This window comes from Idiotropiscis lumnitzeri, chromosome 2 (genome assembly GCF_059441095.1).
Source record: "Idiotropiscis lumnitzeri isolate Australia: NSW breed Sydney's pygmy pipehorse chromosome 2, RoL_Ilum_1.0, whole genome shotgun sequence".
Classification (NCBI taxonomy): domain Eukaryota; kingdom Metazoa; phylum Chordata; class Actinopteri; order Syngnathiformes; family Syngnathidae; genus Idiotropiscis; species Idiotropiscis lumnitzeri.
The window spans coordinates 30,662,227-30,806,405 of record NC_142392.1 but is presented as its reverse complement, the minus strand read 5'-3'; the positions used below and the strand labels follow the sequence as shown (position 1 = coordinate 30,806,405).

Below are 144,179 nucleotides of genomic sequence, written 5' to 3'. Positions count from 1 at the left end.
AAAGAAATAGGACACTGCGGCCGTAACTACATGTTGGCCAAACTGCGCACAAGGTATTGGATACCTCAAGTAAGCTCAGCAATCAGAGGCATCATTTCAAGATGTACTGTCTGCAGACGACTTAACAGTAGAACGGGAGAGCAGAAAATGGCCGATCTGCCATTGGACCGCATCACACCAGATCAGCCTCCATTCACGAACGTAGGAGTGGACTTTTTTGGGCCTTTCGAGGTCAAGAGGGGACGAATCCATGTAAAAAGGTATGGCGTACTCTTTACCTGCCTCACCACAAGGGCCATCCACGTCGAGATTGCCCACAGTCTGGACACAGACACTTGCATAAATGCGCTCCGCCGCTTTATCTGCAGAAGAGGTCAGGTCAAGATTATGCGGTCAGACAATGGGACCAATTTTGTTGCTGCTGAGAGAGAGCTACGTGAGTCCCTTCAAGAATTCAACCAACGACAAATTTCTAATGCAATGATGGAGAAAGGTGTGAAGTGGATCTTCAACCCGCCCGCAGCTTCTCATCATGGTGGTGTGTGGGAAAGACTGATTCGCACGGTGCGAAAGGTCTTGAATTCAATCGTCAGGCAACAGTCACTGGATGATGAGAGACTGTTAACCGTCATGTGTGAGGTGGAGTCTATCATCAACTGCAGACCTCTCACCCTGGCATCAGATGACCCCAGTGATCTTGACGTTTTGACACCAAACCACTTACTACTTCTGAAGGCACAACCCAACATTCCTCCAGGAATCTTCTCCCGTGACGACCAGTATGCTCGAAGACGATGGCGGCAGGTGCAATATATTGCAGATCTGTTTTGGACCAGGTGGCTCAAGGAATACCTGCCATTGCTCCAGAATCGGCAAAAGTGGTCGAGACCCGGGAGGAACTTTCAAGAGGGTGATGTCGTCTTGATAGCAGACAATGCCGCACCACGCAACTCCTGGATGATGGGCCGGGTCCTAAAGACCTTGCCTGATGCAAAGGGTGTGGTAAGACGAGTAGTGGTGCAGACGAAGACCAGTCAGCTGGACAGACCAGTGAGTAAGCTCTGCTTGTTTCAAGAGTCAACATGAAGATTAAGGACTCATACACTGGACTCAATTGATAATTTGATCTTTGATAGTTTAAGTTTGTGATAAAGCAATCATAGTGAAACACTTAAGATTAAGCGTATCTGGTGTTTAATGGCTCTTGAGGTATTTAGAATTATGTAATTGTTCCGCCCATAGCATAAACAATTAGGGGCCGGAAATGTAAGAGCCATATTGAGGAGTGTTTTCTAAGTTGGAATTCATTATTATTATTTAAATATTACTGAGATGCATAATTGTATTTTATGCAGGAGGAAAATTTAGTTTAGCATTGCGTGTCTTAGAAACGGTATTGATTACCTAACGAGCCACACGTGAGAAGGTAATCATGTGACATGCCGTATAAATAGTAGTCATGTGACGTGCCTAAAACACACATTCAGAAGGTCGGGTGGTGGTGACAAAGTTTTTCTGACCGACGCCAATCCTCGACGCCAAGCAGCGACTTCAATCCTCGACGCCAAGCAGCGACTTCAACCCTCGACGCCAAGCAGCGACTTCAACCCTCGACGCCAAGCAGCGACTTCAAACCTCGACGCCAAGCAGCGACTTCAATCCTCGACGCCAAGCAGCGACTTCATTCCTCGACGCCAAGCAGTGACTGCAATCACCGACAACCAACGACGACGCCGATCAACGAACTCTGACAGCCACTGTGACAGCCACACCAACGACGCTGGTCAACGAGCGCCGACAGCGGCAACCACGATCAGCGACCTCAAGCCACATCGATCAACGACCTCGACCACGTCATGTTTGAGTTATGGAAAATTTGTAAACTTGTGAAACGAAGATCCTGAGTTGGAAGTTTTGTCGCGTCAGGCTAGTTATTATTCACCCGCTCCTACAGTGGCAAGTAAACCCGAAAGAGTTGCCACTACAATAACCAATAGTGGGGGGTGAACTCCATGTTTTTCCCAGTATAAAATTTACATTTAAAATAACAAAATAACATTTTCTGGTTTTTATATTTTGTTCAAGCAATTCCTTACGGAAGGAATTCCGCCTGACTCTAAAAATGTGCACACTGCCGCGAAAACGTCAATGGCGGTTGATCAATTTTAGTGAATAAAACACAAAATATTAAGTTTTTTTTTTTTTTTTTTAAATGAAGTACGTATTGGTCTTATTTATGAACTTTCTACTGGCTTGGTCGGGTGAGAGTCAATGAACCTCGGGTGGCCCTGCACTGTTTTGTGCACGTGTGCATCGTTTCACCCCATCCAAACATTTAAAATACATTGAATGGTTTGCACGGATCTCATCAGTGAACAAGCGCATGCTGCAAGGAATGCATCTGCATCTTTGTCTTACTATGGTCTCAAAAAGGCTGAAACTCACAACCCCCTTTTCTACCTACAAGTCCAGGAACATTTAGTTCCTGGTAATAAAGTTCTTGTGGCCCAGGTGGTTTGCATCACCCCCACAACTCGTAGTTCCTGGTAATTTATCCAAATGACAATGACGATGTATCAGTGGGAGGTCTTGTGTTACTTTGTTACTCATTACTGACACCCTATGGCTGTTAAGCATAATTGCAGTTCCAAAATAATTCAGTGAACTCTAAAAAAATATTATGGTGTATCTGTTAGGATATGTCACCAATTTTGTGTATTCATAATCATGTTTCATACACTATTTGTATCACTAATAACTGTATACACACAGACACTCATTTAGCACACATGAGCACAGCTTGAACACACACACACATTCGGTTTCAAGTTTCTGAATCTTCGAGCTGAAGTTTTAAACTGACTGTTGTGATTGGTTGTTTCCTGCCTGCCTGCTAGAATTCCAGAAGACAGCCCCCCTCTTTGTCTCTTTATGTCCGGAGGAGAGTCAGAGGAGGGGGTCAGATGAAGGGAGTGTGGGCTCTCTCTCTCTCACCAACTCGCAAATTGGAAAATAAAACTTTGCTTGATTGACTTTGGACATTCAGCCATCATTATTTAAATAATTCCCAGTGTAAAAAAGGCGTCAGGGCCGTTTTAAACCTGACATTTATTTGGTGGAGAATGCGGGCAGCCGCACTCGGACGGGCGTCGTCGTTGGATCTTTTGGACGCCATCGAATCTGACGTCAGCGCTTCAACATTGAGAAAGCGAGGCCTCCAAGTTCCTGCGACGGCGCACCGCCCGGATGCCGGTTGCCGATAGGACAAGGCTGATCCAGAGGAGATCAGGTATTGTTTTTCAAATTATTTTGTGCCACCATTTTAAAATTTAAAATATTAAAATAATTGGAAGGGGAGTGAAAGAGGTGAGAGGGAGACAAGCGCGCGCAGAGGCCGGGCCTCGACCGTTTAGTCAGTACGGTAACAAAAACTGCATCGTGCTAGTCCAAGGAGTTATGTAAAAATAATCGGTAGTGAATTAGGCCATAACTCATCGGTAGCGAATTGACCATAACTCGTTGAAACTGAGCAAATTTTAGACACGGATAGCACGGTGAACAAATTGATTTGTTCCTCGGCGTCGATGGTAGCGAATTTGGCCATAAACTGAGCAAATTTTAGAGATTGATCCGCCTAGAGAAGGGAGACAAAGTTTCCGTGAAAAATTAGAAGGTTCCCTCCGGTGTCGACAATGGAAAAGAGTGGCAATCAGGAGAAGGTCTTACTCACAATTTCACATTGAAATTCAGGGAATAATAAGGCATTATTTTCGGTGGTTTTTATTTGAAGTGTTTTGGGGGCTGTGCAGCTGTGTGTGTGTGAACAAAGGAACAAAGGAACAGGTTTGAGTCAGTGGGGGTGTGTGCGTGCGTGCGTGCGTGTGTGTGTGTGTGTGTGTGGGTTTGGAGAAGTAGCAGAACAGACAACAGCAAAAGAAGAGGTCTGGCTGGGGCAAGCCTGAAGGATCAGGTTTCAGGGTAGTGAGAGAAGAATTTGCAGAGAAGCTGAAGAAAAAAAAAACCCCACACACACACACAACGTCAGATGTGGAATGATCGTTTTGCTTGTGGATGTTTGCGGAAAAACTGTTTGCAAAATGAATGAATGGTGTGATTGGGGATTACAAATACCATTTGGTATTTTATCCCATGTACTGCAGTAAGGGTAATAAACAGGACCAGTATTTGAGAATGACAGAGAAAGTTGTTGGCTGCCAGGATGGCCGAGTGGTCTAAGGCGCCGCGTTCAGGACCCAGTCTCCCCAGGAGGCCTGGGTTCGAATCTCGAATTTCCCCATTGTGGGACTAATAAAGGGCATCTTAAGAAGGTAAAGAAGGGGGAGGGGGGTTGCAACTGCCCCCTGTATCCTGAGAAACCCCCAAAAAATACAGATAAACCAATAAAGCGCTCACCTCAATGTGCTGCGTGTATAAGTGGCAGTGTGCATTTGTGGCAGAGGCTGCATTGGCCCTATAGGGCTGCACATACATAATTATGAGAGATATTAGTTGAATTAAAGGACTTATTATGGGCAAAAGATAAAGATGGATTGTGTTGCTGTTATACTAACATGTTATTGTTGTTTGTAGTTGTTCAGTGTTGAGAACTGTGTGTGTCGTTTTGTGGGCCCGTGTATATGTCTGAGTGTCTGTCTGTGTGTCTAAATGTCAGGGAGAGTGATCAAAGTGGTTGGAATCATGCTAAAAGGATTGATGAAGTAGAGATAAAATGGAATCAATGATTAGTAACCAACAAAAGGCTACTTATGAGTGACGAGATCTTATTGAGAAAAATAATTCCCAAATTTACAAAAGAAGTTAATAAAGAAGATGATTTGAGGAGATAAATTCATTTAAATTTGAAATTAAATAAAATAACTTATACAACGGGATAGGCTTAAAAGAAAAGAGAGAAATAGCCTGATGTGCGTTTTCTGAAAAATAAAGAAATTGAACCCAGACGCCTAGGCTGGTTTAAAAAGATGAGTGAAGATAAGGAAGTTCATCGAAAAAACAGGATCTTGATAAAATTCAGTATTTAGACGCATGGATAACTGAACATGGTTTTAATGGTCAGTTAAAAACACGAAAAATAGCCGCATTGCAGAAATCAATCATAGCAAAGACAAAGAAAGACCCCAAAAAGATGAAGACAAATGGCTTTGAGGAAACAGAATATTGGATGAGGGTAGCCTTAAAAAGAGAAGAGGGTGACAAGAAACAGAAAAGATGAGACATTTAGGCAATACAAAGTGAGAATGACAGCTGTGTTTCAAAACCACAGCGGGCTGCAGGAAGATGGTGATGTGGATGGGGCATTTCAACAGCAGTTGAAGAATGCTTCACATGCAGGATCAAGAGAGGAAATTCATAAGTGGGTGAATAAACATAACATTTGCCTGCCAACAGGTACCCTGGAGGAGTATGTAAATCACGCCCTCCATGCTGAGAAGATAGAAAATAAAAGGAAACAGAGGTCTATAGACACTTTTTATCAAAATAAAGGTCAGAATGTCTTTTATCAAGGTGGAAGAGGCTGAGACAAGGACGCCTTCCCACCGGAGATGATATTTGTTACAATTGTGGCAGATCAGGACACGTTGCCAGAAACTGCCGTCAACCACACAGGAAGACCACACTAAAAGAAGGCCAGATAGCAAGAAATTGCCTTGAGAAGAAGCAGCCTTCAGCATGACTAAGTTTTTAAATGAAGAGGTTCTCCTAAATTTACAAAAGATATTGGCTTTTGATTAAATGATTGAGCTGAAATAACCGTATTGGTAATGGGACACCAATTACCCTTTTTATGTGACATTGGTGCAGATAGGATTGCTTATAATAAATCAATTTCAAATGATAGGGCAAGTGAGAAAGCCCATAGTCAGATTTGCAAGTGGAAAAATGGAACAGAGTAACAGAATTAGAACCTGTGTGGTTGAGGGACCCAGAAGGCCACTGAGTTGGTTGCATGAATTGAAATTAGTTTTATTTTTACAGAATAATGAGAGCCCAAGTTGTGGGGATGTGATTAATTTACAGAAAAAGTTTAGTGATGAGACAATTTATACTTACATGATTCAATAGACAAGATATATCATTTTGATGATGGTTTTTACTTAATTGTATACTTGCGTCTCCTTCAGAAAGGGAGAAGTAGGTGTTATGAAATTTTAACAATTGGATGAAGCTTTTGAAAGTGAACATGAGGAATTTTTGCAAAAACATAGGTGTTTCTTGATTTTTTTTAATTTTGATTCGAGACATTGGTAGGTTTGAGTGGTTGTGGAAAAACTACAGTGAATTTGGAAATTAGGAGCAGACTGTGGAGAGGCTCCTGTGAGGAGGAGGAAGAGAGAGAGTTCAGTGAGAGAAGGAGGATAGAAATTAGATTTTGCTTTTTGGTGAATTGAAGAAATAAATATTTTAGATTTCATATTCCAGTTGATCATGTTTATATTAAAGTAGGCCAGAGATGCAATGAAATGCAGAAATATAAATGATACAGGAAAAATTTGGCAAGGGCTATAATTTTCATTAAAGCAGAGAAGAAATTAGAAATTACAGATAACATTAATGTGTACTTGTCCACTTTAAGGTAGAATTGGTCAAAGTGAAATGAGTCAAGATTAGAGAAAAAAAATAAAAGATAAAATAGAATTAACATGTTCATTCTGTGATAAGAAATTTGTGATTATGTGAAAAGGGAAAAAGAGAATTACAGGCTTTTCAAATAAAACAACCTAATTTAAATTGGCCAACTTGTAAAATGGAAAAGAAGATTCTAAATTATGCACAAAAAGCTTGAACGTGTTGAGCAGAAGGAAGAAAAAGAGAAAACATTTTAAAAAAGAAGGAAGCAGAGAGTCTTGTGATAAACAATAACTTTTCAGGACGAAGAGAGAAGCAACAGAGGATCACATGGCGAAAGAAAGAACCTAACATAAAAGTGTGTGTAGAAGGACTTCTACATCAACATGCGTTTTGCTTATTAAGCCGTGATACACTGACAATTGGACTTTAATATCAGAATCAATAAGCAAGGGCGAATTTAAACAAAAGTCAAAACTTTAAAAGGACGCATTGTCAGTGATAAGCGGGAAGAAAAATAGTAATAAAACTTTGCCAGACCACTTTTGTGTAAACACTTTCCTTGGGACTTTCATGACCTCCATTAAGTCCCTGACCTTTCATAGATAAAGTTGGAGCCCAAAGTCTCTCAGGGCTGTAATTTATGCGGCAGAGAAAGAGCCCAACAGGCTTGGGGTGAGTTTAAAACAACAGTATCATGGCCATAAAATGGGTTGTGTATGTTGGAACTTGTGGAGATACACTGCAAGATTGTATTTACAAAGCATCTTAATGCACTACCAAATTATTATTATAAGCCATTTGGGCAAACAGTGACTGCAAAAAATGGCTTCATGGACTTGTGTTGCTGCAGAAACACAGGAAAGTGAATCCATTTGCATATTAGTCACAACAATTTGGATTTCGTGGCAGAGAACCACTTAAGAGTGTGATCAGGAGCTTTCACTGCTGCTTTAAGGAATGAAAAAATGACATTCCATCACACGACATTCACATTGCACGGCGATTTAATTGTAACATTACATTAATAAGGTGCGATGCATTTAAGCCCAGCGCCATTCTTTTTCCACGCACCATTTAGAAGGCGCCACACGACTGTGGAGCCGTCCAAATTTTCACCAAACCCAGGACTTGACTTTTTGACCCATTTTCCTCCCGACTGGAGGAGTTAAGACGTGTAAAGACATGAAGACCAGGTGCACATTCCAGACTGATAAGAAAGTGTCTGAGAACCAAGGTTATAGGAAGAAATCACGCTGACTTTTATGCGATGGGAGTATTAGTAGTGCGATACCAACAGATAACTTGTAAAAGAGAGAAATTGTTAGGATAAGCAGGAAGAGCGTAGGCGGTTGTGAGCTAATTAAAATTTGGAGTTTCCCATCTTGTATGAGCTGTATGGTTACAATGTGAACTCACAGTCAAGATAAGATGTTCTTGTGTTCTGTTGATTTTGGGCGAACGGGTGCTTTAAAAATCACAAAAGATAAAAGAAAAGTTGCGCATAAAGCACGTCTAAGTAAGTATTTGTAAATAAAAAAAAAAAATTTCTGAACAGAAAATGACACGATTACGATTGAATAAAGGCTGGAGCCAAGCCATAACCCCAGAGTCAACAAAGCACAAGAGGTTTCATGAAAGCACACACACACACACACACACACACACCCCCACCCCCCCCACACACACACAGTAAATCAACTTGACAAGTTGATCTCAGGCCAGGGAAAAAGGCACCACTAATTGAACATGCACATTGGGTGGACAATGATGCAAACATTGAGTGAGACACGAGCAGACGTCGTGCCTCAACAGGGAGGAGATATCATATGGAATTGTTCCCACATACAGACTTTTCAACAAAAATTTTTTTTGGACACTGTTATTTGTTTGGGTTGCAATATTGTTTGACTATGATTGATATGTTTTCAAAATGGATCAAGTTGTTTCCAACAACACATGCTGATGCTAAAAACGATTGGGAAAAGTGTTGTGTAATCAAATTATCCTGACATTTGGAATTTCAAGAAGTGATTTGAAGTGAAAATGATGCATTTTGTGAATGATGTTGTAACAAGTGGGACAGTTGTTAAAAAATGGACTCAAAGCGTCACTGTGCATACAGTCTGCAGGACTTGTGGAACGCACTAATGGAAAAAAAAAAAAAAAAAAAAAAAAGGGAGACAATGGCCAGACTGTGTTTCAATCACAGCAATGAGGACAATGCCAGCCGAAGGAAGGACACTATCCCCTATAGACTCTCAGGTTCATCAGAACCACCAACAAAAAACATGTTTGACCGAAAAAGATGCAAAAGACGCAAATACTGGTCAAGTGTGTTCTGATTTACAGAAATCACGTCCGTGTGGGAGACCAACTCTTCTTCAAGGTGTTGAAACGACTCCGTTGGGGGGAAGTGAATGCTGAGATGGCCCTCGCCAGATGATGGCGGTGACCCCGACGCTGCAAAGGTCGCGGGGCGTGGCAGCTGGATCCACCAGTTGCAGTACAAGCTTCACCGGTTTCCAGCTAAAGGCCTAGCAACGCGAATCCCTCCCCGAGTCACAATCTCGGACCACACGCACATCAGAACCACACCACCAGCCACAGATACGAATGTTGAAGCCACAGAATAAAAAGATTAGATATGGTTTGGAAATTAATGACGTACATAAAGAAATTTGAACCTTGATTGAAGAACATAATTGCATTTAAAGTTTTAAAAATGAAACAATTATTGATGTTATGACCACTATGAAGAATTTGAAAGACACAATATATATCGGGATAATTATGGTTTTCATTTTTTGTTATGTGTAGTCTGTTTTTGTTGCATTATTTTTATGACAAAAATGATGATTAATTGCATGTTTGTTGCCCAAAAGTAACATTACAATCTGATTGATGTTGAGTATGACAAACTCGAACTGGACAATGACGAACTCGAACTGGACACTGAAACGTAAAATGAATATGGACTTGTCGCCCAAGCCCCACACGTGCGCACACATACACCACACACGAAGATCCGGGAGGTAAAGACGGCTGTCTCCTCCTACAGCGAGGCAAGGGGCCTGCATCGAGTCCCCCAGAGACAAGCTCTGCGTGGAGACAGTTTTGTTATTTTTCACTAGGCACATTGAAATGTATTTTTATATGTTTTATTCCCTGATGACTCATCTTAAAGCCGTATGGACATGATTTAAATCCGACAAACAGGGGGGAAATGTGAGAGTATGTAAATAGTTTGTGTATTTTTAATCATGTTTTTTATACACTATTTGTATCAATGATAATTACACACACACTCACAGACACGCACATCATTGCTTCAGCACACATGCGCACACCCACACGCTTGTTTTAAGTTTCACTTTCCATAGGTTTCGTTTTTCTCTGAATAAAGTCCAGAGGGATGGGCGAAGGAGTCAGTGAGAGTGCGGGAGAGTGAACTGGCAAGACGTCTACTTCACTTCCTGGCTTCTCCTCCCATCGCGATGGAGAAAAGACAAAACCTTCCCTGGTTATTCCTCTGGTTCTCTGCATTTAATTCAGTCTAATGAAGGCGTCAGGACCTTTTTAAACCTGACATGTGGAAAAGAAAATGGAGCCTGTAAATAAAATGGAGAAGAACTTACCTGTAAAGGCATGCTTGTTTTGTGGAGCTGGACATTCTTTGGATGTTTGCCTTCTATTGGATAAAAAGACGCAAGTCGAAAAGATGTCTTTTTTGAGGGAAAAAGGAATGTGCTTTGGTTGTTTGTGCATTGGGCACAGAAGCAGAGAATGCAAAAGACGTTTGGTGTGTAGAGTATGCAATAAGAAGCACCCTACGTTGTTGCATATTTATTCCCAAACAAAGCAAATAAGTTCAACACTGGCCGATGTTGATTTAGAAAGTGTCAGAGACGGACGGTGCTGTGGTGTCAATTCAGTCCAGTGGCTTGACTGGGACCAGTAAACAGGACTATGTGTTATCAATACTACCCGTCCAGGTGAAATCCAAAAGAGGTAACAAAACTTTGTCTTCTGTTGGGTACAGAGGCGCGCAGAACTGTGTTGAGAGGGCTTTTGTACTAGATCTCCTGTGAGGAATAAATCGGCTCCTGTGTGAAGTTGCCGGCTTCCTGGTCATCTTTCTCTCAGAACGAGCGCGCATAATTGTTGGATGAATGTCGGTCATGTTTGGTTAATCATTAATGGAATCAGATAATTAATTCGAATAATTTGGTAAAAGTTATGCTACAGTCTTAGAGTTAAATTCCAACAGCACCAAGAGAAAAAAAATAATATACTTGCTTATGAGGAAAGGTGAACAAATTCAAAATCTTTGACTTAAACTTGTGAAACATTAATGTCTATTCAAGACATGAGAGAGGCAATTAACCTTGAACGCATTTCCCCAAACAACTTAATGTTGTGATGCATATTTTTAACGATAGAAAGTCGTTCTTTCCAAAGCAAAATGAGAGTAAGACGGGTACAAACCTGCTTCGTTCTCTTCTTTTATTCCACAAAGTTCCACTTTGTACTTGGGTGTCATTCCTGCACACATTTTCAAACGCCAATCCCAACAAATCCGCACTTGATCTCTGCTTGGCGATAACTCGTGAGCTTCTCTTTGTTCGACGAGATGAATTAAAGATGGCATCGATTTTTAAAGTAGCGCTGAATGGATTTCCTGCGTGAAGACTGCAGTTTGTTCAGCACGAAATCCGAAGAACAGGACACACCCCGCTGTGATATGATTGGCTGCTGGCCATGTGGAGCACTGTCACCGCTCACCGACAGATGTCGCCATTTGTGATGTAAATCATTGTTATCTTTTTCCAAACATTGGAAAAACGTACGATTTGAAAAAAGAAAAAACGAAAGATTTAAACCGTATGCATTTGACCAAACATTTTATTTCCCAAATATGAACTTGAGAGATGTATTGAATTTTACTTTTGTTGCTGGCTTTGTTAAAACATGCCACCATGTCGTCGGCTGGACGATATTCCAAATGTATTTCCCTATTATTAAGAGTTGACATGATAAAGTGCTACTTTATGTCAACATGTTTGCACCTTTGCCTTTTTACAGGGTTTTTCGCCAGCGACGTTGTTGCGAATTTTAAATTAAAATACGTCACTGTTTCATTATCTAAATATCTAAATATTAGAGTGTTAAAAATGATTTCAGTGTTGATATAAGCACTGAAATATTTCATTATTCGTCTCAGTATTCATTAAACTACGCCTATTCACTATTATTTCAAGATTCATTCAACTGTTTTAGTAATAATTTAGTATTCAATGTTTAATCGTTTCTTTTTAAATATTCGTGTCAATATTTTGTTCAATCTTAATGTTATGGAAAACTATTTAGCAAGTAAGGTTTTTGTTATTTATTGTGGCCACCTGCTTTTGAGAAAGTGCCTTTCGCTTCTTGTACAACACGACTTTGACTGATAAGTATGCTCAATGCAGAAAAAATATCTCTGTTTTAAGATTCCACTGTCAAATAAATCTTCATCTTCCTGTGTGCATCAGTATCTTCCCACGCACTTCTCCCACTGAGATCACTCTGCAGACTGACCCAAAAGACAATTTATTTTCCAGACTATCTCATTGATCTTCCCTTACTGCTGAAAATTCCACAACAATTTGGGGTCAGACGTGGGATAGCTGACGATCCGACGGTGAAATTCAGGGACGCTGGCGGGTGACCTCCAGGGTCCAATTCAGACAGCAGCAGCAACGAACTGCGTGATGCGGATCATCTCCTTCGGGGTGACAAATAAACGCTGACTCCAGTCACCATCAAGCTGCCAACTCCTGACATTCCAAAACCTTTGAGAGAAACTGAGACTACTTGCGTTTCTCTTTCTGGTTCTTTTTATAGTTCAACTTCTTGTTCAGTTTTTCACCTTTTCACACAGCGTAATGAAGGCCAGTTGAGCAAGTGGAACAAGTGTTTTTATTGATGATTGTGGAAGATACCGATTTCATAAGCACAGTTTCTTCTCACACCTTTTCCATTAGGTACGATTTAAAAGACAACTGAAAAGCATAACGTTAAAAAATGTTGTTCCAGGAAAAGGTAATTAATTTCATTGATAATGTTTGATATAAAAACAAAACAACTCATCATCACTCAGAGACAATGGTTATTCTGGCACTGATCACATTGGCTTAATGTCAATAAAAAAAGCTTTTCAAAATTAAATTTTTCATATTTTATTCAAAATCACATTTACATCTTACCACAAAGAGTCAATTCCTTCCGTTTTTTTTTTAAGCTTCAAGGATTGCTGCAATTCTCACCAGCACAATTGTGACTCTCAGCACCCTGTTTAGTGAAGAATTTTTTAGCACAAACACTGCAACTGAATGGCTTTTCTCCACTGTGTGTTCTTGTGTGGTTCGTTAAAAGCGACTTACGATAGAAACTCTTTCCACAAACTGAGCAGGAAAAGGGTTTTTCGCCACCGTGTGTTCTTCTATGATTTGTTAAAGTTGATTTTTGAGTGAAACCTTTCCTACAAACTGAGCAGGAAAAAGGTTTTTCACCACTGTGTATTCTTTTATGTTTTGTTAAAGTTGACTTTCCAGAGAAGCTTTTGCCACAAACTGAGCATGAAAAGGGTTTTTCTCCACTGTGTGTTGTTGTGTGTTCTATTAAATTAAACTTTCCAGAGAAGCTTTTGCCACAAACTGAGCAGGAAAAAGGCTTTTCTCCACTGTGTCTTCTTAAGTGGCTTGTTAAATTATACTTTTGAGAGAAGCATTTTCCACAAACTGAGCAGGAAAAAGGCTTTTCTCCACTGTGTTTTCTTGTGTGGATTGTTAAATTAGACTTTTGAGAGAAGCTTTTGCCACAAACTGAGCAAGAAAAATGTTTTTCTCCACTATGTATTGTTGTGTGTTTTATTAAATGCGACTTACGATAGAAATTATTTCCACAAATTGAGCAGGAAAAAGGTTTTTCACCACTGTGTGTTCTTGTATGTTCTGTTAATCGTGACTTTTGAGAGAAACTTTTAGTACAAATTGAGCAGAAAAAAGGTTTTTCTCCACTGTGTGTTCTTGTGTGTTCTGTTAAACTTGAGTTCCTGGAGAAGTGTTTTCCACAAACTGAGCAGGAAAAAGGTTTTTCTCCACTGTGTATTGTTGTGTGTTTTCTTAAATATGACTTTAAAGAAAAGCTTTTGCCACAAACTGAGCAGGAAAAAGGCTTCTCTCCACTGTGTGTTCTTGTGTGTTCTGTTAAATGTGACTTTTGAGAGAAACTTTTTCCGCAAACTGAGCAGGAAAAATGTTTTTCTCCACTGTGTATTGTTGTGTGTTTTATTAAATATGACTTTAAAGAAAAGCTTTTGCCACAAACTGAGCAAGAAAAAGGCTTCTCTCCACTGTGTATTCTTGTGTGTTCTGTTAAATGTGCCTTTTGAGAGAATCCTTTGCCACAAACCGAGCATGAAAAAGGCTTCTCTCCACTGTGTGTTCTTGTGTGCCTTGTAAATTGTGCCTTTTGTGAGAAGCTTTTGCGACAAAATGAGCATGAAAATGTTTTTTCTCCACTGTGTGTTCTTGTGTGTGGTTTTAAAGACAACTTTGAAGTTAATGAGTCAGTGTGACATGCCCTTTCACCTTCGGCTTGTCCATCATCATCATCATCATCATCATCGTCATGAGCGTCTGATAATGTGTCCTCATTATGTGCTTGTGATGGCCCCCAGTGGTCTTCATGACCTTCTGTTGTCACGTGATGACTTGAACTGCTGCTTGTAGGCTCCGCCCCTCTGTTGTCCTCACTCTCATCCTTGTTTTCATCTTCACTCTTTATAGAGACAACGTTCACTGGTGACTTGTTGATCTCCTCCTCCTCTTCCTTTTTGATGCGAGTCAAGTCTGGCTCCTCTTTCACAGAACGGAGATCGTTTTCACTGACGTCTGTGGGACACAAATAGACAAATTTGGTTTGGTCAAGTCAAACCTCAAGCGGTGACTTTGTCTAATATTGTTTCTACCGTACTACCTTGCCTTGTGCCTGCCGCACACGGAGCAATGCGTGCGACCCCAACTTGGACCGGACCATGGGGACACTTCACAAAATTCCGTCCTACGATGTAAACCTCCCTTTCGCAGCACAACGGTGATAAACGAGCATTTAAAAAGGAAGCACGTTGCGGCTGATGCCCGATTTCATTCCTGACATGGCCACAGACGTTTCTGGAAGCGAGCTGAAGTTAGCACACACAGGCTATTGTGTGCGTCTGATGGAACACCTGTTGTGGGACCCTAACTTATTGATGGGGACCACTGGGGGCCATCGCAACATAATGTCATTGATAGAATAGGAATCCTTCAAGTGAAATATCTTTACAAGTTTTTCATTTTGCATTCAGAGATACAGTGGAACCTCGGTTCTCGAACGACTCTGAGGTCGAACAAATCGGAGTTCGAACAAAAAAAAAAAGAGAAATTCTTGCTTCGCCTCTGAGTTTTAACGCCGGTATGACGCGTGAGTGCGTACACGAGGGTGGGATGCTGAGCGGCGTACGGGTGTAGATCGCTCTCTCTCTCTCTTCGTGACCAACTGTTGTCGCGTGCGGACGTGCTGCGTTTTGCTCTCGCGTTTTATATAGGTGTACGAAGTGTTTTAGCCCCTAATCATGCCTCCAAAGAAAGTCAGTGCAAGCAGCAAAGGAATGGTTTCGGTGTTCGAACAATTCGCTTTTCGAACAGGGTTCTGGAACGGATTATGGTCGAGAACCGAGGTTCCACTGTAGTTTCATCGTGGGTACTTTTTGGTTCCATTATAATCTGGATACCTGAAAGAATTAAAGGGGCCCTGGTAGAACAGGGGGTTGTGACGTTCTCCCTTTTTAAACCCATAGTAAGCCAAATGAGCAGATGCATTCCTTACAGCATGCGCTTGTTCACTGATGAGATCCGTGCAACCCTGGATGGATGCATTAAATGTATTTTAAATGTTTGGATGAGGTGAAACTATGCACATGTGCACAAAACGGTGCAGGCCCACCCGAGGTTCATTGACCGAGCCAGTAAAATTTTCATAAATAAGACCAATACATACTTGATTTTTTTAAAAACGTAATCCTTTGTGTTATATCCACGAAAATTCATCAACCGCCATTGATCATTTTGCCCCAGTGTGTACAGTTTTTAGAGTCAGATTGAATCATTCCAGAAGGAATTGCTTGAACAAGATTTGTCAAAGAAGTTTTCAAAAACGAGACACGCCTGCACAAATAAATCACCCAACCAAGATTGTCTTTGTCACTTGCAAGGAGCAGTCCGGCAAAGAGAAAAGCTTTCCCGCTCCTGTGCAGCGTTTTATTGAAGCACAGCAAAGCAAATTTGTATATGACAACCCATAAAGAATGGAAAAACATGAACACTTTGACTTTATACCACCCGTCCTCACTCTTCCTGTTGTTCGAACGGTTTCAGCTTACAAGACATGTTTGGGTCACAATTCTGTTAAATGCGAGCTAAACGGTTTCCTGTCAAACACGGTTAAAGACGTGCATCTGTTTTTGTGGCTTCCTGCTAAACTGCCAGCATAGACACAACTCTGTTACCGCTGAACTCACGTTTTCCTGTTTAAGAGGTCCATGTTTTTGTGACCTTCTATTAACCTGTGTGGTATATTTAGTTGTTGATGTGTGGGTCTGGCTCAGCTTCCCTCCGCACAGGTCGCTGGGCATGACAGAATTGGTGATGGAAAAAAATTCTCTGACACAGCCATTTTGGTTATTTTTGTCACGTGCTGATGTCAAAAGAAGTCTCCCCAAAAAGCAAAAAGGGAAAGGTGTCCCCTCTCTCTGGCCTTCCCTTCTTATAGGGAATGGCCACACCGGACATGAATATTGAAGGTTTGTATTACGATTGCTGGCATTATTTTAAACACTTACGGGACAGAAGGTCAATTATTTAATTGAGCAGGTTCATATTTACTGAATATGTTCGACATTGATTAAACAAAAAACATTTTTCAAATGTATGTAGAAGTACAGTGCATCGATAAGATTGACTGGGATTGTAGTCATGGTGTTTACTGATGCATTCATATGCTAAATTGATATGACAGTTTAAATGTAAGACCTCAAAATTACACACATAGTATTTTCATGACCCACACTCTCATTCAGAACAAACAAATTCAGTCTGCTCAGGTGTGAGAGTATGTAAATAGTTTGTGTATTTTTAATCATGTTTTTTATACACTATTTGTATCAATGATAATTACACACACACACTCAAAGACACGCACATCATTGCTTCAGCACACATGCGCACACCCACACGCTTGTTTGGGTTTCACTTTCCGTAGGTTTCGTTTTTCTCTGAATAAAGTCCAGAGGGATGGGCGAAGAAGTCAGTGAGAGTACGGGAGATTGAACTGGCAAGACGCCTACTTCACCTCCTGGCTTCTCCTCCCATCGCGATGGAGAAAAGACAAAACCTTCCCTGGTTATTCCTCTGGTTCTCTGCATTTAATTCAGTCTAATGAAGGCGTCAGGACCTTTTTAAACCTGACATCAGGTCAAACTGATGACACCCCAGATAGCACTTCATGGACAAATACTTCAAAGCACATTCTCCACATAGGCCATAGAAGATACAAACATATCAAGTTGGGCCGGGGAGGACGTCACAGCGATGCTATCAAGAAGACCCAAAAATATAATCTGATCTGGGAAAACATACACCACACAATCTGTACACTGACGAGATTACAGGGGAAGGAGAGCAGGAGAGACGGAGAGACTGCCGCCTGCCTGAGAAGGTCAGCCTTGGACGTGGAACGTGGACCGGGGGAGGGAGCAAGGACGACCGATTCAACCTACATGACCCTTGACATAAAAAACCTCCTATAAAATGTGAGGCTGGGCTGAGATCAGCGCGCCATTTTTCGATAGTACTCGTCTGAGTACAGTTTCTCGTCAGATTAAGAAAAAGCCGCCCAGATCTCTGTATTTGTACTATTTCCTGAATGCCAGAAATTGAAGAAACTAAATATTGGAACTCTATTCAGTTGTTGTCAAGTCTTTATTTGACCCTATTCTTCTTGAGTACAAAAAACGAACACGCATTGGAGTAAGTTTAGTTTTTAAGATTCATTTACTAAATGTTTCTCATTTTCTCGGTGGCTCAACTCCAACGGTGGAAATAAAAATACACTCCATCTGTCAGCATAGTTTTGAAACATGATGACATGACAAACTTAATTTTTTTCACAACATTTAAAAACCGGAATAAGTCAAATGTTAAATAATCAGTTCAAATTTTAAACTGAAAAAAAAAACACGGAGTTTACCCCCCGCTAATGGTTATTGGCATTTAATTTCTGCACTGATTTCATTTGCCATAAACAAATGTTCAGCGAACCGGATAGTAAAAGGCAATATTTAAAAATAAAACGGCAATAACCTTGAACGATTTCCCCCAAAAACTTAATGTTGTTATGTATATTTTTAACGATAGAAAGTCGTTCTTTACAAAGCAAATGAGAGTAAGACGTGTACAAACCTGCTTTGAGTGGCACAACACGAGGCTGGTTGCTAACTTCGCCCAGCAGTTGAAGATGTTGCTCGTTCTCTTCTTTTATTCCACAAAGTTCCTCTTTGTACTTGGGCGTCGTTCTTTCACACATTTTCAAATGATAATTCCAAAAAATCCGCACTTGATCTCTGCTTGGCGATGAGTCATATGCCTCTTTTCGTTAGCGGCTAGCTAGCTAACAAGCTAAGCTAACTACGCCGAAAAGCATCAACGCGCGAAGATGAGGTTTTCGGGACATAAAGACTTAATGAATTATGTCGTAGTCCTTTAGAGTAGCACTGGACATCCTTTGAGAAAATTACAGTCAGTTCCACACTAAATCAGAAGAATTTAGCGGTGGGTGTTTTTGTTCCGGTGTGGACGGGTCGGTGGATGTGGTCGAGGTCCTTCGGAAGCTGCGCGCTTGCTTATGACGTCATGCTTTAAGCGCGTATTTTCCAAATATATTTCTTTGCCTCAGTGGGTTTTTTTTACACCTGGCTGTTCTCTTTTAATATATATTCTATGTAATATTTTAATTCGGTTGATAAAAAAAATGTAACAAAATAATTAAAATAACGCCACATTGGCGAGTCGGCTCCTACGTCACTTCCGCCGATGCCTCGAGAAGCCGCTGCTGCAAGAGCAGTGGGACGTTTACGTTTCTCCTACCGAACTTGCAACAATGCTGTGGTTCACTCGGGCTGCAAGATTGTATGAATATAATGTCTGCATATACTAGCAGTGCTTCTCAATTATTTCACGCCCGCCCCTACCAAGAAGAAAAAAGATTCGCGCCCCCCCCACCACCATTTTTTTCTGTCTTTGTAGATTGATGTTAGATTGTCAATAAAATATCTCTTAACTAAGCTAAATTACTAAGAAATATAATTTTGAGAATTATTATTGTGAGGATCTCGAAACTCAGTACTCTGTTGAGCAAATATTGATGATGACAAATATTTACTTATACGTTTTTTGTAAAATCTTTATTCACAAAAGCAAACCAAACACAGTTATTAATCCCAAAATCCATGCGATACATCTAATTTGAAGTACTTAGCACCTGCCATGTCACTCAAGATTTCTTCACGCTTGGGAATCTGATAATGTTCTCTTATATGAAAAAACATCAGTGCCTACCTTCTGCCAGGGAGTTGTGGGAAGGTCAACTACTAATACGTACATAATATAGAAAACACAAAAAGAAGAGCCAGGGGGATTTTAAACAAAAATTCTTTGTAAATAACATAAAGCAACAGCTTTAGTATGTTTACTATACGTTTTTTTAATGGTTACTGTAATGTTCCGTCTTCTATCTTAAGAAGTCACGCAGGCAACGTGATGCTGCAAGCTTGTGTCTCTTAATTTACTGACTTGCATTCTCGTCTATGTGCAGACACACTTGTTATTTAGTTTCTTCAATTTCTGGAGTTCAGGAAGTACAAATACAGATATCTGGGCGGCTTTTTCTTAATCTCACGAGAAACTGCACTCGGGCGAGCACAGTCGAAAAATGCGCACCATCTTTCAGCCCAGCTTCAGTTTTTATAGGAGTTTTTTATTTCAAGGGTCATGTCGGTTGAATCGGTCGTCCTCGCTCCCTCAGACGGCACGGGTCCACGTCCAAGGGAAGGTCCTCCCCAGGTTAGTCATCGTCTGGATAGCTGATGATGGTCGATTCCCGTCTGGTCCCCAAGACTGGCACGCCAAGGCTGGCCTTCTCCGGCGGGCAGTCTCTCCGTCTCTCCAGCTGGCATTGCTCTGGAATCTCGTCGGTGTGCATGTGTGCGTGTGTATGTGCGTGTGCTCCGACTGTCTTTCGGAATGTGTTTTTCTTTTGATAGCGTCTGTGTGAGTCCTCCAGTGCCCAATTAGGAAGTATTTTAGCCATTACAAGTTAACTATTGGGTATTTTCGCTCTCACTAGTTAACTAGTGTAGGAAATCATGTCACTAGTTAACATGTTGGAATAATCCACGTTTTACTATTTAACATGTTGCTGAAAATGAGTCACTAGTCAGAGTTTCTGTGCAACTAGTACAACAATAAAGGACATCACTAGTGTGGCTGAATGTATAACTAGTGCTGGAAAAGACCGCACTAGTGAAATACGCCAATGTCTGATATCAAGGATATGGAATTAATGCTCATATGCGCGGATCAGGTGAAGTACGCACATGTGCACAAAACTGTGCAGGGCCATCGAGGTTCATTGACTCTCACCCGACTACGCCAGTACAGAAATAAATAAGACCAATACGCACTTGAATTTAATAATTTGTGTTTTATCCACGAAAATTGATCAACCGCCATTGATGTTTTCGCCGCAGTCTGCACAGTTTTCAGAGTCAGGTAGAATTCCTTCCATAAGGAATTGCTTGAACAAGATATAAAAACCAGAAAATGTAAAATGTTAAATAATCAGTTCAAATTTTAGACTGGAAAAACATGGAGTTCACCCCCCACTATTGGTTATTCTTTGCTCAACGCAGAAAAAATATATTTGTTTTAAGATTCCACAGTTCCTGTCAAATAAATCTTCATCTTCCCATGTGCATCAGTATCTTCCCAGCACTTGTCCCACTGAGATCACTCGGCAGACTGACCCAAAAGACAATTTATTTTCCAGACTATCTCATTGATCTTCCCGAACTGCTGAAAATTCCACAACAATCTGGGGTCAGACGTGGGATAGCTGAAGATCCGCCGGTGAAATTCAGGACGCTGGCGGGTGACCTCCAGGGTTCAATTCAGACAGCAGCAGCAACAAACTGCGTGATGTGGATCATCTCCTCCGTGGTGACAAATAAACTCCAGTCGCCATCAAGTTGCCAACTCCTGACATTCCAAAACCTTTGAGAGAAACGGAGCCGATTTGCGTCTCTCTTTCTTGTTCTTTTTATAGTTCAACTTCTCGATCAGTTTTTCACCTTTTCACACAGCGTAATGAAGGCCAGTTGAGCAAGTGGAACAAGTGATTTTATTGATGATTGTGGAAGGCACCGATTTCATAAGCAGTTTCTTCTCACACCTTTTCCATTAGGTACGATTAAAAAGACAACTGAAAAGCATAATGTTAAAAAAAGTTGTTCCAGGCAAAGGCAATTAATTTCATTTACATGTTTGATGTAAACACACAAAAAAATCATCATCACTCAGACACAATGGTTCTTCTGGCACTGATCACATTGGCTTAATGTCAATAAAAAAGCTTTGCAAAATTCAATACATCATATTTTATTCAAAATCACATTTACATCTTACCACGAGGAGTCTTTTCCTTCATTTTTTTGTCTTTTTTTTAAGCTTCAAGGATCGCTGCTATTCTCGCCATCACAATCGTGTCTCTCAGCACTACGTTTAGTGAAGAATTTTTTGCACAAACACTGCAACTGAATGGCTTGTCTCCACTGTGTGTTCTTGTGTGCCTTGTTAAATGCGACTTTCGAGAGAAACTCTTGTCACAAACTGAGCAGGAAAAGGGTTTTTCTCCACTATGTATTCTTCTATGTTTTATTAAAGTTGATTTTTGAGAGAATCCTTTGCCACAAACTGAGCAGGCGAAGGTTTTTTCTCCACTGTGTGTTCTTGTGTGACTTGTTAACGTTGCGTTTTGAGAGAAGCTTTTGCCACAAACTGAGCAAGAAAAAGGCTTTTCTCCACTGTGTGTTCGACTATGTTTTATTAAAGTTGATTTTAGATAGAACCATTTTCCACAAACTGAGCAGGAAAAAGGTTTTTCTCCACTATGTGTTCTTGCGTGTTCTGTTAAATGTGACTTTTGAGAGAAGCTTTTACCACAAAGTGAGCAAGAAAAAGGTTTTTCTCCACTGTGTGTTCTTGTGTGGCTTGTTAAATGCGACTTTTAGGAGAAGCTTTTACCACAAACTGAGCAAGAAAGAGGTTCTGCAGTGTGTGTTCTTGTATGTTCTGTTAATCGGGACCTTAGAGAAAAGCTTTTACCACAAACTGAGCAAGAAAAAGGTTTTTCTCCACTTTGTGTTGCTGTATGTTTTCTTAAATTGGACTTTCCAGAGAAGCGTTTGCCACAAACTGAGCATGAAAAAGGTTTATCTCCACTGTGTGTTCTTGTGTGCGGTTTTAAAGACAGCTTTAATAATAATAATAATAATAATGCCTTTATTAGTCCCACAATGGGGAAATTCGAGATTCGAACCCAGGCCTCCTGGGGAGACTGGGTCCTGAACGCGGCGCCTTAGACCACTCGGCCATCCTGGCAGCCACGAGATTCGAACCCAGGCCTCCTGGGGAGACTGGGTCCTGAACGCGGCGCCTTAGACCACTCGGCCATCCTGGCTTTGAAGTTAATGAGTCAGTGTGACATGCCCTTTCACGTTTAGTTTGCTCATTATCATCATCATCGTCACGAGCGCCTGATAATGTGTCCTCATTTTGTGCTTGTGATGGCCCCCAGTGGTCTTCATCACCTTCTGTTGTCACGTGATGACTTGAACTGCTGCTTGTAGGCTCCGCCCCTCTGTTGTCCTCACTCACATCCTTGTTTTCATCTTCAGTCTTTATAGGGACAACGTTCACTGGTGACTTGTTGATCTCCTCCTCCTCCTCCTCCGTTTTGATGTGAGTCCAGTCTGGCTCCTCTTTCACAGAACAGAGATCATTTTCACTGACGTCTGCAGGACACAAAAAGACGAACACACATTTGGTTTGGTCAAGTCATTCTGATTCAGATCAACCCACTCGTGTACAAACCTGCTTTGAGTGGCACAACACGAGGCTGCTTCCAACCTTCGCCCAGCAGTTGAAGATGTTGCTCGTTCTCTTCTTTTATTCCACAAAGTTCCTCTTTGTACTTGGGTGTCGTTCTTTCACACATTTTCAAATGATAATTCCAAAAAGTCCGCACTTGGTCTTTGCTTGGCGATAACTCGTGTGCTTCTCTTTGTTCGACCAGACGAATAAAAGAGCGACGTTCTTCAAAGTCGCACTGAAAGGATTTCCTTCGAGAAAATGGCAGTCTGTTCGTCACGAAAGCGGAAGAACAGGACACACCCCGCTGTGATATGATTGGCTGCTGGCTGAGTGGCGCACTGTCACCAACTTACCGACAGATGTCGCCATTTGCGATGCAAATCATTATCTTCTTGGAAAAACGTACGATTTAAATCGTATGAAAATGAACAAACATTTTAGTTCCCAAATATGAACTTGAGAGATGTATTGAATTTTACTTTTGTTGCTGGTTTTGTTTTCACATCTGACACCATGTTGTTGGTTTGATAGTATTCCAAATGCATTTCCCTATTATTAACAGTTGACATGATAAAGTCAAGTCAAGTCAAGTCAAGTCAATTTTATTTGTATAGCCCTTAATCACAGACAGTCTCAAAGGGCTTTACATAGCCACAATCGACATCCCCGATCTTAACCCCCAGGAGGGCAAGGAAAAACTCACAAAACCTCATTAGGGGAAAAGTGAGAAACCTTGAGAAGGGACCACAGATGGGGGAATCCCCCTTCCAGGATGACCAGGCTGCAATGGATGCCAACTGGGCAACATTTGGCACATACAATGATGCTATGCAATAATAGATGAGATAATATAAGAGTCAATTGAATGAAGTGCTGCAGGAAGATGACTTCAGTGGAGTGGGTCCTCATCCAGGGCCGTAATATCCATGGCAGCATATCCGAAGATGAGCCTTCGATCTTGTACCGGTCAGTTGGTGTAAATTCAGTACAGCCACTTCCAAGTGAATCGCCATCACCTAATTCTGGGAATTGGGAACAGAAAAGAAAGAACAGAAATAGCAAACAGGCCAACAAGTAGTTCAATGAAGTGCTGAAATATAAGGAAATCAGAAAAGGCGCTGCATGAAGACGACTTCGGCAGAGCAGGTCCCTTCCCGGTTCGTCAGTGCCGTAATCTTCAAAGCATGTCCCCATCACCTAATTCCCAAGCAGGGGAAGGAGGGGGCAGAAAAGAGAAGAAGCGGCAGTAAACAGGCCAACAAATAATTAAATTAGATGCTAAAGTATATAAATAAATTGATCAAATGTCGCGCTGCAGGAAGACGACATCACTGGAACAGGTGCATGCCCAGTTGGTCAATGCCTTAAACTTCCTAGTGGGTCACCGTCACCTAATCCCCCAGCCGGGGGAAAAGGGGGCAGAAAAGAAAACAAAAAAAAAAAACAAAAAAGCGGCAGTAAACAGGCCAACAAATATTTCAGCTAAATGCACAAGAGTATAAATGCGTCTTTAATAGTGTTTTGAACATTTCTACTGAGGTGGCGCCTCTAATATCTGAGGGAAGTGCATTCCAAAGCATTGGTGCCCGAATAGAGAACGCTCTAGAACCTGCGGACTTCTTTTTGGCTCGCGGGATCACTAAAAGACCAGCATTTTGTGAGCGAAGGTTTCGGGACGGAACATATGGTACCACGAGGTCAACGAGATAAGAAGGTGCTAAGCCGTGCAATATTTTAAAAGTAAGTAGCAGAACTTTAAAATCACATCTCAAGTGGACCGGAAGCCAATGCAAATTGGCTAATATCGGGGTAATATGATCAAACTTTCTCGTCTTAGTTAAGAGTCTAGCTGCTGCATTTTGAACTAACTGCAGACTTTTAATACTCGACATGGGGAGACCCGAGAGCAAAGCGTTACAATAGTCGAGGCGAGATGTAACAAACGCATGGATTAAGATTTCCGCGTCACACGTTGATAGAATTGGGCGAATTTTAGCAATGTTACGCAGATGAAAAAACGCAGTTCGAGTAATATTTTTAATGTGCATTTGAAAAGACATAGTTGCGTCAAATATAACACCGAGATTTTTTGTTGAATCCTTTTGGATAATATTACATTTATCGATATTCAGAGTGGTGTCTTTGAAAAGGTACCGATGACGCGCTGGTCCAATGATGAGCATCTCGGTTTTATCTGAGTTAAGACGCAAAAAATTGAAAGACATCCATTGTTTAATTTCGGCAAGGCACGCCTCTAATTTATAGCAGTCGCGGGGATTCGTTATATCCAACGGCATGTATAATTGCGTATCATCAGCGTAACAGTGAAAACTAATGTTATATTTCCGTATAATATCACCAAGCGGTAGCATATAGATGCTAAACAATAGAGGTCCAAGTACCGATCCCTGCGGAACTCCACATATGATCTTACAAAGATCCGAAGTCGTATTGCCATGAATTACACGGTGCGTCCTCTCCGACAGATACGAATTAAACCAAGAAAGCGCTGAACCTGAAATGCCAACACACGTTTCAAGGCGTTTTAATAATATGTTATGATCAACGGTATCAAAAGCGGCACTAAGATCGAGTAAGAGTAATATTGATGAGGTGTCGGCGTCCATAGCTATGAGAAGATCATTAGTAACTTTAGCAATGTGAGGATCGCTCCCCAGCCGGGGCTGGGAAGCGGTGTGGGTGGATTCTTAAAGCGCAGACAAGGGAAAATATGGTAGGAACAATATTTATTGTGGCCGGCAAAAAACAATTGGCAGGCGATAGGCAAGGAGGGTTGCTATCAATAATAATAGAGGAACTATATTTACTGGCGTCGGTAGACACGAACGGAAAACGCTGGGGGAAAGATCTCCCCCCAGGGGAACCAAAACGACTAACGAAAGGAGCTTGCAATGCAAGAAACACGAAAACGAAAATGTCCTTCCTCCAAAGGGTAAGGTTAAGTCCAAACATCGAAAACAGAAAGCGAGCCGAAACGTAGCTGTAGAAAAAACGAGCAACCAAACAAGCAAGCAAACAAACAAACAAGCAAGCAAGCAATCACGACAAATACACGGAACAAGGTTGGCAAAACTATGGCAATGGCACAATGGCGAGAGCAAGTTGGGTCAGCAATAATCCGACACGCGGAAGTGCGTGTCGGAGGCTTATATAGTTAGTAATCAATGGGGTGATGAGTTACAGCTGAGCGTCTCGTGAGCTCGCCCCGCTCGTGGCCGCGTCTCCGGGCAACGCGCCGTCGACCCCGCCCACTCTGCTGCAACGAAGAGGCACGGATCGTGACAGTACCCCCCCCTTAACGGACGGATTCCAGACGTCCCAAACAACACAAATACACAGTCCAAGAACAAGGGTGGGCGGAAGGGGTTGGGAGGTGGGACCACCACCCGAGTTCGAGACCGGTCTGGCGGATGTCCGGGAGGCCAGACCAGGGACAGGAACGTGGAACGGTGGCTGGTCGTCGAGCCCCGCCGGGACTGGAACGTGGAGCGGCGGCTGGTCGTCGAGCCCCGCCGGGACTGGAACGTGGAGCGGCGGCTGGTCGTCGAGCCCCGCCGGGACTGGAACGTGGAGCGGCGGCTGATCGTCGAACCCCGTCGAGACGGGAACGTGGACTTGAGGCGGACGCACGATGTGCTCCGCCGAGACGTGAACTTGGGACGGACGCAGGGAGTGCTCCGCTTGAACGTGGACTTGACCTTGAGACGGACGCAGGGCGTGCTCCGCCTGAACGAGAACTTGGGACGAACGCACGACGTGCTCCGCCGGAACGTGAACTTGGGACGAACGCAGGGCGTGCTCCGCCGGAACGTGGACTTGGGACGGACGCGGGACGTGCTCCGCCGGAACAGGAACTTGAAGCGCCAGAACGGGGCTCAGCAGTTGGCGAGGAGCCGGAACGGGACTCAGCAGCTGGCGGGGAGCCGGAACGGGGCTCAGCAGCTGGCGGGGAGCCGGGACGGGGCTCAGCAGCTGGCGGGGAGCCGGGACGGGGCTCAGCAGCTGGCGGGGAGCCGGGACGGGGCTCAGCAGCTGGCGGGGAGCCGGGACGGGGCTCAGCAGCTGGCGGGGAGCCGGGACGGGGCTCAGCAGCTGGCGGGGAGCCGGGACGGGGCTCAGCAGCTGGCGGGGAGCCGGGACGGGGCTCAGCAGCTGGCGGGGAGCCGGGACGGGGCTTAGCAGCTGGCGGGGAGCCCGGAACGGGGCTCAGCAGCTGGCGAGGAGGCGGCGTGGTCTGCCGCAGCTGGCGAGGAGGCGGCATGGTCTGTGCCGCTGACGGAGAGGCTGCGGCGGGCCGGGCGCAGCAGGTGGACCGGGCGCAGCCGAGACGGGGAACCTGATCCCTAACCTGCACGCCCTCCTCGGCGGACCGTAGGCAATGCGCGTAGCAAAACGGGCTCCAATTTTGGATTGAAAGGCGCCCCCAGTCGATGACTGGGTTGTGTGAGGTTAGCCACGGAATTCCTAGCACGACGGGGGCTGACCTGGCCGGCATGACGAAGAAGGAGCGCTTCTCGATATGGTTACCCGACAACTTTAAGGTAAGAGGCTCGGTTAAGCGCCGGACATCGGCCAGCTCGCGCCCGTCGAGGTCATAGATTTTTTCGGATCTATCGAGCTCGGTGACCACGCAGCCGAGTCGGGACACTAAGCCCGCATCAATAAAGCATTCGTCAGCGCCAGAGTCAATGAGTGCGCGAATCTTGATGCTACCACCGAGTCCCATGATCTCCCCGTCCATCTCCAGTCTCAAGGGGGTGCCGGGACTGTCCGGATCCCCTGCCACGCTGGCAGCCGGCTCTTGTCGGGGTTCTTTGGCCGCGGAGGAGCGGTCCGCGGACTCACAGTTAGTTGGGGGGCGAGGAGACGATCCCTGGCGAGCGGCCTTCTCCGGGCACCCTGCTACTCGGTGTCCTGGCAGGCCACAGTAGAAGCACGCCCCCGTGCTGCGCCGACGCTCCCTCTCACGAAGATCCGGGCGGCCCGGACCCGGCTGCCTGGACTCGTCGGAGGTTGACCACTCGGAGTCCCGGATGCGTGGACGTTCGGGACGGCGCTGCTCCCACTCCCGCTCTCGAAGCTGCTCCCGGGGCGCCTGGCGGGTTGCCCCTATCTGCATGGGCTCGTCAGCTGGTGCAGGCTCTGGTACCCGGAAAAGCGGTAGCTCGGCGCGGCGCTGCTCCACCCCTCGCTCTCGGCGACGCTCTCGCAGGCGGTTGTCCAGTCGAATCGCCAGGGTGATCAGCTCCTCCAGCGTCTCGGCGTTGTCACGGGCTGCCAGCTCATCTTTTAGGGCCGAGTTCAGGCCTCTCCGGAACACGGACCTCAGGGCGCAGTCGTCGAACCCACTCTCGGCTGCTCGGATGCGGAAGGTGATCGAATAATCCGCAACAGATCGTGAGCCCTGGATACAGTCCAACAGTTCGGCTCCGGCCTCCTTCCCGCGGACCGGGTGGTGGAACACCCTTTGAAACTCGGCGAGGAAGTTAGGAAATGAGGAGCGGATTGCTGGGTGCGCGTTGCTCACGGCCATGGCCCATGCACTCGCTTGACCAGTCAGGAGGCTCATCATAAAAGCTACTTTTGAGCTGTCTAGCGCATAGGTTAGGGGCTGCTGGTCAAAAATCAGCATACAATGATGAATAAATGGGCCGCAAAGGCCAGGCTCTCCGCCGTAGCGGTCGGGATGAGCCAGGTTAGGCTCCTTAACCGGGTAACCTGGGGGCGGAGCCCCGGAAGGGGAATCGACCGGGTTGGGAACCGGCGAGGCAGGGTGAACTGGGGTACTCAGTCGGACCCCTAGGCTCATGAGTTGCTGGACCAGTTGGCCGACCGCGACGCGCAGGGTCGCGAGCTCGGTCGCCTGTTGGCCCACTAGACGTCCTTGGCTGGTCAAGGCATGAAAAATTTTCTCCTTGTCTGCAGAATCCATGGTCGGATTATTCTGTGAGGATCGCTCCCCAGCCGGGGCTGGGAAGCGGTGTGGGTGGATTCTTAAAGCGCAGACAAGGGAAAATATGGTAGGAACAATATTTATTGTGGCCGGCAAAAAACAATTGGCAGGCGATAGGCAAGGAGGGTTGCTATAAATAATAATAGAGGAACTATATTTACTGGCGTCGGTAGACACGAACGGAAAACGCTGGGGGAAAGATCTCCCCCCAGGGGAACCAAAACGACTAACGAAAGGAGCTTGCAATGCAAGAAACACGAAAACGAAAATGTCCTTCCTCCAAAGGGTAAGGTTAAGTCCAAACATCGAAAACAGAAAGCGAGCCGAAACGTAGCTGTAGAAAAAACGAGCAACCAAACAAGCAAGCAAACAAACAAACAAGCAAGCAAGCAATCACGACAAATACACGGAACAAGGTTGGCAAAACTATGGCAATGGCACAATGGCGAGAGCAAGTTGGGTCAGCAATAATCCGACACGCGGAAGTGCGTGTCGGAGGCTTATATAGTTAGTAATCAATGGGGTGATGAGTTACAGCTGAGCGTCTCGTGAGCTCGCCCCGCTCGTGGCCGCGTCTCCGGGCAACGCGCCGTCGACCCCGCCCACTCTGCTGCAACGAAGAGGCACGGATCGTGACAAGCAAGGGCCGTCTCAGTAGAGTGGTCGGCTCTAAAACCCGATTGGAAAGGTTCAAATTGATTATTAACAGTCATATATTCATTAAGTTGTTGCGCTACGACTTTTTCAAGAATTTTTGCAATAAACGGAAGATTTGAAACCGGCCTATAGTTGATGAGACTCTCTGGGTCAAGGTTTGGTTGCTTAAGTAACGGTCGGATAACGGCGGTCCTAAAAGCTGCTGGTACTACACCCGTGGTAAGTGATAGATTAATTATATTTAAAACAGACGGTCCTAGGGTCGTAAACAGTTCTTTAATTAGTTTGCCAGGAAGCGGATCGAGCACACAAGTTGTCGGTTTTGCCGCACTAACCAATTTTGTTAGGCTCTCAAGAGATATTTTTTTAAATTGACATAAGGTTATCGGACAGTTATCAGCCCTAATGTCCCTATTAACACAATTTATCGCGGAATTCGACGGAATTTTAAGAACAGTGTCTTTAATCTCATCACGAATACATTCTATCTTCTGAGTAAAAAATTGCATAAAATCGTGAGCTGAATAGGAAGAGCTATCCGAGGTTGGTCGCTGTTGCGTTAGCATTGCTACGGTATCAAATAAATATTTAGGATTGTTTTTATGTAAGACAATTAATCTAGAATAATAATTAGTTTTGGCTAAATTAAGCGCTTCTTTGTATATTAGTAAACTATCGCACCATGCCTGACGGAAGACCTCAAGTTTGGTCGCACGCCATTTGCGCTCAAGCTTCCTACAAGATCGTTTCAGTACGCGCGTTTCCTCTGTAAACCACGGAGTAAGCCTCTTTGGACGAGTTTTAGTTTTTAAAGGCGCGACGGAGTCAAGCGCATTTAACAAAGCGACATTAAAGTTGTTTGTGAGATCATCAATCATACCAATATAATTAGGAAACGAAGCAGTTGCTAAAGGGAGTAGCTCAGAGAGCGCAACGATGGTTGAGGAGCTAATGTTACGGCTGCTATAATTTTGATTATGGTCAGAACGATGACAGTGAGCCAAGACTTCAAATTTGATAAAGTAATGGTCAGATATAGCACTGGTATATGGTAATACAATTATTTTTGAAGATGCTAAGCCTCGGGTTAATACCAAATCTAGCGTATTGCCATTTATATGCGTTGCTTCATTTATTATTTGCGTGAAACCAAACATATCAATGATTGTCCGAAACGCTACCGTAAGTGGTTCCGACGGGAGATTCATATGAATGTTGAAGTCGCCCATGATAAGTATATTATCCGCATGAGTTACTAAATCAGCTACGAATTCAGAAAATTCATCTAAAAAGCCGGAGTAAGAGCCAGGTGGACGATAAAGAACGGCAAGATAAAACGGCAGCTCGGCTGAGGATCGCATAATGAGAACTTCAAATGTTTTAAAGGAATTGCTAAAACGAGGACTAAGTTTTAGGTTAGATTCGGAAATGAGGGCTACACCCCCGCCTTTCTTTTGAGGGCGCGCAACATGCGAGCTCACGAAGTTTGGAGGCGAAGCCTCATTTAGCGGTAAAAACTGATTTGGTTTTAACCAGGTCTCGCAAAGACCAATCATGTTAAGATTATGGTCTCTAATAAGGTCATTAACTAACAAGGCTTTCGATGAAAGCGATCTAATATTTAAAAAACCGAGTTTCAGTAAAATAGGTCTATCTAAGTTATTCCGCGCAACAGGACTCCTGGTCATAATATTAAGGAGATTGCCTTGCCTAGGTCCCGGATTGTACCTCGAGCGACTATAAACGCGGCGAGAAATTCTGACGGTCGGAATCCGATAGTTATTTAAGAGCTTTCGAGTGCTATTATTGTGAGAGAACGGCTCGTCGTCAATAAAACCGACCGAGGAGGAATGCTTAAACCCATCATGTATTGCCACCTCAGTAGAAATTATATCAGTATGAGATGTAACAGCGTATGGTGTGTAGCGCTCAGATCTAGAAGAAAAGCTATGTGTGTTGTCTAAGTCTAGCATAGCGCTAGTTAGCTCTAGCCTTACAGACTCCATACCCTTCCTTACAGGCTCACTATTCGCCTGCAGCCCGACCTGCTCTAATATGAAAAGTCATGGAAGGCTCAAACAATAATCTATGTTTCTAGAAAGAGTGATGGCGCCTTCCCAGTTAGGGTGAAGGCCGTCCATCCTCAGCAGGTCGGGTCGGCCCCAGAAAGAAGGCCAGTTATCTATAAACTGCAGTCCGTGCTCACTACAAAAACTAGCCAGCCACTTATTTAGCGAGAATAATCTACTAAACCTCTCATCAAAGTGATACTTTATGTCAACATATTTGCACCTTTGCCTTTTTACAGGGTTTTTCAACAGGTTGCGATGTGGTTGCGAATTTTAAATTAAAATATGTATATATATAATATATTTTATTACTTAACTGTTATTGTGTTTGAAAATGATTTCGGTATTTAAGTACTTTAATATTTCATTATTCGTTTTAGTATTCATTAAACTACAATAATTCACTATTAATTACAAGAGTTATTGAACTGTTTTAGGAATAATTTAGTATTCAATGTTTAATTGTTACAAAATTTACTTTTTAAATTTTTGTTTCACCATCTTAATCTTATGGGAAATTATTTAAGAAGCACCAACATAATGTTTTTAAAGATAAAGATAAAGATGTCCTTTAATAGTCCCACAATGGGGAAATTTGCAGTGTTACAGCAGCAAAGAAATAGATCACACAGAGGCGGCGGCGTAATGTAGCAGTTTATGTATAACATTAGCAGCAGACATTCAGAAAAAAGCAAACCTATGCAAATATACACAGTATATACGTAAATACACAAATCCCCATGTGTATATACACACTTACATCCCACAACATTTACAAGTGTAAGGAAACACTCCGAATGTCTGTCTATGGTACAGAGGGGAAATTAATAAAAATGCTGCAATGATAAAAAAATACTGCAATGATAGAAAATACTGCAATGATAAATGAAGGATTGTATTATGATTGCTGGCATTATTTTAAACACTTACAGGACAGAAGGTCAATTATTTAAATTAGCAGGTTCATATTTAGGGAATATGTTAAACATTGATGAAACAAAAAGCATTTATCAAATGGAACTAGAAGCACGGGTCACAAGAATGACTGGGATGGTAGGCCTGATGTTTACTGATTTATTATATTATTCTCATATGCCTAATTTATAGTACTTAGTTTAAATGTGTGAACTTGAGTGAAATTCTCAGTAGTGAGAATAGATTTGCACACATAGCATTTCCATGACTTGCATTCACATTCACAGCACTTCATGGTCAAATACGACGAAACACATTCTCCAAATTGGCTGTAGAGATGCAAACACACCAAATTGGGCACTGGAGGACTCACATAGACGCTATCAAAAGAAAAACACATTCCGAAAGACATAACAATTGGAGATCGGAGCACATGCACATACGCATACACACACAGAGACATATACATACACCTGCACATACACGCACATACACTTGCACATACACGCGCACACACCGACAAGATTACAGAAGAATGCCAGCGGAGAGAGAGACGGAGAGACTGCCCGCCGGGGAAGGCCAGCCTTGGCGTGCCAGTCTTGGGAACCAGACGGGAATCAACTATCCAGACGATGACTAACCGGGGGAGGACCTTCCCTTGGACGTGGACCCGTGCCGTGGGAGGGAGCGAGGACGACCGATTCAACCGATTCAACCGATTCAACCGACATGACCCTTGAAATAAAAAACTCCTATAAAAACTGAAGCTGGGCTGAAAGATGGGGCGCATTTTTCGACTGTGCTCGCCCGAGTGCAGTTTCTCGTGAGATTAAGAAAAAGCCGCCCAGATATCTGTCTTTGTACTATTTCCTGAACTCCAGAAATTGAAGAAACTAAATATCGGACCTCTCATCAGTTGTTGAGTCTTTATTTGACCCTTTTCTTATTGAGCACAAAAAACGAACACGCATTGGAGGAAGTTTGGCTTTTAAAGGTTGATTTACTAACTACTTCTCATTTCCACGGTGACCCAACTCCAACAATAACATGACAAATATTTGTCCTCTCATCAATATTTGCACAACAGAGTACTGAGTTTCGAGATCATCACTATAATAGTTCTCAAAATTATATTTCTTATCAAATTAGCTTAGTTAAGGGATATTTTATTGACAATCAAATCTCAATATACAAAGACAAAAAAAATGGTGGTGGGGGGGCGCGAATCTTTTTCTTCTTGGTAGGGGCGGACGTGAAATAATTGAGAACCACTGCGAGTATATGCAGACATTATATTCATGCAGCCCGAGTGAACCACAGCATTGTTGCAAGTTCGGTAGGAGAAACGTAAACGTTCCACTGCTGGAGCAGCGGCGGCTTCTCGGGCCAAAGGCGGAATGACGTCGGACCTGATTCGCCAATGTGGCGTCAATTTAATTATTTTGTTACATTTTTTTATCAACCGAATTAAAATATTATATAAATAATATATTAAAATAGAACAGCCAGGGGTAAAAACAAACACAGAGGCAAATAAATATATTTGAAAAATACGTGCTTAAAGCATGACGTCATAAGCAAGCGCGCAGCTTCCGAAGGACCTCGACCACATCCACACCGAAATAAAAACACCCACCGCTAAATTTTTCTGATTTCGTGTGGAATTGACTGTAATTTTCTCAAAGGATGTCCAGTGCTACTCTAAAGGACTACGACATAATTCATTAAGTCTTTATGTCCCGAAAACCTCATCTTCGCGCGTTGATGCTTTTCGGCGTAGTTAGCTTAGCTTGTTAGCTAGCTAGCTGCTAACGAAAAGAGGCACATGACTCATCGCCGAGCAGAGATCAAGGGCGGATTTTTTGGGATTGGCGTTTGAAAATGTGTGAAAGAACGACACCCAAGTACAAAGAGGAACTTTGTGGAATAAAAGAAGAGAACGAGCAACATCTTCAACTGCTGGGCGAAGGTTGGAAGCAGCTTCGTGTTGTGCCACTCAAAGCAGGTTTGTACACGTCTTACTCTCATTTGCTTTGGAAAGAACGACATTGCATGCATCACAACATTAAGTTGTTTGGGGAAATGCGTTCAAGGTTATTGCCGTTTTATTTTTAAATATTGCTTGTCGGTTTGCCAAACATTTGTTTATGTCAAATGTAATCAGTGCAGAAAATATATGCCAAAGAATAACCAATATTGGGGGGTGAACTCCATGTTTTCCCAGTATAAAATTTGAACTGATTATTTTGCATTTTCAATTTTCTGGTTTTTATATCTTGTTCTAGCAATTCCTTACGGAAGGAATTCAGCCTAACTCTACATAATGTGCACACTGCGGCGAAAACATCAATGGCGGTTGATCAATTTTAGTGGATACAACACAAAATATTAAGTTCTTTTAAAAAATCAAGTACGTATTGGTCTTTTTTATTTATGAACTTTGTACTGGCTTGGTCGGGTGAGAGTCAATGAACCTCGGGTGGCCCTGCACAGTTTTGTGCACGTGCGTAGTTTCACCTCATCCAAACATTTAAAATACATTGAATGCATCCATCCAAGGTTGCACGGATCTCATCGGTGAACAAGCGCATGCTGCAAGGAATGTGTCTGCATCTTTGGCTTACTATCGGCTTAAAAAGGGAGAACGTCACAACCCCCTTTTCTACCAACAAGGCCAGGAACATTTAGTTCTATCTCTAAATGCAATAAGAAATACTTGTAAACATATTTCACTTGAAGGATTTATTTTCTATCAATGTCATTATGTTGCGATGGCCCCCAGTGGTCTGCATCAATATGTTAGGGTCCCACAACAGGTGTTCCATCAGACGCACAAAATAGCCTGTGTGTACTAACTTCAGCTCGCTTCTAGAAACGTCTGTGACGATGTCAGAAATGAAATTGGGGATCAAAAGGGAGGTTTACATTGTAGGATGTAATTTTGTGAAATGCCCTCATGGTCCGGTCCAATTCGGGGTCGCACGCGTTGCTCCGTGTGCAGCAGGCTCAAGTCAAGGTAGCACTGTAGAAAATAAGACAAAGTCGCCGCATGAGCTTTGACTTGACCAAACCAAATGTGTGTTTGTCTTTTTGTGACCTACAGGCGTCTGTGAATATGATGTCCGTTCTGTGAAAGATGAGCCAGACTTGACTCACATCAAAAAGGAGGAGGAGGAGGAGGAGATCAACAAGTCACCAGTGAACGTTCTCCCTATAAAGACTGAAGATGCAAACAAGGATGAGAGTGAGGACAAAAGAGGGGCGGAGCCTCCAAGCAGCAGCTCAAGTCATCACGTGACAACAGAAGGTGACGAAGACCACGGGGGGCCATCACAAGTACATAATGAGGACACATTATCACGCTCTCCTGATGATAATGATGATGATGGGCAAGCCAAACATGAAAGGGCATGTCACACTGACAGTTGGGTATGTTCTCACTGTGGGAAATCATTAACTTCAAAATTCTCTTTAAAACGGCACATAAGAACACATAGTGGAGAAAAACATTTTTCCTGCTCAGTTTGTGGAAAATGCTTCTCTCAAAAGACGAGTTTAACAGAACACACAAGAACACACAGTGGAGAAAACCCTTTTTCCTGCTCAGTTTGTGGCAAGAGTTGCTCTCAAAAGTGGCATTTAACAAGCCACATAAGAACACACACTGGAGAAAAACCTTTTTCTTGCTCATTTTGTGGCAAGTGTTTCTCTCAAAAGTCAAGTTTAACACAACACACAAGAACACACAGTGGAGAAAAGCCTTTTTCCTGCTCAGTTTGTGGCAAGAGTCTCTCTCATAAGGCGCGTTTAACAGAACACACAAGAACACACAGCGGAGAAAAGCCTTTTTCCTGCTCAGTTTGTGGCAAGAGTCTCTCTCATAAGGCGCGTTTAACAGAACACACAAGAACACACACTGGAGAAAAACCCTTTTCCTGCTCAGTTTGCGGAAAAAGTTTCTCTCGAAAGTCTACTTTAGTAAAGCACTCCAGAACACACAGTGGTGAAAAACCTTTTGCTTGCTCGGTTTGTGGCAAAAGCTTTACTGTAAAGTCAACTTTAACATATCACACAAGAACGCACAGTCGAGAGCAGCCTTTTTCCTGCTCAGTTTGTGGCAAGAGTTTCTCTCTAAAGGCAAATTTAACAAGCCACACAATAACACATAGTGGTGAAAAACCTTTTCCTGCTCGATTTGCGGAAAAAGTTTCTCTCGAAAGTCACAATTAACAGCGCACTCAAGAGCACACACTGGTGAAAAACCTTTTTCCTGCTCAGTTTGTGGAAAATGCTTCTCTGTAAAGTCAACATTAACAAGCCACACAAGAAAGCACGCTGTAGAAAAACCTTTTTCCTGCTCAGTTTGTGCCAACAGTTTCTCTCAAAAGTCGCATTTACGAAGCCACACAAGAACACACAGTGGAGAAAAGCCATTCAGTTGCAGCGTTTGCGCTAAAGAATTCTTTTCTAAAAACGGTGCTGAGAGACACGATTGTGATGGCGAGAATAGCAGCGATCGTTGAAGCTTAAAAAAAAGACGGAAAAAAAACTCAAGGAACTGACTGTTTGTGGTAAGATGTAAATGTGATTTTGAATAAAATATGATCAATTGAATTTTGCAAAGCTCTTTTATTGACACTAAGCCAATGTGATCAGTGCCAGAAGAACCATTGTGTCTGAGTGATAATGAGTTTTTTGTGTTTACATCAAACATTTCAGTTGTCTTTTTGTCATGTTTAAATGCCCTGACGCCTTTTGGGAGAGTTTACTGAAATAACTTACTAAAGGTAACGGCCGAAATAAAAATATGGCTGAGAGGCCAGGAGGAACCAGACATGGCGTTCATTTTCACCGGCCGGCGGGGGAAAGAGTGGGACAAAGCAGAAGCGAGCAGGCAGCTCCGCGTGACTCCTTCCTCTCTCTTCCTCCCTGCTCTGCTCTGCTTTTATTAGCTTGACTCAAGAATCACCAGGAGACAAGAAATTAAAATACAAAGAAAGTCTGTTTAGACTAAACTAATCACCAGAAGACTCCAACAGGCAGGAAATCACAACTCACGGTGTAAAGGTTACTTTAACTAAACACATTGTTCGAATAATATTTAGAAGTTATTATACATTTGCCATGACGCAGCTTTATTTCAATGCATGGCGCGCATGACATGTTGCAAATTAGTGATTATGAACCCTATATGTCAAATTGGCGAACCTGACACACATCTTCAGGATACTGTGTGTGTGTGTGTTAAAATAACAAGTAAGTGTCTATGTGTGTGTATTAAACATTAATGAGTGTATAAAAACATGATTATGAATACACAAACTGATTACCTATCCTCAGCGCATCTTACATTTCCCCCCGTTTGTGGGTTTAAATCATGGCCTTACGGCTTTAAGACAGATCATCATAATGAAATCATACAACAGTGTGATTATCAGTGGAGGGGTGAAAACCCTCAGTAGGGACAAAATTCCCCTCCTCCCTTCCGGCGTGGAACGAGATCCTCATAATTTGATGACCGTCAGGGAATAAAACATATATATATATATATATATATATATATTAAAAAAACATTTCAATATGCCTAGTGAAAAAAAAAAAAAAACTGTCTCCACGCAGAGCTTGTCCCTGAGGTGACTTGGTGGAGGCCCTTGCCTCGTGGTAGGATGGGACAGCCGTCCTTACTTCCTGGGTCTTCGTGTGTGGTGTATGTGTGCACATGTTTGGGCAGGGGCAAAAAGGGTCCATGTGTTTTTTAGGTTTCAGTGTCCAGTTCGAGTTCGTCATTGTCCAGTTCGAGTTCATCATTCTCAACATCAATTAGGTTGGAATGGTACGTTTGGGCAACAAACATACGATTAACCATAGTCTTTGTCATAGGAACAATGCAACATGAACAAACAACACATAACAAAATGAAAACTATGATTATCCCGATAAATTGTGTCTTTCAAATTCTTCATAGTGGTCATAACATCAATAATTGTTTCATTTTACTAAAAATTTAAATGCAGTAATGTTCTCCAATCAAGGCTGAAATTTCTTTGTTATGTACGTCATTAATGTCCAAACAATATCTAATCTTTTTGTTCTGTGGCTCCAACATTCGTATCTGTGGCTGGTTGTGTGGTTCTGATGTGCGTGTGGTCCGAGATTGTGACTCGGGAGGGATTCGCGTTGCTAGGCCTTTAGCTGGAAACCGGTGAAGCTTGCACTGCGACTGGTGGATCCAGTCACCACGCCCCGCGACCTTTGCTGCCGTCGGGGTCACTGCCATCATCTGGCGAGGGCCATCTCAGCATTCACTTGTCCCAACGGAGTTGTTTCAACACCTTGAAGAAGAGTTGGTCTCCCACACGGACGTGGTTTCTCTGTGGATCAGAACACACTGACCAGTAATTGTGTCTTTTGCATCTTTTTCGGTCAAACATGTTTTTCATGTGGACTGCGACCGATGTGCCAGTCGCTGGTGGTTCTGATGAGTCAAGATCTGGGAATCTATATGGGTGGCCATATAGGATTTAAAAAGGGGATAATGTCCTTCCTTCGGCTGGCACTATCCTCATTGCTTCTGATTGAAACACAGTCAGGCCATTGTCTCTTTGTTTCTCTCATTGTCTTAATATTGTCTGGCCATAACAGTTCAATTAGTGCGTTCCACAAGTCCTGCAGACTGTATGCAAAATGACGCTTTGAGTCAATTTTGCAGCAACTGTCCCATTTTGTTACAACATCATTCACAAAATGCATCATTTTCACTTTAAATCACTCTTGCAATTCCAAATATCAAGATAATAATTTGATGACACAATACTTATTCCGACTCTTTTAGCATCATATGTTGTTGGAAACAACTTAACCCATTTTGAAAACATATTAATTACAACCAAACAATATTGCATCTCAAACTAATAACATTTTGCCTTAAAAAAATGTTTTTCTTTTGTTGAAATGTCTGTATGTGGGAACAATTTCATATCACACTTCCCCTCTCTTGACACACGGCTATGCTCGTGTGTCACTCTTGTTACTTTTCCAATCAATGAATTCGGCAGCCAGGATTTGCCTTCTTCTAATTTGCTGATCCTGTCCTCAGCAATGTTTGCACCTTTGTTCTCCCAATGTGTGCATTCAATTAGTGGTGTATTTTTCCTGGCGTGATATCAAATTGTCAAGTTGAGTTGCTGCGTGTGTGCGTGTGTGTGTATGTGTTCATTTTCCCTTATAGTAATGCAGTGCCGACTTTGAGGTCATGCTTTGGGCTGCAGCCTTCGCTGCATTGTCAGCGAGGCAATTTCCAATTGGGTCATTTTTATGAAGTAAGTTTTGCTTTTTCAAATAACTATTTAGACGTGCTTTATGCACAACTTTTCTTTTCCTATTGTGGTTTTAAAAGCCCTTGTCTGCCCAATGTCGACAAAACACATTGTTGGAATTTATCTTTATATCAATGTTAGAATTTAATTTTAACCCAATGTAAACTCAAATTAGTAATCTGACTCCAATTCGCGACCTTACCCAACTCTCACTCATCCAACAATATGCGCGCTCGTTCTGCAATAGAAAGGTATCAGGAAGCCGGCATTTTCACGCACAAGTGGGTTTATTCCCAAGACACAGATTTCTACATGGCACCTGGGTCTCGGGTCCCTCTCAATACAACTCTACACCTCTCTTGCCACCGGCGAATGTACTCTCCGAGTTGCCCAGTAATGATTCATACTATACAATATGCAAATGGCACAGAGACAAAGGCATCCTGGCATGATTCTATTGGCTATGTGTATTGCAGTTAACTTTAGCTTGCTCTCATTGGTCTTTCTCCTCCCGCCGAATCCCGTGGCTCCTCCTGCGTGTGATCATTTGATGGCTGCTCCTTCATCCACTGCCCCCGAGTCATCTCGTCTCGCTCCCTCCTTGCGGCTATCACCATCTGTCCTGAAACATTCCATTCTCGCACCCCACACACCGTTCCGCTCCACCAGTCACACGCTCAGCACTTTACAGTCTCACACTTTCATACACTGGATGCAGCAACATCTAATGAACTATGTTAAGCTCAAACTCTTATATTCCTTTAATAGTCAAATGTATGAAATCCTTTAAGTGTAACTGAAGTTTGGACCATGCTAATGACAAGGCCCTCAGGAGAGGAATGCAGGAAGATTGGATCAAGGCTGCAACAAAAGAGGTGTGAACGAGACACCTCTGAAACAATGGACTTTCATGCCGGGACAACAAAAGTCATGCTGGTGGCTCCTAGCAGTCTACCCTTTGCTCTGTGTTTAGATCATGACTGCCATGATTACATTATCCTTTAGAGGTAATTTACCCGTTCTCGCTTGCAAGTGCCACTCCTCCAGTTCTCTCTGTGAGTGGGGTGTGCTCTTGCTGCGGGGTCACTGGGTGATGAGCTGTCCATACCGAGCCACTTTCTGGAATGTGCCATCCTCTGGTCAGGTGCCATTCCTGTCGCCCAGAGCTCAACCAGCGCAGGGGCCGCCACCGTTACCCACTCCCAACGCACTCTTGACACCAACCCGCTGGTACCCCATTCCATGACAGGGGGCCGCGGCGCATATGTGGTGCTCTCCTCCATTCCACTGGCTGAACTGAAACATCTGAGGGCAGCTCCGAAACCTGGTTCTCCATCCTCCCGCGGTGGGTATGCCCTGTTCCTGATCCAACCTCCACCCATTCACCAATTGACCCAGTACATTGTACACTGTACATATGATCGCACACATGATTTGGTTTATCAAAATGCATTCATCCAAATTTAGTCAGGAGTTCATCTTGCATTAGAATTATATATGTGTTATGTCTACCGGCGTTGCCTCGCATGCGTGCCTTGTCCCTGAGCAGCAGAAATGGTATGAATTGTTTACTTTCGCTGAGCCACAAATCACATTGACTATCGATGCGCGTCTTCATACTAAAGATCTAGACCCCATGGTAAAGCGGTGTGTAGAGGCGGTTGGCTGGGTTCAGACGTCTATTACGAATGTTGAATACTCCGCGTCACTAACAAGGTATCATACTTCAGCACCCACTACAAATTCTTCGGTTTTGGGAACGTGACTAAATTTCAAAATTTCACGAAACGGGTCACTCGGGAGAGGTAGCTCTGTGTGCGTCTCTGCCGGAGGGTTTGTGGACACGGGGCCCGACTGATTTTGGGCTCTGCTCCACAGCTCCCCCAATTGTTTTACTGTCTCTACACCCTCGCCCAGTTGACAGAATCAGAGTTGGCACAGCCTGGAGGTGGATTGAAGCATTCGGGAGACAATAGGAGGTGAAGACTGCAGCGGTTCTTGGAGCTGTCTACGTCTTGGAGAGCACCTATTCTTCCCGTAAAAAATGGTTTAATTTGGTATCTGCGTAATTCTAGTTTGGGATTTTTATTTATTTATTTGTTTTTTTTATCATAAATGGTTACTATTTCATTTGGTTTGCTTTGAAGATTTGCCAAAAAACGGTCAAAATTGGAGCATTAGCTCAGGGCTTAATTTATAATCTCTAAACAGTTAGATATTTGAACTCAGTGAACTAAATTTGCGAACCAACATTGCTGGATTGTGGTGATTATCGGCACAACGAAATGTATACGTTGGAAAATTGTTTCTCGGGGCAATGCCTGTGAGGATGCCACTGTCTAGATCCGGTCGATCGCGGAGGTGGTACTGGTCGATCGCGGCGTGACATTAAAAAAATATCATCCTAGCATCAATGCCGTCACTTGATTAATATACAAGGCAGCCATTCAGATGACAACTGAATGTTGCCATTCTGTTGACCAATCAAATAAAAAAACGGCTCTAAGTGCAGCAGAACTTACGATGTCAGCCTATCATCCATCCCCGTTACTTGATTGACATACAGGACAACCAGTCAGATAACAACTGAATTTTGACCTTTAGGTCAACGCTCATGCGTAAACAACGACGCAAAGTGCTAAGCTAGTCGGCGAATTGTGTCAGATTTTAAGCCCTCGCTAAAGTTTATGGTCACTAAAATGAGTGAAGGAGCTGGACCAAGTAAAAAGGCAAAAGCATATCAATTCCATACAGAATGGGAGGTGGACTTTTTTTTCACAATGTCATTTTCGAAGTGCGTTTGCCTCATATGCCATTCTATCATCGCAGTTCCAAAGAAGGGAAATGTGGAGCGGCATTTTCGGACTGTTCATGAAAGATACGAAAACGACTTCCCGCCGAAAAGCGAGCTGAGAAAGAGAAAGGTGAATGAACTAAAATCCCAGTTGACAAGACAGCAGTCATTTTTCACACAACATACTTCAAAAGCGAAAGCGGCCACCGAAGCATCGTTCCGGGTGTGTCACGCCATTGTTAAAAACAAGAAGTCCTTCCAAGACGGAGAGATGGTAAAAGAGGCATTCGTTGAAGCAGCTGACTCATTGTTCCGGGACTTTAAAAATAAAGCAGAGATATTATCTTCAATCAAAGCTCTGCAGTTGTCAAGACATACAGTTACACGTCGCTGTGATGCCATGGCCGAGGATTTAACCCAGCAAATGTGGACGGACATCAGAAATTGTGAATTTTTCTCACTGCAGTTGGACGAATCTACGGATGTGAGTGACACAGCCCAGATGTTGTTTTCATTCGCATTGTGTTAAGTGATATCACTGCACTTCCCATGAAAGAACAGACGCGAGGAGAGGACATATTTCAGACGTTTAAAAACTTTATCGAGAAAACTGAGCTCCCAATGTACAAATTGGTGTCTATCACCACAGATGGAGCACCTGCAATGGTTGGGCGTGTGAATGGATTTATTGCCAAGTGCAGGCAGGATGATGCGTTCCCAGACTTCTTGAATTACCATTGCATTATCCACCAACAAGCGCTATGCGCTAAAATGCTTAACATGAAAGAGATCATGGATGTGGCAACGAAGATCGCATGTTCTATTCGAGCCAGATCTCTTCAAAGACGGTTATTCCGTGCACATCTGGAGAAGGCTGACTGCGACCACTCTGAGTTGTTGCTACATACTGACGTGAGATGGCTTAGTCGTGGGAAATTCCTCAAAAGATTTCGAGAGCTCTGTCCGGAGATTAAGGAGTTTTTCCGTGTATCTGGACATGCAGAATACAAGCAGCTAAATGACGGCCAGTGGCTGTTAGACTTGGCATTTTTAACCGATCTGACAAACTTGTTGAATGACCTTAATCTTGAGCTGCAAGGAAAAGACAAAACAGTGACCAATATGATCAGCTCAGTTCACGCTTTCAAACGAAAGTTGCAACATTTCTCCACAAAGCTGCAGCACCATGATTTGGCAAATTTCCAGAACCTGGCGTCAGAGTTGGAGACGCAAGGGAAGGCCTGTGAGCAACTTGACAGTGCACGCTACACGGAGCAGATCACCGGTTGTCTGTCAGAATTTAACAAACGCTTTCAAGACTTTTCTTTGCTTGAGCCAGTCGCTACATTCATGTGCTATCCTTTTCAGGAAGATGTTGAGGTTGATTCACTCGCATCAAACATTGCATCACTGTTTCACATGAACTCTTCTGGAGTGGAAGATGAGATTTTGACTCTACAAACCGACATTGAACTGAAGTCGAGAGCTCATGGACAGTTCTGGAACTTACTCACGGAGGAAAAGTACCCTAACATGAGGAAATGTGCTATCTCTTTGACTGCATTATTCGGCTCCACTTATTTATGTGAGTCAGCCTTTTCTTACATGAAGATCATTAAGTCCAAATACCGTTCCACCATGACTGATGAACATTTGGAAGTGTGTTTGAGGCTGGCTATCAGCAGCTACTGTCCGGACTATGCATCCCTGGCTGATTCAATTCAGTGCAAGTCATCAAAGTAAACTCAGTTAATTTAAAAAATGTTCATAGTTAATTATGTGTGTTTTGCAATATTGGCTCATTTGGTTATGTAAGGTACATCAACATACATTGTACGTACAAATAATCCTTAATACATTTGAAAATAAATAGATGTTTTGCATTTTTGTAGTGGGTAGATCATTTTGACTCGGTCATTTTGAAAGTAGCTCGCATGCTGAAAGAAGTGTGAGCACCCCTGGTCTAGATTATATTAAAAAAAGCTTTTACAACAGTCTGGGAATTGAAATAGATATAGATATAAAATTTGGTGGGTCTACGTTAATTACAATATCTTATTCAAGTGACTGATACAAGCTTCACAAACAAGTTAAAAAAAGTGATTGAGTGCAATTAATGACGGTAGTGTTGCGATTATTTAGTTAAGAAATTTAATTGCGGGACGGCACTAATTAATTTGTTACTTTTTGTTGGCTCATATAACTTTGATTGGGATCAACCCCACTAGGGGGTGGGGTCATAGTATATTTCTTGCCGCATGCATTTTTTGTGGCCACAGGTTGCGTTTTCATTTTCATGGTAAAATATTTTTCGGCGGGGATTAAAGGATTGTATTACGATTACTGGCATTATTTTAATCACTTACAGGACAGTAGGTCAATTATTTAATTTAGCAGGTTCATATTTACGGAATATGTTAAACATTGATGAAACAAGAAGCATTTATCAAATGGAACTAGAAGCACGGGTCACAAGAATAACTGGGATTGTAGTCCTGATGTTTTCTGATTTATTATATTTTTCTCATATGCTAAATTTATAGTACTTAGTTTAAATGTGTGAACTTTATTGAAATTCTCAGTAGTGAGAACAAATTTGCACACATAGCATTTCCATGACTTGCATTCACAGCACTTCATGGACAAATACGACGAAGCACATTCTCCACATTGGCTGTAGAGATGCAAACATACCAAATTAGGCACTGGAGGACTCACATAGACGCTATCGCAAAAACACATTCCGAAAGACAGAACAATTGGAGATCGGAGCACATGCACATACGCATGCACACACACAAACACTTACATACACTTGCACATACACACGTACATACACGTATACCTGCATATACACATGCACACCGACAATATTCCAGAGGAATGCCAGCGGGTAGAAAGACGGAGAGACTGCCCGCCGGGGAAGGCCAGCCTTGGCGTGCCAGTCTACGGGACCAGACGGCAATCAACTTATCCAGACGATGACTAACCTGGGGAGGACCTTCCCTTGGACGTGGACCCGTGCCGTGGGAGGGAGCGAGGACAACCGATTCAACCTACATTACCCTTGACATAAAAAACTCCTATAAAAACTGAAGCTGGGCTGAAAGATGGCCCGCATTTTTCGACTGTGCTCGCCCGAGTGCAGTTTCTCGTGAGATTCAGAAAAAGCCGCCCAGATGTCTTTGTATTATTTCCTGAACTCCAGAAATTGAAGAAACTAAATATCGGAACTCTAATCAGTTGTTGAGTCTTTATTTGACCCTTTTCTTCTTGAGTACAAAAAACGAACATGCATTGGCGTAAGTTTGGCTTTTAAAGGTTGATTTACGAAACTACTTCTCATTTCCATGGTGACTGAACTCCAACATCATCTTTCCACAAAGAGTCAGTTCCTTCAGTTTTTTTGTCTTTTTTTAAGCTTCAAGGATCGCTGCTATTGTCACCAGCACAATTGTGTCTCTCAGCTTGCTGTTTAGTGGCGAATGTTTTAGCACAAACTCTGCAACTGAATGGCTTGTCTCCACTGTGTGTTCTTGTGTGGCTTGTTAAATTCGCCTTTTGAGAGAAACATTTTCCACAAACTAAGCATGAAAAAGATTTTTCACCACTGTGTGTTCTCATGTGCCTTACCAAATGAGACTTTTGAGAGAAACCTTTTCCACAAACTGAGCAGGAAAAAGGTTTTTCACCACTGTGTGTTCTTCTATGGTTTGTTAAAGTTGATTTATCAAAGAAGCTTCTGCCACAAACTGAGCAGGAAAAAGGTTTTTCACCACTGTGTGTTCTTCTATGGTTTGTTAAAGTTGATTTATCAAAGAAGCTTCTGCCACAAACTGAGCAAGAAAAAGGGTTTTCACCACTGTGTGTTTTTTGTGCCCTTTTAAACACAAAGTTAATGAGTCAGTGTGACGTGCCCTTTCACCTTTAGCTTGCCCATTATCATCATCATTATCATCATCATCATTGTCATGAGCGTCTGATAATGTGTCCTCATTTTGTGCTTGTGATGGCCCCCAGTGGTCTTCATCACCTTCTGTTGTCACGTGATGACTTGAACTGCTACTTGGAGGCTCCGCCCCTCTCTTGTCCTCACTCTCATCCTTGTTTTCATCTTCACTCTTTGTAGGGACAACGTTCACTGGTGACTTGTTAATCTCCTCCTCCTCCTTCTTGATGTGAGTCAAGTTTGGCTCCTCTTTCACAGAACGGAGATCGTTTGCACTGACGTCTGGAGGACACAAAAAGACAAATTTGGTTTGGTCAAGTCAAACCTCATGCGGCAACTTTGTCTTATATTGTTTCTAGTACATTCCAACATTCCCCTTTTTAATTTTTTTTAATAAAATTTCTGTTTCTAAATAAATTTGAAAACAAAATTACGTGTGAAGAATCAAAATCCCTACGCATAAATTAAGCAACAACACTTTCACTCTGACATATATGAATAAGGTGTATTTTAAAGTTATCCAATATGTATTAAAATTAGACTAAGATACACCATAAGATTTTAAGAGTTCACTGAATTATTTTGTAACTGCAATGATGCTTAACAGCCATAGGGTGTCAGTAATGAGTAACAAAGTAACACAAGACCTCCCTCTGATACATCATAATTGCCATTTGCATAAATTATCAAGAACTTTGAGTTGCGGGGGAGATGCAAACCACCTGGGTCACAGGAACTTTATGACCAGGAACTAAATGTTCCTGGGCTTGTTGGTAGAAAAGGGGGTTGTGACGTTCTCCCTTTTTAAGCCCATAGTAAGCCAAAGATGCAGATGCATTCCTTGCAGCATGCGCTTGATCACTGATGAGATCCGTGCAACCCTGGATGGATGCATTAAATGTATTTTAAATGTTTGGATGAGGTGAACCTACGCACACGTGCACAAAACTGTGCAGGACCACCCGAGGTTCATTGACCGAGCCAGTAAAATTTTCATAAATACATAAGACCAATACGTACTTCATTTTTTCAAAAACTTAATCCATTGTGTTATAGCCACTAAAATTCATCAACGCCATTGATCTTTTTGCCACAGTGTGCACAGTTTTTAGAGTCAGGTTCAATCATTCCATAAGGAATTGCTTGAACAAGATATGTCAGAGTGTTTGTCAAAAACGAGACAAGCCTTGATAAATGAATCACCCAACCAAGATTGTCTTTGTCACTTGCGAGGAGCAGTCCGCCAAAGAGAAAAGCTTTCCCGCTCCTGTGCGGCGTTTTATTGAAGCACAGCAAAGCAAATTGTAAATGCAAACTCATAAAGAATGGAAAAACATGAACACTTTGACATTGTCATATGTCAAATGTTAAATAATCAGTTCAAATTTTATACTGGAAAAAAACATGGAGTTCACCCCCCACTATTGGTTATTCTTTGGCATATATTTTCTGCACTGATTTTATTTGGCATAAACAAATGTTTAGCAAACCGACAAGTAAAAGGCAATAATTAAAAATAAAACGGCAATAACCTTGAACGCATTTCCCCAAATAACTTAATGTTGTGATGCATATTTCGAACGATAGAAAGTCGTTCTTTACAAAGCAAATGAGAGTAAGACGTGTACAAACCTGCTTTGTGTGGCACAACACGAGACTGGTTGCAAACTTCGCCCAGCAGTTGAAGATGTTGCTCGTTCTCTTCTTTTATTCCACAAAGTTCCTCTTTGTACTTGGGTGTTGTTCTTTCACACATTTTCAAATGATAATTCCAAAAAATCCACACTTGATCTCTGCTTGGCGATGAGTCATGTGCCTCTTTTCGTTAGCGGCTAGCAAGCTAACAAGCCAAGCTAACTACGCCAAAAAGCATCAACGCGCGAAGATGAGGTTATCGGGACACAAAGACTTAATGAATTATGTCGACGTCCTTTAGATGAGCACTGGACATCCTGTAAAAAAATTACAGTCAGTTCTACACTAAATCAGAAGAATTTAGCGGTGGACTGTTTTTGTTCCGGTGTGGACGGGTCGGTGGATGTGGTCGAGGTCCTTCGGAAGCTGCGCGCTTGCTAATGACGTCATGCTTCAGACACGTATTTTTCAAATATATTTCTTTGCCTCTGTGTCTGTTTTTACACCTTGATGTTCTATTTTAATATATATTTTATATAATATTTGAATTCGGTTGATAAAAAAAAAATAAATTAACGCCACATTGGCGAGTCAGCTCTTTCGTCACTTTCGCCTTTGCCCGGAGAATCCGCTGCTGCAACTGCAGTGGGACGTTTACGTTTCTCCGACCGAACTTGCAACAATGCTGTGGTTCACTCGCAGGCTTCGAAGTTAACTTTAAAAACTGCTTGCCCATCGGGCAAGTGCCAAAATTTGCCTTGCCCGAGTGGCCAAATTACTTGCCCAACTTGGGCAAGTGACAATTTTTTTTCTCTTGCCCAAAGATTAAATTACCTTGCCCTGAGTGACTTTTTGGATGACAAAGTGTGTGATTACAAATTACATGAATTTTTTTTTCGGACAGTTCCTGCCTCGAAAGAATTACAACAGAATTACAATTACACAGTCTTGTTTTCATCATCAACCATGAAACCCTGCTCACAACAGCATGTATCATCCTGTGCAGTTATTGAAAATGTTAATTGTAGTTTTAATAATTAACAAATCTTCATGTTAAATTGGGAAAATTATATTACAGCAATCCAGATATCAATTTTAAGTCCAGGGGAGCCTATTAATTGAGTAATCACATGAGTAAAATATGAGTGTGGGAAATTTGTGTGTTCCTTTAAGACCAGTGCCTGTGGCGCTGCCTCCATAAGTTTCATAGCATAAACAGAACACAGTCACTGACACGATGTCAGGTCACATCATGGAGCTAATGAATTAACAGCCAATAATCAAATATTAATCCCTTCCTTACTCGCAACTGAATTGTCTACTTAAAAATATTCGAGCTATTTTAGTCATGTCAGAGGAATCCGAAATGTTCGGATTTGAACGAACTCGTCGCCACTTGTAAACATGCGCAGAATAAGGTAGGAAAACTTCCGGCTGTCAATTTTCGGACGAAATATCGGAGGTTTTTGTTGTGTTTTTCAAACTTCAAATGAAGATGCAACTCCAGTGAGTTCCAATACTGCGGGGCAGTGCGGCGCTATGCCGAACCAACACACCAAAAAGTCGTAACTGGCGACCGTTCGAAAATCTAAAATATATTCTTGCTTTTTTTTAAACCACAATGGCCGAAGGAGGGATAAGCGTGGATTTAATTGCAGATACACTTGCAAGGACATTTTCAAGTCGGACCTTTCAAGAGAAGCTATATCGTCCAACACTCACTCAGTGGTGCGTAAGTGTGTTTCTGGATATTATTTGTCCAGCCGTGGTGTCATAAATGATGGTATTTTGATGGGGATTTATTCAAGTAGAACAAAGTAGGAATTCCCCGAAGGCTAAGGTGTGAAATGCACTGAAGTAACTTAAAAAGTAAAAGTAAAAAAAAAAAAAAATTACGACTGTTTAAGAATGTGCAAGAAAGAAAAATGTTGACAAATGTTGATAAATAATGATATTTTCCAGGAGGTATTTATTTCTTTGTTGTTTATTCATTCAATTCTATACTTATTTCAATATTTGAGTATTATTTTTCTTTCAATATGTAGTATATTTTGTCTTTGAAGTGTGGGTTCTTGCTGCCTTCCGGAGAGGCAGCCGAGCAAGGCTGGATTGGTGATGGAAAAGAACGAAAGAAAGAAGAAAGATTTTATTCTCGTCACATGCTGATGTCAAAAAAAGTCTCCCCAAAAACGTGCGAGCCCCCTCTCAGACATTCCCTTCTTCTACGGAATGCCCAAATAGGACATGAATATCTAATTTTCCCTTGTTGCATATGCATTCCCATCACGCTAGTCTTCGGGATTTCCCTCCAAAAGTCCCCCAGAGGGAGAGCAGATGCGTCTCCCCGTTGATACGACCAGTCTACTCGTGACCACATTAAATTACTCTCATACTCTGGAAGGTCACTGACCTGGCGAGAGAATTGCCCCCACCATAAACAATACTCAGGTCTATTTTCTCTCAGGGCAGTATCTGGTTACATCGGAACTTCAGAACCAAGACTGGTCACTTCTGTGAGCTCCAGTCCCTTCATAGTTTCATAAAGAGAATTACTTCCCATATCTAAATTAGGCCATTTAAAAATACACAACTTTTTTATTTATTTATTAGAATTTATATTTAAGCTTGTTTATGTAATAATACAATATTTATTCAATTATTTTAATGTTAAATTATATCAATATTAATTTAAACCTTTTTATTTGACTCTTGAATATTTCTGAACAAATTTGTTCATTTGAATATGTATGCAATTTAAATTATTCCATCCATCCAGCCATTTTCTGCCGCTCATCCGGAGTTGGGTAATTGAATTTATTTAATATATAAGTATTTTTTATATTTCAATATTTATTCAAGATTAGGACTCTTCTCATTGAGTTCAATAGTTATAAAATGTTTCATATTTCATATTAATTGAATTAGGTCTGTATGTGGTTGCCAATTTTAATATTTCCCTATTTCATTATAAAAATAATCCAATATATAAAAAATATAATAGAGCATGAACAAAAATATTTAGTATATTTGACAAAATTATACGTTTTTTCCGAAGTAAGATTCTGCTTAGCAACAAGCCCCAAACGCTTGATAGAGCTCAACCTGGAAAGAGGTTTTAGCTAGTCAGAAATTTATTCAGAAAGCGAAATATTAAATGTATGTGAGGGGATATTTGAAGAGTTTGAGTTTTGTTCAATGGACCATACATATACGAGCCAGCCAAACACTGCGAGAAAACCAGCGCTGACTCCAGTCGCCATCAAGTTGCCAACTCCTGACATTCCAGAACCTTTGAGAGAAACTGAGACTGCTTGCGTTTCTCTTTCTTGTTCTTTTTCGAGTTCAACTTCTAGATCTATTTTTCACCTTTTCACACAGCGAAATGAAGGCCAGTTGAGCAAGTGGAACAAGTAATTTTATTGATAGTGGAAGGCACCGATTTCATAAGCACCGTTTCTTCTCACACCTGTACCATTAAGTAAAAAGACAACTGAAAAGCATAACGTTAACAAATGTTATTCCAGGCAAAGGCAATTAATTTCATTTACATCTTGATGTAAAATCACAAAAAAAAGATCATCATCACACAAACACATTGATAATTCTGGCTCTGATCCCATTGGCTTAATGTCAATAAAAGAGCTTTGCAAAATTAAATTTTTCATATTTTATTCAAAATCACAATTACATCTTACCACTCAGAGTCAGTTCCTTCAGTTTTTTGTTTTCTTTTTTTTAAGCTTCAAGGATCGCTGCTTTTCTCACCAGCACAATTGTGACTCTCAGCACCCTGTTTAGTGAAGAATTTTTTAGCACAAACGCTGCAACTCAATGGCTTGTCTCCACTGTGCGTTCTTGTGTGGCTTCGTAAATGCGACTTTCGAGAGAACCTCTTGGCACAAACTGAGCAGGAAAAAGGTTTTTCTCCACTGTGTGTTCTTGTGTGGCTTCGTAAATGCGACTTTCGAGAGAACCTCTTGGCACAAACTGAGCAGGAAAAAGGTTTTTCTCCACTGTGCGTTCTTGTGTGGCTTCGTAAATGCGACTTTTGAGAGAACCTCTTGGCACAAACTGAGCAGGAAAAAGGTTTTTCACCACTGTGCTTTCTTGTGTGACTTGTCAAATTTGATTTTAGAGAAAAGCTTTTACCACAAACCAAGCAGGAAAATGGTTTTTCTCCAGTGTGTGTTCTTGTGTGGCTTGTTAAACCTTCCTTTTGAGAGAAGCATTTTCCACAAACTGAGCAGGAAAAAGATTTTTCACCACTGTGTGTTCTTGTGTGAATTATTAAATGAGACCTTCGAGAGAAACTCTTGCCACAAACTGAGCAGGAAAAAGATTTTTCTCCACTGTGTATTCTTGTGTGGTATGTTAAACTTGAATTTTGAGAGAAACTCTTGCCACAAACTGAGCATGAAAAAGGTTTTTCTCCAGTGTGTAATCGTATATGTGTTTTTAAATTTGACTTTAAAGAAAAGCTTTTGCCACAAACTGAGCAAGAAAAAGGTTTTTCTCCAGTGTGTGTTCTTGCGTGTTCTGTTAAATTTGCCTTTAGAGAGAAGCATTTTCCACAAACTGAGCAGGAAAAAGATTTTTCATCACTGTGTGTTCTTGTGTGGATTGTTAAATGAAACTTTCGAGAGAAACTCTTGCCACAAACTGAGCAGGAAAAAGGTTTTTCTCCACTGTGTATTCTTGTGTGGTATGTTAAACTTGAATTTTGATAGAAGCTTTTGCCACATACCGAGCAGGAAAAAGGTTTTTCACCACTGTGTGTTTTTCTGTGCCCTTTTAAAGACAGCTTTGAAGTGAATGAGTCAGTGTGACATGCCCTTTCACCTTTGGCTTGCCCATCATCATCATCATCATCATCATCATGAGCGTGTGATAATGTGTCCTCATTATGTACTTGTGATGGTCCCCAGTGGTCTTCATCAACTTCTGTTGTCACGAGATGACTTGAACTGCTGCTTGTAGGCTCCGCCCCTCTGTTGTCCTCACACTCATCCTTGTTTTCATCTTCAGTCTTTATAGGGTCAACGTTCACTGGTGACTTGTTGATCTCCTCCTCCTCCTCCTCCTTTTTGATGTGAGTCAAGTCTGGCTCCTCTTTCACAGAACGGAGATCGTTTTCACTGACGTCTGCAGGACACAAAAAGACAAACACACATCATTTGGTTTGGTCAAGTCAAGTCAAGTCAATTTTATTTGTATAGCCCTTAATCACAGACAGTCTCAAAGGGCTTTACATAGCCACAATCGACATCCCCGATCTTAACCCCTAGGAGGGCAAGGGAAAAACTCACAAAACCTCATTAGGGGAAAAGTGAGAAACCTTGAGAAGGGACCACAGATGGGGGAATCCCCCTTCCAGGATGACCAAGCTGCAATGGATGCCAACTGGGCAACATTTGACACATACAATGATGCTATGCAATGATAGATGAGATAATATAAGAGTCAATTGAATGAAGCGCTGCAGGAAGATGACTTCAGTGGAGTGGGTCCTTATCCAGGGCCGTAATATCCATGGCAGCATATCCGAAGATGAGCCTTCGATCTTGTACCAGTCAGTTGGTGTAAATTCAGATCAAACCTCATGCGGCGACTTTGTCTTATATTGTTTCTACCGTGCTACCTTGACTTGTGCCTGCCGCATACGGAGCAATGCGTGGACCCCAACTTGGACCGGACCATGGGGGCATTTCACAAAATTACGTCCTACGATGTGAACCTCCCTTTAGCAGCACAACCGTGATAAACGAGCATTTAAAAAGGAAGCACGTTGCGGCTGGTGCCCGATTTCATTCCTGACATAGTCACAGACGTTTCTGGAATATGTATTCAACTAAGATACACCATAATATTTTAAGAGTTCACTGAATCATTTTGGAATTGCAATGATGCTTAACAGCCATAGGGTGTCAGTAATGAGTAACAAAGTAACACAAGACCTCCCACTGATACATCATGATTGTCATTTGGATAAATTACCAGGAACTATGAGTTGTGGGAGTGATGCAAACCACCTGGGCCACAGGAACTTTATTACCAGGAACTAAATGTTCCTGGACTTGTAGGTAGAAAAGGGGGTTGTGACGTTCAGCCTTTTTGAGACCATCGTAAGACAAAGATGCAGATGCATTCCTTGCAGCATGTGCTTGTTCACTGATGAGATCCGTGCAACCCTGGATGGATGCATTCAATGTATTTTAAATGTTTGGATGGGGTGAAACTACGCACACGTGCACAAAACAGTGCAGGGCCACCCGAGGTTCATTGACTCTCACCCGACCAAGCCAGTACAAAGTTCATAAATGAAAAAGACCAATACGTACTTGATTTAAAAAAAAAAAACTTAATATTTTGTGTTTTATTCACTAAAATTGATCAACCGCCATTGACGTTTTTGCGGCAGTGTGCACATTTTTAGAGTCAGGCGGAATTGCTTCCGTAAGGAATTGCTTGAACAAAATATAAAAACCAGAAAATGTTTTGTTATTTTAAATGTAAATTTTATACTGGGAAAAACATGGAGTTCACCCCCCACTATTGGTTATTCTTTGGCATAGATTTTCTGCACTGATTTCATTTGACATAAACAATTGCTCAGCAGACATGCAAGTAAAAGGCAATATTTAAAGATAAAACGGCAAGAACCTTGAACGATTTCCCCAAACAACTTAATGTTGTGATGCACATTTTTAACGATAGAAAGTCGTTCTTTACAAAGCAAATGAGAGTAAGACGTCTACAAACCTGCTTTGAGTGGCACAACACGAGGCTGGTTGCAAACTTCGTCCAGCAGTTGAAGATGTTGCTCGTTCTCTTCTTTTATTCCACAAAGTTCCTCTTTGTTCTTGGGTGTTGTTCTTTCACACATTTTCAAATGATAATTCCAAAAAATGCGCACTTGATCTCTGCTAGGCGATGAGTCATGTGCCTCTTTTCGCTAGCGGCTAGCTAGCTAACAAGCTAAGCTAACTACGCCGAAAAGCATCAACACGCGAAGATGAGGTTATCGGGACACAAATACTTAATGAATTATGTCGTAGTCCTTTAGAGTAGCACTGGACATGCTTTGAGAAAATTACAGTCAGTTCCACACTAAATCAGAAGAATTGAGCGGTGGGTGTTTTTGTTCCGGTGTGGACGGGTCGGTGGATGTGGTCGAGGTCCTTCGGAAGCTGCGCGCTTGCTAATGACGTCATGCTTTAAGCACGTATTTTTCAAATATATTTCTTTGCCTCTGTGTTTGTTTTTACACCTGACTATTCTCTTTTAATATTTATTCTATGTAATATTTTAATTTGGTTGATAAAAACAATTTAACAAAATAACTAAAATAACGCCATTAAATCGAGTCAGCTCCGACGTCACTTCCCCCTATGCCCGGAGAAGCAGCTGCTGGAACAGCAGTGGGAAGGTTACGTTTCTCCTACCGAACTTGCAACAATGCTGTGGTTCAGTCGGGCTGCAAGATTGTATGAATATAATGTCTGCACATACTAGCAGTGCTTCTCAATTTTTTCACGCCCGCCCCTACCAAGAAGAAAAAGATTCGCGCCCCCCACCACCAATTTTTTTTCTGTCTTTGTATATTGAGATTAGATTGTCAATAAAATATCCCTTAACTAACCTACATTGATAAGAAATATAGTTTCGAGAACTATTATCGTGAGGATCTCGAAACTCAGTACTCTGTTGTGAAAATATTGATGAGATGACAAATATTTGTCATGTCAAGTCATTATCCACACGGCTTATCCTGAACAGGGTTGCGGGAGAGTGCTGGAGCCAATTCCAGCTGACTTCGGGCGAAAGGCGCACTACACCCTGAACTGGTCGCCAGCCAGTCACAGGGCAGACATAGACACCGTCACTGAGAGGGAACTGAACCCACGTTGCCTGCACACAACTCAGGCGAGTGTACCAGTACACCATCAGCGACATGATAAATATTTACTAATACGTTTTTTGCCCAAAACTTTAAAACATTAACAAACAGTTATTAATACGTACAGACTATAGAAAAGACAAAAAGAAGAGCCAGGGGGATTTTAAACAAAAATTCTATATGAATAACAAAGCAACAGCTTTAGTATTGTTGGAGTAGAGTCACCGTGGAAATGAGAAGTACCGTATTTTCGCAGTCATAAGGCGCACTTAAAAGTCCCAAATCTTCCCCTAAACTAACACAGCGCCTTATAAGGTGACTGCGCTCATTATATGGACAAAGTATCACTCGCGACCATCAACCCTTTTACTCATTGGGCTGTTCAGAGTGCATGTTAGCACACCCTGCTGGACAAAGTGTGAGTCATCTATGCTTCAAAGTGACCATGACTATACATTATGTGACTATGGTGTTTGGGTGATGGTGTAGGAGAAAGCTGGACAAAAGGGCAGCTGTCCACAATGTTGTAGTCTGTCTTATCATTTGTTATTGCAAGCAAGAAACGTCCCAGGTTTAGACAACAGACAAAAAGCCCAAAGCATGACAGCACATCTCTCTAAACAGCCAGATATGATGCGCGTGTTTTAGCGACGCTGTGACGACACCAAAATTGCTTTATCTAAACTGGTTATTGAAGGACCAAAAGTCTCATAAACTGCGTATGCAAATGGAGCGCATCCCTTCATGATATGCTAATTTGCAACAGAGCGACTAGCTACACGTAGCGTGAGAGTTACGGACGCGACAGCCACCAAATGAACGACGCACTGTTTACTCACCCTCTGCTCCTCCAAAAGTGCAACGATGTCCTCCGACACTCCTCGGCCACGCAAAAAGTCGCTTGGTGACGACATATTAGGACTTTCCAAAGGCATACACACCATGCTCTGACATTTTCATCCCACAATGCATTGCTCCATGACAAAAAGTCAGAATTCTCACTTTAAAGTCAGAATTCTGAGATTAAAGTCAGAATTCTCACTTTAAAGTCAGAATTCTGAGATTAAAGTCAGAATCCTTCCAATCTTTTTTTTTCTCATTCATGGCCCTAATCCTCTTCCGTACAGACGAGTACAATCGAAAAATGGCGCTCTGATCTCAGCCCAGCCTCAAATTTTATACGTTTTCTATGTCAAGGGTCATGTAGTTTGAATCGGTCGTCCTTGCTCCTTCCCCCGGCCCGGTCCACATTCCACGTCCAAGGCTGACCTTCTCAGGCAGGCGGCAGTCTCTCCGTCTCTCCTGCTCACATTCCCCTGTAATCTCGTCAGTGTACAGATTGTGTGGTGTATGTTTTCCCAGATCAAATGGTTATGTTTTTTGGTGTTCTTGATAGTGTCCCTGTGACGTCCTCCCCTGCCCAACTTGATGTTTGTATCTTCTATGGCCTATGTGGAGAATGTGTTTTGTCGTATTTGTCCATGAAGTGCGATCTGGTTTGTCATCAGTTTGACCTGAGCAGACTGAATCTGTTTGTTCTGAATGAAAGTGTGGGTCATGAAAATACTATGTGTGTAATTTTGAGGTTTTACATTTAAACGAAGTCATATAAATGCATCAGTAAACACCATGACTACAATCCCAGTCAATCTTATCGATGCACTGTACTTCTACTTTCATTTGATAAATGCTTTTTGTTTAATCAATGTTTAACATATTCAGTAAATATGAACCTGCTAAATTAAATAATTGACCTTCTGTCCCGTAAGTGTTTAATATAATGCCAGCAATCGAAATACAATCCTTCAATATTCATGTCCGGTGTGGCCATTCCCTATAAGAAGGGAAGGCCGGAGAGAGGGGACACCTTTCCCTTTTTTCTTTTTGGGGAGACTTCTTTTGACATCAGCATGTGACGAGAATAAAATCTCTTTCTCGCCAAAATGGCTGTGTCAGAGAATTTTTTTCCATCACCAATTCTGCCATGCTCGGCGACCTGTCCGGAGGGAAGCAGAGCCAGACCCACACATCAACAACAAAATATACCACATTTTTGACATTTTGCTCCATTGAGGGTCTCGGGGTGCTGGGGCGCAGGCGTTCAACAGCCGGCCGGCTGAACTTTCGGTGAGATGCTTTTACTCACAATGGGTGTTGTGCGCCTGTGTCCAAGCGGTCGGGGCTTTTGGGGTCGTTAAAGAGAGCTTGTGCGTGTGGGTCTGCTGGCTGGTTGGTCATGGAAAATGTCCCTGTGTTAGTTTCAATTATTGTTTAAACAAGAGGCCTCTATAAATGATTAAAACATTCAAAGATGTCAAAGTAACCACACTATGAAAGAACATTAGAAAAAGTATGAAAAAATAAATAAATAAATGGGAAAAAAATGATAAGAACTAAGTAAATAGGGACTAGTGCGGGAGAAATGTGCAGAAGATAAAGAAAAGAAAGGTCTAGTCAGGGTTCGCGGTTAACTTTAAAAACTGCTTGCCCATAGGGCAAGTGCCACTAAAATTTGACTTGCCCGAGTGGCCAAATTACTTGCCCGACTTGGGCAAGTGACAATATTTTTTCTCGAAGAATAAAATGTTTATGGTTGTAAAATGTGCGCCACAAATGTAAATAAACATATAATCTGATAAGCATAAATTAATCTTGTTTTCATCATCAACCATGAAACCCTACTCACAACAGCATGTATCATGCTGTGCAGTTATTGAAAATGTTAATTGTAGTTTTAATAATTAACAAATCTGCATGTTAAATTGGGAAAATTATGTTACAGCAATCCAGATTATCAATTTTAAGTCCAGGAGAGCGTATTAATTGAGGAATCACATGAGTAAATTATGAGTGTGGGAAATTTGTGTATTCCTTTAAGACCAGTGCCTGTGGCGCTGCCTCCATAAGTTTCATAGCATAAACAGAAGACAGTCACTGACACTATGTCAGGTCACGTCATGGAGCTAATGAATTAACAGCCAATAATCAAATATGACTCCCTTCCTTACTCGCAACTGAATTGTCGACTTAAAAATATTCGAGGTATTTTTGTCATGTCAGAGGAATCCGAAATGTTCGGATTTGAACGAACTTGTCGCCACTTGTAAACATGCGCAGAAGGTAAGAAAACTTCCGGCTGTCAATTTTCGGCCGAAATATCGTCGGTTTTTGTTGTGTTTTTCAAACTTCAAATGAGGATGCGACTACAGCGAGTTCCAATACTGCGGGATTTATTGACGTCCACTTTAACTCGACTTTCACTGAACTAACTGATCCCCGTAGCGCCCGCCCATTGCCCCCAATAAGGCCAATGGACCATACCACAACATAAGGGGGTGTCTGGGTTAAACCATCACCATACAGTGCACACAAACGGATCACACCACAGTTTTCGTCGAAATTAAAGATATTTGGTTGCTTTAAAAAATGCTTGCCCGGTCAGGCAAGTTGCCCATAATTTTACCTTGCCCGTGGCCAGATTTCACTTGCCCCGGGCAATCGGGAAGCGGTTAACCGCGAACCCTGGTGGTGCAGCTAGACATGAGAAACCTCGACCGAATCGCCTGTAATAGGATGCCAGCCCAAGAAAGCTCTTGCTGGGAGTCGTCCAGTCCCTCACGGCTCGCACTTTCTCCTCCAAAGTGCTAATGTCTTCCCTTCCAACTTTGTGTCCCAGGAACTCAAGCTCTCTTCTCATAAAGCAGCACTTGTCAGGGTGAAGCTTCAGACCTGCAGTGGAAATTCTTTGTAAGACCTGGCGCATGGCCTCCAAGGCTGCATGGAAAGAGTTCCCATGGACCAGGACGTCATCCAAATAGACCAAACATTCCTGTCGGGGGATGCCAGCCAGCACCTTGTCTATAAGCCGCTCAAAGGTAGCAGGTGCATTACACAGGCCGAAACAGAGAACTTGAAACTGCCACAACCCCCTGCCAGTACAGAGAGCAGTCTTTGACCTGGCTTCCGGGCTGAGGGGCACCTGCCAATATCCACTGCGCAGGTCTAATGAGGAGAACCAGGACGATCCAGACACCATATCCAGATTCTCATCAGTAGATAGGATTCTTTCTTGGTCACGCTGTTTAAGGGTCTATAGTCCACACAGAACCTTTTCTTCACTGTCTTTTTTTTTTTTACCATGACAACCCCTGAGGCCCAAGGGCTGTCAGATGGCTCAATGATGCCAGCTTTCAGCATCTCGTCAATTGCGCTGTCCGCATCTGCCTGATGTGCAAGGGGAAGGCGGCGGGGGCGTGCTTTGATAGGTCGTGCATCCCCCGTGTCAATTTGGTGCTGCACCAAGTCTGTTCTGCCCACCTCCTCTTCTGTCAGCGCAAAAATGTCCTTAAAGTCCCACAACAGTTGCCACAGCTCCTCCTGTTGCTTGGGTTCTAAACCATCACTGTTGCGCTTCCACACTTCGCGCACTGCCGTCAATCTGTCCACTCCACCTGTCATGGACCACGGGGCCGGGGAGGAGGAATGCTCATCAATGTGGGCATCTGATGTGGGTGGAGAAGTCATAGGAGCCAGCGGTTCATGGGTGGGATCAGATTCCTGCTGTGCAGTGGCTGCGCTCGACGTCGGAAGGAATGACTTTTCAGGCTGTGTAGGCCGCACCATTTCAACTGTGGGACGTCTTGGAAAAGCCAACGTGTTCCTCCCCAGGTCAAGCACGCACTGGGCTGTTCGTAGAAAGTCCAGTCCTATGAGCCTTCCCTTCTTATGTGGAAATGTAAGATAAATTGAGGATCACATTGACTTAAAGTAACTTTATGTAATCAGTTTTGTGTATTTATGATCATGTTTATATACACTCATTAATATTTGCACACACACATACTGACATTTATGTTATAGCACACACGCACAGCTGGAACACACATGCACACGTTGCTTTAACTACACACAGACACAGTATCCTGAAGATGTGTTTAGTTAAAGTAACCTTTACACCGTGAGTTGTCATGTTATGCTTGCTGTCTCCTGATGATTAGTTATTGATGTTTTCTGTCTTCTGCTGATTAGTTTAGTCTAAAACAGACCACCATTGTTAATTCATCTCCTGTATTCTGGTGATTTAGTTTAGGCTAAACAGACCTTCATTGTATTCTAATTTCTTGTGATTCTTGAGTCAAACTAATAAAAGCCGAGCCGGTGAGAAGAGGAGGAGAGAGGAGTTGCATGGAGCGGCTGCGAGCAGGCGAGCTGCTGCTCGCGGCCTCTCTGTCCCACTCTTTTCCCCCGCCGGCGGTGAAAATTAACAACGGTGTCTGGTTCAATTTTCGGCCGAAATATCGTCGGTTTTTGTTGTGTTTTTCAAACTTCAAATGAGGATGCAACTACAGCGAGTTCCAATATTGCGGGATTCATTGACGTCCACTTTAACTCGACTTTCACTGAACTAACTGATCCCCGTAGCGCCCGCCCATTGCCCCCGATAAGGCCGATGGACCATACCACAACATAAGGGGGTGTCTGGGTTAAACCATCACCATACAGTGCACACAAACAGATCACACCACAGTTTTCGTCGAAATTAAAGATATTTGGCTGCTTTAAAAAATGCTTGCCCGGTCGGGCAAGTTGCCCATAATTTTACCTTGCCCGTGGCCAAATTACACTTGCCCCGGGCAATCGGGAAGCGGTTAACCGCGAACCCTGAGATGGTAGCCAGGTTTTTGATTTTGTGTGGCCTTGACCAGAACACGAGTCATCACAGGGTACGTATCTGAACAGCGTATCTCTTGCTACGTACCAGCAAAACCGTCGGGCCCTCCACACAACGGTACGCCTCGATCCTTACTGTGTTCCATGCCACAAAGTGCCCAATACGATATGTGGAAGCGCGCTGCTCTTCATTATTTCTATTTTCAGCTCATGATTTTCCTGCTAAAATTTACACCCTGGCCAGGGTCTGTGCTCAAACTGAGCTTATTCACGACTATGTTGTCTATAGCTATAATTGTACACTTCTTATTTCTCATCTCTTTAAGCACTAGACCTTTCTTTTCTTTATCTTCTGCACATTTCTCCCACACTCGTCCCCATTTACTGAGTTCCCATCATAATTTTTTTAATCATTTATTTATTTATTTATTTATACATTTCCGTATGTTCTTTCACAGTGCGGTTACTTTGACATCTTTTAATGTCTTAATCAGTCATGATATTGGCCTCTTGTTAAAACTATAATTGAAACTAACACAGGGACATTTTCCATGACCAACCAGCCAGCAGACCCACACGCACAAGCTTTCTTTCACGACCCCAAAAGCCCCGACCGCTTGGACACAGGCGCACAACACCCATTGTGAGTAAAAGCATCTCACCGAAAGTTCAGCCGGCCGGCTGTTGAACGCCTGCGCCCCAGCACCCTGAGACCCTCAATGGAGCAAGAATCCTGTTTGTGACGCCAAAAATGTGGTATATTTTGTTGTTGATGTGTGGGTCTGGCTCAGCTTCCCTCCGGACAGGTCGCCGAGCATGGCAGAATTGGTGATGGAAAAAGATTCTCTGACACAGCCATTTTGGCGAGAAAGAGATTTTATTCTCGTCACATGCTGATGTCAAAAGAAGTCTCCCCAAAAAGAAAAAAGGGAAAGGTGTCCCCTCTCTCCGGCCTTCCCTTCTTATAGGGAATGGCCACACCGGACATGAATATTGAAGGATTGTATTATGATTGCTGGCATTATTTTAAACACTTACGGGACAGAAGGTCAATTATTTAATTTAGCAGGTTCATATTTACTGAATATGTTCGACATTGATTAAACAAAAAGCATTTCTCAAATGAATGTAGAAGTACAGTGCATCGATAAGATTGACTGGGATTGTAGTCATGGTGTTTACTGATGCATTCATATGCTAAATTTATATGATTTAGTTTAAATGTAAGACCTCAAATTTGACCACATCGTATTTTCATGACCCACACTCTCATTCAGAACAAACAGATTCAGTCGGCTCGGGTCAAACTGATGACAAACCAGATAGCACTTCATGGACAAATACAATAAAACACATTCTCCACATAGGCCATAGAAGATACAAACATATCAAGTTGGGCAGGGGAGGACGTCACAGGGACACTATCAAGAACACCAAAAACATAACAATTTCATCTGGGAAAACATAGACCACACAATCTGTACACTGACGAGATTACAGGGGAATGAGAGACGGAGAGACTGCCGCCTGCCTGAGAAGGTCAGCCTTGGACGTGGAACGTGGACGGGAGAAGGAGCAAGGACGACCGATTCAACCTACATGACCCTTGACATAGAAAACCTATAAAATGTGAGGCTGGGCTGAGATCAGCGCGCCATTTTTCGATTGGACTCGTCTGAGTACAGTTTCTCATCAGATTAAGAAAAAGCCGCCCAGATACTATTTCCTGAACTCCAGAAATCGAAGAAACTAAAATATCGCAACTGTAATCAGTTGTTGTTGAGTCTTTATTTGACCCTTTTCTTCTTGAGTACAAAAAACGAACACGCTATGGAGTAAGTTTGGCTTTGAAGATTCATTTACTAAATGTTTCTCATTTTCTCGGTGGCTCAACTCCAACAGTGGATATAAAAATACACTACATCTGTCTGTCAGCATAGTTTTGAGACATGACAAACTTAATTTCTTTCACAACGTATAAAAAACTGGAATATGTAAAATGTTAAATAATCAGTTCAAATTTTAAACTGGGAAAAAAAACACGGAGTTTACCCCCCACTATTGTTTTTTCTTTGGCATCCATTTTCTGGACTGATTTCATTTGGCATAAACAAATGTTCAGCAAACCGACAAGTAAAAGGCAATATTTAAAAATAAAACGGCAATAACCTTGAACGATTTCCCCAAACAACTTAATGTTGTGATGCATATTTTTAACGATAGAAAGTCGTTCTTTACAAAGCAAATGAGAGTAAGACGTGTACAAACCTGCTTTGAGTGGCACAACACGAGGCTGGTTACAAACTTCGTCCAGCAGTTGAAGATGTTGCTCGTTCTCTTCTTTTATTCCACAAAGTTTCTCTTTGTACTTGGGTGTCGTTCTTGCACACATTTTCAAACGCCAATCTCAACAAATCCGCACTTGATCTCTGCTTGGCGATAACTCGTGAGCTTCTCTTTGTTCGACGAGACGAATGAAAGATGGCGTCGTCTTTTCAGAGTCGCACTGAAAGAATTTCCTCCGAGAAAATGGCAGTCTGTTCGGCACGAAAACCGAAGAACAGGACACACCCCGCTGTGATTTGATTGGCTGCTGGCTTTGTGGAGCACTGTCACCAACTCACCGACAGATGTCGCCATTTGCGATGCAAATCATTGTTATCTTCTTCGAAACAGAGAAAAAACGTAAGATTTAAACCGTATGCACATGAACAAACATTTTAGTTCCCAAATATGAACTTCAGCGATGTATTGAATTTGACTTTTGTTGCTGGTTTTGTTTATACATCTGACACCATGTTGTTGGTTGGATAGTATTCCAAATGTATTTCCCTATTATTAACAGTTGACATGATAAAGTGATACTTTATGTCAACATATTTGCCTTTTTACAGGGTTTTTCACCAGGTTGTGATGTGATTGCGAATTTTAAATGAAAATATGTCACTCTTTTATTACTTAACTGTTATTGTGTTTGAAAATGATTTCGGTATTTATTTAAAGTACTGTAATATTTCATTATTCGTTTCAGTATTTATTAAACTACAATAATTCACTATTAATTTCAAGATTCATTGATCTGTTTTAGGAATAATTTAGTATTCAATGTTTAATAGTTACAGTATTTACTTTTTAAATTTTTGTTTCCCCATTTTGTTCAATCTTAATCTTATGGAAAATTATTTTGCAAGCACCAACACAAGGTTTTTAAAGATAACGATAAAGATGTCCTTCAATAGTCCCACAATGGGGAAATTTGCAGTGTTACAGCAGCAAAGATATAGATCACACCGAGGCGGTGGTGCAATGTAGCCGTTAATGTATAACATTTGCAGCAGACATTCAGAAAAAGCAAACCTATGCGAATATACACAGTATATACGTAAACACACAAATCCCCATGTGTATATACACACTTACATCCCACAACATTTACAAGTGTAAGGAAACACTCCGAATGTCTGTCTATGGTACAGAGGGAAAATTAATAAAATGCTGCAATGATAAAAAAAATACTGCTGTCATAACCCGTGTCGGTCATGTCAGTGTTTTTGTTATTATTTTCTTCACCTTCCTGCCAAGTGCTCATTCTGTTTATTTAGTCAGCTGAGTGGGGCGTTCCCTCCAGCACTCGTTCCCCACCAGCCACGCACCTGTTCCCCGTTACCCTCACACATCTGATGCCCATCTGCTCCCCTAATTACTGGACTATTTGAACACCTCACTCCGACAACTCATTGGCGGTGCATTGCTCCGTTACGGACTGTCACCACCGCTCTCTGATCTCGTTCATGCACTTGTCCTCGCCCCCGCTCTCGCCCCCGCTCTCGCCCCCGCTCTCGCCCCCGCTCTCGCCCCCGCTCTCGCCCCCGCTCTCGCCCCCGCTCTCGCCCCCGCTCTCGCCCCCGCTCTCGCCCCCGCTCTCGCCCCCTAGCATTTGTCCCTGTCCTTGCTCCTCACTCTTGTGATCCAGTTTGCCACGTTAAGTTCGTCTTTCTTATTTTGCACCCTGCCCCGTTGTCTGTCATTATTTTGGTCCCCTAATAAATTGCTTAAGTTACACCTTCTCCAGCTTCCTCGCATTCTGGGTCCACCTCCTCCTCGCCGACCGGCGACCCTGACAACTGCAATGATAAGACGACTGCAATAAATGAAGGATTGTATTATGATTGCTGGCATTATTTTAAACACTTACAGGACAGAAGGTCAATTATTTAATTTAGCAGGTTCATATTTACGGAATATGTTAAACATTGATGAAACAAAAAGCATTTATCAGATGAAAGTAGAAGCACGGGTCACAAGAATAACTGGGATTGTAGTCCTGTTTTCTGATTTATTATATTTTTCTCATATGCTAAATTTATAGTACTTAGTTTAAATGTGTGAACTTTATTGAAATTTTGGGTAGTGAGAACAAATTTGCACACATAGCATTTCCATGACTTGCATTCACATTCACAGCACTTCGTGGTCAAATACGACAAAGCACATTCTCCACATTGGCTGTAGAGATGCAAACATACCAAATTGGGCACTGGAGGACTCACGCAGACGCTATAAAAAAACACATTCTGAAAGACGGAACAATTGGAGATCAGAGCACATGCACATACGCATGCATAAACACAGACACACCCTTACACCTGCACATACACGTATACCTGCATATACATGTGCACATACACACGCACACATGCACACCGACAAGATTCCAGAGCAATGCCAGCTGGAGAGACGGAGAGACTGCCAGCCGGAGAAGGCCAGCCTTGGCGTGCCAGTCTTGGGGACCAGACAGGAATCAACTATCCAGACGATGACTAACCTGGGGAGGACCTTCCCTTGGACGTGGACCCGTGCCGTGGGAGGGAGCGAGGACGACCGATTCAACTGATTCAACCTACATTACTCTTGACATAAAAAACTCCTATAAAAACTGAAGCTGGGCTGAAAGATGGTGCACATTTTTTGACTGTGCTCGCCCGAGTGCAGTTTCTCGTGAGATTAAGAAAAAGCCACCCAGATATCTGTCTTTGTACTATTTCCTGAACTCCAGAAATGGAAGAAACTAAATATCGGAACTCTAATCAGTTGTTGAGTCTTTATTTGACCCTTTTCTTCTTGAGTACAAAAACCGAACACGCATTGGCGTAAGTTTGGCTTTTAAAAGTTGATTTACTAAATACTTCTCATTTCCACGGTGACTCAACTCCAACAATACTAAAGCTGTTGCTTTATGTTATTCATATAGAATTTTTGTTTAAAATCCCCCTGGCTCTTCTTTTTGTCTTTTCTATATTATGTACGTATTAATAACTGTGTTTGTTAATGTTAATAAAGTTTTTGGCAAAAAACGTATTAGTAAATATTTATCATGTCCCTGATGGTGTAGTGGTACACTCGCCTGAGTTGTGTGCAGGCAACGTGGGTTCAGTTCCCTCTCAGTGACGGTGTCTATGTCTGCCCTGTGACTGGCTGGCGACCAGTTCAGGGTGGAGTGTGCCTTTCGCCCGAAGTCAGCTGGAATTGGCTCCAGCACTCTCCCGCAACCCTGTTCAGGATAAGCGGTGTGGATCATGACATGACATGGCAAATATTTGTCATCTCATCAATATTTGCACAACAGAGTACTGAGCTTCGAGATCCTCACGATAATAGTTCTTGAAACTATATTTCTTATCAATGTAGGTTAGTTAAGGGATATTTTATTGACAATCTAATCTCAATATACAAAGACAGAAAAAAATTGGCGGTGGGGGGGGCGCGAATCTTTTTCTTCTTGGTAGGGGCGGGCGTGAAATAATTGAGAGGCACTGCGAGTATATGCAGACATTATATTCATACAATCTTGCAGCCCGATTGAACCACAGCATTGTTGCTTCGTTCCGTAGGAGAAACGTAACCTTCCCACTGCTGTTCCAGCAGCGGCTTCTCCGGGCATAGGGAGGAAGTGACGTCGGAGCTGACTCGCTTTTGTGGCGTTATTTTAATTATTTTGTTACATTTTTTTATCAACCGAATTAAAATATTACATAGAATATATATTAAAAGAGAACAGCCAGGTGTAAAAACAAACACAGAGGCAAAGAAATATATTTGAAAAATACGTGCTTAAAGCATGACGTCATTAGCAAGCGCGCAGCTTCCGAAGGACCTCGACCACATCCACCGACCCGTCCACACCGGAACAAAAACACCCACCGCTAAATTCTTCTGATTTAGTGTGGAACTGACTGTAATTTTCTCAAAGGATGTCCAGTGCTACTCTAAAGGACTACGACATAATTCATTAAGTCTTTGTGTCCCGATAACCTCATCTTCGCGCGTTGATGCTTTTCGGCGTAGTTAGCTTAGCTTGTTAGCTAGCTAGCCGCTAACGAAAAGAGGCACATGACTCATCGCCAAGCAGAGATCGAGTGCGGATTTTTTGGAATTATCATTTGAAAATGTGTGAAATAACGACACCCAAGTACAAAGAGGAACTTTGTGGAATAAAAGAAGAGAACGAGCAACATCATCAACTGCTGGACGAAGTTTGCAACCAGCCTCGTGTTGTGCCACTCAAAGCAGGTTTGTAGACGTCTTACTCTCATTTGCTTTGTTTCGAACGACTTTCTTTCATTAGAAATATGCATCACAACATTAAGTTGTTTGGGGAAATCGTTCAAGGTTATTGCCGTTTTATTTTTAAATATTGCCTTTTACTTGCAGGTCTGCTGAGCAATTTTTTGTCAAATGTAATCAGTGCAGAAAATATATGCCAAAGAATAACCAATAGTGAGGGGTGAACTCCATGTTTTTCCCAGGATAAAATTTGAACTCGTTTAACATTTTACATTTTCTGGTTTTTATATCTTGTTCAAGCAATTCCTTACGGAAGGAATTCTGCCCGACTCTAAAAAATGTGCACACTGCGGCGAAAACATCAATGGCGGTTGATCAATTTTAGTGGATAAATTAAATAAATATTACGTTTTTTTTTTTTTAAATGAAGTACGTATTGGTCTTATTTATTTATTTATTAACTTTGTACTGGCTTCGTCGAATGAGAGTCAATGAACCTCGGGTGGCTCTGCACTGTTTTGTGCACGTGTGCATAGTTTCACTTCATCCAAACATTTAAAATACATTTAATGCATCCATCCAGGGTTGCACGGATCTCATCAGTGAACAAGCGCATGCTGCAAGGAATGCATCTGCATCTTTGGCTTACTATGGGCTTAAAAAGGCTGAACTTCACAACCCCCTTTTCTACCTACAAGTCCAGGAACATTTAGTTCCTGGTAATAAAGTTCCTGTGGCCCAGGTGGTTTGCATCTCATAGTTCCTGGTAATTTATCCAAATGACAATGATGATGTATCAGTGGGAGGTCTTGTGTTCCTTTGTTGCTCATTCCTGACACCCTTTGGCAGTTAAGCATCATTGCAGTTCCAAAATAATTGAGTGAACTCTTAAAATATTATGGTGTATCTTAGTCTAATTTGAATATGTATTGGATAACGTTAAAATATACAGTCATTATTCAAATATGTCAACATGAAAGTCAGAGTGAAAGTGTTGTTGCTTAATGCTTATGTGAAGGGATTTTGTCTCTTCAAACATAATTTTGTTTTAAATTTGATTTAGAAACAGAAATTTTATTTAAAAAAAGGAAAAGGGGGAATGTCGGAATGTACTAGCAGGATAAATGTCATTTTGGGTAAAAAAAAAACAAACAAACGTAAATCATGCAATAAATAGCCACTCCGATTCCAGGGCCCCTTTAATTCTTTTACGGATCCAGATTATAATGGAATCAAAAAGTACCCACGATGAAACTATCTCTAAATGCAAAATGAAATACTTGGAAACATATTTCGCTTGAAGGATTTCTATTCTATCAATGACATTATGTTGTGATGGCCCCCAGTGGCCCCATCAATATGTTAGGGTCCCACAACAGGTGTTCCATCAGACGCACACAAGAGCCTGTGTGTGCTAACTTCAGCTCGCTTCCAGAAACGTCTGTGACAATGTCAGGAATGAAATCGGGCATCAGCCGCAACATGCTTCCTTTTTAAATGCTCGTTTATCACTGTTGTGCTGCTAAAAGGAGGTTTACATCGTCGGACGTAATTTTGTGAAATGCCCCCATAGTCCGGTCCAAGTTGGAGTCGCACGCATTGCTCCGTATGCGGCAGGCACAAGTCAAGGTAGCACGGTAGAAACATTATAAGACAAAGTTGCCGCCTGAGCTTTGACTTGACCAAACCAAATTTGTCTTTTTGTGTCCTGCAGACGTCAGTGAATACAATCTCTGTTCTGTGAAAGAGGAGCCAGACTTGACTCACATCAAAAAGGAGGAGGAGGAGATCAACAAGTCACCAGTGAACGGTGTCCCAATCAAGACTGAAGATGAAAACAAGGATGAGAGTGAGGACAACAGAGGGGCGGAGCCTCCAAGCAGCATCTCAAGTAGTCACGTGACAACAGAAGGTGATGAAGACCAATGGGGACCATCACAAGTACATAATGAGGACACATTATCAGATGCTCATCACGATGATGATACTTATGATGATGATGAAAATGATGATGATGGGCAAGCCAAAGGTGAAAGGGCATGTCACACAGACTCATTAACTTCAAAGTTGTCTTTAAAAGGGCACACAAAAACACACACTGGAGAAAAACCCTTTTCCTGCTCAGTTTGTGGCAAGAGTTTCTCTCAAAAGTCGCATTTAACAAACCACACAAGAACACACAGTGGAGAAAAACTTTTTTCTTGCTCAGTTTGCAGTAAATGCTTCTCTCCAAAGTCTTTAGTAAGGCACACAAGAACACACACTGGAGAAAAACCTTTAATCTGCTCAGTTTGTGGCAAAAGCTTCTCTCAAAAGGCACAATTAACAAGGCACACAAGAACACACACTGGAGAAAAACCTTTTTCCTGCTCAGTTTGTGGCAAGAGTTTCTCTCATAAGATAAGTTTAACAAAACACACAACAACACACAGTGGTGAAAAACCTTTTTCCTGCTCATTTTGTGGAAAATGCTTCTCAAGAAAGACATATTTAACAGAACACACAAGAACACACAGTGGTGAAAAACCTTTTTCCTGCTCAGTTTGTGGCCAAAGCTTCCTGTATAAGTCAACTTTAACAAGACACACAAGAACACACAGTGGTGAAAAACCTTTTTCCTGCTCAGTTTGTGGCAAGAGTTTCTCTCAAAAGCAAGATTTAACTAAACATAGAAGAATACACACTGGAGAAAAACCCTTTTCCTGCTCAGTTTGTGGCAAAAGCTTCTCTGTAAAGTCAAATTTAGGAATCCACACAAGAACGCACAGTGGAGACAAGCCATTCAGTTGCAGCGTTTGTGCTAAAAAATTCTCCACTAAACGGAGTGCTAAGAGACACGATTGTGCTGGTGAGAATAGCAGCGATCCTTGAAGCTTAAAAAAAGAAAACAAAAAACTGAAGGAACTGACTCTTTGTGGTAAGATGTAAATGTGATTTTGAATGAAATATGATAAATTTAGTTTTGCATAGCTCTTTTATTGACACTAAGCCAATGTGATCATTGCCAGAAGAACCATTGTGTCTGAGTGATGATTTTTTTTTTGTGTGTTTACTTCAAACATGTAAATAAAATTAATTGCTTTTGCCTGGAATAACATTTGTTAACGTTATGCTTTTCAGTTGTCTTTTTAATCGTACTTAATGGAAAAGGTGTGAGAAGAAACTGCTTATGAAATCGGTACCTTCCACAGTCATCAATAAAATCACTTGTTCCACTTGCTCAACTGGCCTTCATTACGCAGTGTGAAAAGGTGAAAAACTAAACTAGAAGTTGAACTATAAAAAGAACCAGAAAGAGAAACGCAAATCGGCTCAGTTTCTCTCAAAGGTTTTGGTATGTCAGGAGTTGGCAACTTGATGGCGACTGGAGTCAGCGCTGGTTTTCTCGGTGTGTTTGGCTGGGTCGTATATGTATGGTCCATTGAACAAAACTCAAAGTCTTCAAATATCCCCTCACATACATTTAATATTTCACTTTCTGAATAAAAGAGATAGAAAATAGGCCTGAGCATTGTTTATGGTGGTGGCAATTCTCTCGCCAGGTCAGTGACCTTCCAGGGTATGAGAGTAATTTAAGGTGGTCACTAGTAGACTGGTCGTATCAACGGGGAGACGCATCTGCTCTCCCTCTGGGGGATTTTTGGAGGGAAATCCCAAAGACTAGCGTGATGGGAATGCATATGCGTCAAGTCAAGTCAATTTTATTTGTATAGCCCTTAATCAGAGACAGTCTCAAAGGGCTTTACATAACCACAATCGACATCCACTGATCTTAACCCCCAGGAGGGCAAGGAAAAACTCAAAATCCCATTAGGGGAAAGGTGAGAAACCTTGAGAAGGGACCACAGATGGGGGAATCCCCCTTCCAGGATGACCAGGCTGCAATGGATGCCAACTGGGCAACATTTGACACATACAATGATGCTCTGCAATAATAGATGAGATAATATAAGAGTCAATTGAATGAAGTGCTGCAGGAAGATGACTTCAGTGGAGTGCGTCCTCATCCAGGGCCATAATCTCCATGGCAGCATATCCGTGGATGAGCCTTCGATCTTGTACCGGTCAGTTGGTGTAAATTCAGAACAGCCGCTTCCAAGTGAATCACCATCACCTAATTCCCAAGTCGGGGAATTGGGAACAGAAAAAAAACAAAGAACAGAAGCAGTAAACAGGCCAACAAGTAGTTCAACAAAGTTCTGAAATATAAGGAAATCAGAAGAGGCGCTGCATGAAGACGACTTCGGCAGAGCAGGTCCCTCCCCGGTTGGTCAGTGCCGTAATCTTCATTGCAGGTCACCATCACCTAATTCCCAAGCAGGGGAAGAGGGGGCAGAAAAGAGAAGAAGCGGCAGTAAACAGGCCAACAAATAATTAAGTTAGATGCTAAAGAATATAAATAAATTGATCAAATGACGCGCTGCAGGAAAACGACATCACTGGAACAGGTGCATGCCCAGTTGGTCAATGCCTTAAACTTCCTAGTGGGTCACCGTCACCCACCTAATCTCCCAGCCGGGGGAAAAGGGGGCAGAAAAGAAAACAAAAGAGAAAAAAAAAAAACGGCAGTAAACAGGCCAACAGATATTTCAGCTAAATGCACAAGAGTATAAATGCGTCTTTAATAGTGTTTTGAACATTTCTACTGAAGTGGCACCTCTAATATCTGAGGGAAGTGCATTCCAAAGCATTGGTGCCCGAATAGAGAACGCTCGAGAACCTGCAGACTTCTTTTTGGCTCGCGGGATCGCTAAAAGACCAACATCTTGTGAGCGAAGGTTTCGGGACGGAATATATGGTACCGTGAGGTCAACGAGATAGGAAGGTGCTAAGCCGTGCAAAATTTTAAAAGTAAGTAGCAGAACTTTAAAATCACATCTCAAGTGGACCGGAAGCCAATGCAAAATGGCTCATATCGGGGTAATATGATCAAACTTTCTCGTCCTAGTCAAGAGTCTAGCTGTTGCATTTTGAACTACAGTGGAACCTCGGTTCTCGACCATAATCCGTTCCAGAACCCTGTTCGAAAAGCGATTTGTTCGAAAACCGAATTAAATGCAATAGTTGTACGCACTACTTTTCTTTTTTGCTAGTAGCAGCTTTGTTGCTTGCTCTGACCTTCTTTGGAGGCATGATTAGGGGCTAAAACACTTTGCAGCACGTAGCACGTCCGCACGCGACAACAATTGGTCAATTGGCCGCTCAGCATCCCACCCTCGCGTGCGCACTCACGCGTCATACCGGCGTTCGAACTCCGATGTTTGTTCGAACTGCGAAGCAAGAATTTCTCTTTTTTTTTGTTCGAACGCCGATTTGTTCGACCTCAGAGTCGTTCGAGAACCAAGGTTCCACTGTAGTTATTTACCAGCTTTCGAGTGGTATTATTTTGAGAGAGCGGCTCGTCGTCGATAAAACTGACCGAGGAGGAATGCTTAAACCCATCATGTATTGACACCTCAGTAGAAATTATATCAGTATGAGATTTAACAGCGTATGGTGTGTAGCGCTCAAATCTAGAAGAAAAGCTATGTGTGTTGTCTAAGTCTAGCATAGCGCTAGTTAGCTCTAGCCTTACAGACTCCATACCCTTCCTTACAGGCTCACTATTCGCCTGCAACCCGACCTGCTCTAATATGAATAGTCATGGAAGGCTCAAACAATAATCTATGTTTCTAGAAAGAGTGATGGCGCCTTCCCAGTTAGGGTGAAGGCCGTCCATCCTCAGCAGGTCGGGTCGGCCCCAGAAAGAAGGCCATTTATCTATAAACTGCAGTCCCTGCTCACTACAAAAACTAGCCAGCCACCGATTTAGCGAGAATAATCTGCTAAACCTCTCATCATTGCCTCTCGCAGGCAAGGGGCCAGAGACAATTACTCGATGACGACTCATCTTTCTGACGAGATCACAAGTCCTTGATATGTTTTTCTTTGTGATCTCTGATTATTTCATCCCAGTGTCATTGGAGCCGATGTGTATCACTATATCTGAATAGCTAGCGTTGCTTGCACTGCGCTGGTGTCTCGGTGTCATGCGCGCCAGCTCCATAAGATTAGCTTCTATGTCGGGTGCTCTGGCCCCAGGAATACACATTACTGAGGCTGGATTTTCAAGCTTAATGTTGCGGGTAATGGAGTCACCTATCACTAAAGTGCGGGAGCCAGGAGACCAAGGTGGAATGGAACTGCTATGCGTCTTAACAGGCTCACCGCGATTAGCAAGCCATTTACGGCCAATGCTAACCAGACTAGCAGGTTGGCTACAACCCGTGCTAACAGTCGTGTGAGCCACATTTCCGCTTATCACATTATTCTGCTCTAGCTGGCGGACACGTCCCTCTATCAGGGAGAGTCTTTCCATGAGAATGGTGCAAGTGTTGCATGTGGTGGTGCACGAAACCATAGTTGCGTTTACTCACCCGGTTGTATGAAAGCGGAGGAACAGATGTCGCGCCGAAAGTGATGTCACGGGGAGTCAAGTTTAAAAGGGCACACAGGAACACACAGTGGAGAAAATTCCTGAGCCTTTGTGTTAGTAGACTCATTTAAAAGTCTAATATCGAAAACAGTGTCAGTGTGAAAAGGTCGGTTTCTGATTGCCAAACTTACATTTATGAATAAAAAAGTTATTATTAGCAAATAAATTATGAAAAAAGCATCTACAGCACCACACTTCTTAAAGAAACAGAAAACAACATTTTCCCACTTTAAAGAAAAGTTTTTATAAAGAAATAAACTGACAAATTTATTGAAGTCCTTCCAAAATGTCCTTGAGTATGAGCCGATCCAAAACAGGTGTTGAACTGTCTTAGCGTGGGTTCCACAAAAAGAGCAACTCTTCCGGTTTCTCTCTCTTCGGTACAAAACACAGTTTTACGCTTACAATGCAAACTGTGCCACAATTGTTAACCAAACAGGAGTCGGACGCGAGGGCTGATTCTGATTGGCTGTTTACTGGCAAATCGCATTTTATAACAGTATGACGTCCGGGTAGACTCAAAAACACAGGCCGTGTCCAAATTAACAGTCCGCGACCTCAGAAGGCCAGTTTGCAGGCTGGGTCCTCTGAAGCCTAACAAGGCTCCTCCTCATGTAGCCTGAACAGACCGCATAACTCGTGGTGAATTTGGACAGGCTCAATAGCTACAAATTAATAGGCTCCGTCCTTCGATGTCCAATATGGCGACCAGAATACGTCACTTCCGGTGCGACGAGACTGCTTACGCAGGTGTCCAAATTCACGCAGCCTCCGAGAACTAGCCTTCAAATCTGGCCTTGTTTCCATGGAGTTTCCATGGCGACGGGCCCTGAGGGAAGGCTACTAAAATGTAACCTTCGCAGCCTTAAATGCCTCGCTCTTCTTATGCCGTTCTACACTCCTCTTCGACAAAAAAAAACAAACTAAGCTACGTACGTGTTCCACCTCATCGGAGTGCACTTTCAGATATAAGTATAAGTTATTTGTATGTAATATTAAAACATCACTCATAAGAAATATTGGGCAGCAATGGTTGGATATTTAGCTCCAGATTAAGATCAGTTTATCAGTTATCGGCCAAATATAACTAAGGTCGTTCTAGTAACTCTTGTATAGAAGGTACGGCTGAAACATTTGAATTGTCGCAAAATAGCATTTTTTTATTTTATCTTTCTCTTTCGGGAGCAAGGAGATGACCGCGCGGCTGATCAAGCTCCAGGGGGAATCGTATATACGACAGCCTCTTTACGGGAGGCCAAGTTCTACGCAGCCAGTGCATGGTGTAAAAAAAATAATATCACAGGAAAAACATTTAACGGGTTATTGTCTTATCTATTTCCATCCATTTACTCAAGATGCGCTAATTCAATGGTAGCTAATCTTTCTTGGGTTGTGTACCCTCGGGTACCCCCCTGACTCTTATGTGTTGATTATTCACTAAATGTATGTAACAGAACTGTTCATGAATTATTATTTTCTCTACCTGAACGTGATTTGTTAGGAATTGGATATGAAATAGGATATTAGAATATTTAAGTCACATATATTTCAATAGTAGGGAGCAAAACAAAGAAATAAAACTGCCTTTGTTGAATCGAACTCATGAAATAAGACTCTACAAACTGGATTTAGAAATGCGGAGACAAGAATTGGAGAGACAGAGGTTGGCAGAGGAGAGAAGGGCAACTGAGAGGAGGGAGACGAAGGTTTTTCAGTTTAATGGAAAAAATGATTGATCAAAATAAAAATCAATGCTTGGTGTTCAAGACTAGAATTTATATAACATTCACTTAAAAGTAAACAAAAACCGGGGTACTTTCAAAACAGATGAACTAGTTTGTATCGCTCAACAATTTATTTCACGTGTTTACATGCATTTGTCCCAGTCACAGCTTTAGATCAGCTTCTTCAAACAAAAGTGAAAAAGCCCAGGTTTGTAAAAGACCAAAACTTTTACAATAATATGAAGATGCCACCATGTGTCTGTTTTGCTTGCAAACTGTTGGGAACAAACAAAATGGATAAATTAAGTACATCATAACTCACAGTAAATTCACAGAAATAACTATTCACAGTAAATAAATAAAAAACATTCCCCAGTTCATAACAGTTGCAGGATAAACCTGAGTGTGCCTGTGCTATTTTTTAATTCTCGCCTGAGCAGGGACTCATTTGGAGCATGGATGGAACCGTTCTTCCAGGACCCATGACATGGATGGGGCACAATGAGGAGTCCTGATCTTCCTCTCCTGACTCGAAGTGGGGCATCATACCGGTTGCAGTGTCCACTACATCATCCATTACGTGGGGGTTTGCAGGGGTGGCTGGGGCAATTGATGGCTGCCATGTCACGACAAAAGATGGGATAGATTTATTAACCATTTATTAAATTGTATATGAATCTATTTTTCCATCTACTGATATTTTGCCATGTTTGTGCGCCTTGGAATGATGAATGTTGAATCGCCGGGCCCACACACCCTGCACCGGCCGCTTGTAAGGAGTGATGATGGGGAGTGGTCGTTGGAGGCACGGGTACCCTCCATCTGCCAAGATAAAGTGGACTGGAGTCGTGGACTGATCCAGGCCAACCCATGTAGATGTCCAGAAAGCGACTCTGATGGTCACATACAGCTTGCATAATTATGCTGCTGAAAAGCTCGCGGTTCTTATAAGTCATGACCATCAAGGTCACTTGGAGGCTTGATTCGGACATGACAGCCATCTAAGTTGTCGGGGGCTTTTGCCCCTGGTAGGGTCATCCATGGCAAACAGGTCCTTGGTGAGGGTCCAGACAAAGCACGGCTCACCAAACCCACTGCCCGGCCGAGCCCCGGCCTGGCACCCATGGGGCTCGGCACAGCCCGAAAAGGCGATGTGGGTCCCCCTACCCATGGGCTCATCACTTGTGGGAGGGGTCAAAGGGGTGGGGTGCAATGTGAGTCGGGTGGCGGCAAGAGGCAGGGACCTTGGCGCTCTGATCTGGAATGTCACCTCTCTGGCGGGGAAGGAGCCTGAGCTGGTGTGCGAGGAAGAGAAATTCCGATTAGATATAGTTGGGCTCACCTCCACACACAGCTTAGGCTCTGGTACCAGTCCTCTTGATAGGGGTTGGACACTCTTCCACTCTGGAGTTGCCCAAGGTGAGAGACGCCGAGCAGGTGTGGGCATACTTATTGCCCCCCGGCTTGGCGCCTGTACACTGGGGTTCACCCCGGTGGATGAGAGGGTAGCCTCCCTCCACCTCAAGGTGGCGGGACGGGTGCTGACTGTTTGCGCTTGGGCACCAAACAGCAGTTCAGAGTACCCACCCTTTTTGGAGTCTTTGGAGGGTGTGCTGGAGAGCGTTCCCCCTGGAGACTCCCTCGTTCTGCTGGGGGACTTCAATGCTCACGTGGGTAATGACAGTGAGACCTGGAAGGGCGTGATTGGGAGGAATGGCGGGGGACATTGAGTCTGAGTGGACCATGTTTCGTGCCTCCATTGTTGAGGCAGCCGATTGAAGCTGTGGACGTAAGGTGGTCAGTGCCTGTCGTGGCGGCAACCCCCGAACTCGCTGGTGGACACCGGCGGTAAGGGATGCTGTCAGGCTGAAGAAAGAGTCCTATCGGGCCTTTCTGGCCTGTGGGACTCCGGAGGCAGCTGACAGGTACCGACTGGCCAAGCGGAATACGGCTTCGGTGGTTGCCGAAGCAAAAACTCTGGCGTGGGAGGAGTTCGGTGAGGACATGGAAAACGACTTCCAGACGGCTTCGAAGAAATTCTGGTCCACCATCCGTTGTCTCAGGAGAGGGAAGCAGTGCATCATCAACACTTTTTATAGTGGAGATGGGGTGCTGCTGACCTCGACTCGGGACGTTGTGAGTCGGTGGGGAGAATAGTTCGAAGACCTCCTCAACTCTACCGACACGCCTTCCTTTGAGGAAGCAGAGCCTGAAGACGCTGTGGTGGACTCACCTATCTCGGGGGCTGAAGTAACTGAGGTAGTTAACAAGCTCCACGGTGGCAAGGTCCCGGGGGTGGATGAGATCCGCCCGGAGGTCCTTCGGGCTCTGGATGTTGTGGGGCTGTCATGGTTGATATGCCTCTACAACATTGTGTGGACATCGGGGACACTGACTCTGGATTGGCAGACCGGGGTGGTGGTCCCCTTTTTTAAGAAGGGGGACCGGAGGGTGTGTTCCAATTATAGAGGAATCACACTCCTCAGCCTCCCTGGTAAGGTCTACTCAGGGGTACTGGAGAGGAGGGTCCGTCGGGAGGTTGAATCTCAGATCCAAGAGGACCAGTGCGGTTTTCGTCCTGGCCGTGAAACAGTGGACCAGCTCTACACTCTCTACAGCAGGGGTGTCAAACTCCAGTCCTCGAGGGCCGTTGTCCTGCATGTTTTCCATCTCTCCCAGCTGCAACCCACCTGATTCAAATGAGCAGGATACTTATCAGGCTTCTTCAGAGCTTGCTGATGAGCTGATCATTTGAATCAGGTGGGTTGCAGCCGGGAGAGATTGAAAGCATGCAGGAAAGCGGCCCTCCAGGACTGGATCTTGACACCCCTGCTCTACAGGGTCCTTGAGGGTTCATGGGAGTTTGCCCAACCAGTCTACATGTGTTTCGTGGACTTGGAGAAGGCATTCAACCGTGTCCCACGATGAGTTCTGTGGAGCTTGCTTCGGGAGTACGGGGTACCGAGCCCCTTGATACGGGCAGTTGGGTCCCTGTACCACCGATGTCAAAGTTTGGTCCGCATTGCCGGCAGTAAGTCGGATTTGTTTCGATGAGGGGATCCGGTTTGGTGAACTCAGTATTTCATCTCTGCTTTTTGCAGATGATGTGGTACTGTTGGCTTCGTCAAGCAGTGATCGCCAACTCTCATTGGAGCCGTTCGCAGCTGAGTGTGAAGCGGTTGGGATGAAGATCAGCGCCTCCAAATCTGAGACCATGGTTCTCAGTCGGAAAAGGGTGGAATGCCCTCCCCAGGTTGGGGAGGAGATCCTGCCCCAAGTGGAGGAGTTTAAGTATCTTGGGGTCTTGTTTACGAGTGAGGGGAGGATGGAGCGAGAGATCGACAGGCGGATGGGTGCAGCCGCCGCTGTGATGCGGACGCTGTATCGGTCTGTCATGGTGAAGAGGGAGCTGAGCCAAAAGGCGAAGCTCTTGATTTACCGGTCGATCTTCGTTCCTACCCTCACCTATGGTCACGAGCTGTGGGTCGCGACCGAAAGAACAAGATCTCGGATACAAGCGGCCGAAATTAGTTTCCTCCGCAGGGTGTCTGGGCTCTCCCTTAGAGATAGGGTGAGAAGCTCGGCCATCTGGGAGGGACTCATGGTCGAGCCGCTGCTCCTCCACGTAGAGAGGAGCCAGATGAGGTGGCTCGGCATCTGTTTAGGATGCTTCCTGGACGACTCACTGGTGAGGTGTTCCAGGCATGTCCCACTAGCAGGAGGCCCAGGGGACGACCCAGGACACGCTGGAGAGACTACGTCTCCCGGCTGGCCTGGGAGCGCCTGGGCATCCCTCCGGCAGAGCTGGAAGATGAGGTTGGGGAGTGGGAAGTCTGGGCTGTCCTGCTGAAGCTGCTGCCCCCGCGACCCGATCCCGGATAAGCGGCGGATAATGGATGGATGGATCGATGGATGTTCGTTCTATTATGAAGCAAACACATGTACTACTGAAGTTATCTTTTTGGGTCATACTGGCTATATTTTTAGTTCATCTTTAACAGTCACGTTATATACTTATTTACCTGTCAATGTTGGTTACAGTATGAAAATGCTGGTAGACGTATTTGTAACTTACTTCATTCGTTCGATAAAGGACAACTCTCCAATGGCAAAGCGTGATTCTCCTCTCAAGAACAAAATGTAAGTAAACTAAAAAATGAAATAAAATGAAGAAAAGTTTGGGTTCCATTGTTCAAGATGAAATCTTAATACAAATATTCTTTTTCGCCGATTTCTTCAATCTGGAGCTCGTCGCAAATTATCCATTCATTATCCAAGCCGCATATAAAGCCACCATAAATGCGTAACACCTGCGTCGAACAGCGGAGCAATGTGTGTGGGCGTAATGTAAGTGTTGCGCTAAGCGGCCTTGGCTCTGGGGCCGTCTCCACAGTAACGAATACCGATTTCAAGGCTGGATTCGAAGGCCGTACGTGACAGCGTGAATTTGGACTCCACGTGCGGTTATGCCGCGCCGAAAAAGACGTCACGCAGCCGAAAAAGTAGCTTTCCGAGGTCGCAGCCTGTTAATTTGGACACGGCCAGCGTGAATTTGGACACCACGCGCGGTGGTGTCGCGCCGAAAAAGCAGCTTTCGGAGGTCGCAGCCTGTTAATTTGGACACGGCCACGGTTTTATGCTTACGATGCAAACTGGGCCTCAATTATCAACCAATCAGGAGTCGGACACTAGGGCTGATTCTGATTGGCTGTTTACTGTCCAATCGCATTTTACAACAGTACGACGTCCGGGAGGACTCAAAAACACAGTCGATAGAAGGGTCTTCTGCATTCTAACATGCTGCTCTTATTGCTTTTGTAATCATTCCAAACAATTTTTTGTTTTCAAATATCATTGTTTGGTTCAATAATATTGTCCCTTGAGATCTATATGCTTCTATAAACCTTTTTTGTTTGTTTGTTTTATTTATTTTAATAAGCAAATGTCACCACTCAGAGTTGTGCATTGCATGTCATGATGAACAAAAATGCCCAGACACTATTTTTAACGGAACGTTTTGCTCTTCTTGATTTAGATCCTTTCGACTGTGATTACAACAATGTTTATTCAATTATTTTAACATGTTAAAAAATATACAAATATTTGTCAATACTTTTTATTTCAATCTTGAGTATTTGTCAAAATATTTGTTCATTTAAATATGTGCCCAAATATTTATTGATTTAATATATTTAAATTTGATTTTTAAAAAAATTATTTTTCAAAATTAGGACTCTTCAATTTGTTCAATATTGAGTAAATGTTTCTATTTTATTATTAATTTAATTTACTCTGTATGTGGTTGCGAATTTTAAATTGAAATGTTTCACTATTTTATTACGTTAGTGTTAAAAATATTTTAGCGTTTATTTAAGTACAGACGCTCCCCAACTTACGAACGAGATACGTTCCGAACGGTCGTTCGTTAGCTGAATTTGTTTGTAAGTTGCTTCAGCGCTTTATTTTGTCTTGTAATTTATGTTTAAGGCCTATATGAGTATATTGAAGGTTTATATAAATATGTTTAAGGCTTGTATAAGTAACCTGTATTGGTTTGTACTGAAAAAAAACATTTAATAAAATGGAGACAATACCTACAGTACTGTACTACGTATGTTAGAGAGAGAGAGACACACACACAGGATGTACATGGACGTAATAAGATAAATCAAATGAAGTTTAACTTACTTTTGGATGATGTACCCGATGCTTAAGGAGATGATGGAGGAAGAGGAGCATTTTATATCATGAAAGGGTCTTCGTCATCGCCGCAATGGGCTTCAAAAGTTACTTCCTCCTCCGTAACTTCAATGTAGGAAGAAGATGAGGGTTGATAAGTATCTTCCTTGGAGGATTTACTCGAAACTGGCCAAAAGAAGCGCTCTAACGACGATTGCAGAGTTTTCTTCTTAGTTTTTTTCATCAGGAGCGTCTGTACTTAAATATTTCATTTCATTTCAGTCTTCAGACGCGCAGCAACAGCAGCAGCAACGAACTGCGTGATGCAGATCATCTCCTTTGTGGTGACAAATAAACGCTGACTAAAGTCACCATCAGATTGCCAACTCCTGACATTCCAAACCTTTGAGAGAAACTGAGACGATTTGCGTTTCTCTTTCTGGTTCTTTTTATAGTTCAACTTCTAGTTCTGTTTTTCACCTTTTCACACTGCGTAATGAAAGGCCAGTTGAGCAAGTGGAACAAGTGATTTTATTGATGATTGTGGAAGGCACCGATTTCATACAGATTTCTTCTCAGACCTTTTCCATTCGGTGCGATTAAAAAGACATCTGAAAAGCATATTAAAACATGTTCCAGACAAAAGCAATTAATTTAATTTAAAATGTTTCATATAAAAACAAAAAAAAAAAGAATCAGCATCACTCAGACACGTTGCTTCTTCTGGCACTGATCACATTGGCTTAATGTCAATAAAAGAGCTTTGCAAAATTAAATTTATCATATTTTATTCAAAATCACATTTGCATCTTACCACAAAGAGTCAGTTCCTTCAGTTTTTTGGTCTTTTTTTTAAGCTTCAAGGATCGCTGCTATTCTCGCCATCACAATCGTGTCTCTCAGCACTCTGTTTTGAGGAGAATTTTTTCGCACAAACGCTGCAACTGAATGGCTTGTCTCCACTGTGTGTTCTTGTGTGGCGTCGTAAATGAGACCTTCGAGAGAAACTCTTGCCACAAACTGAGCAGGAAAAAGGTTTTTCTCCAGTGTGTGTTCTTGTGTGGTTTGTTAAAAATGACTTTACATTAAAGCTTTTGCCACAAACGGAGCAGGGAAAAAGTTTTTCTCCAGTGTGTGTTCTTGTGTGTATTGTTAAATTTGCCTTTTGAGAGAAGCATTTTCCACAAACTGAGCAGGAAAAAGGTTTTTCTCCACTATGTGTTGTTGTGTGTTTTATTAAATTTGACTTTAGAGAAAAGCTTTTCCCACAAACTGAGCATGAAAAAGGTTTTTCACCAGTGTGTGTTCTTGTATGTTGTGTTAAATGTGCCTTTAGAGAGAAGCTTTTACCACAAACTGAGCAGGAAAAAGGTTTTTCTCCACTGTGTGTTCTTGTGTGCCTTTTTAAACTTGACTTTTGAGAGAAACACTTGCCACAAACTGAGCAGGAAAAAGTTTTTTCTCCACTATGTGTTGTTGTGTGTTTTATTAAATTTGACTTTAGAGAAAAGCTTTTCCCACAAACTGAGCATGAAAAAGGTTTTTCACCAGTGTGTGTTCTTGTGTGTTTCATTGAAATTGACTTTACAGAAAAGCTTTTGCCACAAACTGAGCAGGAAAATGGTTTTTCACCACTGTGTGTTCTTGTATGTTGTGTTAAATGTGCCTTTAGAGAGAAGCTTTTACCACAAACTGAGCAGGAAAAAGGTTTTACACCACTGTGTGTTCTTGTGTGAATTATTGAATGAGACCTTCGAGAGAAACTCTTGCCACAAACTGAGCAGGAAAATGGGTTTTCTCCAGTGTGTATTCTTGTGTGCCTTTTTAAACTTGACTTTTGAGAGAAACTCTTGCAACAAACCGAGCAGGAAAAAGGGTTTTCTCCAGTGTGTGTTCTTGTGTGGATTGTTAAGATTGACTTATGCAGGAAGCTTTTGCCACAAACCGAGCAAGAAAAGGGTTTTTCTTTACTGTGGGTTCTTGTGTGCCGTTTTAATGACAGCTTTGAAGTTAATGAGTCAGTGTGACATGCCATTCCATCTTTAGCGTGCCCATTATCATCGTCATGAGCGTCTGATAATGTGTCCTCATTATGTGCTTGTGATGGCCCCCAGTGGTCTTCATCACCTTCTGTTGTCACATGATGACTTGAGCGGCTGCTTGTAGGCTCCGCCCCTCTTTTGTCCTCACTCTCATCCTTGTTTTCATCTTCAGTCTTTATCGGGAAAACGTTCAGTGGTGACTTGTTGAGCTCCTCCTTCTCCTCCTCCTCCTCCTTTTTGATGTGAGTCAAGTCTGGCTCCTCTTTCACAGAACGGAGATCGTTTTGTCTGACGTCTGTAGGACACAAAAAGACAAACACACATTTGGTTTGGTCAAGTCAAAGCTCATGCGGTGACTTTGTCTAATGTCAAGTCAAGTCAAGTCAATTTTATTTGTATAGCCCTTAATCACAGACAGTCTCAAAGGGCTTTACATAGCCACAATCGACATCCCCGATCTTAACCCCCAGGAGGGCAAGGAAAAACTCACAAAACCTCATTAGGGGAAAAGTGAGAAACCTTGAGAAGGGACCACAGATGGGGGAATCCCCCTTCCAGGATGACCAGGCTGCAATGGATGCCAACTGGGCAACATTTGACACATACAATGATGCTATGCAATAATAGATGAGATAATATAAGAGTCAATTGAATGAAGTGCTGCAGGAAGATGACTTCAGTGGAGTGGGTCCTCATCCAGGGCCGTAATATCCATGGCAGCATATTGCTATATTGTTTCTACTGTGCTACCTTTGACTTGTGCCTGCCGCATACGGAGCAATGTGTGCAACCCCGATTTGGACCGGACCATGGGGGCATTTCACAAAATTACGTCCTACGATGTAAACCTCCCTTTAGCAGCACAACTGTGATAAACGAGCATTTAAAAAGGAAGCACGTTGCGGCTGATGCCAGATTTAATTCCTGACATAGTCACAGACGTTTCTGGAAGCGAGCTGAAGTTAGCACACACAGGCTATTGTGTGCGTCTGATGGAACACCTGTTGTGGGACCCTAACTTATTAATGGTGGCCACTGGGGGCCATCGCAACATAATGTAATTGATGGAATAGGAATCCTTCAAGTGAAATATGTTTACAAGTATTTCTTTTTGCATTTAGAGATAGTTTCATCGTGGGTACTTACTGTATTTTCACGACCATAAGGCGCACTTCAAAGTCCTAAATCTTCCCCAAAACAAGCGAGACGTCTTGTAATGTGACACGCCAATTATATGGACTGAGAAACTCTCTCGACCATGGGCTTGTTCCCCTTGAGGTATTTCAGAGGGCATTTTAGCACACACTGCTGGCCAAAGTCTGAGACATCTATGCTTCAAATTGACTGTGACATAAACATTATGTGAATACGTTCTTTGGCTGATGGTGCAGGAGAAAGCGGGACAAAAGGGCAGCTGTACACGATGTTGTAGTCTGTCTTATCATTCATGTTATTGCAAGCAAGACACATCACAGGTTTAGACTACAGACTGCAAAAAAATAAATAAAAACACACTGCCCAAAGCACACCACTCACATTTCTCTAACCAGCCATCTGATTGGCTGAGGCTCCCAGAATGCATCAGTACTGTTTGTTGTTTTTATTTCTTATGGGGATATGAATGGCATGAGAGATGCATGTTTTGTGATAATTTTATTTCTTTGTTTCATTGTTTGCTTGTAAGCTGTTCAGGGATATTTTTGGTTTTGATTTGAAACCATGACTCTATGGTGTGGTGACCAGTGAAATCCCTCCCCGAACATTGTAGATTAAATGTGTTGCCATGACATCTCTCATTGGTTTGAGGAACCGCTGCTGGCATGCGCGTATGGCAAGCCCTTGAAGCATTTATTCCATATCCTTGATATCAGACATTTGTGTATTTCGCTCGTGCAGTCTTTTCCAGCACTAGTTATACATTTCGCCACACTAGTGATGCCCGTTGCCGTACTAGTTGCCCAGAAACTCTGACAAGCGACTCATTTTTAGCGACTAGTGAGTCTTTTGTTCAACTAGTGCTGACAGATATCTAACTTGTGACACCGAGATAGGCACTATTAGTGCCAAATTCCCAGCTAGTTATCTTTTTGATGCTCTAGTGGCCCACTGTCCCAAACTAGTAATGTTCAAAGTATTACTCGTGACTTATGATCGCCTGCACTAGACAACTAGTTGGAAATTAAATACCCACTAGTTAACAAGTGAAAGATAAACATCAACTAGTTCACTAGTGAAAGACCCTTGAAGTCTTGATATTTAACTACTGGGTCCAAAAAAATACTTGTAAACTAGTGATGCCTCAAATATCCACTAGTTACACGAGTGAAAGATTTTGACTGAACTAGTTCCACTAGTGAGTTCCAAAATGTTCACTTGTAGAACTAGTGGATGCCAACCTGCTCACTGGTTAACTGGTGAAATTGTCTTTTTGGATTAACTAGTAAAATAGTTAAGTCGAAATTTCCACTCGTAGAACTAGTGAAACACAAATTCCTCACTAGTTACGCTAAATGCTAATGAGGAGGCGGGAAAGTACCATGAGTGTACGCCTCCTATTGTCTCTCTGATCGGAGCTCCACCCAGCAAAAAATTAACCCTGTAAAGCCTGATTCTGAGTGTCCACATTTTTTTTTACTGCCGGTTGCTTGGTATCTATGCAGAATAAAACTATTTTTTCTCAGGGAATGGCTCTCTGGGGGATGTATATTTATTATTTACACGGACATAAGGGGTAATAGTACTGCTGAAAATTCACTCCTATCCACTTTTGGTATACGAAATAAAAGGAATGCAGTGTCTTGCAGAAGTCCTGCAATTAATTCTGCCTTCACGAGGATGTGATTTTTCGGATGTTGATTCTGTTCAAAGTTGATGCGTATTTGTTAAAGATGCTGTAATCTGTATTGTGGAGATATATATATATATATATATATATATATATATATGGATTTGGGAGAACAGCATATATAATATAAAACTTGATGACGTCACCCTAGGCTCGTCTCCAATGATTGATTGTCGTGGAAAAACAACGGAAGTAAATACAAAAACACAATCTTCTTACCTTGTTATATTCAATAAATGAATGTGTGTGCATTGAGAGGTTTCTACAATCTTTATTGAAGCCACTGATTGCGTTTTGTTTTTTAAGATGGAAGATGTGACCGAGCAGGTTCGATGTTGGAGGAAATATTAGTTGTGGTTTCACCACTTGATTTCAGACAATGCATATCCAGAATATAGTTGAAAAATATTTTATTGTAAACATAATAAGATACATGAAATATATAATGAATTTAACCATGAATAAATGGTTAATTAATCAAGATTTCGGGAGGAAGTTGTGTCTCTCCCCCTCTTGATGTTCTTTCTGTTACTCTCCAGCTTCTATGAACAGTATCGCGCTGCAGAAGAAGCGCCGTCAGAAGGGTCCGAATGGAGCTGCTCATCTGCTGTGGGGTCTCTAAGCAGTCAGGACCGATAGTTTGTCCAGTAACATATAGCGCAACCTTATTTATAATACACAGTTACTAAGGAATACGAATACTGCGTGCAATGAAGGCAAGAAAATAATTCAAATATACAAACGCAGCTAGCAAACGATAATGAACGATTATGTTCCAACGTTAATTGAACTTTTGTTCCTACCGTATTAGCTTGTGAGCAATGAACAAACAACACCGTGAAGCCAAAATGTGAGCGTCAGATGCGCGTAAAACTTCATCTTTTGCAGTTCAATCGCTATAAAACTACCAGCTGCAGATTTCAGAAAGTCCTGCCAACATGAAGCTGCTCTCGGCGGCGACTGTGAGCGTTGAACTGCCGCCATCCACGATCAAAACCGGGCACCGACGTCTCCGAAATCGTTGAAGCAAGTTTTTAAGTAGGGCTTATCTTGATAAATTGACCCCACATTTGACGTTTACACCACTACTTTGTCGCCTAAAATAATCGTAAAATCAAATGTTGTATCACAATAGAGTAATATTTACAAAAACATTGCAATACCTCTGAAGGTTTTCTCTTCGGCTTATGTCGCTGGTTGGCATATTATGAATCGTGATTGGCTGTCCGAAGAACAAACGTCATGTCGGAGGAATCCTGGGTAATGGAGGATAGTGACAAGACGTCCGTTGAAAATTTTTTGAAAAGCCTTGCCGAGGGATGCCATTTGAGTATTTATTCTATGGCCTTGAGTAGGGCTGGGCGAAATGACCTAAAATCAATATTGCGATAAATTGGGCAATTTTACCTCGGTAATGATCGATGCACGATAAATTCCCCCTGAGGACCAAAATCAAAATAAATGCAGGAAATGCATATTAACGGCTTTTTTTTATTGACCAACTGGTACACATTAGTTTCAATGAAAAATAAAAGTACAAAAATCATTTGAATAAACATTCAAAATAGCTTGCTTTGCATGACTTGAACAATGTCACAAAGAACAGGAGAAAAAGGGTACCTCTCACAAAATCTTTTTCTGCAAATAGATTGTGCCGAGATGCTGTAATGCCATTTGCAAAGGACTAGATTTGTGTAAAGGTATCTTGTAGACAATATAAATAATGCCATGTGCAAAGGAGCTAGTCGCCTGTAAACAAAATGCTAAATAGAATGAAAAAAATGTCAATGGAATGCTAGTGCCAAATAAACAAGTGTGCTTCATCAGGAAAATGTGCCGTCTCGAGTAATCTGGTGCGCAGTCGCCACTTGTCGTCTATGTAATGCACATTCAGGCTCAAACAGGGATCCATGTTGCAACTCGACCACAAGTCGGATGTAGATGCAAAATGCTCGACAGGTCTCCGCTCCCGTCCCGATGTTGTCCATATAAGGAAGTGCTGTTTGCGACAAATATTTTCGTGCCTCTTGTTGGCTACGTTCATGAGGCGTTTCAATCCTGTGCGCTCCACTGTAACTAGAGGAGCGCTATCTTTAGCTATGTGCTAGGCTATCGCGTCCACCTCTGAGACGTTGTCTTGTATGGTGTCGCCTCCGTTATGGGCTGTTGTCACTTGTCCAACCTTGCTTCTCACTTTGAACTTTTAGCACAAGCTCCAAGTCAACAGCATGATTGTGTTGTGGGTGGTGAAAAAGAAAAGGTTGGACGCGCTGTTTCAGGTGCTTACGACGCACTTTGTAGTTCATGTTCTTTTGCTCAAACATTGTCTTCATGGAACCCAAAACATTTCCAAACGACAGATGTCGAATTTCTTTTCGGGACAAGCGCGACAGGAACAATTTCAACTAACGTTACTTCGTCTGCAGCCGTGTCAGCCGCTTCAGGATTTGAATCGCCAGCAACGAACGCGTCTTCTGTTTACATTCTTCTACAGCGAATGAGTCACGTAACTAGATGCGTTGTAGCCGTCTTAAAGAGGCATGAACATCGCCGCAGACAGAAAAGACTTCCTTTTTTTAGACACCGAATTTACCGACAAGGGCAAAATTATGTCGGTCACTGTAATACATTTCGGTAACGGTAAATTTTCGGTTTATCGCCCAGCCCTAGCCTTGAGCATGCATTTCACACTAGTCCGCCAGAGCATTTAGGGGTTTACATGTTCACTAGTAAGATACAAAAATGAGCTTACTAGTGGATCATGTAAGCTGAAAAAAAAGCCCACTCGTTCACTAGTAAGATATTTTAGCTTACTTGTTCACACGTAAGCTCAGAAATGCCCATCACATGTTAACTAGTAAGCTAAAAAATGAGCTTACGAGTGAACTAGAGGGCATTTGTATCATACGTGTTAACTAGTAAGCTAAAAAAAACTAGTGGGCATTTTTATCTTACATGTTAACGAGTAAGATACAAAAATGAGCTTACTAGTGAACTAGTGGGCGTTTTTATCTTACATGTTAACTAGTAAGATACAAAAATGAGCTTACTAGTGAGCTCAAAAAATGCACACTAGTTCACCCGTAAGCTAAAAACTGCCCACTCGTTACTAGCATACTAGTTAACATCTAATGGCCATTTTTTAGTTTACATGTTAACTAGTAAGCGCTAAAATAAGGTTACTAGTGAACTAGTGCGCATTTTTTTTAGCTCATGGGGATCAGTAGGAAAGAATGCAATGGTTTCCTATTGGCGGTCCATTTCAAATTAATATAATCTAACCAGTCACTGCTCATGATTTTGGTATACGGTAGTCAGAAATTAGTGACATATGATGACTGTATTTTATCTTATGTAATATTTAATAGCTTAATATTTACTACACAGAAAGTATTGTACATGTTTTCTCTTTTATATAACTACATACCTATTTTTTTACACCCGCCTGCATATGGAGAGGGAGAGAGAGTAAGATTAATCATAAGTAGGATGTGTTTTTATACAATCACTCTTTTCATAACAGGTATGACGGGCCGGGCTCTTAAGGGTTAAAGCGTCAAGAGATCTCATCTAGATATTGACCAATCAAAGTACTTGTCCCGCCTGCTTCATTTGAATGCAGTTCACTAGTGAACATGTTGGTGTATGAGTCATTTTAGAGACAACAATGGTCACATATTTCATTTTACATGTTGTCTAGTAAGGGCCAAATGTCCACTAGTGACACTAGTTAAGCTTTTTCCTGGCCTTACTCGCTGACTTGTCAGATTCTCAAATGCTCACTAGTAAGGCATAACATGTCCACTAGTCACACTGCCAACCTTACTAGCTGACTAGTGAGGTTCAAAATGTGAACTAGTTTCCTAGTAAATGCAAAGATAGCCACTGGTTAGTCTAATTTTTACCCCACTCGTTAACTTGTGAAACACATGTTTTCATTCTAGTGAACTAGTTGAGTCCACAATGAGTCACTCGTTAATGAGTGACACTGATGTTTATTTAACTAGCTAACAAGTAGAAGGAAGTTTGTCTCACTTGTCAGACACAGAAAAGAACCTGTGCAAGATTTGACTGAACATGTTTGAATTTTATCCTACATGTTGGCTTTTTATTTTTACTTGTTTAAGGTTATGCATCACGAGTGATGCATTGTGCACAACAAATATCTAACATGTGGGGATTTTTGGTATACTAGCTAATGTTTTTGCATACTAGCTGGCATTTATATCATACTAGTTAACCAAAATTGCTTACTAGTGGATATGTGTGCACAACTTGTGAACTTGTATCGCGTTGTAACTGGGAAAAAAATCAACTTCTCAAATTTGATGATTTCACAAGTTAACTTGTTGTGTGCACATGTCACCTAGTGCGCAATTTTGTCATGCACTTGTGAACTAGTTATGTGAAAATAATTGTCACTTGTTTGCTCGTGACTCACTTTGAACCCAAATACTTTACTAGTTAGAATACATGAGCTTTACAAGTTAACAAGAGAGGACAAAATGAGCACAACTAGTGTAACTAGTGGATATCTCAGCATGTACTAGTTTACTAGTTAATATTTTGAGCCTCTCTAGTTAACTTGGAAGGCCAAAATAGATTGCAAGCCTTTAAGTAGTTTGGCTTCATGCATTCACTCGTCAACATGTAGCCCATGAGAGGCAGCTGCTAGTTAACTAGCTGCAGTTCCCCAGGAACACTTGTCAACTTGTATAAAACATGTGCAAATAAAGTGGGTGGGACAATGACAAAATCTGAATTCTGATTCGTGTATTTAACTGTAGAGCCAATAGGAATCCTGGATGCACACATCTGCCCCACCTTCTCATTAGTTTTTTGTGTAACTAGTTGACTAGTGAGCAGTTTGGCATCCACTAGTTCTACTAGTAAACATTTTGGACCTCACTAGTTGAACTTTCCATCCATCCATTATCTATACCGCTTCTCCTCACTCGGGTCGCGGGGGGTGCTGGAGCCTATCCCAGCTATCTTGGGGCAGTAGGCGGGGGACACCCTGAACTGGTTGCCAGCCAATTGCAGGGCACACAGAGACGAACAACCATCCGCGCTCACACTCATACCTAGGGGCAATTTCGAGTGTTCAATCGGCCTGCCATGCATGTTTTTGGAATGTGGGAGGAAACCGGAGTACCCAGAGGAAACCCACGCAAGCACGGGGAGAACATACAAACTCCACACTGGATGGCCGGAGCCGGGATCGAACCCACGCCCGATGATGTCTCTCACTGTGAGGCCATCGTGCTAACCAGTCGGCCTCCGTGCCGCCAACTAGTTCAGTCAAAATTTCTCACTAGTGTAACTAGTGGAAATTTGGGGCATCACTAGTTGACAAGTAACATTTTTGAAAGTTACTAGTGAAATATTAAGGCTTAAAGGGCTTTCACAAGTCGACTAGGAAGTATTCTAGCCATTACAAGTTAACTATTGGGTATTTTCGCTCTCACTAGGAAATCACATGTCACTAGTTAACATGTTGGAATAATCCACGTTTTACTATTTAACATGTTGCTGAAAATGAGTCACTTGTCAGAGTTTCTGTGCAACTACTACAACAACAAAGGGCATCACTAGTGTGGCTGAATGTATAACTAGTGCTGGAAAAGACCGCACTAGTGAAATACGCAAATGTCTGATATCAAGGATATGGATTAAATGCTCAAAGGTCTTGCCAGATGCGCTAGCTAGCATGCGCGGATCAGGTGAAGTACGCACATGTGCACAAAACTGTGCAGGGCCATCGAGGTTCATTGACTCTCACCCGACTGCGCCAGTACAAAGTTCATAAATAAATAAGACCAATACGTACTTGAACTTAATAATTTGTGTTTTATGCACTAAAATTGATCAACAGCCATTGTCAGGTAGAATTCATTCCATAAGGAATTGCTTCAACAAGATATAAAAACCAGAAAATGTAAAATGTTAAATAATCAGTTCAAATTTTATACTGGGAAAAAACATGGAGTTTACCCCCCACTATTGGTTATTCTTTGGCATTTATTTTCTGCACTGATTTCATTTGGCAAAAACAAATGTTCAGCAAACCGACAAGTAAAAGGCAACATTTAAAAATAAAACGGCAATAACCTTGAACGATTTCCCCAAACAACTTAATGTTGTGATGCATATTTTTAACGATAGAAAGTCGTTCTTTACAAAGCAAATGAAAGACCTGTACAAACCTGCTTTGTGTAGCACAACACGAGGCTGGTTGCAAACTTCGTCCAGCAGTGGAAGATGTTGCTCGTTCTCTTCTTTTATTCCACAAAGTTCCACTTTGTACTTGGGTGTCATTCCTGCACACATTTTCAAACGCCAATCTCAACAAATCCGCACTTGATCTCTGCTTGGCGATAACTCGTGAGCTTCTCTTTGTTCGACGAGACGAATGAAAGATGGCGTCTTTTTTTCCCAAGTAGTGCTGAATGGATCTCCTGCGTGAAGACTGCAGTTTGTTCAGCACTCAAGCGGAAGAATAGGACACACCCCGCTGTGATATGATTGGCTGCTGACTTTGTGGAGCACTGTCACCAACTCACCGACAGATGTCGCCATTTGCGATGCAAATAATTGTTGTCTCCTTCCAAACAAAGGAAAAACGTAAGATTTAAACCGTATGCACATTAACAAACATTTTAGCTCCCAAATATGAACTTGAATTGAATTGAATTTTACTTTTGTTGCTGGTTTTGTTAAAACATCTGCCACCATGTTGTCGGTTGGACAGTCTTCCAAATGTATTTCCCTATTATTAACAGTTGACGTGACAAAGTGATACTTTATGTCAACATGTTTGTGTCAAGTTGTGGAGTAGGTTGAAGAGGACCCAAAAGCAGGGAAGCAAGGAGAGGGAAACTTAAAGGGTATTTAATAAACAAAACAAAAGGCAAACAAGGAACTTGGAAAAACTAAAATATTGTAACGTTGTATAATAAATCAGGCCGATTTGTCCATCAGCGAACACTTTTATTTTTAAGCCAGAAACGGCTGCTGTTGGCCGCAACCACGCCGATCAGAAAACTAAAACAACAACGACAACAACATAACATTCACTCCCGTCGCTTCCCCGCTGCCTTCACAGCATCCCCAGAATAGAGGAAAACACAGAACGCTTGAACTATTTACAAAGTCGCTCCACTGCCCTCCCCTTTATCAAGAACCTCGTCCCGAGGGCGTCATTCAACAAAGTCACTGAGGTGACCCGGTGGTCTCCTCTGTCGCTGAGGCCGCCCCGAGGCCTGTCCGCTCGGAACAGCCAGTGTAGCATCAGGCGATGAGTCCTCAACAGTAGCTGCCTGTGGGGGTGAGAGTGGAGGCACAATCCGCCGTCTTGGAGGGTTGGGATTCGAAACCCACTGTGAGTGTGTCCGCGACCCAGACTGCTGCTGTGGAACGGCATCACCTCTATATGGGGCCAGTCTGTCTCTGTGGAGGGCTACCCGTCTGCCACCAGGTGGCAGCTGCACCCTGTACACCACCTCTCCTATTCTCTCCAGCACTCCACACGGCCCCACCCAGTGCCTGTCCAATTTAGGACACCTGCCCATTTTCCTTTTTGGGCTGTACACCGAAACCAGGTCTCCAGCCTGAAAGTCCATCCCTCTGGCCTTCATGTCATAATTCCTTTTCTGCATTACACCTGCCTTCTGTAGATGGTCGCGAGCAAAGACATGTGCTGACTCCAACCTGTCTTGGAGTCTCCTGGCATATTCCGGTCCTGGTGGCCCGGCTGGTGTATCAAGGGGTCTGCCAAAAGCCATTTCCACCGGTGTCCGTAGCTCACGCCCATACATGAGCAGGGAAGGTGTACATGAAATGGAATCCTGTACACATCTGCAACAGTCTCTGCTTCTTGGTCGGGGATGGCATATGCTTCTGGCCATTTCGTAAAATAGTCCATAGCAGCTAAGACATAATGGTTGCCTGTGTCAGTGCGTGGAAATGGGCCCATTATGTCCACCGCAATCCTCTCCATTGGCGCGCCCACTGCTAGCTGTTGGAGGTGGGCACGAGACCGGCCTGGTGGACCCTTGTGCGCTGTGCAGAGGTCACAACGGCGACAAAAGTCCTCAACATCTCGCCTTAGTTGACCCCAATAGAAACTTTGCCGGAGTCTGCGAAGTGTTTTTGACACACCAAAGTGTCCTGCCTCTGCAGGCCCATGAGAAGCTTTCAACACAGCCTCTCTCAGAGCCCTGGGGACGACCACCTGCCATCTATCCTCACCAGTAGCAGGCTCCTTCCAAGCTCTCTGGTGCACCCCATCCTTGACCTGAAGAGTCCCAATCTTTGAATACAGTCCTTTAGTGGCAGGCGAGTGTCCAGCGACCTTCTCCCACTTAGGGTTTTGACCCGACTCGACCCACTGCAATACAGGTCGGAGGTCAACATCCGGTTGCTGCTGCTTCCTCCATTCAGGTGCCCCCACAACCTTGACCTCCCTACATATGGGGTTGACATGATCATGCGCGGGACTTTGCTCATCACCACAAAGTTCCTTCTCTCGGGTTTCTCTGTTCTCGCAGAAGCGGCAGCCAGCAAGAGCACAAGGGCGTCGAGACACAGCGTCAGCGTTGGCATGGTGATTTCCTGCCCTGTGCTCAACTTGGAAGACATATGGGGCCAGTTCTTCAAGCCAGCGTGCAATCTGTCCTTCAGGCTCCTTAAAAGACAATAGCCACTGGAGTGCCGCATGGTCAGTGCGAACAGTGAAGGGTAAACAGGACAGATAATATCGAAAATGGCTAATGGCTCTCACAATTGCCAGCAGTTCCCTTCGTGTGACACAATAACGCCGTTCAGCCTTATTCAAGGTTTTGCTGAAGTATGCCACTACTCTCTCCCCGTCTGCCCCCACTTGACTCAAAACCGTCCCTATTCCGACATTGCTGGCATCAGTGTCCAGGACAAACGGCAGGTTGGCGTCTGGGGGGACGAGAATGGGTGCCTCCGTCAGCACCTTCTTTAGCGAGCTGAAGGCTCGTCTGCACTCGGGAGTCCAGTCAAAATCAGTGTCCTTCCGCTGCAGGTGGAAAAGCGGTGCAGCTAGACATGAGAAACCCCGCACGAATCGCCTGTAATAGGATGCCAGCCCAAGGACGCTCTTCAGTTCACGCGGGTTGCTGGGAGTAGGCCAGTCCCTCACGACTCGCACGTTCTTCTCCAAAGTGCTAATGCCTTCCCTTCCAACTTTGTGTCCCAGGAACTCAAACTCTCTTCTCATGAAGCAGCACTTGTCAGTACAGAAAGCAGTCTTTGGCCTGATTTCCGAGCTGAGAGGCACCTGCCAATATCCACTGCGCAGGTCTAATGAGGAGAACCAGGACGATCCAGACACCAGATCCAGAGTCTCATCAATGCGGGGCAGTGGATAGGAGTCTTTCTTGGTCACGCTGTTTCAGGGTCTATAGTCCACACAGAACCTATTCTTCACTGTCTTTTTTTTTTTTGACCTTGACAACCCCTGAGGCCCAAGGGCTGTCAGATGGCTCAATGATACCAGCTTTCAGCATCTCGTCAATTGCGCTGTCCGCATCTGCCTGATGTGCTAGGGGAAGGCGGCGGGGGCGTGCTTTGATAGGTCGTGCATACCCCGTGTCAATTTCGTGCTGCACCAAGTCTGTTCTGCCCACCTCCTCTTCTGTCAGCGCAAAAATGTCCTTAAAGTCCCACAACAGTTGCCACAGCTCGTCCTGTTGCTTGGGTTCTAAACCATCACTGTTGCGCTTCCACACTTTGCGCACTGCCGTCAATCTGTCCACTCCACCTGTCATGGACCACGGGGCCGGGGGAGAGGAATGCTCATCAATGTGGGCATCTGATGTGGGTGGAGAAGTCATAGGAGCCAGCGGTTCATGGGTGGGATCAGACTCCTGCTGTGCAATGGCTGCGCTCGACGTCGGAAGGAATGACTTTTCAGGCTGTGTAGGGCGCACCATTTCAACTGTGGGGCCTCCTGGAAAAGCCAACGTGTTCCTCCCCAGGTCAAGCACGCACTGGGCTGTTCGTAGAAAGTCCAGTCCTATGATGCAGGGGTCGCGTACCGCGGCAACCCACACCCGAAAGTTCATGCATAGTCCCCCCACTTGGATAGTCACCACCCCCCTTCCAAGCATAGGGGTGAGCTTTGTTCTTTTTATAGTTCAACTTCTAGTTTAGTTTTTCACCTTTTCACACGGCGTAATGAAGGCCAGTTGAGCAAGTGGAACAAGTGATTTTTATTGATGATTGTGGAAGGCAACGATTTCATAAGCACAGTTTCTTCTCACACCTTTTCCATTAAATACGATTAAAAACACAACTGAAAAGCATAATGTTAACAAATGTTGTTCCAGGCAAAGGCAATTAATTTTATTTACATGTTTGATGTAAACACCAAAACAAATCATCACTCAGACACATTGCTTCTTCTGGCACGGATCACATTGGCTTAATGTCAATAAAAAAGCTTAGCAAAATTAAATTTATCATATTTTATTCAAAATCAAAATTTACATCTTACCACAAAGAGTCAGTTCCTTGAGTTTTTTGTTGTCTTTTTTTTAAGCTTCAAGGATCGCTGCAATTCTCACCAGCACAATTGTGTCTCTCAGCACCCTTTTTAGAAAAGAATTTTTTAGCACAAACGCTGCAACTGAATGGCTTGTCTCCATTGTGTGTTCTTGTGTGGCTTCGTAAATGCGACTTTTGAGAGAAACTCTTGGCACAAACTGAGCAGGAAAAAGGTTTTTCACCACTGTGTCTTCTTGTGTGGATTGTTAAATGCGACTTTCGAGAGAAACTCTTGCCACAAATTGAGCAGGAAAAAGGTTTTTCACCACTGTGTGTTCTTGTGTGCCTTGTTAAATGTGCCTTTTTAGAGAATCCTTTGCCACAAACTGAGCAGGAAAAGGGTTTTTCTCCACTGTGTGTTGTTGTGTGGATTGTTAAATGTGCCTTTTGAGAGAATCCTTTGCCACAAACTGAGCAGGAAAAGGGTTTTTCTCCACTGTGTGTTCTTGTGTGGATTGTTAAAAGCGACTTTCGAGAGAAACTCTTGCCACAAACTGAGCAGGAAAAGGGTTTTTCTCCACTGTGTGCACTTGTGTGGATTGTTAAAGGCGACTTTCGAGAGAAACTCTTGCCACAAACTGAGCAGGAAAAGGGTTTTTCTCCACTGTGTGTTGTTGTGTGGATTGTTAAATGTGCCTTTCGAGAGAATCCTTTGCCACAAACTGAGCAGGAAAAGGGTTTTTCTCCACTGTGTGTTCTTGTGTGGATTGTTAAAAGCGACTTTTGAGAGAAAATCTTGCCACAAACTGAGCAGGAAAAGGGTTTTTCTCCACTGTGTGTTCTTGTGTGGATTGTTAAATGAGACTTTTGAGAGAATCCTTTGCCACAAACTGAGCAGGAAAAAGGTTTTTCTCCACTGTGTGTTCTTGTGTGACTTGTTAACGTTGCGTTTTGAGAGAAGATTTTGCCACAAACTGAGCAAGAAAAAGGGTTTTCTCCACTGTGTGTTCTTGCGTGCCTTTTTAAACTTGACTTTCGAGAGAAACTCTTGCCACAAACTGAGCAGGAAAAGGGTTTTTCTCCACTGTGTGTTCTTGTGTGCGGTTTTAAAGACAACTTTGAAGTTAATGAGTCAGTGTGACATGCCCTTTCACCTTTGGCTTGCCCATCATCATCATCATCATTATCAGGAGAGCATGATAATGTGTCCTCATTTTGTGCTTGTGATGGCCCCCAGTGGTCTTCGTCACCTTCTGTTGTCACGTGATGACTTGAGTTGCTGCTTGTAGGCTCCGCCCCTCTGTTGTCCTCACGCTCACCCTTGTTTTCATCTTCAGTCTTTATAGGGACACCGTTCAGTGGTGACTTGTTGATCTCCTCCTCCTCCTTTTTGATGTGAGTCAAGTCTGGCTCCTCTTTCACAGAACGGAGATCATTTTGTCTGACGTCTGCAGGACACAAAAAGACAAACACACATTTGGTTTGGTCAAGTCAAGTCAAGTTATATTGTTTCTACCGTGCTACCTTGACTTGTGCCTGCCGCACACGGAGCAATGCGTGCGACCCCAACTTGGACCGGACCATGGGGGCATTTCACAAAATTACGTCCTACGATGTAAACCTCCTTTTAGCAGCACAACAGTGATAAACGAGCATTTAAAAAGGAAGCACATTGCGGCTGATGCCCGATTTAATTCCTGACATAGTCACAGACGTTTATGGAAGCGATCTGAAGTTAGCACACACAGGCTATTGTGTGCGTCTGATGGAACACCTGTTGTGGGACCCTAACTTATTAATGGGGGCCACTGGGGGCCATCGCAACATTATGTCATTGATAGAATAGAAATCCTTCAAGTGAAATATGTTTACAAGTATTTCATTTTGCATTTCGAGATAGAACTAAATGTTCCTGGGCTTGTTGGTAGAAAAGGGGGTTGTGACGTGTTCCCTTTTTAAGACCATTGTAAGCCAGTACAAAGTTCATAAATAAGACCAATACGTACTTGATTTTTAAAAAAAAACTTAACCCTTTGTGTTTTATCCACTAAAATTTATCAACCGCCATTGATATTTTTGCCGTAGTGTGCAGAGTATTTAGAGTCAGTTTGAATCATTCCAGAAGGAATTGCTTGAACAAGATATGTCAGAGAAGTTATTGTAAAAAAACGAGACAAGCCTGCACAAATGAATCACCCAGCCAAGATTGAGGAGGAGCAGTCCGGCAAAGAGAAAAGCGTTCCCGCTCCTGTGCGGCGTTTTATTGAAGCACAGCAAAGCAATTTGTATATGCAAACTCATAAAGAATGGAAAAACATGAACACTTCGACTTCATCACACCCGTCCACACGCTTCCTGTTGTTCGAACGGTTTCAGCTTACAAGACATGTTTGGGTCACACTTTTGTTAAATGCGAGCTAAACGGTTTCCTGTCAAACACGGTTCAAGACGTGCATGTTTTTGTGGCTTCCTGCTCAACTGCCAGCATAGACACAACTCTTTTACCACTGAACTAACGTTTTCCTGTTTAAGAGGTCCATGTTTTTGTGACCTTCTATAAACCCGTAAGCATAGTTTTGAAACATGATGACATGACAAACTTAATTTCTTTCGCGATAATATAAAAACTTTTGCAGATATAGCAAAAACAAATTGGAGAAGCTGTGGAGCAGAGCACAACATCAGTCAGACCCCGGGTCCACAACCCCTCTGGCAGAGACGCAAACAGAGCTTTCGCTTCAGAGTGACCCATTCACTGTCTACCATACTGTCAAGAAATTCGGAAAATGTTCCGTAACAGAAGAATTCGGAATGGGTGCTGAAACACCACAACCTGCTAGTGACGGAGTTTCTACATCTGAAATTAACTCTGCCAAAAGTCTTCACCAATGGGCCGAAATCTTTAGTATGATGATGCGCACCGATAGTTAATGTGATTTGTGGCTCAGCAAACAGAGACAATTCAAACAGTTTCCTCTGCTCTGGGCAAGGCACACATGCGAGGCAGCACCGGTAGACATCACAAATACATCATCCTAATGCAAGATGCAGTTCTGACTCTCGAAATTGGGTGAATGCATTCTGATAAACCAAATCATCATAACTCAGTGTTCAATGCAAAGGACCAATTGGTGGTTTGAATGGGTGGAGGCGGCTACACCACGCAGACCAGAGCAGGAACAAGACGGACCAGCTGCGGGAGGATGGAGACCCTGGTCTCAGAGCTGCCCAGTCTACTGGAACGGAGGACAACATATGCTTCCCCGCCGGGTGTGCACAGTCAAATTCAGTCCCACTCGAATTCCAGTGTTTGTTTCACAGGTGCGGGTTCGGTCCACGGCAGTGACTCGGCCAATCTCAAGAGTCCCACACGCGTGACGGTGTTGTTGCTCACTGGGATATGGAGAAGAAGCTTGCAAAGCGTGGAATATCTTGTTCCACCATCAAAAACTGTTGTCCATCAATCGTCACCGGAATGCCAAGACCTGCCGGTCCTTGAATGCTGAGGCTCCGCGGGCACCCCTATCGTGGAATGTGGTCCCAATCGGGCTGAGGCGTCAACTGTGCGTTTGGAAGCCATAGAAGCGTTGTCGGAGGAGGGGGTAGCGATGGCGCCCCCGTGCTAGTGGAGCTCTTTGTGACTGGCATGGCGCTGGACCACAGGATGGTACATTTCAGGAAGTGGCTCGGTTTGGACCGCTCATCACCCAGTGACCCCACAGCAAGAGCACGTCCCACTCACAACCCATGTCTATAACCACCCACCACCCCTACTTCTGTTACGTGACCTTGTTGACCGGCCGGTGCGGACAACAAGCCTGCTGTGGCAGGGGAAACGGAAAGAGCAGACGCAATGGGAGCTGCATGCGTCGGCTGCTGCATTAACTGCTTCCCCCTGTTTTATTTTATTTATTTTTCCCATGTTCTTTTTTCTTTTTCGGGTGAATTAGCACTCTTGTCCCTCTGAACCCGCGAGTGTAACAATTCGTTTTCTACATCCAATACAATATTTTCTTTCATCGATGCAAAAACGGGGATTCGACTCATACTGATTAGCAGTTTCTCATTGACGGACTGTTCCGCATGATGTCAGAAACAGGGAGGCGCACGTCCTCGAGGACGGCCACCAGCACAGCTGTGTGGTGGTGACACTATTGGACGGGTCACTGGCGGAAGCTTCAATCCATTCGCCTCTCGCCCCGTCTCCCATAAGAGCTCACAAACTTAATATTTTACATATATTTTACAAATGCCAATGCCAATTGGTTTTGTCTTCTGTTTATGATTCATATTCAATCCCCATGAACACGTCAACTATAATTTAGCTCTTCTTTTTTAACTAACTAATACAGTGATTCTCAAATAGTGGGGCGTGGTGCGATGCTAAGGGGGGCGCGTGAGTTGATGACAGAGCTCCACATAGCCAGCAGCCAATCATATCACAGCGGGGTGTGTTCTATTCTTCCGCTTTAGTGCAGAACAGACTGCAGTTTTCACGTAGGAAATCCATTCAGCGCTGCTCTAAAAAAACTATGCCATCTTTCTTTCATCTCGTCGAACAAAGAGAAGCACACGAGTTATCGCCAAGTAGAGATCAAGTGCGGATTTGTTGAGATTGGCGTTTGAAAATGTGTGCAGGAACGACACCCAAGTACAAAGAGGAACTTTGTGGAATAAAAGAAGAGTACGAGCAACATCTTCAACTGCTGGATGAAGTTTGCAAGCAGCCTTGTATTGTGCTACACCAGTGATGCTGAGGGGGGCACGTGGGACCCTGGGGAACATGATTTGCATGGTTTTGGGACCGAAAAAGGTGATCTCAGACAACGCGAGTTTGAGCTCGTCAAAGCTGTTTGTGCCCCGAGTTCACGCAGTATTGATTAACAAAAAAAAAGCGGCGCCCCGTCGCTCGTTGACCCGGAAGTGATTTCTTTCGCCGCTCCTTAAATGCCCCGCGCCAAGCTATCTTGCGCCGCAGCAGAGCGAGCAAGGAGGCGCTAAGCGCGCTAATCGCTAAAATTAATTGCATCGATGGACGCTCAACTTTGAAAAGAAGTCTGACTCAAACCGCGTTCGGGCGGAGAGCCAGCAGCTACGAACAGAAATGTTGTATTGCAACCATTACGTATCCAAACAAAATAAGACGATGGCTACGTTAGCACTTTAGCAGACGCTCTCAGGCTGGAACACGGAAATGGCTGACGTCATCACAACGAAGTGGTTTGACGTCAAACAGATTGTAAACATAAAAAAAAATGTATAGTCAACAAATTAAAACTGTTGCTTTATGTTATTTATACAGAATTTTTGTTTGAAATCCCCCTGGCTTTTTGTCTTTTCTATATTATGTACGTATTAATAACTGTTTGGTTTGTTCATGTTAATAAAGTTAAAAAAAACTAAACAAAAACGTATAGTAAATATTTATCATCCCATCAATATTCGCACCACAGAGTGCTGAGTTTCGAGATCCTCACAATAGTCGTTCTCAAAATGATAGATTTTTTTAATCAATTTGTCTTTGTTAAGGGATATTTTATTGACAATCTAACATTTATAATACAAAGAACATGTACATTAGTACGAAATGTAAAAACAATTGTGGTGGGGGGGCGCAAATCTATTTTCTTCTTGGTATGGGGGGGCGTGACAGGAAATAATCGAGAACCACTGAACTAATACAGTGAACCCCCGGTTATCGCGGTTAATGGGGACAGAGACCACCCGCGAAAACTGAAAATCCGCAAAGTAGCGTCGCACCTTAAAAAAACAAAACAAAACAAAAAAAACACCGTGTAAATATATACTTCGCACCTATATATATATATATATATATATATATATATATATATATAGGTGCAAAGTAGCGGCACACCTTCAAAAATGCTTAAAAAAAATCATATATATATATATATATATATATATATACTGGTAGAGAGAGAGTGAAATTCATGTTATAACAAAAAAACTAATTATGATTAAAACTTATTATTTTTTTATTCCCCAGCCATTATTTTTGTATTTATTCAATTACTTCTTTTTGTATTTATTTAATTACTTCGACTTTTACCTGCTGGTACGCCGTCCGGTGTGCCCTGTGAAGGTTATGATCCTCCAGCAGAACTGGAGGATTGAACAGGACTCTCCAAACGCAGACCCGGGAAAAAAGGTGGTGATACAAAGATATTTATAATCACAATATAGTCAGTGTAATCAGCGCGTCTCGCAGCAGCTGACGACATGGCGCGAGACGATCGCTGGAGGAACGCCCACACAGCTGAAAAAACCAAAACACACGCTGCATGACAGGCACGGATCATGACAGTGAAATGAAAGGTGGCATTCTTCATTTATTTATTTATTCATTCATAACTGACAGCCTCGCGCTCCGCCGGTACCCGGGCGGAAGGTGCTCCTATTCGGCTTAACTACCACGCACGCCGGCCGGTCTCCTTCGGAGCTCACGCACGGCCCCGAACGAAGCAAAATGTCGCCGCGCGAGTGCCCGGGCGGAAGTTGTTTCTCTTCGGCTTAACTGCCACGCACGCCGGCCGCAGCTCGGGTACGGTCCGAAACGTCGCCCCCGATCGTGTCCGTCGCCACCAATCGTGTCCGGGGGAACCTGCTCTTCTTCGTCCACTCTCCTCTTCGGCGCACGCCGGCCGTCTAACCGCTTCAGCGCCCCCTTGTGCCGCTCGGCGAAACTACAATGCCCCCGAATATTTTTTAGACCCGCAAAGCACTGAACCCGCGAAAGGTGAACCGCGAAGTAGCGGGGGTTCACTGTATAACCCCGTTTTCCTCAACCAATGAGTCAGTATTCTTTGAAGTGGATTATGCGCAGACTAAAAATATCCAATTTAATTTATATCAATTTACTGTACAGTGAACCCTCGCTACTTCGCGCTTCAGTGCTTCGCGGGTCTAAAAAATATTCGGGGGCATTGTAGTTTCGCCGAGCGGCACGAGGGGGCGCTGGAGCGGTTAGACGGCTGGCGTGCGTCGAAGAAGAGCGTGGGCGAAGAGGAGAGTGGACGAAGAAGAGCACGTGCCCCCGGACACGATTGGTGTCGACGTTTCGCGCGGTTCGGACCGTACCAGAGCTCCGGCCGGCGTGCTGCAGTTAAGCCGTAGAGGAGCATCTTCCCCGGGCACGGGCGGTGCCAAGCGGCCCCCAAGTTTAACCGAATGGAAGCTCCGGAGGAGGAGGGCATGCTCGCGTCACAGTAAGCCGAAGAGGAGCACCTCTTCCGCCCGGGCATGAGCGGAGCGCGAGGCTGTCAGTTATGAATGAATAAATCAATAAATGAAGAATGCCACCTTTCATTTCACAGGGCACACCGGACGGCGTACCAGCAGGTAAAAGTCGAAGTAATTAAATAAATACAAAAAGAAGTAATTGAATAAATACAAAAATAATGGCTGGGGAATAAAAAATAAGTTTTAATAATAATTTGTTTTGTTGTTATAACATGAATTTCACTCTCTCTCTCTCTACCCATATATATATATATATATATATATATATATTATTATTATTTTTTTTAAAGCATTTTTGAAGGTGCGCCGCTACTTCGCACTTTTTTTTTAAGCATTTTTGAAAGTGCGCCGCTACTTCGCGGATTTTCAGTTTTCGCGGGTGGTCTCGGTCCCCATTAACCGCGATAACCGAGGGTTCACTGTATATCAAAAGTCCCCTCATAACATGATAATTCATCATATTCCTGTCATTTCCATCTTAAAATGTCGTTCCATTAATTGAATTACCGTAGTCCATCCGTCCCCAAACTGAAGTATGGAACATTAGATGTTTTTTTTTTTCGTTTTGCATGACCTTTAACATTGCATGTTCTGTTTCAACAAAATTGTATCTCTTACCAGTTTCCCTGTTTCATGAGTTGCTGCCGAGCCAAAAAGGAGGAGTTCAGAGAGGAATTTCACCCTCAGGGGCAATCCCAAACTTTTGTTTCCAGGACATTGTAACACACTGGGCTGGTTTGTTGTTCTCCTTATTGCAATTTTACTGCATTCAGTCTTCCTCGAGACTGAATACGTTCTAGTGTTTGCCAAATAGTTAATCCTAGTTTCTCACTTTAGCTTTTCACAGTCAATATATGAACTTTTTCAACTGAACAATCACTTCATTGAGGTCTAATTATCAATTGTTTACCATAGTCAGACTTTTGCCGTCAAAGAGACCTGTTCCTTAACCATATCTGAACGTTTTCATCACTCAGGGCTTTTCCGTGTTGACAAATCAGATTCCACGGAACATGCATTCATTCTTTTATGATCTTAGATTTCTCTATTTAAATGGTGACAAAATTATAATTATTTTTAACAGAATTTAATAAAAACGTCCACAAGCATAGAATGGATGTTTGGTTGGTGTTAGATGAACGGATATTAGGAGACTTAATTTTTTAGACAAACATCGATTATGAATGAACATGTCCTTTCAATGTATTTAACTTTGCCACGTCTTACCTTCACCCTCACTGTTCATAACAAAAAATATTTTCTTGTCAAATAAATATGCTTATATAAACTCAAGAAATTCCAAGTTGTGTTTTGAATTAAGTCACAAAATTATACATGCATGGTTTGACACATGTTGTTCATATGTATAGTGTTGGGGCCGCAACTAATGATTGCCTGTTTGTCCTTTACAAAAATAGTTTATAATTTAATTGTTCCCAATTATTTGATTAATCAGTTGTTGGAATTCATTCATAGTCATGTTGACCCTTGGCCTTGGAAACATATTTTGAGTGATCAGTGGATGATTGCCCAACAGGTGTCACATACTTAATATTTAAAGTAGACCCAGCATGACACAAAATGGTGTGCTTGATCTACTTACTAAATGTAAGGTAACTTTTTGCATCACATTTTTATGTAGATAGTGCAAGGATTGTTTTGTAAAGGCTACTTCATTTCTTGTGTGGAAGAAATTAGATTTGCAAGTAAAATCCACTTAACTTTGCAAGTCAGGTTAGTTTTATTTTCGCAAGTAAAGTCTACTTAACTTTGCAAGCAAGTTAACTTGAATAGTTAGGTTGCATTTACTGAAGTAATGTAGTTAACAAACTTGCAGAATTAAGTTGACTTCACTTGCAAAATTGAAACTAACTTGACATGTAAAATTAAGTAGACTTTACAAAACCGATTTCTTATGCACAAGAAATTAAGTAGATGAAAAAAGCACTGTCCTTGCTTTATAAACATAAATGTGTGATGCAAAAGGTTACCTTACATTTTCTAAGTAGATCAGCCCCAAAATTTTTATCAGTGTGGATATAAAAATACACTACATCTGTCAGCATAGTTTTGAAACATGATGACATGACAAACTTAATTTCTTTAGCAACATATAAATACCGGAATATGTAAAATGTTAAACAATCAGTTCGAATTTTAAAATGGGGAAAAAAAACACGGAGTTTACCCCCCCACTATTGGTTATTCTTTGGCATCCATTTTCTGCACTGATTTCATTTGGCATAAACAAATGTTCAGCAGACCTGCAAGTAAAAGGCAATAATTAAAAATAAAACGGCAATAACCTTGAACGCATTCCCCCAAACAACTTAATGTTGTGATGCATATTTTTAACGATAGAAAGTCGTTCTTTACAAAGCAAATGAGAGTAAGACGTGTACAAACCTGCTTTGTGTGGCACAACACGAAGCTGGTTGCAAACTTCGTCCAGCAGTTGAAGATGTTGCTCGTTCTCTTCTTTTATTTCACAAAGTTCCTCTTTGTACTTGGGTGTCGTTCTAGCACACATTTTCAAACGCCAATCTCAACAAATCCGCACTTGGTCTTTGCTTGGCGATAACGCGTGAGCTTCTCTTTGTTCGACGAGACGAATGAAAGATGGCGTCGTTTTTTTCCTTCGAGAAAATGGCAGTCTGTTCGTCACGAAAGCGGAAGAACAGGACACACCCCGCTGTGATATGATTGGCTGCTGGCTGTGTGGAGCACTGTCACCAACTCACCGACAGATGTCGCCATTTGCGATGCAAATCATTGTTATCTTCTTCTAAACATAGAGAAAAACCTAAGATGCACATGAACAAACATTTTAGTTCCCAAATATGAACTTGAGAGATGTATTGAATTTTACTTTTGTTGCTGGTTTTGTTTTCACATCTGACACCATGTTGTTGGTTGGACAGTATTCCAAATGTATTTCTCTATTATTAACAGTTGACATGATAAAGTGATACTTTATGTCAACATATTTGCCTCTTTACAGGGTTTTTCGCCAGCGACGTGGTTGCGAATTTTAAATTAAAATACATCACTGTTTTATTCTCTAAATGTTAGAGTCTTAAAAAATGATTTCAATGTTTATAACTTAAATAACTTAAATATTTCATTATTCGTTTCAGTATTCATTAAACTACGGTGATTCATTATTTATTTCAAGATTCATTGAACTGTTTTAGTAATAATTTAGTATTCAATGTTTACTCGTGACTGTATTTACTTTTTCAATATTTGTGTCACTATTTTGTTCAATCTTAATATTATGGAAAATTATTTAGCAAGTAAGGTTTTTGCTATTTATTGTGGCCACCTGCTTTTGAAGAAAGTGCCTTTCGCTTCTTGTACGAGAGGATTCTTTGTGAAGCCAAAACAACACGACCTTGACTGATAAGTAGGCTCAACGCAGAAAAAGTATCTTTTTGTTTTAAGATTACACAGTTACTGTCAAATAAATCTTCATCTTCCTGTGTGCATCAGTATCTTCCCACGCACTTCTCCCACTGAGATCACTCTGCAGACTGACTCAAAAGACAATTTATTTTCCAGACTATCTCATTGATCTTCCCTAACTGCTGAAAATTCCACAACAATTTGGGGTCAGACGTGGGATAGCTGAATATCCGCCGGTGAAATTCAGGGATGCTGGCGGGTGACCTCCAGGGTTCAATTAAGACAGCAGCACCAACGAACTGCGTGATGCGAATCATCTCGTTCCTGGTGACAAATAAACGTTGACTCCAGTCACCATCAAGTTGCCAACTCCTGACATACCAAAACCTTTGAGAGAAACTGAGACTATTTGCGTTTCTCTTTTTGTTCTTTTTATAGTTCAACTTTGAGTTCAGTTTTTCACCTTTTCACACAGCGTAATGAAGGCCAGTTGAGCAAGTGGAACAAGTGATTTTATTGATGATTGTGGAAGGAACCGATTTCATAAGCCCAGTTTCTTCTCACACCTTTTCCATTAGGTACGATTTAAAAGACAACTGAAAAGCATAACGTTAACAAATGTTGTTCCAGGCAAAGGCAATTAATTTCATTTAAATGTTTGAACACAAAAAAAATCATCATCACTCAGACACAATGCACTGATCACATTGGCCTTGTGTCAATAAAAGAGCTTTGAAAATTCAATATATCATATTTTCTAAATCACATTTACATCTTACCACGAAGAGTCGGTTCCTTGAGGTTTTTTTTTTGTCTTTTTTTAAGCTTCAAGGATCGCTGCTATTCTCGTAGGGCTGGGCAATAAACCGAAAATTTACCGTGATCGAAATTTAATAAAATCATTTTGCCCATGTCGGTTAATTCGGTGTTTAAAAAAAAAAAAGAAGTCCTTTTAGTCTGCAGCTATGTTCATGCCCCTGTAAGACGGCTTGAGCGGCTGTAGTCACGTGACTCCACCCAGCTGAACAAGAAAGAAAACTGACGACGCGGTCATAGCTGTCGATTCAAATCCAGAAGCAGCTGACACGGCTGAAGACGACGTAATGTTCGTTGAAATTGTTCCTGACTCGCTTGTCCCGAAAAGAAATTCCGACATCTGTCGTTAAGAAATGTTTTGGGTTCCATAAAGACGATGTTTGAGCAAAAGAACATGAACTACAAAGTGCGTCATAAGCACCAGAAACAGCGCGTCCAACCTTTTCTTTTTCACCACCCACAACACAACCATGCTGTTGACTTGGAGCTTGTGCTAAAAGTTCAAAGTGAGAAGCAAGGTTGGACCAGTGACAACAGCCCATAACGCAGGTGACACCATACGAGAGAACGTCTAAGAGGTGGACGCGTTAGCCTAGCACAGTGTTTTTCAACCACTGTGCCGCGGCACACCAGTGTGCCGTTAGATATTGTCAGGTGTGCCGTGGGAAATTATTCAATTTGTGTACCTGTGCGGTCTAGCGCCTGCAGAGTTAAGTAGTAAAATGTAGTACTCTTCCAAACCAGTAGGCGGCGGCAGCAGCAGCAGGTAGTGAATTGCCTTGTGCTTGGAGACAAGCGAGAAGTGGATAGCAGAATGAAAAAAGTGGATAACAGAACGACGGTGAAAGTAATGGATATGTTTTTGAAGAGAAAAAAATGATGACTCTGAACTGGACCCTGGACAAAACCCAGACATAGATGAAGGCCCTAGTATGAGTGGAGGTAAAAAAAAAAAACAGCAAAGATGACCTGCAAAGTTTCTGCCGTGAGGCAATACAGCGAAAGCCATCTTTCATTTGGATTTACTTTTACCGGAGATGCAACGACATCTCCGTTGTGCTTGGTATGTGGTGAAAAGCTCTCCAACGGCGCTCTGGTCCCAAGCACGCTTAAACGCCATCTCCAAACGAAACGCCCTTTACTTCAAAACAAAAATGTGGCGTATTTTGTTCGCCTGAGTGAACACACGGAGAAACAAGCAACTTTCATGAGAAAAACCGCAAAGGTAAGCGAGAGAGCCCTTAAAGCTAGCTACCACTTCGCTGAACTTGTGGCTAAATCAAAAAAAAGTCTCACTCGTGGCAGAGGAATTAATACTTTGATTCCTGCCAATATATCAGCTCTGTGTTCATCCAAACAGGCACAGGTTTCACACGGAGTATAAATGTGAAAGATTTTACGATACTTTATTCTTTGTTTATTTGATTCATATTCAAGACTTTTAATAGGTCATTTTTCAATGTTAAAAAAACACTTTTTTTCACATTTTCAGCTGGTAGTGTGCCGCGGGATTTTTTCAATGAAAAAAATGTGCCTTGGCTCAAAAAAGGTTGAAAAACACTGGCCGAGCACATAGCTAAAGATGTAGCTCCTCGAGCGACAGTGGAGCGCACAAGATTTAAACGCCTCATAAAAGTAGTCGACAAGAGGTCCGAAAATATTTGTTGCAAACCGTACTTCCCGATATGGACAACATCGGGACGGGAGCGGAGACATGTCAAGCGTTTTGCATCCACATCCGACTTGTGGTCGAGACGCGACATGGACCCCTGTTTGACCCCGACTGTGCATGACACATTGACGACAAGTGGCGACCGCGCACGGAGTACTCGAGACGGCGCATTTACCTGATGAAGTACACTTGTTTATTTGGCATTGGCATTCCATTGACATTTTTTTTCCATTTCATTTAGCATTTTGTTGACAGGCGACTAGCGCCTTTGCACATGGCATTACAGCATCTTGGCACAATCTATTTGCAGAGAAGATTTTGCGAGAAGTACCCTTTTTCTCCTGTTCTTTGTGACATTGTTCAAGTCATGCAAAGTAAGATATTTGGAAGGCTTCTACACATGATTTTTGTACTTTTATTTTCCATTGAAAGTAATGTGTACCACTTGGTCAATAAAGAAAATAGTTATGTATTTCCTGCATTTATTTTGATTTTGGTCCGCGGACTGAAATTTATTGTGATTCATCGTTATTGAGGTAAAATTGCTCATTTTATTGCGATATTGATTTTAGGTCATATTGCCCAGCCCTATATTCTCTCCATCACAATCGTGTCTCTCAGCCTGCTGTTTAGTGGTGAATTTTTTAGCACAAACGCTGCAACTGAAAGGCTTATCTCCACTGTGTGTTCTTGTGTGGTATCGTAAATGTGACTTTTCAGAGAAGCATTTTCCACATACTGAGCAGGAAAAAGGTTTTTCTCCACTGTGTGTTCTTGTGTGTCTTGTTAACATTGACTTTTCAGAGAAGCATTTTCCACAAACTGAGCAGGAAAAAGGATTTTCACCACTGTGTGTTCTTGTGTGTTCTGTTAAATGTGACTTATGGGAGAAGATTTTACCACAAAATGAGCAAGAAAGAGGTTCTTCAGTGTGTGTTCTTGCATGCTCTGTTAATCGGAACTTTAGAGAAAAGCTTTTGCCACAAACTGAGCAGGAAAAAGGTTTTTCACCACTGTGTGTTCTTGTGTGTTCTGTTAAATTTCCCTTTTGAGAGAAGCATTTTCCACAAACTGAGCAGGAAAAAGGTTTTTCTCCAGTGTGTGTTCTTGTGTGTTCTGTTAAATTTCCCTTTTGAGAGAAGCATTTTCCACAAACTGAGCAGGAAAAAGGTTTTTCTCCAGTGTGTGTTCTTGTGTGGATTGTTAAATCAAACTTTCGAGAAGAGCATTTCCCACAAACTGAACAAGAAAAAGGTTTTTCACCACTGTGTGTTTTTCTGTGCCCTTTTAAAGACAACTTTGAAGATAATGAGTCAGTGTGACATGCCCTTTCACCTTTGGCTTGCCCATCATCATCATCATCATCATCATCGTCATGAGTGTCTGATAATGTGTCCTCATTATGTACTTGTGATGGTCCCCATTGGTCTTCATCAACTTCTGTCGTCACGTGATGACTTGAGCTGCTGCTTGTAGGCTCCGCCCCTCTTTTGTCCTCATTCTCATCCTTTTTTTTATCTTCAGTCTTTATAGGGAGAATGTTTACTGGTGACTTGTTGATCTCCTCCTCCTCCTCCTCCTTTTTGATGTGAGTCAAGTCTGGCTCCTCTTTCACAGAACGGAGATCGTTTTCACTGACGTCTGCAGGACACAAAAAGACAAATCCACATTTTGTTTGGTCAAGTCAAAGCTCATGCGGCGACTTTGTCTTATAATGTTTCCACTGTGCTACCTTGACTTGTTCCTGCCGCACATGGAGCAATGCGTGCGACCCCAACTTGGACCGGACCATGGGGACATTTCACAAAATTACGTCCTACGATGTAAACCTCCCTTTAGCAGCACAACTGTGATAAACGAGCATCTAAAAAGGAAGCACGTTGCGGCTGATGCCCGATTTCATTCCTGACATAGTCACAGACGTTTCTGGAAGCGAGCTGAAGTTAGCACACACAGGCTATTGTGTGTGTCTGATGGAACACCTGTTGTGGGACCCCAACATATTGATGCAGACCACTGGGGGCCATCGCAACATAATGTCACTGATAGAATAGAAATCCTTCAAGTAAAATATGTTTACAAGTATTTCATTTTGCATTAAGAGATATAACTAAATGCTCCTGGGCTTGTTGGTAGAAAAGGGGGGTCTGACGTTCTCCCTTTTTAATTTCAGCGTAAGCCAAAGATGCAGATGCATTCCTTGCAGCATGCGCTTGTTCACTGATGAGATCCGTGCAACCCTGGATGGATGCATTAAATGTATTTTAAATGTTTGGATGAGGTGAAACGATGCACACGTGCACAAAACAGTGCAGGGCCACCCGAGGTTCTTTGATTCTCGCCCGACCAAGCCAGTACAACGTTCATAAATAAATAAGACCAATACGGACTTGATTTTTTTTTAAAAACTTCATATTTAGTTTTTTTTTTCACAAAAATTGATCAACCCCCATTGATGTTTTTGCCCCAGTGTGCACATTTTTTAGAGTCAGGCAGAATTCCTTCCATAAGGAATTGCTTGAACAAGATATGTCAGAGTTATTGCCAAAAACGAGACAAGCCTGTACAAATGAATCACCCAGCCAAGATTGTCTTTGTCACTTGCGAGGAGCAGTCCGGCAAAGAGAAAAGCTTTCCCGCTCCTGTGCCGCGTTTTATTGAAGCACAGCAAAGTAATTTGTATATGCAAACTCATAAAGAATGGAAAAACATGAACACTTTGACTTCATCACACTTCTGTTCAATGCGAGCTAAACGGTTTCCTGTCAAACACGGTTCAAGACGTGCATCTGTTTTTGTGACTTCCTGCTCAACTGCCAGCATAGACACAACTCTGTTACCACTGAACTCACGTTTTCCTGTTTAAGAGGTCCATGTTTTTGTGACCTTTTATTAACCTGTAAGCATAGTTTTGAAACATGAGGTGTCAGGTTGAAATGCCCTGAGGCCTTTGCGAGAGCTTAATTTGCTGCTGACTGAAATAGCTTCCTGCACCAGATAAAGGTGACTGACCGCAGGGAAAAAGCAGGTATTGTTGTGCATTTTTACCGGTCGACCGGGAGAGTGAGACAGACAGCCGTCCTGCTTCCTTCAGCTCTGAGCACCCTCTCTCTGCTAGCCCCCCCCATTATTAAAAAATAAAACGGCAATAACCTTGAACGATTTCCCCAAACAACCTAATATTGTGATGCATATTTTTAACAATAGAAAGTCGTTCTTTACAAAGCAAATGAGAGTAAAACGTGTACAAACCTGCTTTGTGTAGCACAACACGGGGCTGGTTGTTAACTTCGTCCAGCAGTTGAAGATGTCGCTCGTTCTCTTCTTTTATTCCACAAAGTTCCTCTTTGTACTTGGGTGTCGTTTTTTCACACATTTTCAAACGCCAATCCCAACAAATCCGCACTTGATCTCTGCTTGGGGATAACTCGTGTGCTTCTCTTTGTTCGACGAGACGAATGAAAGATGGCGTCGTTTTTCAAAGTTGCATTGAAAGGATTTCCTTCGAGAAAACCGCAGTCTGCTCTGCACTCATGCGGAAGAATAGGACACACCCCGCTGTGATATGATTGGCTCCTGGCTGTGTGGAGCACTGTCATTGTAAATGATGGCAACGAGGCTCTTGTCTTGTAACGCGTTTTAATGGCGTTACCACTCCCCACAACTCCCCACTTGCATGAACAATCTCGCGAGACCCCTGCGAGACAATTGTGACACTCAGTTACCGTAAAGATGCAACACAGTCGCAAAGACAAATTTAGCACCATTACATGACATCTCCCCTCATTTGTGTTATTTTCAATAACATCAAACAAGCACACATTTTCCCCAACTGGGCTGCAAAATGCATAAAAGTAAAGATGCCTCTCAGAAATCAAGTTAACCTGAAATATGCATCAATCAAACAAATCCCAACAGCATGAGAATTTTTTTCTTTTTCCATTTTTCCCATTTTTTTTTCTTTTCCTTTTCTCCCCAAAGACCATGAGTCTCAGTCTCACAGGTCAAGCCTGTCGACTGGTTTGCACACCCGCCCAGAACGGGTCACCACCCGAGTAGGTGGGGAAGTCGAGGATGTCGACTCGCTCCGGCATACAGAACCGGTGTCGTCTATGCCGGTGTTGACAGGATGGACATCCGTCGGCTTGTAGTCTTCGGATGCCGCTGGGACTGGCTGGGGAACTGGCCCAGGTTTGAGGTGACGGCGGTTCCGCCTCAGTTCTGCTCCTTGTGGTGTCCGGATGAGGAAAGACCTAGGTGTTGTACACTCGCATGAAACCACAGCTGGCAAACACCATGACTTCTCGTGATCCAATTTGGAAAACACTTGGTCACCTGGATGTAAAGAAGGCAAAGTTCTGGCTCCATGGCGACGGTTGAAGTAGTGAGCCTGTTTAGCCTTTTCCTTCTTTTCTGTCTCCTCCACAACTGTCCTGCTGGGCCACTTAGGTTTGAGGTTCTCCTCCAGCGTTGGAAGTGTCGTTCTATTTTTTCTCCCCATCCACAGCTCAGCTGGGCTGTAGCCTGTCGTGGAACAGGGAGTAGCTCGATGACACATGAGCGCGATGACAGGGTCCTCCTGCTTCAGGATCCTCTTAGCTGTCTGCACTGCTCTTTCTGCATGTCCATTTCCTTTTGGATGATGAGGGCTGGACGTGTAGTGTTGGAAGTCGAGCTGTTTAGCGAACTCCTGGAATTCAGCACTTGTAAACTGGGGACCATTGTCGCTCACTATCTCACTTGGAATGCCGAATCTAGGGAAAACGGTTTTCAAACTTTTATTATTTGTGCACTCGTTGTAGATGGCAGGTGTAATATTTCAATAAACCTTGAATAGTAATCCGAGATTACAAGGTAGTTATGTTGTTTAAATTCACAGATGTCCATGGCTACTCTCTTCCAAGGTCGCTCCAGAAGCGGTGTGGATAGGAGTGGCTCCTTTTGTTGAGATCTTCTCATTTCATAGCACACTTGACATGATGCCACGAGCTTACGTATTTCTGATGAAAGTCCGGGCCACCACACGGATGAACCCACTCTCTGTCTACATTTGATGAGGCCTTGATGTCCCTCATGAACTTTCTGAAGTACTTCCCCTCTCATTGATCGTGGCACAACAATCCTACACCCTCTCAGAATTAGGCCATCGTGCACTGACAGCTCTGATTTAACTTGAACATATGCTCTAGCAACTACTGGCACTTTACTGATGTGCTCAGGCCATCCTCTCTCTATTAGCCCTGCAACACATTGAAGTTCGGGGTCAGCGGCTGTCGCTACCCTAATTTCCTCCAACTTGCCTGTAGAAGCCGGGATCCCTTCCACCACACTAGCCACATAACAGGCCACATCGCTATGCGTTTCGTTTACAGTGTTTGCGTTAGGTAGCGGGCTGCGTGACAGCGCGTCCGCAACAATCAGGGTTTTCCCAGGAGCATATTCTGCGATAGGGTTGAATCTCATTAGTCTCATGAGAAGACGCTGGCAACGTAAAGGTACATTGTCCAAACTTTGATTGTTGATGAGAGGTACAAGTGGTTTGTGATCAGTTCCCAACTTGAACTGTTCCAGTCCGTTAAGGTATCTGTCGAACTTCTCGCACGCCCAGACACCAGCCAATGCTTCCTTTTCTTATCTGTGCGTAGCGAGATTCTGCATCGCTTAGCCTTCGGGAGCAATAAGCTACAGGTTTCCAGTGATCTCCATGGAGTTGCAGTAACACACCACCCAGTCCATAACTGCTCGCATCAGCCGACACAGCAGTTGGCATCCCCACATTGTAGTAGGCAAGCACCGGTGCAGTTGTTAGCACGTCCTTAATGTTCTCAAAAAGCTGCTTGTTGAGCCTCCAGACCGCATCATTCCTCATAAGCTTATGCATTGGCTGACCCACCGTTGAGAGGTTTGGAATATACCTTCCTAGGTAATTGACCATTCCCAATATCCTCTTCAGCTCTTTCAAATCACCTGGTGGCGACAACTGCCGTATAGCCTCCACCTTCTCTGGGTCTGGCCGGATGCCAGACCTGTCGATGAGGTGTCCAAGAAATCGCAGCTGGTCCTGTTTAATTGAACACTTATCTTTGTTGAGCTTCAGGCCAGCAGTCTGGATGCGTTGCATCACCTTCTCCAAGTTGTCGTCATGCTCCTTCTCAGTAGCCCCGTACACCAGGATGTCATCCATGAAGACCTCAACCCCTTCAAGGCCCTGTAGAGTCTCCATCATCTTTCTCTGGAAGATCTCTGGTGTACTTGTAATTCCAAACGGGAGACGTTTAAAGTTGAAGCGGCCAAAACGAGTGATGAATGTAGTGAGCCTACAGCAGTCTGGATGGAGAGGTATCTGGAAGAACCCGCTGGCTGCATCCAAGGAAGAAAAGACTGTAGCGCCGCTTAATTTTGCTATGATGTCATCAGCTGTGGGCAAAATTCTATCGTTCTCGTTTAACAGCCTCATTCAGCCTTTTGAGGTCGACACAGATGCGGGCTTTTCCTGTCCTTATCTTCAGGACTGGCACCATGGGTGCACACCAGTCAGTGGGCTGTGTAACCCTCTCTATTATGCCATTTTGTTCCATCCTCTGTAACTCTTCTTTCACCTTTTGCAGCATGGACAGAGGAACACGTCGCGCTGTGTGTACGGCATATGGTTGAGCATTGTCTTTTAATTGTATTCGCACCGGTTCAGTCTTTAAAGTCCCATGTTCACCGTATGCTTGTATGTGGCCTCTGTTGGTCACCAACTCATCTATTCTCCTCACCAGTTTCATTTTCACAGACATTGGCCGGCTGAGGGGGTTATTCACCGTGCGACCACGAATAACATAAACTGCGAGAGGGTAGGTTTTGCCTTTATAGGTAACTGTGCTTTGGATCAGACCTAAGCACTGCAATTCACCACCTCAACTATCAAGCGGAATGTCAGCAGGCTGCAATTGTGTTTTGGGGATGAGCGAGCGATACATCTGTTCGCAGATGACGTTCACGTCTCCCCCTGTGTCAATTTAAAATTCTGCTGGTGTAGATCCCAGCAACAACTTCACGGCCCATTGCTGTGAAGTCCCATTTGCTTTTCTCACTGACCCAAGGAAATACGGTTGCTGTTGCTCCGGTTGCTCTGTGACTTCACTCACCGCCGCTTTTTTATTCCTACACACTCTGCTCCAATGTCCCACTTTGTTGCACGAGTTACATGTGGATTTTTTAGCAGGACACATTTCATCCTTATTATGCTTGGCTTTCCCACATTTTCCACATTGTCCATAACAGCTCTCCCTCTGCTTGAAGCGTTGCTTGGTGCACCTTTTAAATTTATTGGTCACCTCATGTACCATCCCAGCTGCTTCTCCTGGCATGCTAATTTGGGACGTTACCTCCTCACACTGCCTGACCGTCTCAATTGTCCGCGCCAGCGTTAGGTCGTTCATCAGCTGCAGTTAACGTGAAACCTCCTTGTCCAATATTCCCACGACAATCCTGTCGCGAATGTTCTCCTCTCGGGTCGCGCCGAAGTCACAATGTTCGGAGAGCTCGTACAACACCTGAATGAAAGTCTCCGCCTTCTCGCCCGGCCGCTGTGCGCGCTGGTGGAAGCATGGGCGTTCATGTATCACATTCCGTCGTGGCACGAAATAGTCGTCGAACTTGCCAAGTACTCGTTCAAAGTCATTTCTGTGTCCATCTTCGGCGAATGTAAACGACTTGTAGATGTTCTCGGACTCGCTACCCATGGCGTATATCAGGCTGCTCACCTGCACCGCGCCCTCTTCTTTGTCGAGTTTCGTGGCGGTCCTGAATCTCACAAATCGCTGCTTCCAGTCCGGCCACTCTCGTGGCTTATCAAAGGGGAAACCCGTCGGGGGATTAAACTTGGCCATTGTTTCGAGTTCACTTCTGACACCATGTAAATGATGGCAACGAGGCTCTTGTCTTGTAACACGTTTTAATGGCGATACCACTCCCCACAACTCCCCACTTGCATGAACAATCTCGCGAGACCCCTGCGAGACAATTGTGACACTCAGTTACCGTAAAGGTGCAACATAGTCGCAAATGTAAATTTTGCACCATTACATGACACGCGCCTGCCTGAGAAGGTCAGCCTTGGACGTGGAACGTAGGAGCAAGGACAACCGATTCAACCTACATTACCTTTGACACAGAAAACCTCCTATAAAATGTGAGGCTGGGCTGAGATCAGCGCGCCATTTTTCGATTGTACTCGTCTGAGTACAGTTTCTCGTCAGATTAAGAAAAAGCCGCCCAGATATCTGTCTTTGTACTATTTCCTGAACGCCAGAAATTGAAGAAACTAAAATATGGAAACTCTAATCAGTTGTTGTTGAGTCTTTATTTGACCCTATTCTTCTTGAGTACAAAAAACGAACACGCATTGGAGTAAGTTTGGCTTTTAAGGTTCATCAACTAAATGATTCTCAATTTCTCTGTGGCTCAACTCCAACAAACTCTCTCTGCGTGGGTTCCACAAAAAGAGCAACTCTTCCAGCTTCTCTCTCCTCTAAGGTACAAAACACAGTTTTACGCTTACAATGCAAACTATGCCCCAATTATTAACCAATCAGGAGTCGGAACCTTGGGCTGATTCTGATTGGCTGTTTACTGTCCAATCGCATCTTACAACAGTGCGACGTCCGGGAAGACTCAAACACAGTCGATAGAAGGGTCTACTGCATTCTAATATGCTGCCCTTATTGTTTTTGTAATAATTCAAAATATTTTTTTGTTTTCAAATATCATTGTTTGGTTAAATAACATTGTCCTTTGAGTTCTATATGCTTCTATAAACGTTTTTTGTTTGTTTTATTTATTTATTTATTTATTTATTTTAATAAGCAAGCGCCACCACTCGGAGTTCTGCATTTGCGTCTTCGTCTTCGTCATGGTGCCATGGTAGTTTTTTTTCTAAAGATAAATTTCAAAATATCCATAAGCAAACAACTATGGTACATATTGGATACAAAATCTGCATAGTTGAACAAAACAATTAGGAAAGGAAGAAAAAAAAGAACAATTTGAGGATGAAGAATATATGAATAATATATTTATTCATGAGTGAAGGATTGTATTACGATTACTGGCATTATTTTAAACACATTCGGGACAGAATGTCGATTATTAAAGTTAGCAGGTTCATATTTACAGAGTATGTTAAACATTGATTAAACAAGAAGCAGTTATCAAATGAAGCTAGAGGCACCAGTCATGAGAATGACTGCGGTTGGAGTCCTGATGGTTACTGATCTATTATTATATTATCCTCATATGCTAAATTTAGAGTACTTAGTTTAAATGTGTGAACTTTATTGAAATTTTGGGTAGTGAGAACAAATTTGCACACATAGCATTTCCATGACCTGCACTCACAGTCACAGCACTTCATGGACAAAGATGACGAAGCACATTCTACACATTGGCTGTAGAGATGCAAACATACCAAATTGGGCACTGGAGGACTCACACAGACGCTATAAAAAAACACATTCCGAAAGACATAACAATTGGAGATCGGAGCACATGCACATACACACGCACACATGCACACCGACAAGATTACAGAAGAATGCCAGCGGAGAGACGGAGGGATGGCCCGCTGGAGAAGGCCAGCCTTGACGTGCCAGTCTACGGGACCAGACGGGAATCGACCATCATCACCTACCCAGACGATGACTAACCTGGGGAGGACCTTCCCTTGGACGTGGACCCGTGCCGTGGAAGGGAGCGAGGACGGCCGATTCAACCAACATTACCCTTGACATAAAAAACTGAAGCTGGGCTGAAAGATGGCGCGCATTTTTCGACTGTGCTCGCCCGAGTTCAGTTTTCTCGTGAGATAAGAAAAAGCCGACCAGATATCTGTCTTTGTACTATTTCCTGAACTCCAGAAATGGAAGAAACTAAATATCGGAACTCTAATCAGTTGTTGAGTCTTTATTTGACCCTTTTCTTCTTGAGTACAAAAAAACTAACACGCATTAGAGTAAGTTTGGCTTTTTAAGGTTGATTTACTAACTACTTCTCATTTCCACGGTGACTCAAGTCCAACATGACCCAAGGGATCTTTGGTAGACGAGTCGGCCTTGCAATGGCGTGGTGAGGGAGGCTGGAAAAGGAGCGCTTCCTGAATCTTCTGGAGGTCCGCACTGTGAGGGCGAAAGCAAAGGCAAGACAAGGGAAGTAGATATTCAAAATACTTAATAGTGAGGACTGTAGTGTCAGCCGAGGTACCACTTTGAGAGCGGGAATCGTCTGGCACCTGCATGATGGTCTGACTGGCTCTTAACCAGTGTTGATTGAGGATCGCATGTAGGTGCGAATGTGTGGCCTCTGGAAAGAGCCACGCCCATCCGGATATGTGAAGCCCTACAAGACAGACAAGGTGGAGCACAGGAACCAGTCTCCGCCAAAATAAAACACCACACGGGGGGGAACCTACTCAAATCATCTACATCCTGTTTGCCCAAACAGTGCCTAAATGGTTGCAAAATGTGTGTTTTAATTATTGTGGGGCTGTATTTGCAAGATTCCAATATTAAAAAAAATAATATTGTGAGAGAAATTGTCTTAATATTACAATTCTCAAGTTCATTACAGATTAATTGTCATGTTCTGTATTGGTTGGTTTTGGTTTAGTATTTAGTTTCATGTTTTGTCCTTACGATCCTGTGTCTTCTGTCTGTCAGGTCTATTGTGTCCACCTGTGTTCGTTTACCCAAGCCCTTGTGTTAACCAATCAGGTCCTTCCAACCCTCTGTGTCTTATCCAGGTGCTCCTCGTTGTCTTGTTACTTTGTTTGTATTTAGTTCCCTGGTTGCTTTCATTTCTTGTTGGTCCATTGTCACTTGTCCCTGTCGCTGTCGTAGTTGTCTGATGTTCATGTTCCTGGTTTCATACCTGTCTCGCAGTCAAGTTTAGTTTTGTCAAATCGTTATGTTTTGTTCGTGCCTGTTGTTTTGTACTTTTTGATATTTTAGTTTTTCAAAGTTCTAGGTTTGCCTTTTGTTTTTGTTTAATAAATACCCTTTAAGTTTTCCACTCCTCGCTTCCCTGCGTTTGGGTCCTCCTCAACCTCCAGCGCAACATGACAGAATGGACTAACCAACAATGGACCCAGCAGGAAGCACACGGCGACGAGTTTGCCGTCGCCACTCTAGCTGGTACCCCCTCAGCCTGTCGACCAACCCCAAACCCTTCACGTGCTTTTTATTCCACGCCTGTTTCTCCCGCTTCGTCTAGTTTTGACTCACAGCACCCAGCCATTTCACCTCCCCACATTTTTGTAGATTCTGATTTTGAATACATTTACAACCTTCTAGATTCCCAGTGCGACACAGATTTTGTTAGGCCCAGTCAGTTTCCTACCCCCTATTAGTTTTTGTTACCTTTTTCTTTTGATTCCTTTGAGTCTAGCCCATCAGACCTTTACTTGGGCACACGTTTGGCCATCTATCATCCGGACCTCCGCGGGGTGGTCAACGACGGTGCCCAAGTAAAGGAACTGCCACCAGTCATCGGAACACCCGCTTTTCACACCCTGAGGCACATTCTTCACAGCCACTTTGTTCACTTCGTCCACTATCATTTTCTGCACCTTGTCCCGTTCCACCCACATTTTGTAGACCACGTTCATCAGCACCTGTAGTCTCGGTTCCTCGTGTCTCTTGTTCCCCTAAATCCCTATGGCGGCAGACTGATAGGGATGAGGCCCACGGGCCGGCTCCTCGCCAGCTGCAGTCTCCCGTTCCGGCCCCTCGCCTGCTTCCGCCCCTAGTGCCGGCCCCTCGCCAGCTCCTCAAGCTCCTACTCCGGCGGTGCACGTTCTGTGCCCTACCCCCTGAGTTGCCCAGGATCATTTATACATTTCAACAAACAAAGCAAAGACATCCTACTACTCTCCTATATGCTATTTGCAACTAACTTTAGCTTTCTCTTATTGGTTGTCTTCCCCGCAGGATGGCGTGTCGGCTCTTCCCATGTGCGCGCCAAGGCAGTTGTTTGTGCTCAACTGCCAATGAGCCACTGGATCTGTTATTCTGCTTTTGCGGTCACCATTTTACCAATCTCACACAACAGCGCCTTGATGTCCTTGATGTCTGGAACTTTCTACGTCAGCACACCCAGTTCTCAGAAGTGCGGCTCGTCCTGTACAAAACATCTGCCACCTATGCATTTCACACAGCCTGATCTGACCTTTTATTGTACATTGAATTAAAGGCCAGTCAATAAATATCTTTATTGCATTAAACTGAATACATTTAACTTGTAGTCAATCGTATAAAATCCTTTATTGTCAAATGTATCAAATCCTTTACTATGCTGGCAGTTTACCAGGAAGCCACAAAACAGATGCACGTCTTGATCCGTTTTCGACAGGAAACCGTTTAGCTCGCATTTAACAGAAGTGTGACCCAAACATGTCTTGTAAGCTGAAACCGTTCGAACAACTGGAAGCGAGTGGACGGGTGTGATAAAGTCAAAGTGTTCATGTTTTTCCATTCTTCATGAGTTTGCATATTCAAATTGCTTTTGTTCCAGGCCCCAGATTGGCAGGCGTGTTGACAGATAATAATCCTGCAAATGCAGGAAAAATTATGAGAACGGAGATCAGTTGTTGCTTTTTCAACGGGTCTTGTCAGAATCGCGAACTCATAGAAACTACGACACAACGCCACTTTACTGCAGCCTGTTGTGAAGATACAATCACATCGCTGGTACTGTGCTGTTCCTTTACTGCCCTCCGCTGTCGAAACACGCACATGTTTCAAATCAACCTGGAAAATGGATTTCCCTTCACATCAACCATCCCAAATGAACCAAACTGTGACCACATATTTCGTGGGTCACACTTTGCTGTGCTTCAATAAAACGCTGCACAGGAGTGGGAAAGCTTTTCTCTGGACCTTCTCACTGAGAGGTTTGGCGGACCACTCCTCGCAAGTGACAAAGACAATCCTGGCTGGTTGATTCAGTTGTACAGTCAGAAGGCTAGTCCGGTTGTTTTGCAGAAACTTCTTTGACAGTTCCCAAATATGAACTTGAAAAACGTATTCAACTTAACTGCCTTTGAGAGAAACTGAGACGATTTGCGTTTCTCTTTCTTGTTCTTTTTATAGTTCAACTTCTAGTTCAGTTTTTCACCTTTTCACACAGCGTAATGAAGGCCAGTTGACCAAGTGGAACAAGTGATTTTATTGATTGTGGAAGGCACCGATTTCATTAGCACCATTTCTTCTGACACCTTTTCCATTAGGTACGATTAAAAAGACAACTGAAAAGCATAATGTTAAAAAATGTTGTTCCAGGCAAAGGCAATTTTATTCATAATGTTTGATGTAAACACCAAAACAAATCATCATCACTCAGACACATTGCTTCTTCTGACACTGATCACATTGGCTTAGTGTCAATAAAAGAGGTTTGCAAAATTAAATTTATATTTTATTCAAAATCACATTTACATCTTACCACAAAGAGTCAGTTCCTTCAGTTTTTTTGTCTTTTTTTTAAGCTTGAACGATCGCTGCAATTCTCACCAGCACAATTGTGTCTCTCAGCATTCTGTTTAGTGGAGAATTTTTTAGCACAAACGCTGCAACTGAATGGCTTTTCTCCACTGTGTGTTCTTGTGTGGATTGTTAAATTTTCCTTTCGAGAGAAACATTTACCACAAACCAAGCAGGAAAAAGGCTTTTCTCCACTGTGTGTTCTTGTGTGGCTTGTTAACTGTGAATTTTGAGAGAAGCTTTTACCACAAACTGAGCAAGTAAAAGGTTTTTCTCCAGTGTGTGTTCTTGCGTGTTCTGTTAAATTTGCCTTTTGAGAGAAGCATTTTCCACAAACTGAGCAAGAAAAAGGGTTTTCTCTACTATGTATTCTTGTGTGACTTGTTAAATGACACTTTACAGAAAAGCTTTTGCCACAAACCGAGCAAGCAAAAGGTTTTTCACCACTGTGTGTTCTGGAGTGATTTACTAAATTAGACTTTTGAGAGAAACTTTTTCCGCAAACTGAGCAGGAAAAAGGTTTTTCACCACTGTGTATTCTTCTATGTGTTGTTAAATCTGGCTTTTGAGAGAAACTCTTGCCACAAACTGAGCAGGAAAATTTTTTTTCTCCACTGTGTGTTCTTATGTGCCATTTTAAAGAGAATTTTGAAGTTAATGATTTCCCACAGTGAGAACATACCCAACTGTCAGTGTGACATGCCCTTTCACCTTTGGCTTGCCAATCATCAGCATCATCATCATTAGTATCATTATCGTCATGAGCATCTGATAATGTGTCCTCATTATGTGCTTGTGATGGCGCCCAGTGGTCGCCGTCACCTTCTGTTGTCACGTGATGACTTGAACTGCTGCTTGTAGGCTCCGCCCCTCTGTTGTTCTCACTCTCATCCTTGTTTTCAACTTCAGTCTTTATAGGGACAAAGTTCAGTGGTGACTTGTTGATCTCCTCCTCCTCCTTTTTGATGTGAGTCAAGTCTGGCTCCTCTTTCACAGAACGGAGATCGTTTTCACTGACGTCTGTAGGACACAGAAAGACAAATTTGGTTTGGTGAAGTCAAAGCTCATGCGGCGACTTTGTCTTATATTGTTTCTATCGTGCTACCTTGACTTGTGTCTGCTGCACACGGACCAATGCTTGGATGTGGTGAAACTATGCACATGTGCACAAAACTGTGCAGGGCCACCGGAGGTTCATTGACCGAGCCAGTACAAAGTTAATAAATAAGACGAATACGAACTTGATTTTTTAAAAAACGTAATAATTTGTGTTTTACTCACGAACATTGATCAACCTCCATTGATCTTATTGCCGCAGTGTGCAGTTTTTAGAGTCAGGTTGAATCATTCCATAAGGAATTGCTTGAACAAGATATGTCAGAGTGTTTGTCAAAAACGAGACAAGCCTCCATAAATGAATCACCCAGCCAAGATTGTCTTTGTCACTTGCGAGGAGCAGTCCGCCAAAGAGAAAAGCGTTCCCGCTCCTGTGCGGCGTTTTATTGAAGCACAGCAAAGCAATTTGAATATGCAAACTCATAAAGAATGGAAAAACATGAACACTTTGACTTCCGGTTCCGGCGCCGCGCGAGTGGCTGCCTGTTTACAGCAGCGTGGCTCACTATTGAGCCTTTTTCGTGTGTTTTTTCCCTTTACCCTTTTTTATTTTATTTTTACCTCACCTCAGCAATGGACATCCAACTTGCGGTGGTTTTACTGCTGTTGGGGGCTGTTTTTTGCGCGATCGTGTCCGGAGACGAAACTCGGAGCTACGGATCGATCGTGTACACAAGAGATCAGCTGTTAGCACTCCGTGCTAACCCCGCGTGGGCTCCCGGAGCGAGACCCGATATTCCCCGCGAGCTGAGGAGGAAGAGACGGGGATGCCGTGCGGGGGCTAAACGCCAGGCAAGGAGGAGACGATATCACCCCGTCCTCCCGTCCGTTATTATGGGGAATGTTCGATCCCTCCCCAACAAAATGGACGAGCTAACAGCGCTAACCCGGCACGAGAGGATTGTCCGGGAGGCTAGCTTGCTGGTGTTCACGGAGTCGTGGCTAACAGAGCTAACGCCGGACGCCGTCGTGGAATTGGACGGCTTCCAAATACTACGCGCGGACAGGACACTGGAGAGCGGTAAGAGAAAAGGGGGAGGGCTGGCTGTGTTTGTTAATGATAGATGGTGTAACCCTGGGCACATAACTGTTAAGGATCAACTTTGCAGTCGGGACATTAAGATGATAGCTGTTAGCATGCGTCCGGTCTACTTACCGCGAGAGTTCAGTCATGTGATCGCGGTGGCGGCGTTCGTGCCACCCTCCGCTAACGGTGAGACAGCCTGTAACGTACTGACTGCAGCTGTGAGCAGGCTACAAACACAGCACCCAAATGCCTTGCTCCTTATCTCTGGTGACTTCAATCATGCTTCTCCTTCCTCTTCTCTGCCTTAATTCACACAATATGTAACCTGCCACACCAGAGACAATAAAATATTGGACCTTTTCTATGCCAACACCAAGGAGGCGTACACGTCACTGCCCCTCCCCTCGCTGGGCACAGATGATCACAACTTGGTGGCTCTCCTGCCTGTGTACAAACCTCTCGTCCGCAGGCAGCCAGCTGTGACACGCACAGTTCAGCGATGGTCCGGAGAAGCCGAGGAGGCCTTGAAGGACTGTTTCAACACAACTGTGTGGGAGGTATTCAGCGAAGCTCACGGTGAGGACATTAATGGTCTAACAGACACAGTTACAGACTATATTAACTTCTGCATGGAGAACACCATTCCCACCAGGACTGTAAGATGTTTCTCCAACAACAAACCCTGGATCACACCGGACATTAAAGCTCTCCTGAAGGAGAAAAAGAGGGCTTTTGTTTCAGGCGACAAGGACGAGCTGAAGAGAGTGCAGCGTCAGCTGAGAAGGAGGATCCGAGAGGGGAAAAAGTCCTACAGGATGCGGATGGAAGAGCAACTGCAGCGGAACAATGCCAGGGATGTCTGGAGGGGCCTGAAGACCATCTCAGGCCACGGACAACCAGGTCAGACCCAGAAGGGTGGGGGGGGCTTCAGTGGGCAAATGAGTTTAACCTATTTTTCAATAGGTTTGATCAAATGTCTGACCCCGCTCAGGCTTCCCTGATGCAGCCCCCACCCACCCCTCCTGCCACTGCGAACAAGACCCTCTCTCCCCCTCTCTCGCCCCTCTCTCTCTCCACAGGCTCCAGTTCCCAGCCTCATCAGACAACCACCACTTCCTCCTGCTCAGCCTTGTTCCTCACAACATCTCAGGTGAAGAACCAGCTGAGGAAGATGAAGGCGAGGAAGGCGGCAGGCCCAGATGGGATCAGCTCCCAGCTCCTCAAATCCTGCGCAGACCAGCTGTGTGGAATCGTCCAGCACATGTTCAACCTGAGCCTGAAGATGGGCAGAGTCCCCCAGCTGTGGAAAACATCCTGCCTGGTTCCGGTTCCAAAGACCCCCCATCCGAAGGAGCTCAACAACTTCAGACCAGTGGCGCTGACGTCTCATCTGATGAAGACCCTGGAGAGACTGGTCCTCGTCCATCTGCGCCCCCTGGTCAGCTCCTCAATGGACCCACTCCAGTTTGCATACCAGCCTGGCATCAGTGTGGATGACGCTATCATCTACCTGCTCCACACTTCATTCTCCCACCTGGAGAAGGCGGGGGGCACGGTGAGGATCATGTTCTTTGATTTCTCAAGTGCTTTCAACACCATCCAGCCCGCCTTATTGGGAGACAAGCTGGAGCAGGCGGGAGTGGCCCACCACCTCATCACATGGATTCACGACTACCTCACAAACCGGCCACAGTACGTGAGAACACAGGACTGTGTGTCTGACGTGCTCCTCTGCAGCACGGGAGCGCCGCAGGGAACTGTTCTGGCTCCCTTCCTGTACACCCTCTACACCTCGGACTAGAAATACAATTCCACAACCTGTCACCTGCAGAAGTTCTCTGATGACTCTGCGATTGTCGGCCTCATCACTGACGATGACGATCGGGAGTACAGAGGGGTTACGCAGGGGTTCGTGGACTGGTGTCAGCAGAACCGCCTCCAAATCAACGCTGGGAAATCCAAAGAGCTGGTGGTGGATTTCCGCAAGCGTCGGCACTCTCCACCTGCACCAGTGAATATCCAGGGAACAGACGTTGAGAGGGTCTCAACTTACAAGTACCTGGGTGTTCATCTGAACAATAAACTGGACTGGAGCGACAACACAGACGCTCTCTATAGGAAGGGTCAGAGCAGACTCTTCCAACTCAGGAGGCTGAGGTCCTTTGGCGTTCGGGGAACACTCCTCAGGAACTTCTATGACTCGGTGGTTTCACCGGTCATCTTCTATGGAGTGGTCTCCTGGGCAGGAGGCATCTCGGGCCGGGACAAAAAGAGACTGGACAAACTAGTGAGGAGGGCCAGCTCTGTCCTGGGCTGCTCCCTGGACTCTGTGGGGGGCAGGAGGATGACGGCAAAACTGTCATCAATGCTGGACAAACCAGCCCACCCACTCAATGACACTCTGAGAACACTTTACAGCTCCTTCAGTGACAGACTTTTACACCCTCGCTGTACCAAAGAGAGATTTCGCCGCTCCTTCCTGCCGACTGCTGTCAGACTTTTTAACAAGAACATTGGGTCAGGCCTACAAACAGGAGGGCATTAGTGCAATTGTGCAGTCCTAGGATGCAATATTAACTACTACTGTACTTTCAGCCAAGGGTGTACTTAAACAACGACCAATGATGTATTTTGTTTACCATTACAGTATTCTTATTACAATACTTCCATCACTGTAGTATTTCTACCACTGCAGGATGTTCACTATTACAGTACTTTTATCATTGCAGTACTTTTACTATTACAGTACTTTTATCATTGCAGTATTTTCTATCATTGCAGTACTTTCCTGTCATTTCAGTACTCTCACCATTACAGTACTTTTATCATTGTAATATCTTTATCATTGCAGTATTTTCAATCATTCAGTAGTTTTTATAATTACAGTGTTTCCCCCTCTGTATAATGGACAGGCATTAGGAGTGTTTCCTTACACTAGATACGTTTATACTGTGTATATTTGCATGCTTTTTATGAATGTCTGCTGCTAATGTTATACATTAACGGCTACATTACGCCGCCGACTCTGTGTGATCTATATCTTTGCTGCTGTAACACCTCAAATTTCCCCATTGTGGGACTAATAAAGGACATCTTTATCTTTATTTACTGAGTTCCTATCATATTTTTTTCATTTATTTATTTTTTCTAAATACTTTTTCTAATGTTCTTTCATAGTGCGGTTACTTTGACACATTTTAATGTCTTAATCATTATAGAGGCCTCTTGTTTAAACAATAATTGAAACTAACACAGGGACATTTTCCATGACCAATCAGCCAGCAGACCCACACGCACAAGCTTTCTTTAACGACCCAAAAAGCCCCGACCGCTTGGACACAGGCGCACAACACCCATTGTGAGTAAAAGCATCTCACCGAAGGTTCAGCCGGCCGGCTGTTGAACGCCTGCGCCCCAGCACCCTGAGACCCTCAATGGAGCAAAATGCAAAAAATGTGGTATATTTTGTTGTTGATGTGTGGGTCTGGCTCACTTCCCACTTCCAGGTCGCCGAGCATGGCAGAATTGGTGATGGAAAAAAATTCTCTAACACAGCCATTTTTGTGAGAAAGAGATTTTATTCTCGTCACATGCTGATGTCAAAAGAAGTCTCCCCAAAAAGAAAAAAGGGAAAGGTGTCCCCTCTCTCCGGCCTTCCCTTCTTATAGGGAATGGCCACACCGGACATGAATATTGAAGGTTTTGAATTACGATTGCTGGCATTATTTTAAACACTTACGGGACAGAAGGTCAATTATTTAATTTAGCCGGTTCATATTTACTGAATATGTTCAACATTGATGAAACAAAAAGCATTTCTCAAATGAAAGTAGAAGTACAGTGCATCAATAAGATTGACTGGGATTGTAGTCATGGTGTTTACTGATGCATTCATATGCTAAATTTATGACTTAGTTTAAATGTAAGACCTCAAACTTGCACACATTGAATTTTATGACCCACACTCTCATTCAGAACAAACAGATTCAGTCTGCTCAGGTCAAACTGATGACAAACCAGATAGCACTTCATGGACAAATACGACAAAACACATTCTCCACATAGGCCATAGAAGATACAAACATATCAAGTTGGGCCGGGGAGGAAGTCACAGGGACGCTATCAAGAACACCCAAAAACATAATTTGATCTGGGAAAACATACACCACACAATCTGTACACTGACGAGATTACAGGGGAATGTGAGCAGGAGAGACGGAGAGACTGCCGCCTGCCTGAGAAGGTCAGCCTGGAACGTGGAACATGGACGGGAGAAGGAGCAAGGACGACCGATTCAACCTACATGACCCTTGACAAAGAAAACCTATAAAATGTGAGGCTGGGCTGAGATCAGCGCGCCATTTTTCGATTGTGCTCGTCCGAGTACAGTTTCTCGTCAGAATAAGAAAAAGCCGCCCAGATATCTGTCTTTGTACTATTTCCTGAACTCCAGAAATCGAAGAAACTAAAATATCGGAACTCTAATCAGTTGTTGTTGAGTCTTTATTTGACCCTATTCTTGAGTACAAAAAACGAACACGCATTGGATTAAGTTTGGCTTTGAAGATTCATTCACTAAATGTTTCTCATTTTCTCGGTGGCTCAACTCCAACAGTGGACAAACTTAATTTATTTCACACCATTTAAAAACCGGAATATGTAAAATGTTAAAAAATCAGTTCAAATTTTAAACTGGGAAAAAAACATGGAGTTCACCCCCCACTATTGTTTTTTTCTTTGGCATTTATTTTCTGCAATGATTTCATTTGGCATAAACAAATGTTCAGCAAACTGGCAAATATAAGGCAACATGTAAAAATAAAACGGCAATAACCTTGAACACATTTCCCCAAACAACTTAATGTTGTGATGCATATTTCTAATGAAAGAAAGTCGTTCTATACAAAGCAAATGAGAGTAAAACGTGTACAAACCTGCTTTGTGTAGCACAACACGAGGCTGCTTGCAACCTTCGCCCAGCAGTGGAAGATGTTGCTCGTTCTCTTTTTTTATTTCACAAAGTTCCTCTTTGTACTTGGGTGTCGTTCTAGCACACATTTTCAAATGATAATTCCAAAAAATCCGCACTTGGTCTTTGCTTGGCGATAACTCGTGTGCTTCTCTTTCTTCGACGAGATGAAAGAAAGATGGCATCGTTTTTCAAAGTCCCAATGAAAGGATTTCCTGTTCCTCACGAAAGCGGAAGAACAGGCCACACCCCGCTGTGATTTGATTGGCTGCTGGCTTTGTGGAGCACTGTCACCAACTCACCGACAGATGTCACCATTTGCGATGCAAATCATTGTTATCTTCTTCTAAACATAGAGAAAAACCTAAGATGCACATGAACAAACATATTAGTTCCCAAATATGAACTTGAGAGATGTATTGAATTTTACTTTTGTTGCTGGTTTTGTTTTCACATCTGACACTATGTTGTTGGTTGGACAGTATTCCAAATGTATTTCTCTATTATTAACAGTTGACATGATAAAGTGAAACTTTATGTCAACATATTTGCCTTTTTACAGGGTTTTTCGCCAGCGACGTGGTTGCGAATTTTAAATTAAAATACATCACTGTTTTATTCTCTAAATGTTAGAGTCTTAAAAAATGTTTTCAGTGTTTATAACTTAACTAACTTAAATATTTCATTATTCGTTTCAGTATTCATTAAACTACGGTGATTCATTATTTATTTCAAGATTCATTGAACTGTTTTAGTAATAATTTAGTATTCAATGTTTACTCGTTACTGTAGTTACTTTTTCAATATTTGTGTCACTATTTTGTTCAATCTTAATATTAATATTAATAAGGCTTTGGCCTTACAGCAAGCAAACCAACTTGGTGTAAGGCCTCAACCGCAGAGAGAAGAAAAATGGTCGTGGAGGAGGTGCGCCGCCAGGAAGAGGCTGAAAGGTCTGCAAAGGCTGTCTCGCTTGCCAAGCAGGGACAGTGGATGAGGTGGGAAGGCCTGGAGAAAAGAAAGCTTGGCTGGAGGGATCTCTGGGAGATGGAAGCTAGCAACATCAGCTTCATCATCAGAGCTACCAATGACGTGCTCCCATCCCCAAAAAACCTCCACCAGTGGTATGGATAAGATCCAACCTGTGCCCTCTGCCCAACACCAGCAACTCTCAAACACATCCTGACTGGTTGTAAGACCAGCCTCACACAAGGCCGCTATACCTGGAGGCACAACCAGGTTCTCAAGAGCTTGGCAGCAGTGCTTGAAAGCAAGAGAATTACCATCAACTCCTTGCCCTTAAGAGCCACCACGACCATTACAGCACCAAAATTTGTCCGAGAGGGACAGAAAAAGCCCCACCATCCTTTTCTCAACCCAGAAGTTGGTCAGCTATCTAAGGCCCGGGATTGGAAGATGCGGGTCGACATAGGTCAGCAACTAATCTTCCCAGCAGAGATTGCAGCCACCACCCTAAGGCCAGACTTAGTGCTGTGGTCCCCTTCATTGAAGGCTGTCTACATTGCAGAGCTGACAGTCCCGTGGGAAAATGCAGTTGAAGAGGCCTATGAGCGTAAGAAGTTGCGCTACACTGAACTGGCGGCGGACGCACAACAACGAGGGTGGAAAGCCAAGGTCTATCCCGTCGAAGTTGGATGCAGAGGGTTTGTGGCCTCATCAACCATCAAGCTGCTGAAAGACCTGGGCATCCATGGACAGGCTCTGCGGCACACAGTCAGATCGCTCTCTAAAGCGGCTGAAAGAAGCAGCCAGTGGATCTGGATGAAGAGGAAGGACCCCTCATGGGCTCATAGATCAGCAAAATGACCCCCGCACCCCCTCCCCATCCCACCACTAATCTCCGTCATCCCACTTGAGTACCCAGGGCAGAACCATCCACCACAGTTGATTGGGCATGGGACACAAGCGCGGGCGTGATCAACCCGCCGCTGGCCACCATCGATGAGGGTGTCTAGTGATAAAGGCCGAAACACCCAGTGATTTGATGGAACACTACTGACGATGTGTCCCAAATTGACATCTCTCCCATCTCAACCATGAGACACAAGCCCCATGCCACTCTCAACAGCAAGCCTAACCTCATGCGAGTACCATCTATCGGCACAATGGACAGTTTACCATCACGTCCAGTGTTTTATGATTCTGTTCTGGAAAATTATTTAGCAAGTAAGGTTTTTGTTATTTATTGTGACCACCTGCTTTTGAAGAAAGTGCCTTTCGCTTCTTGTACGAGAGGATTCTTTGTGAAGCCAAAACAACACGACCTTGACTGATAAGTAGGCTCAACGCAGAAAAAGTATCTTTTTGTTTTAAGATTACACAGTTCCTGTCAAATAAATCTTCATTTTCCTGTGTGCATCAGTATCTTCCCACGCACTTCTCCCACTGAGATCACTCTGCAGACTGACCCAAAAGACAATTTATTTTCCAGACTATCTCATTGATCTTCCCTAACTTCTGAAAATTCCACAACAATCTGGGGTCAGACGTGGGATAGCTGAAGATCCGCCGGTGAAATTCAGGGACGCTGGCGGGTGACCTCCAGGGTTCAATTTAGACAGCAGCAGCAACGAACTGCGTGATGCGAATCATCTCGTCCGTGGTGACAAATAAACGCTGACTTCAGTCGCCATCAAGTTGCCAACTCCTGACATACTAAAGCCATTGAGAGAAACTGAGACTATTTGCGTTTCTCTGTCTGGTTCTTTTTACAGTTCAACTTCTAGTTCAGTTTTCCTCCTTTTCACACAGCGTAATGAAGGCCAGTTGAGCAAGTGGAACAAGTGATTTTATTGATGATTGTGGAAGGAACCGATTTCATAAGCACCGTTTCTTCTCACACCTTTTCCATTAGGTACGATTTAAAAGACAACCGAAAAGCATAACGTTAACAAATGTTGTTCCAGGCAAAGGCAATTAATTTCATTAAAATGTTTGATGTAAACACAAAAAAATCATCATCACTCAGACACAATGCACTGATCACATTGGCCTTGTGTCAATAAAAGAGCTTTGAAAATTCAATATATCATATTTTCTAAATCACATTTACATCTTACCACGAAGAGTCAGTTCCTTCAGGGGTTTTTTTTTGTCTTTTTTTAAGCTTCAAGGATCGCTGCTATTCTCGTAGGGCTGGGCAATAAACCGAAAATTTACCGTGACCGAAATTTAATAAAATCTTTTTGCCCATGTCGGCTAATTCGGTGTTTAAAAAAAAAGAAGTCCTTTTAGTCTGCAGCTATGTTCATGCCCCTGTAAGACGGCTTGAGCGGCTGTAGTCATGTGACTCCACCCAGCTGAACAAGAAAGAAAACTGACGACGCGGTCGTAGCTGGCGATTCAAATCCAGAAGCAGCTGACACGACTGAAGACGACGTAATGTTCGTTGAAATTGTTTCTGTCTCGCTTGTCCCGAAAAGAAATTCCGACATCTGTCGTTAAGAAATGTTTTGGGTTCCAAAAAGACCATGTTTGAGCAAAAGAATACGAACTACAAAGTGCGTCGTAAGCACCTGAAACAGCGCGTCCAACCTTTTCTTTTTCACCACCCACAACACAACCATGTTGTTGACTTGGAGCTTGTGCTAAAAGTTCAAAGTGAGAAGCAAGGTTGGACCATAACGGAGGCGACACCATACGAGAGAACGTCTAAGAGGTGGACGCGATAGCCTAGCACAGTGTTTTTCAACCACTGTGCCGCGGCACACCAGTGTGCCGTGAGATATTGTCAGGTGTGCCGTGGGAAATTATTCAATTTGTGTACCTGTGCGGTCTAGCGCCTGCAGAGTTGAGTAGTAAAATGTAGTACTCTTCCAAACCAGTAGGTGGCGGCAGCAGCAGCAGGTAGTGAATTGCCTTGTGCTTGGAGACAAGCGAGAAGTGGATAGCAGAATGAAAAAAGTGGATAACAGAACGACGGTGAAAGTAATGGATATGTTTTTGAAGAGAAAAAAAATGCTGACTCTGAACTGGACCCTGGACAAAACCCAGACCTAGATGAAGGCCCTAGTATGAGTGGAGGTTAAAAAAAAAAAAAAGCAAAGACGACCTGCAAAGTTTCTGCCGTGAGGCAATACAGCGAAAGCTATCTTTCATCTGGATTTACTTTTACCGGAGATGCAACGACACCGACTCCGTTGTGCTTGGTATGTGGTGAAAAGCTCTCCAACGGCGCTCTGGTCCCAAACACGCTTAAACGCCATCTCCAAACGAAACGCCCTTTACTTCAAAACAAAAATGTGACGTATTTTGTTCGCCTGAGTGAACACACGGAGAAACAAGCAACTTTCATGAGAAAAACCGCAAAGGTAAGCGAGAGAGCCCTTAAAGCTAGCTACCACGTCGCTGAACTTGTGGCTAAATCAAAAAAAGTCTCACTCGTGGCAGAGGAATTAATACTTTGATTCCTGCCAATATATCAGCTCTGTGTTCATCCAAACAGGCACAGGTTTCACACTGAGTATAAATGTGAAAGATTTTACGATACTTTATTCTTTGTTTATTTGATTCATATTCAAGACTTTTAATAGGTCATTTTTCAATGTTAAAAAACTCTTTTTTTCACATTTTCAGCTGGTAGTGTGCCGCGGGATTTTTTCAATGAAAAAAATGTGCCTTGGCTCAAAAAAGGTTGAAAAACACTGGCCTAGCACATAGCTAAAGATGTAGCTCCTCGAGCGACAGTGGAGCGCACAAGATTTAAACGCCTCATAAAAGTAGTCGACAAGAGGTACGAAAATATTTGTTGCAAACCGTACTTCCCGATATGGACAACATCGGGACGGGAGCGGAGACATGTCAAGCGTTTTGCATCCACATCCGACTTGTGGTCGAGTCGCAACATGGACCCCTGTTTGAGCCCGACTGTGCATGACATTGACGACAAGTGGCAACTGCGCACCGGAGTACTCGAGACCGCACATTTTCCTGATGAAGTACACTTGTTTATTTGGCATTGGCATTCCATTGAAATTTTTTTTCATTTTATTTAGCATTTTGTTTACAGGCGACTAGCGCCTTTGCACATGGCATTACAGCATCTTGGCAAAATCTATTTGCAGAGAAGATTTTGCGAGAAGTACCCTTTTTCTCCTGTTCTTTGTGACATTGTTCAAGTCATGCAAAGTAAGATATTTGGAAGGCTTCTACACATGATTTTTGTACTTTTATTTTCCATTGAAAGTAATGTGTACCACTTGGTCAATAAAGAAAACAGTTATTATGTATTTCCTGCATTTATTTTGATTTTGGTCCGCGGACTGAAATTTATTGTGATTCATCGTTATTGAGGTAAAATTGCTCATTTTATTGCGATATTGATTTTAGGTCATATTGCTCAGCCCTATATTCTCTCCATCACAATCGTGTCTCTCAGCCTGCTGTTTAGTGGTGAATTTTTTAGCACAAACGCTGCAACTGAATGGCTTATCTCCACTGTGTGTTCTTGTGTGGTATCGTAAATGTGACTTTTCAGAGAAGCATTTTCCACATACTGAGCAGGAAAAAGGTTTTTCTCCACTGTGTGTTCTTGTGTGTCTTGTTAACGTTGACTTTTCAGAGAAGCATTTTCCACAAACTGAGCAGGAAAAAGGTTTTTCTCCACTGTGAGTTCTTGTGTGTCTTGTTAAACTTGCCTTTTGAGAGAAACTTTTTCCGCAAACTGAGCAGGAAAAAGGATTTTCACCACTGTGTGTTCTGTTAAATGTGACTTATGGGAGAAGATTTTACCACAAAATGAGCAAGAAAGAGGTTCTTCAGTGTGTGTTCTTGCATGCTCTGTTAATCGGAACTTTAGAGAAAAGCTTTTGCCACAAACTGAGCAGGAAAAAGGTTTTTCACCACTGTGTGTTCTTGTGTGTTCTGTTAAATTTCCCTTTTGAGAGAAGCATTTTCCACAAACTGAGCAGGAAAAAGGTTTTTCTCCAGTGTGTGTTCTTGTGTGGATTGTAAACGTTGACTTATGCAGGAAGCTTTTGCCACAAACCGAGCAAGAAAATGGTTTTCCTCCACTGTGTATTCTTTTGTGTGCTATGAACCTTGCCTTTTGAGAGAAACCTTTTCCGCAAACTGAGCAGGAAAAATGTTTTTCTCTCCTGTGCGTTCTTGTGTGCCTTGTTAAATGTGACTTTACAGAGAACCTTTTGCCACAAACTGAGCAGGAAAAAGGTTTTTCTCCACTGTGCATTCTTGTGTGGATTGTTAAATCAAACTTTCGAGAGAAGCATTTCCCACAAACTGAACAAGAAAAAGTTTTTTCACCACTGTGTGTTTTTCTGTGCCCTTTTAAAGACAGCTTTGAAGTGAATGAGTCAGTGTGACATGCCCTTTCACTTTTAGCTTGCCCATCATCATCATCATCATCATTAGTATCATCATCGTCATGAGCATCTGATAATGTGTCCTCATTTTGTGCTTGTGATGGCCCCCAGTGGTCTTCATCACCTTCTGTTGCCACGTGACGACTTGAACTGCTGCTTGTAGGCTCCGCCCCTCTGTTGTCCTCACTCTCATCCTTGTTTTCATCTTCAGTCTTTATAGGGAGAACGTTCACTGGTGACTTGTTGATCTCCTCCTCCTCCTCCTCCTTTTTGATCTGAGTCAAGTCTGGCCCCTCTTTCACAGAACGGAGACCGTTTTCACTGACGTCTGGAGAAAGACAAATTTGGTTTGGTCAAGTCAAAGCTCATGCGGCGACTTTGTCTTGTATTGTTTTTACCGTGCTACCTTGACTTGTGCCTGCCGCACACGGAGCAATGCGTGCGACCCCAACTTGGACCGGACCATGGGGACATTTCCCAAAATTACGTCCTACGATGTAAGCCTCCCGTGAGCCGCACAACAGTGATAAACGAGCATTTAAAAAGGAAGCACGTTGCGGCTGATGCACGATTTCATTCCTGACATAGTCACAGACGTTTCTGGAAGCGAGCTGAAGTTAGCACACACAGGCTATTGTGTGCGTCTGATGGAACACCTGTTGTGGGACCCGAACATATTGATGCAGACCACTGGGGGCCATCGCAACATAATGTCATTGATAGAATAGGAATCCTTCAAGTGAAATATGTTTACAAGTTTTTCATTTTGCATTTAGAGATAGTTTCATCGTGGGTACTTTTTGCTTCCATGATAATCTGGATCCCGAAAAGAATTAAAGGGGCCCTGGAATCAGAGTGGCTATTTATTGCATGATTTACGTGTTTGTTTTTTTACCCAAAATGACATTTATCCTGCTAGTACATTCCGACATTCCCCTTTTTACTTTTTTTAAATAAAATTTCTGTTTCTAAATCAAATTTAAAAAAGATTATGTTTGAAGAGACAAAATCCCTACACATAAGCATTAAGCAACAACACTTTCACTCTGACTTTCATGTTGACATATTTGAATAATGACTGTTTATATTAAAGTTATCCAATACATATTCAAATTAGACTAAGATACACCATAATATTATAAGAGTTCCCTGAATTATTTTGTAACTGCAATGATGCTTAACAGCCATAGGGTGTCAGTAATGAGTAACAAAGTAACACAAGACCTCCCACTGATACATCATCATTGTCATTTGGATAAATTATCAAGAACTATGAGTTGTGGGAGAGATGCAAACCACCTGAGCCACAGGAACTTTATTACCAGGAACTAAATGTTCCTGGACTTGTTGGTAGAAAAGGGGGTTGTGACGTTCTCCCTTTTTAAGCCCATAGTCAGACAAAGATGCAGATGCATTCCTTGCAGCATGTGCTTGTTCACTGATGAGATCCGTGCAACCCTGGATGGATGCATTCAATGTACTTTAAATGTTTGGATGGGGTGAAACTACGCACATGTGCACAAAACAGTGCAGAGCCACCGGAGGTTCATTGACTCTCACCCGACGAAGCCAGTACAAAGTTCATAAATAAGACCAATACGTACTTGATTTTTTAAAAAAACTTAATATTTTGTGTTTTATCCACTAAAATTGATCAACCGCCATTGATGTTTTCGCCGCAGTGTGCACATTTTTAAGAGTCGGGCAGAATTCCTTCCGTAAGGAATTGCTTGAACAAGATATAAAAACCAGAAAATGTAAAATGTTAAATGAGTTCAAATTTTATACTGGGAAAAACATGGAGTTCACCCCCCACTATTGGTTATTCTTTGGCATTTATTTTCTGCACTGATTTCATTTGGCATAAACAAATGTTCAGCAAACCGACAAGTAAAAGGCAACATTTAAAAATAAAATGGCAATAACCGTGAACGCATGTCCCCAAACAACTTAATGTTGTGATGCACATTTCTAACGATAGAAAGTCGTTCTTGACAAAGCAAATGAGAGTAAGACGTGGACAAACCTGCTTCGTGTAGCACAACACGAGGCTGGTTGCAAACTTCGCCCAGCAGTTGAAAATGTTGCTCGTTCTCTTCTTTTATTCCACGAAGTTCCTCTTTGTACTGGGGTGTAGATTTTTCACACATTTTCAAATGATAATTCCAAAAAATCCGCACTTGATCTCTGCTTGGCGATGAGTCATGTGCCTCTTTTCGTTAGCGGCTAGCTAGCTAACAAGCTAAGCTAACTACGCCGAAAAGGATCAACGAGCGAAGATGAGGTTATCGGGACACAAAGACTTAATGAATTATGTCGTAGTCCTTTCGAGTAGCATTGGACATTCTGTGAGAAAATTACAGTCAGTTCCACACTAAATGAGAAGAATTTAGTGGTGGGTGTTTTTGTTCCGGTGTGGACGGGTCGGTGGATGTGGTCGAGGTCCTTCGGAAGCTGCGCGCTTGCTAATGACGTCATGCTTTAAGCGCGTATTTTTCAAATATATTTCTTTGCCTCAGTGTTTTTTTTTTACCCCTGGTTGTTCTATTTTAATATATATATTTTTTATATAATATTTTATTTCGGTTGATTAAAAAAATTAACAAAATAACTAAATTCACGCCACATTGGTGAGTCATCTCTCGCGTCACTTCCGCCTATGCCCCGAGAAGCCTCTGCTGCTCCAGCAGTGGGACGTTTACGATTCTCTGACCGATGCTGCGGTTCACTCGGGCTGCAAGATTGTTTGAATATAATGTCTGCATATACTAGCAGTGCTTCTCAATTATTTCACGCCGGCCCCTACCAAGAAGAAAAAGATTCGCTCCCCCCCACCACCAATTTTTTTTCCGTCTTTGTATCGTGATGTTAGATTGTCAATAAAATATCCCTTAACTAAGCTAAATTGATAAGAAATATAATTTTGAGAATTATTATTGTGAGGATCTCGAAACTCAGTACTCTGTTGTGCAAATATTGATGAGATGATACATATTTACTCATACGTTTTTTGTAAAATCTTTATTCACAAAAGCAAACCAAACACATTTATGAATACCAAAATCCATGCGATGCATCTAATTTGAAATACTTAGCACCTGCCATGTCACTCAGGATTTTTTCACGCTTGGGAATCTGATAATGTTCTCTTATATGAAACAAATCAGTGCCTACCTTCTGCCAGGGAGTTGTGGGAAGGTCAGCTACCAGTATTGGCTCTTTGACTTGTTTGTGTTGATGTTTTTGGCAAACTTGGCATTTTTAAATCATTTCTTCGATGTCTTTGTTAATGCCCGGCCAGTAGATGGCTTCTCGTGCTCTTCTCTTACATTTCTCCACTCCCAGGTGTCCTTCGTGAAGACGCTGAAGCATGTCCTTGTGCATAGCTTGTGGAACTACAATCCTGTCTGTCCTCAGCAGGAGGCCGTCCGCCATGCACAACTCCGCTCTCATAGGGCAAAACTGAGGGCAGTTTCCTTTTGACCATCCATTGTTCATACATGGTGACACTTTGTTCAAGACTGGGTCCTTAGCCGTCTCTGCACCAATTTGTTGCAGCATAGCGTCAGTAGCAGGAAGCGCGGCTGTGACCATGTTGATGTGAGCCTCAGCCTCCTCCGCCGTAACGCAGTCCTTGATGTCACTGTTAGGGTGCGACGCTCGGGATAACGCATCAGCAAGCACTATGTATTTTCCAAGCGTGTCAGTTCGCTCAAAATCATAGCGCTGCAATGTCATCATGCGTTGAATTCTGGGCGTCATGTCATTGAGATTTTTCTTCCTAATTGAAATCAGTGGCTTATGATCAGTCTCTGCTATGAACGTGGGCAGTCCATAAACATACGTGTGAAATTTGCCACATCCAAACACTAGACCCAGTGACTCCTTTTCGATCTGAGCAGAGCGTTTTTCAGTCTCTGACATTGACCTGGATGCATAGGCTACAGGTTGCCATGTGTCTCTCGCCTTTTGCAGCCGTACGGCACCTAGCACATCTTTCGACGCATCCGTGGAAATTTTGGTTGGTTTTGATGGATCAAAGTAGGCAAGGACTGGCTCAGCTGTCACAGTTCTCCTTAGATCTTGCCATTCTTTGTCATGTTTTGTCGTCCACTCAAAGGCGACGTTGTGATGCAGCAGCTCTCTAAGGGACTTTGTCCTCGACGAGAGGTTTGGAATGAACTTGCCCCGGAAGTTTATCAACCCCATTGCTCGCAGAAGTCCTTTTTTCTCAGTTGGAACTGGCATGTCCGGCATTGCTTGCACTTTGGTTCTGTCTGGCACCACTCCATCTGCTGTGAGCTTGTCTCCCAAGAATTTCAATTCTGTAACACCAAACAGACATTTCTCTCGTTTTAGTTTAAGTCCATTCATTTTAACTCTTTGTAGCAGTTCCTCAAGTCTCTCATTGTGTTCTTGTTCCGTGTTTCCCTAAACAACCAAATCATCAATGTACACACGGGTTCCTTCCAGACCTTCTATGATTGACTCCATAGCTCTGTGAAAGATCTCAGGCGCAGACTTTATGCCAAATGGCAGTCTCAGAAAACAGAAACGCCCAAATGGTGTGTTGAAGGTGGTGTACCTGCTGCTTTCGGTGTCCAGCTTCACCTGCCAAAATCTATGCGTTGCATCTAATTTGCTGAAGTACTTAGCACCTGCCTTGTCACTCAGGATTTCTTCACGGTTGGGAATCTGATAATGTTCTCTTTTAATGTTTTCATTCAGATCTTTGGGGTCGAGGCAAACACGTAACTCTGGGAAGTTCCTCTTTTTAACACACGTGATGGAATTTACCCAGTCGGTGGGTTCTTCCACTTTCTCTATGACTCCTATTGGTGTCATTCTGTTCAGTTCCTTTTTTAATCTCTCTTTGAGAGGGGCTGGAACTCTTCTCGGGGCATGTACTACAGGTTTAGCATCTTCCTTGAGCTGTATTTTGTAAGGACAAGGTACGCTACCTTTGAAGACAGAAAAGTATTTGTTCACTATACTCTTACTACCTTCACTCGGCAACACTTTGTTCTTTTTATTGACATCCTTGCTGTTGATTTCGTAAATTCTTTTTATCAATCCAAGCTCTTCAGACGCCTTGTCTCCAAGGGTTGACTCCAGTCCACTTGGCACAATTGTGAACGTTAATTTGTGTTGTCTTCCCTTTGCTGTCACTTTTAGCCTACAACATCCCTTTGTTTTTATTGGCTGATTGTTGTTGGTTTTCAATTTCACGGCCTTGTTAGACGGTTGCGACAGCCAATCAGATCACGAGTTGTTTACAGTGAACCTTTTCGCTGGCCTTTTGCTGAGGGTGATGAACGCGTTTTGTGATTGGATACTCACTCGTGAGGGGGCAGCGCGATGCCGAATCAACACACTCGAAAGTTGTAATTGGCGGCCGTTCGAAAATCTAAAATATATTCTTGCTTTTTTTGAACCACAATGGCCGAAGGAGGGAAAAGTGTGGATTTAATTGCAGATACACTTGCAAAGACATTTTCAAGTCGGACCTTTCAAGAGAAGCTATATCGCCCAACACTCACTCAGTGGTGCGTAAGTGTGTTTCTGGATATTATTTGTCCAGCCGTGGTGTCATAAATGATGATATTTTGATGTGGATTCATTCAAGTAGGACGAAGTAGGAATTCCCTGAAGGCTCAGGTGTGAAATGCACTGAAGTAACTTAAAAAGTAAAAGTAAAAAAATTATGATTGTTTAAGAATGTGCAAGAAAGAACTCAATCTGATCGAAATTTTGTGCTTTGACAAATGTTGAAAATAATGATATTTTCCAGGAGGTATTTATTTCTTTGTTGTTTATTCTTTCAATTCTATACTTATTTCAATATTTGAGTATTATTTTTCTTTCAATATGTCGTATATTTTGTCTTTGAAGTGTGGGTCCTTGCTGCCTTCAGGAGAGGCAGCCGAGCAAGGCTGGATTGGTGATGGAAAAGAACAAAAGAAAGAAGAAAGATTTTATTCTCGTCACATGCTGATGTCAAAAGAAGTCTCCCCAAAAACGTGCGATCCCCCTCTCAGACATTCCCTTCTTATAGGGAATGCCCAAATAGGACATGAATATCTAATTTTCCCTTGTTGCATATGCATTCCCATCACGCTAGTCTTCGGGATTTCCCTCCAAAAGTCCCCCAGAGGGAGAGCAGATGCGTCTCCCCGTTGATACGACCAGTCTACTCGTGACCACCTTAAATTACTTCCATACCCTGGAAGGTCACTGACCTGGCGAGAGAATTGCCCCCACCATAAACAATGCTCAGGCCTATTTTCTCTCAGGGCAGTATCTGGTTACATCGGAACTTCAGAACCAAGACTGGTCACTTCTGTGAGCTCCAGTCCCTTCATAGTTTCATAAAGAGAATTACTTCCCATATCTAAATTAGGCCATTTAAAAATACACAACTTTTTTTTTTATTTATTAGAATTTATATTTAAGCTT

The 144,179-nt window shown here is 43.0% G+C and overlaps 6 protein-coding genes across 6 annotated transcripts; 1 reads left to right on the top strand and 5 right to left on the bottom strand.

Annotated features, from left to right (window-relative positions):
* Window positions 1–51,644: 51,644 nt before the first annotated feature.
* On the bottom strand, window positions 51,645–56,997 carry LOC148342287 (uncharacterized). The gene is made up of 3 exons (XM_088285779.1): window positions 56,923–56,997; window positions 52,736–52,819; window positions 51,645–52,651 (listed from the first exon to the last, which is right to left on the bottom strand). Exons 1-3 carry the CDS (start codon window positions 56,995–56,997, stop codon window positions 51,929–51,931), a joined length of 882 nt encoding a protein of 293 aa, XP_088141905.1. The 3' UTR covers window positions 51,645–51,928.
* Window positions 56,998–68,199: 11,202 nt separating this feature from the next.
* On the top strand, window positions 68,200–71,536 carry LOC148342286 (uncharacterized). Its single transcript, XM_088285764.1, has 2 exons — window positions 68,200–68,323; window positions 70,032–71,536. Exons 1-2 carry the CDS (start codon window positions 68,200–68,202, stop codon window positions 71,186–71,188), a joined length of 1,281 nt encoding a protein of 426 aa, XP_088141890.1. The 3' UTR covers window positions 71,189–71,536.
* Window positions 71,537–82,719: 11,183 nt separating this feature from the next.
* LOC148342285 (uncharacterized) lies at window positions 82,720–99,069 on the bottom strand. The gene is made up of 2 exons (XM_088288795.1): window positions 98,752–99,069; window positions 82,720–84,532 (listed from the first exon to the last, which is right to left on the bottom strand). Exon 2 carries the CDS (start codon window positions 84,228–84,230, stop codon window positions 83,055–83,057), a length of 1,176 nt encoding a protein of 391 aa, XP_088144921.1. The 5' UTR covers window positions 84,231–84,532; window positions 98,752–99,069; the 3' UTR covers window positions 82,720–83,054.
* On the bottom strand, window positions 97,253–107,445 carry LOC148342284 (uncharacterized). Its single transcript, XM_088288794.1, has 2 exons — window positions 107,264–107,445; window positions 97,253–99,045 (listed from the first exon to the last, which is right to left on the bottom strand). Exons 1-2 carry the CDS (start codon window positions 107,385–107,387, stop codon window positions 97,655–97,657), a joined length of 1,515 nt encoding a protein of 504 aa, XP_088144920.1. The 5' UTR covers window positions 107,388–107,445; the 3' UTR covers window positions 97,253–97,654.
* A 16,629-nt stretch (window positions 107,446–124,074) lies between these two features.
* Window positions 124,075–129,931, bottom strand: LOC148342283 (uncharacterized). The gene is made up of 2 exons (XM_088285751.1): window positions 129,914–129,931; window positions 124,075–125,180 (listed from the first exon to the last, which is right to left on the bottom strand). The coding sequence occupies exons 1-2, from the start codon at window positions 129,929–129,931 to the stop codon at window positions 124,251–124,253; spliced, it is 948 nt and encodes a 315-aa protein (XP_088141877.1). The 3' UTR covers window positions 124,075–124,250.
* A 4,922-nt stretch (window positions 129,932–134,853) lies between these two features.
* On the bottom strand, window positions 134,854–141,284 carry LOC148342282 (uncharacterized). The gene is made up of 3 exons (XM_088285735.1): window positions 141,224–141,284; window positions 137,218–137,685; window positions 134,854–137,065 (listed from the first exon to the last, which is right to left on the bottom strand). Exons 1-3 carry the CDS (start codon window positions 141,282–141,284, stop codon window positions 136,728–136,730), a joined length of 867 nt encoding a protein of 288 aa, XP_088141861.1. The 3' UTR covers window positions 134,854–136,727.
* Between the last annotated feature and the right edge of the window lie 2,895 nt (window positions 141,285–144,179).

Coding starts and splice junctions, on each gene's coding strand:
- LOC148342287 (XM_088285779.1), bottom strand. CDS start 56,997: ATGTCGTCACCAAGCGACTTTTTGCGTGGCCGAGGAGTGTCGGAGGAC. Junction 52,820..56,922: donor CACTTTTGGAGGAGCAGAGG/GTGAGTAAACAG, acceptor TTCTCTCGAAAG/TTTCATTTAACAATCCACAC. Junction 52,652..52,735: donor GAAAATGCTTCTCTCTAAAG/GCAAATTTAACA, acceptor TTTTCTTTAAAG/TCAAATTTAAAAACACATAT.
- LOC148342286 (XM_088285764.1), top strand. CDS start 68,200: ATGTGTGAAATAACGACACCCAAGTACAAAGAGGAACTTTGTGGAATA. Junction 68,324..70,031: donor TGTTGTGCCACTCAAAGCAG/GTTTGTAGACGT, acceptor TGTGTCCTGCAG/ACGTCAGTGAATACAATCTC.
- LOC148342285 (XM_088288795.1), bottom strand. CDS start 84,230: ATGGCATGTCACACTGACTCATTAACTTCAAAGCTGTCATTAAAACGG.
- LOC148342284 (XM_088288794.1), bottom strand. CDS start 107,387: ATGTGTGCTAGAACGACACCCAAGTACAAAGAGGAACTTTGTGAAATA. Junction 99,046..107,263: donor TGTTGTGCCACACAAAGCAG/GTTTGTACACGT, acceptor TGTGTCCTGCAG/ACGTCAGACAAAATGATCTC.
- LOC148342282 (XM_088285735.1), bottom strand. CDS start 141,284: ATGCTGCAACAAATTGGTGCAGAGACGGCTAAGGACCCAGTCTTGAAC. Junction 137,686..141,223: donor CTTGAACAAAGTGTCACCAT/GTATGAACAATG, acceptor TGTCTTTAAAAG/GGCACAGAAAAACACACAGT. Junction 137,066..137,217: donor ACCTTTTTCCTGCTCAGTTT/GTGGCAAAAGCT, acceptor TTTCCTGCTCAG/TTTGCGGAAAAAGTTTCTCT.